At 45.9% G+C, this 141,927-nt stretch overlaps 5 protein-coding genes across 11 annotated transcripts; all 5 read right to left on the bottom strand.

The window, feature by feature from the left end:
• Window positions 1-734: 734 nt before the first annotated feature.
• On the bottom strand, window positions 735-24,748 carry RAB5C (RAB5C, member RAS oncogene family). The gene is made up of 6 exons (XM_003414236.4): window positions 24,636-24,748; window positions 5,187-5,441; window positions 3,502-3,653; window positions 3,122-3,244; window positions 2,136-2,229; window positions 735-1,645 (listed from the first exon to the last, which is right to left on the bottom strand). The coding sequence occupies exons 2-6, from the start codon at window positions 5,350-5,352 to the stop codon at window positions 1,530-1,532; spliced, it is 651 nt and encodes a 216-aa protein (XP_003414284.1). The 5' UTR covers window positions 5,353-5,441; window positions 24,636-24,748; the 3' UTR covers window positions 735-1,529.
• Window positions 24,749-24,873: 125 nt separating this feature from the next.
• Window positions 24,874-45,081, bottom strand: KCNH4 (potassium voltage-gated channel subfamily H member 4). Its single transcript, XM_064271079.1, has 16 exons — window positions 44,965-45,081; window positions 42,812-43,045; window positions 42,348-42,494; window positions 42,093-42,220; window positions 41,015-41,258; window positions 40,530-40,687; window positions 37,035-37,242; window positions 35,060-35,254; window positions 34,407-34,606; window positions 32,551-32,800; window positions 31,725-31,969; window positions 31,054-31,092; window positions 30,518-30,870; window positions 30,113-30,219; window positions 29,514-29,587; window positions 24,874-28,006 (listed from the first exon to the last, which is right to left on the bottom strand). The coding sequence occupies exons 1-16, from the start codon at window positions 45,038-45,040 to the stop codon at window positions 27,611-27,613; spliced, it is 3,054 nt and encodes a 1,017-aa protein (XP_064127149.1). The 5' UTR covers window positions 45,041-45,081; the 3' UTR covers window positions 24,874-27,610.
• Window positions 45,082-47,645: 2,564 nt separating this feature from the next.
• HCRT (hypocretin neuropeptide precursor) lies at window positions 47,646-54,811 on the bottom strand. The gene is made up of 2 exons (XM_003414477.3): window positions 54,791-54,811; window positions 47,646-53,907 (listed from the first exon to the last, which is right to left on the bottom strand). Exons 1-2 carry the CDS (start codon window positions 54,809-54,811, stop codon window positions 53,533-53,535), a joined length of 396 nt encoding a protein of 131 aa, XP_003414525.1. The 3' UTR covers window positions 47,646-53,532.
• Window positions 54,812-56,644: 1,833 nt separating this feature from the next.
• Window positions 56,645-61,241, bottom strand: GHDC (GH3 domain containing). Of its 2 annotated transcripts, XM_064271076.1 has the most exons (10): window positions 61,111-61,241; window positions 60,842-60,922; window positions 60,381-60,661; window positions 59,952-60,073; window positions 59,308-59,809; window positions 58,528-58,720; window positions 58,352-58,423; window positions 58,144-58,277; window positions 57,689-57,774; window positions 56,645-57,485 (listed from the first exon to the last, which is right to left on the bottom strand). In XM_064271076.1, the coding sequence occupies exons 3-10, from the start codon at window positions 60,646-60,648 to the stop codon at window positions 57,267-57,269; spliced, it is 1,596 nt and encodes a 531-aa protein (XP_064127146.1). In that variant the 5' UTR covers window positions 60,649-60,661; window positions 60,842-60,922; window positions 61,111-61,241; the 3' UTR covers window positions 56,645-57,266. The 2 variants fall into 2 exon arrangements, with proteins under 2 accessions (XP_064127146.1, XP_010592764.2); XM_010594462.3 differs by having other exon boundaries at window positions 60,842-61,223.
• A 6,173-nt stretch (window positions 61,242-67,414) lies between these two features.
• Window positions 67,415-140,587, bottom strand: LOC100669299 (signal transducer and activator of transcription 5B). Of its 6 annotated transcripts, none has more exons than XM_023553698.2 (19): window positions 140,455-140,587; window positions 97,463-97,603; window positions 93,048-93,204; window positions 91,576-91,665; window positions 90,425-90,599; window positions 86,104-86,234; window positions 85,693-85,844; window positions 85,123-85,278; window positions 84,522-84,701; window positions 84,068-84,155; window positions 83,869-83,991; window positions 82,774-82,866; window positions 79,641-79,847; window positions 78,188-78,282; window positions 77,955-78,085; window positions 76,519-76,689; window positions 71,070-71,121; window positions 70,665-70,772; window positions 67,415-70,114 (listed from the first exon to the last, which is right to left on the bottom strand). In XM_023553698.2, the coding sequence occupies exons 2-19, from the start codon at window positions 97,588-97,590 to the stop codon at window positions 69,988-69,990; spliced, it is 2,364 nt and encodes a 787-aa protein (XP_023409466.1). In that variant the 5' UTR covers window positions 97,591-97,603; window positions 140,455-140,587; the 3' UTR covers window positions 67,415-69,987. The 6 variants fall into 6 exon arrangements, with proteins under 6 accessions (XP_023409466.1, XP_003414285.1, XP_064127141.1 ...); XM_003414237.4 differs by having other exon boundaries at window positions 97,463-97,600; window positions 140,455-140,582; XM_064271071.1 differs by lacking the exon at window positions 140,455-140,587 and adding an exon at window positions 136,612-136,901 and having other exon boundaries at window positions 97,463-97,600.
• Window positions 140,588-141,927: the final 1,340 nt, after the last annotated feature.

The following is a 141,927-nucleotide window of genomic DNA, read 5'->3' as shown; positions in this document are numbered from 1 at the left end:
TGGGGATCCGACAAGAATCAAGGCCTCTGTAGCCCTGGAAGCTGGAGGGCAGTGTTGCCCTACTCAGCTCATTTCACTGCTAGGGCGATAGCCCCCAGCCTGTGGCAGTCTGAGCTCTGGCTCCGGCAGGGAGCAGCAGAGGGCCAGAGTGCCCAAGCTTCACCTGGCTCCAGAAAGAACAGAGGGCCCTGAGAGACTGGGACAGAATGGCCTGGCCCTGGTGTTTGGGGGGTGGTGCTGTGGGGACACAGGTGGTGAGGAAGTCAGGTGGTGAGGAAAGCCAGGTGTGGCAGCCTTGGCCTTATGACCGGCTGGAAGTTGTAGAGGTCATCGATGTCCCTCCTCAGGGAAGAGGGTGAGAGTCCCATACAGGCCTGACACAGACCAACCAAAAACCCCAAAGGGGCCACTTCTGGTGTTTCAGAAGCCAGCAATCTTCAAATATAGACTGCACAGCACCACCATCTATGCTGGACGGGGAGGCCAAGGCAGGACCCTCAATTTAAACTCGGTGAGATTCAGCCCCAGGTCAGTCTGGCCCTATCCCTACCCGCTAAGAGCTGCTAGAAGTAAGGGCCTCTTTCTCTTGGTTACCATGACCACCAGCATCCCCTCACATTAGGGAAAAAAAGGCTTTTCACAAGATTAGTGGTTCGTTTTAAATTAACATCAAGAAAACTGGAGAGGGCATGGTCTGATAAACTCTGCCAGAGAAAGACAAGACAAGAGCGAGGTCGATCGATCGGCTGACTATATTGACAAGATACTGATTGGTTACATGTTGAAGAAAACATACAATACAAAATACAGAAAAAGTTGGTTCCATCCCCCCCACTCCCCCCCTTACCCACCCACCCCCAAATACTCATCGTGATTTGGTCAGAACAGGGCTCAGAGCCAGAGGTCAGGGTGACCAAGGGGGTGGGGGTGGGCAATGGGTTCGTGGCTGTCACAATAACATGTGTGATAAGTAACTGTAGTAATGTTGTGGGTTCTCTCCCAGCTGGGGGGGCGGGGGGTGCAGCCTGATGACAGCCTGCTGCGGGAAGAGCTTGCTCTCATTCCCTAGCCTCCAGGGCCTTGCCGGCCACCTCAGACGAAGCCCGCTCCAAACAAGGAAAGGGTGTGGATGCTCTTGCTGAGTCTGCTATTCAGCAAGAAGGAAAGGAAGGGTAACTGCTCCAGCCCCCTGCCCCCATATACAAGGGTGGGGGGCACAGGAGCATGTGGCTACTACCAGCAAAGGAAAAGTGGGGGAGCTGTAGGAAGGGAAGGAAGTGGGAAGAGCAGAAGATCATATATATTAAAAAAGTGACTTAAGACTTAAAATTGAATTAGTATTTGTACAGAAAGGTGCAGGTGGAATAGCTCACTCCGGCCTATGACCAAAATCATATGGAGAAATCATGGTGGAGCCCTCCCCCTGCCCCCTCAGCGGTGGCCCAGTCGTTAAGTGCGATTGGTTAGAGTGGATTCCAGTCGGGTCGTACAGGCGGAGGAGGTGGGGGCAGTGGGCAGGCAAGGGGGGCTCAGTTGCTGCAGCACTGGCTCCGGCTGGCTGGGTTGTTCTCCTGAAGGTCCACGCCTCGGTTCCGGCCTGGAGCACCAGCAGCATTCTGGGGCTCGTTCTTGGGAAGCTTCTTAGCTGTTTGAGACAGGAGGAGAAAAAAAATGCATTTGAGGGGGATACCCAATACTCTCTCCTAATCCTACTCGAGTAGAATCTGGCCTTCACCATTCGATCAGTGATAAACCACATACCGAAGGCTTTTACGTGCCAGGCATGTTCTGAGTGTTTCAGGGAACTGAGGCAAAGAGGGGTTAAATAACTTGCCCAAGGCCACAGAGCTAGGATTTGAACCCAGCGGGATGACTCCAGAGCCTAGGCACTAAAAAAAAATCTTAAGAAGTGGGTAGGGGGATGGTGATGACAGTCTTTGAAATGGGCAGCAAGCTAAAGTGTGAAGGAGTGAAATGCTGAAACGCTGGCCCAGGCTTTAGAAAATTCTGGGGCAAACGATCTACATCGGGCAATTAGCTGAAGAAGACTATTTTATCAGAATAGTGAAGGGACCCCCGGTGACCTACTACAGAACAGCAACCAAGTGACGTGCCCTTGATGAAAGGCAACTTACCTATTGCCATGAAAATTTCATTCACATTCATTGCAGTCTTTGCTGATGTTTCCATGAACAGCAAACTGTTGTCATCTGCATAGGCTTGTGCTTCCTGATTCAGATGGAGGTGAGAGGGGGTGGGAGGGAAATGTCGACAGTTGGCAGTGGATGGAGCCCAGGATAAAAATTATCCCTGATCACAGTGCCTTAGATACAATAGAGACAGGCTGGACCAATGCAGGGCTATCAGGCTTAAGGCTTTCCTGCTCTGGGTCTCCTGAGACATCTGTCCCACATCCCGATCTCCTGTTAGTTTAGCACCTCTCAGCTCACACACATCAGCAGATGTCTTCGAGGTTTTTCTAGGTCCATTCTGCCTTCCTGATCTTGAAATTACTAGGCAGGAATATTTCTCGAAAGTTATTCTACAAACACACTCACACATTTGGACAAAAGCACAGGTATGTGGATGGTGACCACAGCACTGTCTCTAGTCTGCTGTTATTACAAGCAACCTAGGAGTCCATCAATAAGGGGCTGGTAAAAGTAAGTTATTATAATACAGAGCAACATGCTCCCAGCTGTGAAAGAAAGGGATTCATATGCACGTGCCTATTTCTGGAAAGATAAGAAACTGGGGAACCAGGGAGAAGGGAATCTGGATTTCTAAGGTTAGAAGGGACTTAGATTTCATTCTATATACCCTCTTCTGTTAGAGTTTAAAAAAGCCTTACTTTGTCAATAAATTTAATTAAAAAGTCAATTTATGAGAAAAAATTAACAGAAGCTTACACTATACATATGTACCCCCCTCCCTCAAAGAAACAGAACAAGGAGAGGCAGATGAATTTCCTTTTAGGCCCATGCTTAAGCTACAAGGGGGGCAGAAGATTAAAGCTCTCCCGCTGCCTCCTGCACAGCCCTTCCCAAAGCCCCTGAGCAGCCTGGAGGAAGCCAAGTGGAGCTGGTATACTCCTTCCCCCAGGTCCTGTCCATCTCCCCACCTGGAATTCCACGGCTCTCTTGCTGGCCAGGTCCGCCTTGTTGCCCGCAAGTGCGATGACGATGTTGGGGCTGGCCTGCCTCTGTAACTCCTTTACCCAGTTCTTGGCCCGTGCAAATGTATCCTGGGGAGACAGAGCCAGAACATCAAGGGGATGGAGAAGGTATTCTGCCCAGGGTCAATCACTAGAGAAGCTTGAGCTGTCATAGCCAACGAGTCTATGATGTCAACTGGCGAGATACCCCAAACAATAGAGGAAGCCTGTCCACACACCACCCCAGGAACAGAAGGTCGAGGGGCCAGAAATATGGGGGCCTCTATAACCTAATTCCTGGGGCTTCCAGAAGATGAACAACAGGGAAAGAAGGAAAAAATCTTTACCGTGTTGGTGATGTCATAGACCACGATGGCGGCCTGGGCCCCCCGATAATACATGGGGGCCAGACTGTGATACCGCTCCTGTCCAGCTGTGTCCCAGATCTCAAACTTGACTGTTGTGTCGTCCAAGCAGACAGTCTGTGTGAGGAAGGCCGCTGTAAAAGAGAAGGTGATGCCGGTGGGTAAGAATGGGTTCCAGAAGCCACCACTACCCACTTCCGTGGTGTACCCAGGCACTGGCATTTAGACACCTGCCGCCAAGATGGACACAGAGAAGCCCCTGCCTAGCTGCTAAAACAGGCTCAGGCAAGGCAGGGGGAGTCTGTATTTCTGTGTGTGTCTCGGGGGTGGAGAGTGCACAGGCTTTCCAGACTCAGCCTGGGCAAGGAAGGAAGAGATGGGATGACAACTTGCATCTGAACCATTTCAGGACCACTCTCTGAGGTGGACTGCAGTGAGGGGCAGGAGTGGAAAAGCCCAGGGAACCTGACTCCAAGCACAAAAGGGTGAGTCTGTCCACTCCCCCTTCTTCCTTCCCTGCTCCCCTGAGAGAGCACAGCTGGCTGGAAACCTCTCCAGTCCCTCAGTATGCTCCAGCACAGGGGTGTCACTGCCCTTCAGTTTCCAGAGGACACTCATATGCTCAGCTGTGCTGGGGAAGCCCAGAAGTACAGACCGTTCTACTGCCAGGTGGAGGCTGAGTAACCAGCTTTCTACCCACCTGCCACCTCCAGGCGCCCTGGCTAGCCACCATCCCCAGCTCTGACCCAGACCCATTTCTGCATGGCCAATCTGTGGCCTAACCCTCAGGAAACACAGTGACCCTATCTTTGGCCCAAGGAGGTAGGGGAACATGGGGCGGCTGTGCAAATGCTTCAGTGGGGAATCCCAGGGCCGGAGCAGACATGTGGGAGACTCCTTTGCCCCTGGACCCCGCAGAGGATCCAAGACGGCTCTCTGTAGAAAGCCTGCTTTCCTCATCTACCCTCCCCCTCACCGAGGGACCCAGGGCTTCCCTTCACTTCCCCTCTCCAGCTCCTGACCCTAGTGCTGAGGAGGCAGCAGGAAGACTGCTGACACGGCCCGTTTTGTTCAGCTGCCTGGAACCCTCCCACCAACCAAGAGAGTAGAGAAAGGATGACTCAAGCCCAAGAACAGCCCTGGCCCATTGGGTTTGTACTGGCCACTAGAGCAAGAGGCTGAGTCCAGACCCTCACATCCAAAATGCTGACCACTGGGAAACCAATGACATGCAAAAGAAAGGATAAAGGTCAGCTTCAAAAACACCAGCCTCCTCTCCCAGCCACAACTCCCCAGGCCATTTCCCCATTCTGGAAAGCAGGGAGAGGCCGGGGCAGACGGACTCTACCGGTTAGAGTGGGAAGGCCCCGCAGTGGTTCAGACTCAGCCTCTCCCTTCCCAGAGGCCAGATTAGGGGAAGGGTCTTGGCCAAGGCCACACAAATAATAAAGAGCCAGAGCCAGGACTGAAGCCAGTTTTCAACTCACAGCTCATTCTTATTAGCAATGCTTTTTGATACTCTCTTGCATGAAATTGTTGGCTTTGATTCCAGCACCCAGATGAAGTGGAGGTGCTGCCACCCTGGGCAGGTGGCTGCCCCTCCCCTCAATGCCAGGGCATATCTTTGGCTTCTCTGAAGCTACTCCCACTCCGTCATGCCCACTCACCTCCAATTGTGCTCTCCTGGTACTCGTGGAATTGGCCCTTGACAAAGCGGAGGACAAGGCTGGATTTGCCCACCGCAGATTCCCCCAGCAGGACCAGCTTAAATTGGCAGATCTTGTTCCCAGAGGCTGGTCCGTTGGGTCGTGCTGCACCTCCCCGACCCGCCATGGCCCGTCCCGCTGTTGTGGTACCAGTGAGCGTGGGGGCGGGGAGCCGGAGCTATGCAAAGAGGCACTTAGTGGTGAGGGGGTCTCCAACTGCAAGGGAGAAATGAGAAGTACTGGGTTAGTTCAGAACCGCTGCACTGTAAGCCCTTCTTAAAGCACAGGTGTCTCCTTCCCTCCTCCCTTATGCCCTGGCTGACTGCCTCCCCTCGCCCCAGTTTCCTGTCCTCCCACCCCAGGAGGTAGGAGGAGACCCCTAACTAGGCTGTCCAATGCATCTGTGTGCTCTGTAACCATCTGAGCATTAAAGAGAAAGGTGGTCTCTCAACTTCAGGTTCATGGTCTGAACAAACACACTTCCTCATCCCAAACACGTACATTAGCATCCACGCACACAGGAGAGGAGGGGTGGATGTCAGCCTGGTGACAGTTAAGTCAACAGGTTCCTTGGGGTACAAAAAACATCCAGGAAGACACTAGGATGTAGGTCAACCAACAGTGAACTTGCAGTCTGTTAGCTGGGCTCAGAGCCTGCCTCTGTGCAGAGCCAGAGTGGGTGGTGAGGCAGACAAGGGCACAGGGAGTCTTAGTAGGAAGCTCCTTAGATAAGGTGCTTGGCCAGCTTTGTGGACACTCAGGGATGAGGGCCTGGCCGTGCAAAAGAGCCAAACCAATATGGCCATTTTCTCCTGCCACCCTTAGGACTGACGGATTTTCTCATTTTGAGGCTGGATTGTGCGCCTCTGTAGCACTGGAATAAAAGCAGCACTTCACTCATTCACCCTGAGCTGCTTTCCCCAGTTCTCATTTTTGATGGGCCAGAAGTCTCACACACATTACAAAACAACACACACACACAAAACAAACATGCATCAAAGCCAAAGCTCTCCTGGGACCCAGCATGGCTGCCAACTTTCCCTTTGAAATAGAGACCTCAGTTCCATTCTCTATTGGCAGAGGCGGGGGGGGGGGGGGCGCGGTAGGGAGGTGGCACACAGAGAGAACAAGAGAGAGGTGTGGGAGGGTAGACATGAGTGCAGGACACCAAGACCTGCACCACCAACAGCTGGTGTTCAACACCGACATCTTCGTCACTAGGTTAGCGAGTGCTCTGGAAGTCTCAAACTGTCTTTACGTTTTAGAACTGCAATGAACGATAAGAAACCTATCTCCAGAGGCCTCTAAGAAACTTATACCAAAAGGGGGTTAATACAGAACAGAATGTCAAATTCTCACGGAACCCAGACTTTCTGAATTCACGGAAGCTGGCTGAACCCCTGAAACTATTGCCCTGAGATAATCTCTAAACCTTAAACTAAAAATATCCCCTGAAGTCTTCTTAAGGCCAAATAATAGTTTAGCTTCACTAGTAAAGAATGTCTGCCTTGAGCACTATGCTCTTTTAAGATCTATCTGTATAGATCAAATTGACAACAGCAACTCAAAAGATTAGACAGACACCTTAGGGGACAGTGAGTTTATGTAAATGGGGGCGGACAACTCAGAAAGGCAGGGTGAGAACGGCTGCACAACTTGAAGAATGTAATCAACGTCACTGTACTGTACATGTAGAAACTTGTACGTGAATTGGTATATGTTTTGCTGTGTATACTCTCAACAACAAAATTAATTATGAAAAAACAAAAAGATGTCAGCATATATACAGAATGTTTTACAAATGAGTCCTGAATTCGGGCGTTATGTCCTGAATATTCTGTACAGTTTTGAAGCTGGGTTGGAAAGAAAAGGTTTCTATTAGAGCAAAAAAAAAAAAAAAAAATTTTTTTTTTTAGGCATAGGAGTCCCCAGGTGGCACAAACGGTTAAGCACTCAACTACTAGCCAAAAGGTTGGCAGTTTGAATCCATCCAGAGGCGCCTTGGAAGACAGGCCCAATGGTCTGCTTCTGGAAGGTCACAGCCTTGAAAACCCTATGGAGCGGTTCCACTCTGCACATACGGGTCGCCATGAGTTGGAACCGACTCAACAGCAACTAACAACAACAACCCTGTGCAAAATGGGCTCTGAACAGGAAGGGTCTTTTGAACAAGATTCCAGAGAGAACCTTCACCTGCCCTCTGAGGAGGGGACGCAGTCCCTTATAGTCAAGGGACAGGGGTGTCAATGAACAGAGGATGTCTGTGGGAAGCAAGTGTCTGTGCTCATGCAAGAGGCTGACGCCAAAGGGCTGGCTTTGTTCAACCTCGAATCATTTTTCCCATCCAAGTTCTCCCAGCAACTTGTTTAAAAACTCAGCCTGAGGAAGAATGATTCACTAACAAGAAACAACCGTTTCCTTTCTGCACAGGACCAAAGGGAAAGAGACTTGAAATGGGGGTCACCTCTTCTCCAAATGCACAAGGAAGGAAGCGTGGGAGCATCTCAATCAACCTGTAACAAGAAATACCATTTCTGAAATATTTTACAGTTTAAGCTGCTTTCTCATTTCACCACCGTCAATAATGTCTGCAAGATGATATGGCCCATGAGGCAAGGTCTGTGCTTTCTGTTTCTTTGAGAGGTCTTCTTCCCAATGCCTATGTACAGACTGAGAATTCAAAGAGCGTGTCCTGAATGAAGTAATTTTTAAAGACAGCTAGCATTTACAGAGAAATTATATAACCATTATCTCCTTTAAGCTTTAAAACCACCCCTGGTTTTTCAGATAAATAACCCTGAGGCTCAGGTATGAAATGCCCTGCTCAAGGCCTCTCAGCATGTAAGTGACAGAGCCTAGCTGCAATCAGGGCCTGCCTGCATGCTTACTCCCCCGTTCTGCCTCACCATCCGCTCTCCTTGCTGTGGAAGAACAATGTCAGCCACGCCTACCCTCTGTGCTGGGTTTCAGGTTACTGGGTAGAGGAGGCTCTCTTTTTGTGGCAGCTGCTCTGGTGGCCCAGCAAAGCCTGCCGGCTGACAATCACAGAGATTTTGCAGTCCCTAAGACTCTTTTTGTTTTTTAAGTACTCCAACAGTGGGACAGCCGCCAGGGCGAGGCAGACCAGTTATTACCCCAAATCCACATGATACAACCTTAGATGAGCAGCAGACAGGGGAGGGGGTCTGGGCACTAGAGGAGGAGGAGGTGTGAATGAGTGGGGGTGAGGTGGGGGTGAGGGCAACTGAGGTGGGGAGTAAGCAGCACCTACAAGTCTAGAAAAATACAGGTAACATATCTAAGTCTTGTCTCTATCAAACCAATGGGTTTCCAAATCTGCCTATAGAGAATCTCATTTTTTAACAAGCTAGAGGAGAGACAACTTAATGATTCTCAACCCTGTCTGCCTATCAAAATCATCTGGGCAGTCAGCCCCCTGGAGATCCAATGAAGGTTCGCAGTGGGGTCCAGCATCTGTATTTTTTAAAGTGCCGTAGGTACAACTGAAGCCTAGCTAGGCTGGAGCAGCTGGCACAGCGAGTACAAGCACAGGCACTGGCTTCAGGCAGCAGAGGTTATGACTCTATCCTGCCACTGCTTGGGTCATCCTGGAGAAGCCACCAGAGCTCTGATTCTGTGTTCCACCATCAATATGGGCATTACAGGATTAATGACAGTGTCTGCCAAGTGTCTAGCACACATAGCGTTGAATAAACAGTAGCTACTGTTATTGACGTTATTATTTGTAATACCTTCTCTAAGACTGTTGGTGAATGGACTCCAGTCTCCGCAATGAAATGAGACAGGCTACACCAGTCCCAACCGGCTGGTGACATTTGCTGCCTGGATTCTGATCCTACCTTCCAGAGACACCTGAGTACGCACACACACAGCACTTTTTATGGTCTACTGCCTCGTGGCTTGCCTGGCACCATTTAGTGATCACATGAACAGAGGTGTCAAACGTTCCCAGGTGGTAGAGCACAGAGACAGCTAATTTTGCCATGAAGGGTGCATGGAGATATGGGAGTGTTTAAGACAAGTAAAGGCCAGACCCAGTTCTCCAGGAAGCTTTATACCCTCCCCTCACAAGACCAGGTAACAGGCCGTACCCCTAGCAGGGCGGTCAAGGTGAGTTCATGCATTCAACTGTCCTGCCCCCTGGAGATGGGAATCTCACTGTGGGAATTTTTCCACCTGAACCAGTAATAATTATCCACAGCTACAGTCAGGCTATGGTTAAGCACTTGGCTGCTAACTGAAAGGTTGGTGGTTTGAACCCACCCAGCAGCTCCACAGGAGAAAGACCTGATGATCTGCTTCCGTGAAGATTACAGCCATGAAAACCCTACAGGGCAGTTCTACTCTGTCACAAGGGATCACTATGAGTTAGGATCAACTTAACAGCACCCGACAACAACAACAATGTAGAATCACACCGTAGTATAGTTTCTTTCAGACAAAAATCAAGTTCCCTTTAAGAGCCGGAGTGATAGTCAATTTTCTTATAAGATACAGAATGGGTCAAGGATTTTTTTTTTTAAACTGGTTTCTCCAACACCAGGAAAAGCAAGCCAGTAGAATGAATTTCTTCATGGATATTTTCAGGAGCATTAACGGTAGTCAGGGAGCTTTAGATCCCAGCAGAAGGATTGCCATGCCATGGTCCCCCCGCCCCCTAAATCAGAACCCTGGTGGTTTAGAGGCCATTGGGAATGAACACCAGCCCCGACCTCACATCTTCCAGAGAAATGGAGAGAGAACGCCAGGACTTGGGGCATCTATACTGGGTGTCTTTTCCCACAGGGCACAGGAAGGGCAGGAGGGGGTCCAAGCTCCTAAAATTCTGGCCTCATGGACAGGCATAATGGGTACACGCCCAGCCCACTTCTGGGCCAAGGGCAGGAGAGGAAGAAAAAGCAGAAGACTGCTATTCCTTGCTCTGGGGTTTCCTCTGCTCTGGACAATACACGTCAGTGGGTCTCAAATTTTTTTCCATCAGAATCACCCAGAATGTTTAGGGGAAAAAAAACAAACTCTGACCAACTGAATTAGAATCTCTAGATGTGGAGTTCAGAAATCAGTATTTTTAAAATAAGTTCTCCAAGTGATTCTAAGCAGGTGGATTTAAGCATGAGAGCAATAGCTGATACAGGAAGGAGGAAGGAATACAAGAGGCAGACAGCCAAGAAGGGGACCAAAAAACACAGCGGATTCAGGTGCCTCAGATCCCTGGAGCAAAAGTGACATCTCCAGTGTCCATAAAAGCATATGTCAGCCATCCTCAATGAGCCCTCTCAGAGATCCCCAGTCCAGTGCCATGGACAACCACTCATGTGCCTGGGCGTCCTCTGGTAAAACACGTGGATGTGAGGGACAGGCAGATGGGCGGCCCTGAAGCCTTCTCCAAGACAGCATATGCTGCTGGAACAGGCTGTGCTGGAGTGAAACCCCTTCCTCTAGCCTCCATTATCCATTTTCACCTTTCTCTTCTCTAATCCATGAAGTCACCCATTTCATACTTTCTGTTGTTCCTGGTAATCAGTGAGTAATTCCAGCTGATGGGTGTCTCGCATGTTTCCTGTTTGCTTCAGAGACTTCCTCTAGCTGAGAGTCCTAGCACAGCCTGGAGAGTAAGCTGATTAGGGAAACCAATCAGACTCTGGTCACCAGGCTGGTGGGTGGAGACCAGCTCACTCAAGGGTATCCACTGTGGCCGGCCAGGGAACTGAGTAACCCCGCCCAGCGCCCGTGGAGGTGGTTCGGACCAGAAACTGACTCTTCAGCTACTTTACTCCAGAAAAAAGCTTTCCTATATATTTAACACCACAGAGTTGGGTAAGAGAAGATGAGGAAGAGAGCATAAGCAACTTCTTAGCTTAAAGAGAACCAAACATGGGACACGAGAGGAGGGGTAATTAGGATCAAAGGTAAGGTTGAAAGACACTGAAAAAGCCAAATGGAGCCAAGGCTCTGTGGATGCTTCAGAGATTCAGGTCAGCTGGGAAGATGATGTACTGCAGACCTAAGACACAGCTCTTCCTCACGGGGGAAGACAAACATTACCGGCACAAGGCAACAGTGGGCAGACTCACAGCAGGACTACCCAGGCCTCTAGCTGGTTGCAGACCCAGAGGAAAGAAGAACCAGACACAACACAAGCCATGAGCCAGTAAGAGGTACCCACACACCCTTCCCAAGCACTACCAGCAGGGTTAGGTCTTGGGAGGCTAAGCTGGGTCTGATTAAGGCCTGGCTCCATCATTTATTAGTGGTGTGACCCTGGCCAAATCACACAAGTGACTGTTCTCAGCTTCTGTTCCTTAGCCATGCTAATCTCACAGGGTGGTTTAAAGATTAAATGAAACAAGGCATAGAGTGTACAACACAGTACCAGGCTGAAGGTAAGGTTCCAACCAGTGGCAAGTTGATAATAATAGTCTATTTAGAGTTTTGATTTGTGGGTTGTCAGAGCTCAAAGGGAACCTTAAAGTCCTAAGCCTACTCTTTCCAATGACAGAGAAGGAAATGAAGGTGAGGTGAGGTGAGGTAACCTGCCAGGGTCACCCAGCCAGCTAGCTGCAAAGCCCGAGCCCAGGACTTACAACTCAACATGGCTCTCCCCATCGGAAATAGAGAAACGACGACCCCCAAGAACGTGAACAATGTTATTACATTCTACTGAGAATACCAGGGGTTGCCACTTTCTATGCATGCTTTAGTAAAATAAGGCTCTTAACTATAGAAAAATAAGTTTCTGTCCAACTAAAAAACATGGTGCTGGATGGAAAAGTTCTCTATCTCGATTTGGGAGGAAGAAACACGGAGTCCATACAGATGAAAACATTCATCAAGCTGTACACTTCAGATTCGTAAGCTTTACTATATATAAGTAAATAAAAAGGTAAATGTTGCTAGTATAGGATTTTGTATATAACAATAAAAATTTATAGCTTAGAAATGATATGAACAATCTAGCCTCCCTCCATATAAGATATTTTCTGCCCCCTCTTCAGTGTGAAAAAATTCAGAACGATGCCTGAATTAGAAGACCAAAAGACAACAAAGATACCCAAAGGCGAGACACAAACAAAGGGCAAGATACCGGATCCAGCAAACAAATATGACTGCTACTTATATACTAAGGACACATTTATCCTTTGAACTTAACTGTGGGCTAGAAAACTTTAAAGTCATTTAAAGCTTTCATGATAATAAAAAGGGAAGCCAATACTTAGGTCATCTCAATGGGGAGAAAGAGGCTCCAGTGCTGTGGTGCCCTGCACTCCCCAACAGGTCAGAGGACACTTGCTGAGTTTTGAAAAAGGGGCTTAGTGGTAGGGGTGGGTGGAATCAGAGCAGGGAGTACTCCCGTGTGAACAGGACTACGGAATCGCTCCACACTGGGCCTGTGTCTCACCTGGAGAGAGTAACAGAGAAAGCCACCCTGGAAGCCAGAAGCTGCACGGTCCAGGTGGGATTTGGGGGCTTCTGATGAGGTATGCTAGGCCAGGGCCGGGGCTTCCTATCCCACTAGTAAGTAGTGGGCTTAGGGGATGGTAAAGGGGCGGTCCTGCCTTTCCCCAGCCACAGGATGAGGGCTCCCTTTCCAGAGGGAAGGGAAGTAAATCATTCCAAGGGAGAATGTGGTGCGCTGATCCCCGCCCCCCACCCTTAGCTGGGGTCACTTTCACTTCATCCCCTTTTAAGGATAAGGCTCTCTGGGGCGGAATGCCTAGACTTCAACACTACAGTGAGGCCTCGAGGAAGTCCAAAAGAGCCCCAGCTAAGGTACAAACTCCACCAAGCCTGCAAAGGATGCCAGTGTGCAGATGCGCCAGGAGGCTGAACCCTGGACACACATTACCGAGTGGTACCTCCCCACACTGTGCCCAGGCTGCACCAGAGCACTGCCAGGACTCACCCAGCACCAAGCACAGCAACTTCTGCGCCCCCTTCCCTAGTGCGGGAAAGCCTGCTGCGTTACTCAGAGCAGATGCCAACACTGAGTTAGGGAGCAGCCACCCCGGAGGGACAGACCCCCAGCTTCCCAGGGCTCTGCCCCAGTAAGAACACCAAGAAATCCTTCTCTGATCTCAGAGCTGCTTTCTTAGCTCCTGACAACAGATGGGTTCCCTGAGAGGCCCAGAGAGAAGCCGAGTCAGCGCTAACTTGCAGGGCGAGGATGGAAACCTCCAGTCTCTGCTCCCTCTCTTCCTGCACCCAGACAGCAGAGGGTGGGGGCATCTCCATGAATCTGCTGACACAGCCTGGTCAGTGTGACGTGCCCCAGTGTCCACAAAGGACTGTGAGATCCACAAAGAAGGAGCCCAGGGCTTCTCAGGGGGTCCTTAAGCCCCCAGCCTAGGAAGGCAAACAGGAGCTGGAGGTTGAGGAGACAGGGTAGGGTGCCAAAGTTGGTCCCAGGGGGCTAGAACCTAACGCTGACATTCCTGACAGACGCTTCTCCCTAAGAGGGCCTGGCCTCTACCTCAGCACACCTCAGTCAGCAAGGTGTGCCCATCCGAGGCAGTTTTATAAGAAGCTGCAAGCAAAAGTTCAATTCGAAATCTGGCACTTTTCCCAACACAAATTCACACACACATCCAGCCACAGGGCATGGTGGGGATGGGATGGAGGCTGTAAGGTGGCTTACGCCCCAACACTCAGCTCTTTGCCTGCCATGCCAGGTGGGATGCTATGGAGAGAGCCAGCCAAGGCAGAGATTCTTCCCTGGCCCTCAACCTACACCTGCCACCGTCCCAGGATGGAACATGCGCCCTGTGGAAGCCAGTCAGGATGGAGGTAGGATGAAGCTTATCCACAATCCTCACAACCACCCTCTATTTGTTTTGTTCACAAAGTTACTATTTATTTCGGACATTTTGAGCTGGAATGTCACCAGTGCAGGGCCCATCTCCCCTCTGCCTCAGGAGAGTTTCTGCAAGAGCCAGGAGGACCAGCCTGGACAGCTGCCACTCGGCTGCTGCACTGGGGCAGCACTGGGCCCCAAAAGACACCAAGAGCCTCTGTTGGAAGTCAAGGTCAGCAGGAGCACCTGTTCACCCAGTTACTGAAACCAACAATGGACACCTCTCAGAAACCCTTCCTGTCTACAAAAAAAGAAAGCCAGTTTAATTCACTGCCCTTTTTATTTTGCCCTCAGCTCCTAAACAAAGAGCAGAGGTCCCATTTGAGAGGAGAGCAGGGAAAAGGGAATCAGAGATCAGACACCAGCAAACCAAATTCCTCTTGCTCAGATGTCACACACACACTGTGGCAAGGGGCTGCCAATCTAACAAGAACAACTACAGGAGGCCAGAGCTCCCATCCTAAGAGCTGAGAGGCAGTGGCTGCTCTAAGAAGCCTAGAGCCAGAGAACAATATTTTAGGCAGGCTTTTTCTTTTTCTTAATTTTTGCTGAATAAAATGTAGAATGGTGCCAGGTGAAACAATCAGGCAATAAATGCGTCTAAGTAAGTTTCAATGAACGACTCACACTACTACTTCCCTGGTCTCAAATTTTCATAAGACTGTTTTTTTTTTTTTTTTGGTTGTAGGTGGAGAACTCGGGGCTTGGGGGTGAAAAGGCAAGAGAAACTGAGTGCATTGTTGTAGAGGAAAAGGATCACACTACAATGTCCTCAAAGGCTGGACTATGGGTTTCCTGTGTGTTATCAGCACATAACATCAAGCCTGGCACACTGTATGCATTCAATAAATAAATGTTCAACTGAACACGTGACACAGGTAGTCTGGATAGGTTTGGTAAGTGTATGGGGGCAACTGAGGGGTTAAATACACACCCATCTGCCAGACTGCCCTGATCCCCTAACAGAGCCATAGCGCAGCCAAGGAGAAGCCTCACTATCCCAGATAGGACCTCTCAGGGCCCTGCACAGGGGCTAAGAGCTTGAGTGCTGGAGTCAGACAAGTCCTGGAGCCACCACTTACTAGGGTGACCTGTGTTACTGAACCCATGCCCTCACATGTAAAATGGAGAGACTAGTACCCCCACCGCACAGGGCTATTGGGAATATGACACACGTAAGACTTCTAGCAAAGGGCCCGGCTCGTGGAAAGCATTCAGTAACTGTTCACAGGGCAGGGGTGAGAAAACCGCATGTCCCTAGGAAGGAAGCAGATTCCTCAACCTGCACCTTCAGACACCATTCACGCATTCCTTTCACTCCAGTTTCTCTGGACCCCATTCTTCTGTGCCCCTGATTTGGAGAGAATGCTGAATAGGATGACTTTTACCAGAGTCCCTAGAAGGGCCAGCTCACACCCCATGTGCTATGCCCTGTCAACAAGCACAACCTTGTATTCTCTGGCGGCTGGCTCCCAGAGCCTCCGGATGGAGGAGAGTCCATCACCATACAATAAACCAGCACTGAGTTAAAGCTCCCAACCAGGCAAACCATTGTTGTTGGACGCTATCAAGTCAATTCTCCCTCACACTGACCCTACAGGACAGAACAGAATTGCCCCAAAGGGTTTCCTAGACTGTAATCATAACCACTAAAAAATAACCATTACACCTTTAAAAAAAAAAAAAAAAAAAACCCCACAACACAAAACATCTTAAAGGCCAAAGGCCCTTCCTTCCATCTCAAAGCCTCTTTCAGGAAAGGGAAGAAGCAGTTCAGCTGCAGAGAGGGGGAGGGGACAGGAATACGGCAGCTGACAAAGAATCCAGAGTTCCTTTTAAAAACTGGGCTGAAAATGCTAGAGATTTGAAAATTGGCGTCATTAATCACCACAGCCTTCTAAGCAGCTCAGGCAGCCACTTGGTGACTAGGAGAGCACCCACGCCCTCCCCTTACGCCTGGGATGCTTCTGATGAAGCCACCTGAGGGGGACACACACGAAGCTATGAATAGAAGACAAGAGGTTTGTAAACCAACTTCTGTTAAGACCCCAGTTAATGTTTCCAGCAGGGCTCAGGTGACATGTCTTCAGAGGGATGACAGTACCATGGAAGGATTTAAGCTATTCATTGATTCAGGATCACAACACAAAGTGACGGCCTGCTCTGAGCCCACCTAGAGCTACAAACCTGCACAAACCCTCCCAAAGCAGAGGTCCCTTTCTGAATGGCAGCTAAGGAATGCTGCCCCAGACCACATGGACTTTCTTAGGAGACTCAGAGTCCAGGAAGGTTTGGCTGGAGAATTTAGTACCTGAAATAAGAATAATTATGTGCACAGATCTCATCTTCCTAACGCAACAGGAAACTCCAAAGCAAATACCAAATCTAACAATTTTTTTGGATCAGTCACAGCATCAGGCAGAGGGCACAAGAAAAGAAGAACCACCTGCTGTCCAGATCTACTCCAGGACCAGGGTTGGTTCTCACAAGGTGGATTTCCCAGGTACCAAAACCAAAAACCACACCTGTTGCCATCGAGTCGATTCCGAGTCATAGCAACCCTACAGGACAGAGCAGAGGTGCCTCCCATAGGGCTTCCAAGGAGTGCCTGGTGGATTCCAACTGCTGACCTTTTGGTTAGCAGCCACAGCACTTTACCACTACACCACCAGGGTTTCCTTCCCAGGTACGACTGACTCTCCCTTATTCAACCCCTGAATCTTGAGTAACTCTGACTAACCACCAAGAGAAGAAACAATTTGAACAACTCGACATAACTCCACATCAACATACTTGAGAGAAAATGTTTGCTAAAAAGGCAGTAGCCTTGCAGAAACAGCTGATTAATTCTAGGACTGGAGCAAGAAATACACAAAGTGAGCCTGAGTGTCTTGTAGTGCTCAGAAAAAACCCCACGATAATGAGGGTACATCAAGGGACACAGGAGCCAACTGAACCAGCCCCTAATCAGTAGCACTGGATTATAACCCAAAGCGTAACAGACATATCCGAGTCTACGCTGATACAGGAGTCCTTGTTGGCACAAACGGTTAAGCACTTGGCTACTAACCGAAACGCTGGTGGTTCGAACTCACTCAGAGACGCCTCAGCAATCTGCTTCCCTAAGGTCACGGCCACGGAAACCCTACGAAGCACAGTTCTACTCGGCAACACGTGGGGTCGCCGTGAGTCGGAATCAACTCAACGACAACTGGTTTGGTCTGTTTGGGTGGTGCAAACAGTTAATGTGCTCAGCAACTGACAGAAAGGCTGGAGGTTCAAGTCCACCCAGAGGCACCTTGGAATACAGCCTGGCGATTTACTTACAAAACACCAGCCACTGAAAACCCTACGGCACAGAGTTTACTCTGACACACACGGGGTCTCCATGAGTCAGAGTCAACTCCACAGCAACTGGTTATGCTGCTATAAATAACTGAAGAAAAACGTTGTAGCTCCTCTGCCCTCAAGGAGGTGGAGCCTAACTCCCCACTCAAGTGTGGGCCACATGCAAGGCCCTCCTTCCAAACAGCACAGTATAGGAAGGGGGCGGGGAGGACAGCAACTCTACGACCGCAGCCAGGTGATCCAGGCCAACATCGACAGTGTTAGGTCGTGTGGAGAGTCCGTGCCCTTGATGCGATGTGAGAACGGCATTTTACCTTTGTGGTGTTCCTCCCAAGCACTCACAGCCCTGGTTTAATCATGAGAAAAACATCAGACAAATCCCAGTTGGGAGATACTCTACAAAACACCTGACCAGTACTCCTCAAAGCTGTCAGGTCATCACAAAGAAGGTACCGAGAAATGTCACAGCCAAGAGCAGTCCAAGCAAACATGGCAACTAAATGTATTTCATATCCTGATGGGATCCTGGGACAGAAGAAGGACTTTAGGTAAAAACTATGGACATCTCAACAAAGTATGGACTTTAGTTATTAACCTGCACTGTAAACTTTCACCTAATACACAATTAAAAATAAAAAAGATTTACTAAATAGGGAAAATTGGGTGCAGGGCTTATGGGAAAACTCTATACTAACTTTGCAACTGTTCTGTAAATTTAAAACTTCTCAAATAAAGCTTATTTAAAAAAAAAGTGGTGGCTCAATTCATGACAAAATTAAATCCAAGGACTCTAGTTACCACAAACTCACATTTAAAATATCAGTTAACTTTATTTACACGGAGCAGGAAGCATGAGGCTGGGCTGACCGGGCGGGGCGCAGGGGGTTGGGGGATGCAGGGAAGGAGGTAGGTGAGAGCCATATCAATGGTGCAAGTCAGTCTTGAGGTAAGTAGAGGTTAACAGCCAAGCACCACGGGCACTGGAGCAGGGGAGTTCAAAGGCAACATGTGTATCTGCAAATACACAAGGGAGGGCTGCTCCCACCACTCACCAGACTAGACCGTTGTTGGTACCATTTTCTTAAGACCACCCTCTCACTCCAGAAGGAGCTTTGTGCAGATGTGCAAAGTTGTACCCACAAACCAGAGTTCGATTCATTTCCACTGATCTTTGCTGAGTACAGTACTGGCCTGGGGTCAGAGCTGTCTCACCACCCACAGCTGTCCTACCAGACACACATGCTTCAGAAGTTGGTTAACAAGACTACGGGTGGCCAAAGCCATGCCCACCTTTTCCTAGTAAACCCTTCACTGGAAATGGAGATGTGGAGAACTCTGTTCAGTCGATTCTGACTCATAGTGACCCTATAGAACAGTGTAGGGCTGCCTCATAGGGTTTCCTAGGCAGAAATCTTTATGGGAGCAGATTGCCAGGTCTTTTCCCCTGCAGAGCGGCTGGTGGGTTCTAATTGTCAACCTTTTGGTTAGCACTTAACCATTGTGCCACCAGCGCCCTACCCTCTGGAAATTTAGCTTATGACCCTCTTCTCCATCACCTGTACTGTAGCATTCATTCTATTAACCTGTTTGTTTCAAATCTGCCCATGAACAATTTCCTAGAGAACAGACTAAAGAAATGACCCAAGTTTTGGAATCAGATGGATTCAAGTTTGAATTCTGGGCTCACCACATCCAAGCTATGTGAGCTTGGGAGGGGCATGTTAAAGAGGTGAGGAGGCCTTTGCTTCAAAAAAAAAAGAATCCCTGCCCTTTCCTTGAACAGACTCAGTGGGGGACCTCCTGGAGACCATGCTAGGTACTAGACACACAGAGATCAATCAGGACTCGATCCAGGGCCCTAAAGGGCTCCTACACCAGAGAAGGAGGTCAAGAAGGTGCAATTAGATAGGTGTAGTCCTAGGGGAAAGCAAATCGAGGCGAAAGCCCCTCAGCCCACCTGGGGGAAGGGAAGGCTTCAGAGAGGATGAGCTGTTCAATCTGAGCTTTGAGACATGTAGACAGATGCAGCTCCCAAGCAGCAAGGTGAAACGCTTTCCAGGCCAAGGGAACAGAAGACATTTAACCCAGAGGTGAGTCAAAGAGAGGCTGTATTGCATAGTGATAAGAACCCAGTCTTTCAATTCCAAACCCTGCTCTGCCACTTCCTATGGAGTTCCCCACTATAGCGTGGGGATTACACACAATTCCTATCTCCTGGGGTGGTTGTAAGGATTAAACGAGTCAGTACATGCCAAGGGCTCAGGACAGTGCCTGGCACACAGTAGGCAAAGCTCAGTAAGTTTGGCTTTCATTTGTAAGATTATTCCTGTACACAAAAAGCAGAGATAGTTGCTCTGAAAACGTATCTCTTACAACATCAGGTTATTAATTCAAAGGGCTTTTTAAAAAATATTCCCACTCTCCTGCACCAAGGTTCTTGAAAGTCCCATTACCTGGATTTTGGGGACATCCTAGTTTACAGATCCTTCCTGAACCAGTGCTTCTCAAAGAGCTACAACCAAAGTACCCCTGACTCAACTCAGGGGAGAAAGAAACACAAAACCCCAGGAACCTGGTAATCGAACCCCAAGCAGCCTGCTACAATCATAATATTATCTTTAAGCTTCCGGTTTTAGCTTAAATTCATGCAAACTTTTGCATTTCAATCTATAATAGATCCAAAACCTGTACCCATTGCCACTGAGTCGATTCAAACTAATAGAGACCCTATACGACATAAGAGTAGAACTGCCTCAGAGGGTTTCCAAGGAATGGCTGATGTATTTGAACTGCTGACCTTTTGGTTAGCAGCCAAGCTCTCAACCACTGTACCACCAGGGCTCCATAATAGATCCAGGTCTATTTTAACATGAAAATACTTAAAACTGAGTAAGACTGAAGTGCCTGGAAGATGCAGACCTCATTCAGTCTGTGGCTCTGAGTACCCACAGCACATGACTCCAGCAGGGTCTGAATACCCCACTGTGATAAGCACAATCACAGCCCTTAGCCTTCTCTTCAGTAAAATGGAAATACTACTGTACTAGGTTAAACAGTGTCCCCCCAAAATTCATATCCACCCGGGACCTGTGACTGTGACCTTATTTGGAAACAGGCCTCTGCAGATGCAATCAAGTGCAGATGAGGTCATACTGGATCAGGGTAGGTTCTAAATTCAATATGATTGGTGTCCTTATGAGAAAAGACACAGAGAGATATGGAGGGAGACTGCCATGTAACAACAAAGGCAGAGATCAGAGTGACGCATCTACAAACCAAGGATTGCGGGAGACCACCAGAAGCTAGGAAGAGGCAAGGAAGGATACTCTCCTAGAGCCTTCAGTGAGAACATGGCCCTGCCAACTCCTTGACTTTGGACTTCTAACCTCCACAGCTGTCAATGAATACATTTGTGTTGTTTTAAGCCACCAAATTTGTGGTAATTTTTGTTTAAAGCAACTCTAGAAAACTAATACAACTACCCACATCAATTCTATTCAATATCTACCAAACGAGGCAAGGTGAAATCATCAAGCATCACACCAGGCATTATAGCAGACACACGGTTCATATGTTGAGTCAGAATCCTAGGAGTAAATGATGATGCACCTTCAAAACCCTACCCACCCACCAGAGGCAACTGCTATTTTTAGAGATCTGTGCTGTGCCAATAGGAGTCCCTGGGTGGTGCAGTTAAGTGCTCGACTACTAGCCAGAACGTTGGCAGTTCAAAAATGCCCCGATCCCCCAGAGGCACCTCAGAAGACAGGCCTGGTGATCTGCTTCCGAAAGATTACAGCCTTGAAAACCCTGTGGAGCAGTTCTACTTTGCACACATGGGGTCACCATGAGTTGGAATTGACTCAAAGGTGGCGGCAACAACCGGCTACGCCAGGCACTTGACTGGCTCCTTTATTCTCTGTTTTTAAAGCTGCAAGATATTTATTTGTCCTTTTGAGTAAAGAAACAGAGGATCAGTGAGGTCAAGTAATAAGCCCAAGGTCATACAACTGGTAAATGGGGGAGTTCGGATATGAACTCAGGGCTCACCGACTCCAAAGCACTACTGCATTCTGCCCACCACACTGTCATTCTGTTTACTGTGCATGGGATAGAGGAAGAAGATCTTGTCTAAGAAGTACTTGCTTGGTGGGGCCGAATTTAACTGTATGACCTTGCTCCATTCCCCTGTTATCAGTCAATTCAAGTGAAAGAGCTCCTGGTGGAGAGTCACATTCTCCTCACCTGCAAGTGGCAGGCAGCACCAAAGGGGAATCAGAGGGCTAATGAGAAGTCAGCTCTGCTGGTTCCCTACCCCTTTCACCCTGCCCAGTGGGACCCCACTCACTTTTACTTTCATCATGACTTTCAGGCTCCCAGGGAATTGACGGCATGCAGATGTCAGCAATCTCCTGGGCCCTGAAGAGTACTGACCTGGGACTCGTAAGTGCTGTGACCGCAAAAGGCAGAGGAGAAGCAAAAGGGGTTAAGAAAGAGGAAGGGGGGTGGGATGGGGATGGGAAAACAAAACAGAAGCAAAGAAGGGGATGCCAATGATGTAGGATGCAAAAGGACTAAGAATCTGCAGCCTGCTTGGGTAAATGCCATTGCCTGCTCACCCTATTAGGCATGTTCATTCATTTAACAGACAGATTGAAAGGGGGTCCAATATTAGGGAAGATGAGTCCCAAGTCCCAAGTCCCAAGCCCTGACTCTACCACTTTCTAACTACATGATCTTATGCAAGCGACTCCAGTTCCTCCAGCATCATCTCTAAAATGCGGATACCAATTTCACGATCTCACAGGATTCTCATGGGGAACATGTGTGAAAAGAACTTTGTAACATTAAAATGATTTATAAAAAATGAGTTCTTACTCCCCTACTATAATATAAAGGAAAGTGCCCGGGGGGTGCAAATGGTTAAGTGCTTGGCTACAAACTGAAAGGTTGGTGGTTGCAATCGACCCAGAGGTGCCTCGGAAGAAAGGCCTGGCAATCTACTTCTGAAGGATCACAGCCATTGAAAATCCTATGGAGCACAGTTCTACTCTACACACATGGGGTTGCCATGAGTTGGAGTCAACTCGACGACAACTGGTTTGTTTTTTTTTTTTGTTACAGTATAAAGGCAGAAAAAAGGCCAACTAATTTTGAGAGGCAAAGGGGGAAGAAAGGAACAGTATCAGAGAGAAGGCTTTCTGTCCCACACAAATCCCTACTTCTTTCTGCCAACCAGTGCTTGGATTCTATAATCGCTGGATGCCAGAAGTGGCTACATAACCACCCGGAGCACTGCTGCCTTCCTCATCAATTTGAGAGGCAGACCTTCTCCTTCCAAAGCCCGTTTCAGAGTCAGAGCGGGGAAGGCACATCCAAGCAAAGGAAAAACGGTCCCTCAGAAAACTGGTCGGCCTCATCCCAGGACACCTGAAGTGCTCCCGAAACCACAGTGCATTGCTGAGGAGGTGAGTTTGGTCAGAGGCCAACAGGTGATATGCAGTCAGGTCTCTCTGGCTCTGCGCCTCTGATTAGAAAAACTAGGTTTGCTACAGACCCTCCAAAGAAGCCCATACAGATACACAACTTGTGATCCAGCTGTTGACTCTAAAAAGGAAAGTTTTTTTGTTGTCCAATAAGAAGTGAAATAAGTGCATCCCAGGTCTAGCGTAAAACATTGCAGGAGTCAGACATTAGTGACTGTCCAGAAGCAGTCAGAAAATCTCAAGGCAAAAAATTATAGTACTTGTAAGGCACATCCAAGGGTGGGAACGGTGGCCCAGAACACCGAAGAACTACAAGAATGCCAAGGATTGCATGGCCTTCCCTCCCTTCCTCCACTGTAGATAGCAAGGGTTAGTCCTGGCCTCAAAGAGTCAGGCTGCTTCTCACTGAGGTACAGTCTCTGACCTGTACTTTGGCCACATGACAAAGAACCTCCCAGCTTGGTCGGAGACAGCAGCCATTTCACACACCTAAGTCTCAAGCAACAGACAAGGATCGTATGTCAGCCCGGGGTGTCTCTTGGAAAGCTCAGGGCAACAGCACTTGCTGAGTTGTATGGGAATTCCTTCAGCTAATATGCAAAGTTTATTAATCAATATAAAAATTATCACATTATGAATCCAGAGCTGCCACGGTGATCTTGACTTACTCCTCTGTAACCTATAGTTTTTCCAAACCCAGACAGGTTTGGAGGTAGAACCTGGGACTAGAAGTGGGGTGCACCTGTTGCTCAGGGTGCGGGGTGTGCGTGTGTTTGGCAGTGGGAAAGAGATGGCCCAGGACCCTTCAACTTCAAACTCATTTTTAGTCTTATTCTCCTCCCTATAAACCAGTAGACAGCAGTCCATCTGAGGCAGCTTGGAAACCAGTCATGAGCTCTGGGAGGAGAGGGCTGAGCCTGGAGTAAGGGGGGAGGAGGAAAGGAGAGAAGATAATGAATGGGTAGATCCGCCCGGATCTGTGATCTGTAGCTAGCACCGAGCAAACCTCAGCTAAATTCGTCGGAGGCAGGAAGAGCGATATACTCAGAGAACAACAAAACTAGAAGACAGACCTGAGGGGGTGAAGGGGGCAAGACATGAAGACAGCTAATTCCAATAAGTGGCCCAGAGTTCAAAACTCTGCTTAGGTCCTATCCGGCTCTCTGGCTGAAGAAAGAAGAGAAATAAAGAGCTAAGGGAGCGCAAACACTTCTGTGCGTGTGGAACGGTCCCACTCAGACCCACTCAAATTAAATCGAGACAAAACTCTAGGGATGGAAGGGGACAAGTGTTTTTTCATAGGGCGCGGGGACGGAAAACGGCGACAGACAGCACTCCCCTCCACCTCTACAAGAGAAGGAGGACAGGTTCCTTCACAGCTAGCAGAGTCCTCCAATCCTGGAAGCAGGAGGATCGAAACTTAGGGTCCCTCTCTCCCACAAATGGCCTGGACAAGACCGAGGAGGACCATGGGGGCTTTCCTCAGACTCACGAAGGGCACGTAAAGGAAGGAAAGAAAGGTCCTTCTTTGGCCCGATGCCTAGGAAGCCCCTTAAAAGGGGGCTACGGGTCGGGGGAGGGGTCAAGCCCAGGGAGCCTGGGAGGGGCCGGTATCCCCCTAAACTGGGGTTGGGCGGGAGGAAAGGTTGCCCCGGAGAGGCTGTAACGCAGGCGAGGCACTGGGTCCCGGACAGGCACACTCACGGCGGCTCCGGGGCGGCGGCGTTACTCAGGGCCGGGGCTCGGACAGGCTTCGCTCCTCTCCCCCCGGCGGTGTCCCAGGCTCCGGCCTCCACTTCCGCCTTTCAGCCGCTCCGGATCCGGATCTCCGCCTCCGCCCCGCCCCTTGATACTCACAGGAGATTGACAGGGCAGAGAGGCCAATGAGAGGCACTTTGGTCAGTCCACAGGCGACGCTGGTGGGGGGCGCGGGAGAGCGCGCGCGAGGGACGCCGGGACTTGTAGTTCGCAGCTCTAGGCGGAGCCGGTGGCCGCCTGGGACTTGGGTTTGGGTGGAGTCAGCTGCCGGCAAGGCGGAGCCCGGCCGGGAACTTTTTAAGGCCAGGCCCGCCACCGCGTCACCGCGGCTTCCGGGAGTCCCGAGGGGTGGTGGATTGCGGAGCACTGGAAGAGGGCAGGGGCCTGTATGTGCGGAACTGGGGAAGGAAGAACATGTTGTGAACGAACGTGTGCTTGAGGCCGCGTGGACCAGTCCCGGGCACTCGCTAACCTAGAGAAGCCCCTGTCTTCACTTTCTGGCCAAGCCAGCTATGGAGCCAGACGTTCTGCGATGTTACTGGGTGAGATTAAAGGGAGAGGTCTTGCCACCGGTCAGTCATAAACCAGGACCCTCTTGCATGGGCTTGGCCCCAAAACACACTAGGACCATCTCTGCCTCCCCCTACTCCCCATCCGGAACCTGCTTTTGTCTCTGATGCCAACTTCAGACCCGAACCACCTCTGCCTCAGTTCTCCATCCATAAACATAGACCAGAACCATTTCTGCTTGCCCCGCACCCCCGCAGACTTCCACTCGTATCAGGACTGTTTGTTTCTATGCCTCTCAATATGGGTTAGGACAACTTCTGCTCACCCCACCCCCAACATAAACTAACATCTCCACCACTTCTGCATCTCACCCCCCTAGGGACACCACTCAAAACCTGTATGGAACTAAAGCTCACCCGAGACAGCTGTGGACAGTGTTCCTATGACACCAGCCAACAGTCATACCCTGGAGTGTAAGCTGGAAAATCAGTCTCACTAGGACAACCTGGCACAAAATGTGCCCACTTTTGGTTCCATCAGGTCACTGGGGTGCCTCTTTCTTGAAACATCCATGTTTGCACCCCCTCCACCTCTCCAGCCCTCATCCACATCCCCCCCACAGCCATCCACCGGTGATCCTCAGAGAAGTGAAAGCAAGAAGGAGGAGAGGGCTTAGGAGGACAGAGAGGGTGGGGCAAATGGGATTCCTAGCCTGTTCTTAGCTAGTGGCAAGCCCTTCCCCCAGACCCTGCTGTACCTAGCTCTGCAACAGCAGGTTCCTCCACAGGAAGGGTGGGGAGTCCCCTGGGCCCCCCCTTCCAGGGCTGGAGGTGGACCTGTATCTGTCATCTGTGGCTGTGACTGGGAGGGGGAGGGGGTATAAGGGCCCCATAGTGACTCATTAAGGTTTCTCCCTCATCCCTGGGGCCCCTGGTGGCGTGAATGTGGTGCCAAGTGGATTGGCTGGCACCTTTGCCCTTCCTAGAGACAGCGACAGGGCCCTGAGGTACAGTGGGGGAGTGACTGCCACATGGGCTCCTCTAAAACTCTGGGGCTCTCAGGCCAACCCCCAGAAACAGCCAGAGCCAACAGCTACAAAAATAGTTTATTTCCCATCCAAAAGTGAGCCCAAGGTGTGGGCTGGTGAAAGAGCTGGGAGACTATGGTGAGTTTGCAAGAAGTCAGGGCCCTGAGTGAGACCATGTTGGAAGAGGGAAGAGGCTTGGCTGAGGTCAGGGGGAGGGGAGATAGGGAGTGCCGTGGGGGCTGTTTTTCAAGTTGCCGGCAGTAGAAGAGACCACCATGAGTGACAGCCTGCAGAGAGAAACAGATGTTGATAGACCCAGGCCCAGGCATAGAAACAGACACTGTTGCCATCAAGAAGCACCAAGAGGGTTGAGGGGCAAAGGGACCTGTGAGCACACTCTAAGGTAGGGGTTGCAAACTCACATACCCACAGCGACCCAAGAATTCAAATGAGGGAAGCTAGCTGGGTGTCAGGAGATGGTAAGAAAGCTGGGGACTGCAAAAAACTGGGTTCCTGAGTGCAGCCCCCATCTAAAAAGGCCGGCAGCCACTCAACACCAGTTGATTATTGCTAGAAGAGAGTATTGGCCGAAGGTTGCCAGATCTCCCAATTTTTTTTTTTTTTAAAGAAGCTGGAATCTCTGGGTTTTTATGTGAAGTCTCCCGATTTTTAATGTCGGCAACTAATTCATATTTTTTTAAAAAATGTTCTGGGAGACAGAGAATCCAAGTCAGGGGCCATTAGTTTGCTTCCTGTGGCTGAGGGATGAGGTGTGCCCCTTCAGCCTGGGCTGACAGTGGGAGACCTAAGAGGTCTTGGGTTACTTAAGGGCCAGCAAGGATTTCAAACCTACCTCTCTCAAGGTGCCACTGCTCTCAGAGTCTTCAGCAGAGACCTGGGGGCTGGGACAGAAAACCTCACAATATCACTGAGCCATCTACAGAGTAGAATCCTGCAATCTTTTCCTCTTGCTATAGACTCAGCCACCAAGATCCCACCTGCTCTTGCCTTAGCCTTCATTTCCCAGGCTGGATCTGGGGCCCATGCCCACCCTCCTAAGCTCCCCCATCTCTACCTGCCTCCAAGTCCTGGGGAGAAAGTAGTACATCTCATCTTCCCAGCCCAGTGGGCACTGCAGTCCGTCTCATGCCTGCTGGGTTCCACAGCCTCAGATGGTTCCCCTCACAGAGGAGGATAGGGGAAGGTTTAGAAAAGGGAGCAGGGTCAGGGGTGACCATGCTTTGTCCAAAAGTCCAGAGAATCCAGAGCCAACCAGACCAGCTGATGGCTGCTGACCCTGAGGCAAGAGGCCAAGGGGCCCAGTCCCTCCCTGAATGGCAGGCAGCAATGCCCACCCCAGACAGGCCTGGGCCCGGGGCCAGGGTCAGTGGAAAGTGTCTGATCTGGACCGGAAGCTGTGCTTCATGAGGCTTGGGGTTGGGGGCGAGGCCTCAGGCACCAGGGAGGGCCCTAGAGGGTCAGGCTGTGATGGGTAGGGGGATAGCATGGGGGACCTGGAGTCCGGGGGGGCAACCCCCATCTCTGCTGTCCCCATACTCGCCGGGCGGTGGACCTCAGCAAGCGTAGTGTCCTGAAGGTTAGGTGGTGGCCCAGACAGACAGGGAGACATGCATGGCGGCCTCAGCTGGGGGCAAGGAGGCTCTGGGGGCCAAGCTGAGACTGTCAGGGGACCTGGGGAACCCAGCCTGGCTTGCAGTAGGCTCATCATGTGCCGAAGCTCCCGGCTGAGCTGAGACACCTCCTGGTTGAGACGGGAGATCTGTTGGAAACACATCGAGTTGTTTCACAGATGCCACAAAAATAACCACCGTCCCATGCGCACCCTCCTCTATAGTTTATAAGGTTCTTTCCTAACCACTCTCTGCTTATGGCCGCCCTGGGAAGAAGGCAGGACAGGGGTTATTTTTGCCTAGATGTAAATACCCTCGCCTCTTTCCAGAAAGGATTAGGGACAGCAGATATTGCTCCCTGCCCCCCAACCTGCTTTACAAGATGTAGAAAAATGTGCTCAAAGGGGCTGCACAGCTGGGAATGAGGGATGCAGACTTCCTCTCAGGTGATTCCATCACACCAGCTCAAGTGTCTCAGTCAGTGGTTCTCAAACATCAGTGATTACCGGAGTCAACAGAGAAACTTGGCAAAATGCAGATTTCTAGGTCCCACCCCAGACATTCTAAGTTAGGTAAGGCCCAGGAATCTGTATTTTAACAGGTTCTCTGAGTGGTTCTGAGAGACACTCAAGTTTGGGAACGACTGGCCAGGAAGAAATGAGGGGTGCCCAAGGCAATGAGCAGAAGCAGGACTGGCCTTCAACCTTGCTGAACAAGGTCTAGCTCCACCCCCAGCTCCATGGCCCCTCTGGGAAGCCTGATGTTTATCAGAGCAGAGGGAAGGCTGGTCTCCCAGGGGCTGGGGGCAGGGCCTGGCTGCTAGGTGGCGACAGCTCTGAGATCCCTTGGGAAGAGATGGAGAAGGCAGAGCCTCCACGTAAAGGATCTGGGCTCTTCCCAATCAGAATGGAGGCTTTTGGGTCCAAGTCCTCAAAGCTGAGGCCTCTCAGCTGCCCCCGTCCTCTGCTGCCCCTCTCCTGCCATGTGCTTAGCACTCATTTCCCAGGGCTGGTAAGGGGAAGGAGCCCTGGTGGCACAGCAGTTAAACACTCGGCTGTTAACAGAAAGGTCCAGGTCGGTGGTTTGAATCCACCAGCTGCTCCTCAGGAGAAAAATGGGGCAGTCTGTGGCAATCTGCTTCCATAAAAATTTACTGCTTTGGAAACCCTATGGGACCGTTCTACTCTGTCCTATAATGTCCCCGTGAGTCAGAATTGACAGCAGTGGGTTTGGTTTGGGGTAACTGAAAAGGCGCTGAGCGTCCTGAATTGGCAAGGGGAGGGTCCCTGACAGGAGAGAATCCTGCAGTGGTGGAGGGAGAAGAGGCCCTCTTTTCAGGATGGAAAATCTAAGCCAGTCAGAGGAGGCAAACAGTTGCTGAGGACCCACCCTGTGCCAGGGACTGGACCAGGCACATATGCACTCTCGCTTCATCCTCACAGCAACTCGGGGGAATGCGTTACTATCTTCCTCATTTTTAGATGCTGAAGCTGAAGTTCAGAAAGCTTATGGGACTTGCCCAAGACCACCCAGTTACCATGACTATTTGAACTCAGAACTCTGGCTCCAAAACCTGAAATGCTTTTATATCAGGCAATCTCTGATCCCAAGATGATACTCTCCAAGGTCAGAGGGGAGAAGCCAGCCCAGACTCACCTCCTGGTTCAGCCTGCAGACCTTCTCCTTCACTTCCTCTGCCTCAGTGGCCAGTTCCCGGCTGGGTCTGGTCCCTGCAGGCAGAATGGGGGAGGGGATGCACCCTGGGCTGGGCCTCTCCTATCATGGCACAGGAGCAAGGGGAGAGAAAGCTCTGGGGTCAGGAGATGGGAAACCCAAAATCCTCAGGCTGGTCCCAAGGCCCTGAAAACTCATTCCCCCACCCTCCCCTTGGGCTCCAGGTATCTGAACATCTGCTTGCTATGTCTTTCAACAACTGCCCTGCTCCACCCTTAAGCTCCTACCCACCCTTTAAATACAGACCAAGGGTCCCCTCCTCTCCTGTCCTACTACAGGGTCCTGTTCTTGTCTCAGTCATGGTACTTAGCACAGGCCCTGGAACTGTTCATCTGTGTACACCGGTGTGCCCCCCACTCAACTGGGCACTCACTGAGAGCAGGGGCCAGGTCTGGTTTCTCTGTGCATTCCCAGCACAGCACCCGGCACACAGTAGACCCCTACTGCATATGGGATGAATGAATGAATGAGTGGCAGATGGATGCATGAATGTGGATTTAAGTCCATGGCTGGGCCTTTACCTGCAGTAGGGGCCTGTAAGCGGGACCTTGGGGGATCAGGCTTCCTGCTGAAGCGGAAGGTGGGGGCCTCAGCTGTGCTGCCAGAGTCCTCAATGCCATCCACTATCCTGGGGGCAGGGGCAGTGCTCATCAGTACAACGGGGAGGGAAGGGCCAGAGCTGACAGACAGAAGGTGGGCGGGGGCAGCAGGGCCAGGGAACTGGGGAGAAGCAGTGGTCAAAGGGGGCTGGGGTTGCAAGCTGTGGTGGGATCAGGAAGCATGGGGTGGGCAAATGGGGAGACAGGCAAGAAGCACTGATCGCTGATCAGAATGCTGGAGACAGAGCCCAGAGAAGGTTCTGGAAGCCAGCAGGGGTCTGGGGGAGGCAGGGGAGACTGGTGTCTCACCGGAGACTGGTGTCTCACCGGGGACTGAGGTCCGGAGGTCCAAAGGCTCCCAGTGGGGGAATGAGCAGCTGGGGGGGCTTCCAGGCAGCAGAGCCTCTGGGGAGGCCGTGAGGGGAGGGGCTGTGGCCCTGGCCAGCCAGGGCAGGGGAAGGGGATGGGGATAAGGAAGGAGAGGAGACAAGGGCTGAGAATGGGGGTAGCTCCTCGCCCAGAAGGCTGACCAGGGAGCCCCGAGGCCGTGCTGGGCTGAGGTTGGACAACAGGAGGGGCCGGCGGGGCCTGGGACCACCCCCAGGCTCTGCCCCACCCTCAGCCTCTGTGATGGATGGCAGGGTCTTGTCTGAGGAGGAGCTGAGCCTTTCAGAGTGGGGCTGTGAGAGTCAGAGGGGGTAGATGATGTCAGAAGACAGTGAACAACAGGCCTCTTCATTAAGCAACAGCTTTCACTGGTGGTTACTGGTCCACATCCCCCCTCCCTTCTCCCTGAGCAGAACCACCAAGGAAAGATGTCCCACCGCTCCCAGCCTTCTCCCCACCAAAGAAGGGAGTGTTACCTGGGAGAGACGAGGGGACCGGGCAAAGCGGCTGAGGCCCTGTGGGGACATAGGGGGGTTCAAGCTTATTCACACCACCCCACTCCCCTGGCGGAGCACCTCCTAGTCCCACCCAACAGTGTTGTAGGGTTGAGAATGTGGGCCTTTTTTGTGGAATTGAGTCAGAGGCATCCCCAGCTCCAACTCAGAGAAATCTGGAGTGGCAGAGTTAGACTAAAAAGCAGCAAAAGACAAAGGACTAGGGTGTAAAATAGGCCCAGAGCCTAAAACCAAGTCGGGGTCAGTAAACATTTGGTAAGTGGAAACCCAGGGAATGATGCCTTGTTCAGACAGGGACATGAAGGAGGAAGAGCCTATGAGGGGGTTCGTCTCCAAAGTGGAGCCCTTTGAAGGAGTCTGGAGTGAGGCTGGGAGATGGGCAGCAGATGGGTCAGTAGAGTTGGGAGTAGAAGGTGGTGAGAGATGGTCCAGGGGGTTGGGTGATAGCCAATGGAGTAGTGTCAGTAGGGTTGGACGATGTTAAGCATGCAAGGGGCAATGCAAGAGGGTGCCTGGGGTTGATAGATAAAGTTTTCAGGATGGAGGAAGATGCATGAGGTTCTTTGGGGCTGGGGGAAGTCTGCTTTGAAGGGGGCCCTGGAGGGGGCGGAAGCTATAGGAGGTCTACATACATTGGTGTCAGAGCCCTGGCGCAGATTGAAGGTGAGGTCCCGGGGCAGGCCAGCCCGGAAGGCAGCCCCATACTCAGGGTAGAGCCTCAGGACCTCAGCCAGCCCTTGGCTGCTCAGCTGCTGCAGGCCACAGTAGGTCAGTGCCTTCACGTCAGCGCTGGTCTTCAACACGAAACTTGGGCCTGCCCCTGACCCAGGCTCCTGCCCCGGCTCAGGGATATCTGCCCCAATCAGGTCCCCCTTCCCTGTGGGTAAGGGATGAGGACAGTCAGCTGGGGCAGAGGGACCAAGAGGATATCAGTGGGAGGTGGTCAGTGGAGTTGAGGGATGGTCAGTGTGTTTGAAGGATGGCTGAAGATGGGCCAATCGATGGGATCCATGGAAATAATCAATGAAGTTGGGAAAAAGTCAGTGGATAACGACTGGTAGGATTGGGATATAGTCAATAGGAGATGTCAATACGGCTGGAGGAATGATCAGTGGAATTGGATGATCAATAAAGAATGGTCATAGGGGTTAATTAAAGGACAAATATCAATGGAGTTGAGGGTCAATGGGGAAGGGTCAGTGGAGTTGGGAGATAGTCACTGGGGAAAGATTGATGGGTTGAGGGGATGACCAGTGGGATTAGGGGCAAGGCAGAGAGGAGTGGTCAAAAGGGATGGTTAAAAAGGGATGGTAGTAGGATGGAGGGACCAAGAAAGAGTACTCTCAGCCAAAATTCCAGGTCTCCACTAGGGGCATCCCATTCCCTTGACTCCTGGCCATTCCCAATTCCTCTGGGGAAGGTCCTGACATGGGTAGTGGCTGGTGGTGGGGTCCTCACCCAGGATTGCCAGCACCATGTTGTCACGGAGCACCTCAAGTGAGCCAGAGCAGACATAGTAGTGTGCCTGCAGGGCGTCCCCACGGCGCAACAGGTACTCGCCCGGAGCGCAGAACGAGGTCTTGATGTGCAGGGAGAGGGCCCGCAGGCAGCCCCTGCTTGCTGCTCCAAACAGTGGTAGCTGCAGGATCTCCCGATTCAGGTGCATAGCAATGTCAGCTCTCAGCTCGTCTGGGAAGTCACGCAGTAACTGCATAAGGGGCACAGGTCATTCTGGCCATCCCCCTGCGGCAGCTACTTGAGTCTACAGATGTGTGGCGCTGTCTTCAAGGAAAGAGCTCCAACTTACTCTTTGCTTTGAAGTCACCCATCTGTGACTTTCAGGAAGACTTCTGTGTGTCTAGTCTAATTTTTGCTTGATGTGGTTTAGACTCCCCAACCCAATTTCTAGGGCAGAGACTAGGTCTTCTCCCATCTGTCCACTGCCTAAGGCTGCACTCACTGCTCACTCATTCATGTCCTGATTACTCAATCCCACACATCCAAGGACATCCCTGGTAGGTTAGCCTTTAACCAGGAGTCTGGAGACTAGGAGTCAGCTCCACTTCTAAATCCCTGTGGTCCTTGGGTGATCCAGTTCCTCTCCCTGGGCCTCAGTATTCTATCTGCAAAATGCAGGGTTTCACTAGATCTCAAACCTTACTAATGACATCCTGGGGGCCCAATTTAACGTTCACATTTCTATCCCCAACTAACCGAGTCCCGGACTTTTTGACCTCTCTCTGCTTAAGGCAACTGTCCTCTCTGGGCTCATGTGACACAGTTCCCTCCCAATTCTCTGCCCACCTCTCCGACTACTCCTTCTCCATTTCCCAGGCTTTTCTTCAGTCTACCCCCTTGCCTCTCCTGTCACTTTCCACTCTCGCCCTGCATTATGGCAACCAGTCCCATGACTTCCCCACCACCTGTGAGTCCCAACCCTCAAATCTGGGTCCAGACCTGTATTTCCAGCTACATACTGGATACCTCCACCTGGATATCCTCCAGGCACCACACCCTCATTGTGGCTCAACCCTGGACTCTCATTTTCACCCCTAAGCCCGATCTTCCTCCTGAAATGCCTCCATCCCACCCCTTTGCCCAAGCCAGAAACACGTGAGTCACTCTGGACTCCTCTCCTGCAACTAGCCGATCACCAAATCTCATAGATACTACCTTTAGAAGTACCTCACTAACCCATTCCCTCCTAGATCCCCATGCCACTCTCTGGCCTAAAATTCTTACAGGATAAAATTTAAATTCAAGGTCACCCATGAGCTGGGCCTGCCCACCTCCCTCCCTCCCCCTCTCCCAACTCTGCATTCCAGAAAGCTCACTACAGTACACTGCTTTCAGCTCTCTGCACGCACCCTGCTCTTCTGCGTCAGCACTTCCAGACCTGGGTCCTTATTGCTCTTTCTGCCTGGAATGGCCTTCCCTTGGCTAACTGATTGTCTTCTTGTCCTTCATGATGTCCTGTCTTCTTGCCACCTTCCCTGACTCCTCTGGGCCCCCATAGCATCGACGTCCCTCCATTACAGTCCTTCTCACTCCTTAATTGTTTACTTGTCTGCCTTCCTCACCAGACTAGGGGCTCCCTGAGGGAAAGGGCTGAGTGTAATCATCTCTGAGTTTCCAGCGTCCAGCACCCAGGCTGGTGCAAAGCAGGCGATCATGAAATGTTGGCTGAGGCCTGCGCTCCCATATTCTAGTGCAAAGGAAAAGGGATTTGGATTTGGGTGGGCACGTGCCCTGGGCCCCATTTGCCCCCATTCTAAACTGGGAGAGGCAGAGTATACTGGACACCTGTATACTACCTCATTGGCATCAATGCCACTGTTGACGGCCCACGTGGTCTGGAAATACTCCAGCATGCGCTGTTTGAGTGGCCTCGGCAGGCGATGCACACGAATGAAGTCCTTGAGGTCCTTCATGCGGCTGTGGTAGAGCGAACGTCGCGAGTACATGCGCTGGATGATTGCCGTCACGTTCCCGAACACCACAGCGTGCATCAGCGCTGAGGTAGCGGCCCAGACAGTGGGTTAGGGGTGACTGCAGCGCCCCAGCCTTCTCCCCTGCTCCCAACCCCACCCTGCCCTGGAAGGGCCTCTGGGCTCCTGGGGAGGAGCAGGAGAGCCATGGGCTCCTGCATACCTACCCAATGCCAGGTGCTGGGCTGGGGGTGTGAGTGGGGAGGGGGTGGTTCAGACAGGCATCAGACCCAATGCTAAGAGTCTTTTATACTCCCCCCTCAATTAAGTCATGAACATGGGTTTTCCATCCCCTTCAAGACAGGCCACCCTGTTCCCGGCATTCCCCAGGGCCAGCAAGTAGTAGGTGTTGAGGAAGCACTGACGAATGAATGCACAACTGTCTGCACTTGGGTGGACACCTTGCCCGCTCTGGGCCTCAGTTTCGTGATCGAATTGGGCTAGCAGGGCCTCCCAGGGGCATGGCGGCCCAGCCTCACCGCCTATGAGCATGGTGCAGATGGAGAAGATCTTCTCCGCGTCCGTGTTGGCGCACACATTGCCAAAGCCCACGCTGGTGAGGCTGCTCAGGGTGAAGTAGAGTGCGGCGATGTAGGCGCTGCGCCGTGAAGGGCCGCCTGCCGAACCGTTGACGTAGGGCACCTCTAGCCGCTTGCCCAGCTCATGCAGCCAGCCTGAGGGTGCGGGGTTAGAGGGAGAAGAGTGCTTGACATTGGGCAGGTATTTACAGAGGCACCTGGTGTGCACATGCACGGGTCGGCATAGGAAACATGAGGAGCCAACTGTGCCTGGGCCTCTCCATGGTGAAACGGTTCAGCTGCCATCCCTGGCTAAAACTTTCTACACTGCTGATTAGTCGGGAGGCCCTTCAACTGGGTAGTTTATTGAGCACCTCCTTGACTCAGCCAGACACACTCCCTGCCCTGGTGGGACTTAACACTCTGGAGTTGAAGTAATCATCATAGGTGGGAAGAGCCTTACAAAAGGGGAAGGAGAAGATGTCGGAGTCCCTAGGTGGTATGCACTCAGGTGCTAACAGAAAGATTGGAGGTTGAATCCACCCAGAGGTGCCTTGGAAGAAAGGCCCGGCTATCTACCAAAGCGGCTATTGAAAACCCTGTGGAGCACAATTACATTCTGACACGTGAGGTCGCCATGAGGCAGTATTTACTCAAAGGCAACTGGTTTATACAGTGTCTTAAGAATCATAACAGGTTAAGGAGAGCTAACCCAGCTAGGGGGAGGGGCAGTTTTGGAGGGTTCCCTTGTTGTTGTTAGGTGCCCGTTGAGTTGATTTTCAGCTCACAGCAACCTCACGTGACACAGCAGAACTGCTCCATAGGGTTTTCTAGGCTGTAATCTTTAAATAGAAGCAGATTGCAAAGTCTTTCTTCCACAGAGCAGCTAGGTAGGTCCGAACTCCCAACCTTTGGGTTAGCAGCCAAGTGCTTAACTGTTGTGCCACTAGGGCTCCTTAGGACAGGGCATTTCAGTTGAGACTGTAAGGAACAGAAAAGTCACTCAGGTGAAGAAGGGAGGGGAGACAAAAGAGGGGAGCAGGAGAGGAATGTTCTTTTCCAAGGCCCAAGTGAGAAAACAGTACATCCTGGGACCTAGAGGGAGGCCCGTGGGGCTGCAGCCCAGGGAGCATGGGAGAAAGAGAGGCCAGGTGGGGATAAAGAGGAGTGCAGGACTGCGTCAGGTGTGGACCGAGTATGGACTTTATTCTGAGGGCAATGGGGCTACTGGAAGGGATTGAGCAGGATGCAGCAGGACAGCATTGATTCTTGGAAGACCAGTTTGGTTGGGGTGTGGAGGTGAGTGGAGATGAGAAGGGGGCAGGGAGACCAGGATGAGGCTATTGCAGAAGGCTAGGTGAGAGAGGGTGGTGGGGTGGACTGGGGAGGGGCAGAGGGGACGGAGGGGAGAGGGATATGTAGGCAGTGGTATTGGTGTGTTGGACTAGGGGGATTGGTGTGGGGGTAAAGAGAGAGAAGTGTCAAGGACAGTGCCCAGGATCTGATGTGCCCTTCAGGGGGACACTGAGGGCCTGGGGCAGCCCCCTGGCCAGTGGCCATTAAGCCTGGAGAAGGAGGGATTGATGGGGACACAAGGGATTGGTGGGCGAGGGGGACAGGTCAAGCTCTCTCAGGGCCTTTGCACATGCTGTTCTTGCTGTCCACCCCTGCTCCCCCCACCCCATCAAAGGGCTCTGTATTCTGATTGCTATCACTGCTCTTGCTCTCCTGCCGGGCGGAGGAGGTCCCGGAAGACAGAGCCCTTGTCTTCGATATTGCCAGCGCCTGATCCAGAAGGAGTTCAATGCATGCTTGTTGGATGGATGGAGGAAGGTGGGGTGGTAGGTGTGGTACTGGTGGAGGCATCAAGCTTGGGAACTTAAGTGGACAGGGCAGGAGTACAGTGGTCAGTGGATGCCTGGGGTTGGTGGCTCACCGATGTCCCAGAGCAGTGGGTCGTTGGCCTCCATCTCCCGGCGCCCGATGACGTACCAGACACAGGCCATCCAGTGGGCAAGGAGTGCAAACACAGACATGAGCAGCGTGAGCACCACAGCGCTGCACTGCGAGTAGCGCTCCAGCTTCTGCAGCAACCGCAGCAAACGCAGCAGCCGCACTGTCTTCAGCAGGTGCACCAGCGACGTCTGCAGGAGCGTGGCAGGGGAGGCTGTCAGCGGACACACCTCCGCACAGTCCTCACGCCTGCCCACCCCTCCCTGTGCCTTCCCACCAGAGGCCCTGGAGCCAGTGGGAGCTGCAGCAGGAAAAAAGTCCCTGCTGTCCCTAGAAGGTGACCAGGAACTGCAGTGGGGGAGAGAATAACAGTAAAACTAATCATGGCTAACACTTAATAAGGGCTTCCTGCATAGATGTGCCATGGAGCCCTGGTGTTGCTAGGCTGCTAACTGAAAGGCTGGTGGTTTGAGACCACCAGCCACTCCGCAGAAAGATGCGGTAGTCTGCTTTCATAAAGACTACAGCCTTTGAAACTCTATGGGGGCAGTTCTGCTCTGTCCTATAGGGTTGCTATGAGTCGGAATTGATTTGACAGCAATGTGTTTGTTTGTTTTTGGTACATGTATGGTCCTTATTGTTCCCAGTTTGCAGATGAGTAAACTAAGCCTCAGAGAGTTTCGTGACTTGCTCAAGGTCACAGACCAAGGAAATGATGGACCTGGGACTCCAGGCTTCACCAACACCCAAGCCTCTTCTGCATTTGGGCTGATGGAGGAGCCAGGCCAGGCCAGAGGTAGGGGGATAGACAGAATGATCTCTAAAGGGGCCCTGCTGGAAGCCCCCAGTGTCTTGGACACAAGCAGCTGTAGACAAGAGCTGGTAGTAATGATGGTGACTGTGATAGAGGCCCCTCCATGAGACATGAGCCTGTGCAGCTGGAGAACTGGGGCCCAAACGTGGGGACCTTTCCCCCTATGAATCAGTTGCAGATAAGAGAGTCATATCCCAGAGTTGAGGAGAAGGAGAGCAGGGACTGAGGAAGCCTAGGCTGGGAGGTGTCTGTCCTTGTGGAGCTGTGATGGGGGTTGATGGAGCTAATGGCACCTAATAAGGGTCCTGTAAACATTAGCTAATATTGTTACTACTACTGTCATTGGTAATAGTAATATTTCAATAAGCTCTTTCCATCTTGGGGGTGAGGAACAGGTGGGGCCTATCTTCTCACAAGAGGCAGCTAGGACTGGGGGCTCTGGTGTAGCGCCTGGGGAGCATCCCCCATAGTCCCGGACCCACACTGCTTCTGAACCACTTTGTGCCATTTTTTCTAGTTTGGGGCAAAGGAGCTGGAAAGATGGCCCTGATTCCCCAACATGGGTCCTGTCCAGGACCTAATGCCTGCCCCAGCTCCCAGAGCTCCTGGCTCCAAACTTGCGTCCTGCAGGGCTTCTCCCAGTCACCTGCCCTGGGCCCCACTTCCTTGGGGGCCCTCCTGTCACTCTCCTAGGACCAGAAAGTCTCGGGCCTGGCTCCTTCAAGCCTGCAGCTCTGCCAGTGCCTGCTCATATTCCACCTTTCCTCTGCTTTCCTCTGGTCCCCAGCATTGCTCCTCATCTCCTCTTAAGTCAGACCACCCACTTAGGCACCCTGGTTTCCTCAGAAGCAGGGTGGTGTATTGGAAAGAATACCAGATTAGGAGATTAGAGACCTGGTTCTAATCTCTTGCTTGCCATTGCTAGCTGTGTGACCTTCAGCAAGTCAGTTAACAGCTCTGTGCCTCTGTAGCTATCTCTGAAAAAAAAGGGACAAGAGAAATCTACCCCAAATGGTTACTGTGAGGCTCCTGCGTGATGACGTGTGTGAAAGAACTTGGTAAACTGTAAAGTGCTCCCAAAGGTACCAAAGGAGGAGGGAAGGGGACTCTCTGCAGTCCCCCTCGCCTCCCAGGGACAGCTGTCTGCCTGGTAGGTGAATAGGGGTATGCTTATGGGGACAGCTGCAGCTCTGTTTGGAATGACCAGAGCCTCAGGGCAGACATACACACATGCACGTGTGTGGGAGCGCGCACACACGTGTACACAGCCAGGAGAAGAGGCCCACAGCCCGTTGGCGGCTAGTTAAATCCGGCTGCGTGTAGGTGGTTTCCCGCTATAGCTGGGTGGCAGAGAGAGGAGTGCACAGGGAAACTGCTCTGCACCTCCCAACCAACAATCAAGGGGGCCTGGGGACACAGGGTGGGACTTCCTGACCCCAGACCTAAGAAGACCTACTGCTCTACCAGCTGAGTCCACAGCTCAGTCCTCAGGGCACCTCCCTTGTGGCTCCCTAGGAGGACATAGGTCCGGCCCTCTCTGGCTCCAAACCCATCCCACAATCTCTCTCTCCCGGTCTTGGCTTACTGTGCTACCCCCGAATGCTCTCTCTCCTCATCTCCAGCCAGCCAAGGCCTACTCACTACTTAAGGTCTGGTTCTATTCCCAGCTCCTTCCGGAACACCTCCCAGACCACTCTAGACTCTGCCCAATCCGGGAACCTTTGCCTCCCAGATGCCAGCCAAATTTCAGATCATTTTTGCATCTGCCCGTGTTCCAGCCTGGAACTCCAAGGCCAGCTGGCTCTGTGCCCAGCCCCAACCCAGCAACACCTCATCCCCATCTTCCTCTCCCGTCCATCCTTTTCTGTTCCTGATGTTACCCCCCTCAGTATCCCTACCCCCTCTGCGGCTTAGCTGCTTGGAGGCCATATCCCTGTCCCCTATCTCCACAGTGACCATGCCCCACATAGTCCTTTGCAGACAGCTAAGTGCTCGTCAGTTATTTGTTAAATAAAAATGTGAAAAGTACCACTCATTTGGCATCACACCAACACCGCCTTGGTAGCCCGAGTTAGCTTTGCCTTTGTCTCAGCTTCCCCAGATACTGGGAGCTGAGCTCCCTGAGAGCACAGATCCTCACAATCCTTTCTAGCACCCAGCACAGGGCTTGGCCCACAGCAGGTGCCTAATAAATATTTGCAGATGGATTGATGGGAACGGCTGAGTCTGGGTTTGGGGTCCCCTAATGGGAGATGGCAGAGCTGGTGTAGCGGTTTGGTTAGTGGCTGTTAACCAAAAGGTCGGCAGTTCTAATCCACCAGCCACTCCTTGGAAACATGATGGGACAGTTCTACTCTGTCTTATAGGGTTGCTATGAATCGGAATCAACTCAACTGCAACAGGTTTGATTTTTTTGGTTAACGAGAGATGGAAGTCCCTGAGCGGCTGGACGTTCGAGGCCACCCAGAGCCACCTCGGAAGAAAGGCCTAGTGATCTATTTCTAAAAAAATCAGCCATTGAAAACCCTATGGAGTCACAGTTCGACTCTGACACACATGAGGTGGCCATGAGTCGGGGCTGACTTGACAGCAGCTGGCACTGGTAATGGGAGATACTGTGCAGAAGTTGGGGGGCTAGGCTGCATGGTGGGACGGGTCACTCACCACGGTGATGTTGAAGACATAAAGCAGGTCAAAGGGCAGAGCAGCAATAAGGTCCACAAAGAACCAGGTAGCCAGGTAGTGGAGGCCAATGGAGCGAGGAGCAGAGATCACCTGGCCAGACTGGGACACATAGGTGGTGCGGAAGTTCAGGATGATATCTAGGGGTACAAGAGGCTGTTACTAGGGGGACTTGGCCTGGAAACTCAGGTCAAGGGGCCAAGGAACTAGGAAAGCTGGCAACAGTCCTTAGAGACCCTGAATGGAGGAGGAGGCAGGGATGGAGAGCATGGATTGAGCTTCTGGCTGGTTCTTAGGGAGGAGAGGCCCAAAGACTGAAGATGGCAAGGGCCAGGGGTCAAGGCACAGGGACCACTGGGACTTAAGACCCAAAAATGGATGGGCTTGCAGGCCTAGGATGGAGTGAGATTTGGCTGGGCAGATCCCTTCAACCCACCCACCATGATAGGTGGGGCGGAGAGTCTGACCTAGGATGAAGAGCATCTCCACAGCGATGTCGCTGACAAGAGTGTGACGGGAGGTGATGGGGGTGTCGTCATCGACCGAGAAGCAGACGTTGTAGGGAACGGTGACCGCAACGTAGAAAGTGGCAAGAAGGATGAGGCCATCCCAGATGGCCTTGGGGACGCTGTAGTGGAGGAGGAGGCAGCGGGACCCCCCCACGGAGGCTACCTTGTACTCAGGCACTGATGACTTTGGCTCAAACACGTTCTAAAGGGAGAGGGGTGGTGGTTGGGGACACTTGGGGGATAGAGGAGCCAGGGCTGGGGGAGAGGCAAGGAATAGGGAAAGGGTAATGAGGGGGAGGTGGGCACTGCAAGGCAACCATGAGAGGAGACAGAAAGTGTAGGAGACGGGTTCAGAGGCTGGCACCTGGCATTTCTTTACTCCTGCCAAGCTAATGTCCAGTCTCCCTTCTGAATCAACATGTTGTAGGTGAGGGAGTGTTTACAAGGCTTGACCTGCATCCTGCTTATGACAAGTCAGGCACATGCCCTAGCTTAAGGGGTTACTAGCTCACCCCTCAAGCTCCTCCTGGGTTCTGAGGGCACAGTGGAGGGTAGCCATGTCCCAAGAGTAAGAGAGGGCTGGCAGGGCCTACTCCACTGCCTGCAGCCCTAACAGACTGCACAGAGGATTGATGATTCAATGGCCTGGCTTTGTCAGGGTCCTAGGAGGTGGTATACAGGCCTAGATGCCAGGCCCCCAATGGAGGATCTCTTCCCTGGACCACAGCAGCTTGTGATTTCTCCCCCTGTGATTTAACCGCATCACCCAGGGTGGGTGATGTAATTGCTGCTACAGCCCCACACTTGTGATACCATCAGAGCAAAGTCGATCACCCAAGGAAGCAAGGGAGATGTGATGGAGGGAAGTTTGGGGGGACATGAGGATGGAGCAAGAGAATGGTACATAAGAAATGGGTTGAGAGAGGAAGAAGCCAATGGAGGAGGACCAAGGAGGGGAATGAGGAGGCGGTAGCAGAGGTGCTTCAGAGTCAAGGCTGGAGGACTTGGGAGTAGTTGAGATGAGGATGGGGCTCACATTACTGGACTTCATGCTTCCCTGGCGCCGGCGCCCAAAGTGGCCAGTCAGTCGGTGTAGGACAGTTCTGTTCTGCCTCCTGGCAGACCGAAGTTTGGAGCTGGCTCCCCTCCTGCCAAGGGAGTTTTCTGTTGGGAAGAATGGTGCAGAGATGAGTGGGGGCACATCCCATGAAGCTGAGTAGGGAGAGGTCTTGTGTGACCTTGGACAAGGGCCTCTGACCCCTTCATGCCCCCTCCCCAGACTTGCAGTTACCGTGATTGCTGTCCCTGTGGCCTCCTGGGGGGCCAAGTGCTGGGCCCCCACTCTGAGTAATGTCCTTGAAGGAAAAGAGGAACAGCACGACCTCTCCCATCTCATTCTTGATGGGCATCATGTCCAGGAGACACCAAAAGGCTGAACCTGGAGGTGTGGGGAGAGGGAGGGGGAGGATGAGTGACCCCATGGCATTCTTCTCTCCCATAGTCCCCCTGGGTTGCTGGACATCATCAAAGGGCTTGGGAAAGGTTTAGAGCCGGAAGGAACCCCAGAGATTATGTCAGCTGACTCCTTCATCTTATAGATGGAAAAGCTAAAACCTAGAGAGGGTCAAGGACACAATGTCACACAGCCAGCTTGTGGCAGTGTGAGGAGAAGCACCCAGGCTTCCACTGTGCCAAGTGGCCTCTGGGTAAGACCTGGGGTCTAGGCAGGGCCGTAGGGTGCGCTGAACCTCTCACCATCCTTGCGATAGAAGCAGATTTCAGCTCGGTGCTCCTGGTGGCCCTCCAGGGCTTTGTGCAGCCGCTGCAAGGCTGGCTCACTGGTCTCTGGGCCATAGAGGAAACGGCAGCTACAGGTTTTCTGCATGACCTCAGTGCGGCCGTAGCCTGTGAGTTCACAGAAGCCGTCAGAGCAGTAGACGATGGGAAAGCCTCGTGGACCCTGTGCGTTGGCCAGTAAGAAATTGCTGTCTGTGGGAAGAAGAGGTCAAGGTCAGGTTAAAGCCAGGAGAAGAGCTCAGCTTTCAGGTGGGCAGCACTTTGCCCCAGCTGTGGTCAGAGGTCACAGAGCCAGAAGCCTCCCAGGCTCCTGTGTGGGTCCTGGATCCCCCTTTGGCATATTCTGAAATGACAGTAAGAAGAGATAGAGCAAAAGGACAGGGACCCAAGGGTGATCTGGAACTGGGTCAAGGAGTACTGAGGGGCTGGAGAAGGTACCCTAGGAAGTTATGTGGTTCATCCCCCTGCCTTGAAACTGGTGAGCTATTACTGTAGGAGGCAGCATGGCATGATGAGTAAGACCGTGGGCTCCAGCATCCACCCCTGCCACCCCTGGGTGACCTTGGACAAGTTAATGAACTCTGGTGCCTCGGTTTCCTTATCCATAAAGTGGGAAATAATAATAGCATCTTCCTCACATAGTATTTGTGAGGGTTACATGGGTTACCTGAGGGAGAACAAGCTCTGGCACATTGTAAGCACTACACAGACTGAGCTACAACCAAGCTCCTCGCTGGAAAGGTGAAATGATCCCCCCACATTCACATAGCTCCCAGAGACATCACACTGGCATCCTATTAAAGTGTGGGCAGGGCAGAGATTCTAGGGATATTGCACCCATTTTATTGATAGGAAACCAAAAGGCAGAGACTATCCAAACTTGCAAAACTCCTAAGTGTGAGGGGAGGAAAACAGTGATGAGCAGGGTCCTCATCATTCCCTGCCTTCCAGGAAAGATCCACTCTCCAGTACCTCTTCAGTTAATTTCAGGGCCCTGTCCCCAGGTTTCAAAGTCTGACAGAAGAGGGCAATGGGGTGTGGCTCCAGCAACTCTCAGCAGGAGAACAGGAGCTGGCTCCCTCCAGTTCCAGCGGGTGGGAGGCCGCAGTGGGGCTCTCGCCAGCGGTCCAGGGACAGAGCCTAAGTTGAGGTTGGGGTCTCAGACACAGCGTGTCCCGAGGCGCCAGGAGGGATGAGTGTCTGGGGGTGGTGGGGCTGATGGGGACACTGAGGGTACCCGGGAGGCGCTTGGCCCCCAGCGCAGCTTCCTTCCATCCAAGGGGCTGTTGCCTCGGTGACGGGCGCTATGGAAACAAGGGAGGTGTGAGTGTGTGGGGGGGAGGAGGGTGGGGAGGCGGGCAGCGCCCCGGCGGTTCGGTTTCCGCCCTCGGGTACAGCTCGCTCACTCTCCAGATCTAGTCCAGGGTTCCCTAGGGGGGCAGGGGGAGATCTCTCGGCTCCAGTGTAGGAAGAGGGAATGGCGGGAGAAGAGGCGGGGGAAGGAGGAATGCGGCTGTCCAAGGTGCTGAACCTGGAACCCAAGCAGGGGTGGGCAAGCAAGGCGTTCCCTTCATCACACGGACCGCCCCCCCTCCCGCCTCATCCTTCTGAGGCACAGACGCGCCACGGGTTCCATGGTGCCGATTTGGGGCGCGCGTGACCTTAATTCAAGGTGGGTCCGGCAGAAGTCTGATCTTTTCTCTTTTATTCTAGGGGAAGGGGAGCTGGAGTCGTCTGGGAATAGACTCTAGTGTGTCCGGCCACTGCGTCCCACCTCCGGGTTTCGGATGCCCCCAAACACGCCCCTAGCAGAGCTCTGCCCGGGAGTGGGCGGCTCCCAAAGCCCCTCCTCCGTTTTGGTGCACAAAGAGCCTCTCTTCCCTTGAGTAACACCCCCCAACCTTGGACCCTAGCGTTCCCGGCCCTTTTCCCGCCTCCCCTCGCAGGGCGCTCCCCACCCTGTTCCTCTACCGCGGCTCCCTGAGTTCTTAGACCCTCAACTCTTCTCTCCCCTCGTCTCGGGTCCCGCCACATCAAGGAGACCCGAGCCAACCCGGATGGAGACTTGGCCGCCAGGGTGAACCCCCAGCCCCTGCCTCCATCTCACTCACGCGTGCCGTCGAAGCGGGTGGCGATCGTGTCCAGAAAGGTGTTTTGCGGGGCCAGCAACCCCTTCATGACCGGCATGGCCCCGGGCGCGGGTTCGAGGTGCGGCGCTGGAGGGCATTCAGCGCGGCCAGGCCGGAGGGGGCGCGCTGCCGGCGAGGCCGGGGCGCCCCATGCGCCCGCCTGCCTCCTCCCCTCCCTCTCGCCGCCGCCGCCGCCGCCTCTGTGCCCGGAGCCCTGCCGCGCACGGCTCAGCTCAGCGCCTCCTAGGTGCCCCCCCACGGGGGTTCTTCCCCCCGGGCTCGGCCCGCGCCCGCCACGTGGCCCCGACAGGGAGGGGCAGCCAGAGACACCCGCACCCTTTTCGGCGGCCCCCCTTAGGGAGGGGAGCGGCCCACGCGTGTCTCCAGGGGAGAGAATTCAGGACACGCCCACCGGGGGGGAGTCCTGAACAGGTGGGGCGGGGCTTGTATGATAGACACGCCCTCCTTCCAGAGTGGCCAAGCTCCCAAGCGTGGTTCCCTGGCTTCTTCTCCCATCCCGCCCGTGGCTCCGCCCCACGGGTTTCCCCGCGCGCCGCCCACGCTGGGCTGGAGTCCGGTTTGCAGTGCCGCCTGCTGGAGTTGGGATGCTTTGCAGTACCCCCATATCCCTGCACTCCAGCCTGAGCTAGCAAGGCTTCAAGAAGCTACTTTTGCTGATGGGGATCTGAGAGGCTGGGAACCCCAACTCCTAGAATGCTCCACTTAACCCTCACCTTGTGCCTCAGTTTGCCTAGGGCACCCTGGCGAGCTCTGCCTCTGAGCGCAGCATGGTAAAATGAAAAAAGTTTTAGGGTCGACCGAGTCACAATCCCAGTTATGCCACTTACTAATTGTGTGACTTAGCCTGTTTGAGCCTCACTTTCATCTGTAAAATGGAACTAGTAATTTTCTCTTTTTTTGTTTTAGTATTTTTTATTTTAATTTTTACCATTATGCGAATATTCGTATTTGAACAGAAGTGTTTGATCTATTTACATTTGTTGTTATAATTGATATCTCTCATCATATTTCTGTCATTTCCAGCTTTTTTCCTAAATTTTATTTATTTTGTTGTTGAGAATATACACAGCAAAACATACACCAATTCAACAGTTTCTACCTGTACAATTTAGTGATATTGATTATATTCTTTGAGCTGTGCAACCATTCTCACCCTCCTTTTCTGAGTTATTCCTCCCTCACTGGTATAAACTCACTGCCCTCTAGGCTCCTATCTAATCTGTTGTCAATTTCATCCTCTATTACCACAAAAAAAAAAAAACAAACCTGCTACATAGAGTTGATTTTGACTCATAGTGATCCTAGAGGAAGGAGTAGACCTGCCACATAGAGTTTCCAAGGAGCACCTAGTGGATTCAAACGGCCAACCTTTTGGTTAGCAGCCTGTAGCTCTTAACCGCTACTCCACCAGGGCTTCCACCTATAGGTAGTTTTTTTTTTTTTTTTTTTTGCCTTGTTCTCAGTTGTTATTTATTTTATTGAACTTTAAATGAAGGTTTACAGAACAAACTAGTTTCTCATCAAACAGTACACACATTGTTGTATGACATTGGTTAATAATCCCATGACATGTCAGCACTCTCCCTTTTCAACGCTAGGTTCCCTGCACCAGCTTTCCTGTTCCCTCCTGCCTTCCAGTCCCTGCCCCAGGGCTGGTGTGCCCCTTTAGTCTTGTTTTGTTCCATGGGCCTGTTCAATCTTTGGCTGAAGGGTGAACCTCAGGAGTGGCCTCATTACTGAGCTGAAAGGGTATCTGGGGGCCATATTCTTAGGGTTCCTCCAGTCTCTGACAGGCCAGCAAGTCTGGTCTTTCTTTTTAAGCTAGAATTTTGTTCTACATTTTTCTCCAGCTCTGTCCAGGATCTTCTACTGTGATCCCTGTCAGAGCACTCAGTGGTGGTAGCTGGGCACCATCTAGTTGTACTGGACTCAGCCTGGTGGAGGCTGTGGTAGATGTGGTCCATTAATTAGTCCTTTGGACTGATCTTTCCCTTGTGTCTTTAGTTTTCTTCATTTTTCCTTGTTCCCAAAGGGGTGAGAGCAGTGGAGTATTGTAGATGGGTGCTCACAGGCTTTTAAGACCCCAGATGCTACTCACCGAAGTGGAATGTTTTCTTTATAAATTCCATTATGCCAATTAACCTAGATGTTCCCTGAGACCATGGTCCCCACAGCCCTCAGCCCAGCAATGCGGTCCCTCAGGGAGTTTGGATGAGTCTATGGAGCTACCGTGGCCTTGCCTCATACAGGTTGTGCAGGCATCCCAAGTATTGTGTACTGTCTTACCCTTCACCAAAGTTACTGCTTATCTTTTGTCTATTGTGTTTTTCCATCCCTGCCCCTCCCCTCCCTTGTAACCACTAAATATTGTTTCTTTTTGTATGTAAACATTTTCAAGAGTTTTTACAGTAGTAGTCTCATGTAATATTTGTTCTTTTGTGATTGACCTATTTCACTCAGCATGTCCTCCAGATACATCCAAGTTATGAGATGCTTCACAGATCCATTGTTGTTCTTTATCCTTGAGTTTCTTGCTGTCATTTTCTACTGCATTTTTTTGTAGTGCTAATGTTTTCTTTGTTCCTCTCACTCTCCAGTGCTGAGTTCCTTTTTTTTTTTTTTTGTGGATTTCTTTTGTTTTTGTAGATTTTGTTTTTACTGAGACTTTATGTTTTTCATCTTTATTTTGATGAGTAAGTTTGTTAACTTTCTTTGTGCTTACCTTGAAATTTACCCTTATCTTCCTAGGTTTGAACCAGCCTATTATTACTTGGTATCACCTTGCCTTCCTCTCCATTAGAAAGTTCTATACCTACACTGTCTATTCCCTCTTTTATTGTTCTGACGTTGATATCGTTTACAGATTAACTCTCTGGTTCCCTGTTGCAATTGTTTTGGTTTTGGATAGTCCTTGAGAGTTTATTTCCTGGGTTGGTATCTGGCTGGTACAATCTCACGTCCTAGATTCAGGCTGTAGTCTGATGTTGTTTGTTCTCAGACTGAAGAATTCCCTTTAATAATTATTGTAAATTTGGTTTGTTTTTTACATATCCCCTTAATTTCTGTTAATCTGGAAATGTCCTAATTTCACCATCATATCTGAACAAAAGTTTTGCAGGATATATTATTCTTGGTTGGCAATTTTTTTCCTTTCAAGGATTTATATATGTCGTCCCATTGCCTTCTTGCCTGCATGGTTTCTGCTGAATAATCAGAGTTTAGTCTTATTGTTTCTCCTCTGTATGTGACTTTTTGTTTTTCTCGAGCTGCTTGCAGGATTTTGTCTTTGTTTTTGGTTTTAGTGAGTGTGGTTATGATATGCCTTGGCATTTCTCTTTTGGGGTCTATCCTATATGGAGTTTGTTGAGCTTCTTGGATGGTCAGCTTTTCATCATTCATGATAATAGGGAAGTTTCTGTCAGCAATTCTTCAATGATCATCTCTGTGTCTCCCATTTTCTCTCCCTGTTCTGGAACTCCAATCACCCGCAAATTTTTGCTTTTGATTGTACCCCACATAATCCTCAGGGTTTCTTCATTTTTCTTCGTTCTTTTTTCTGATTTTTCCTCAGAGTTGTATCCGAGTGTTTGTCTTCAATTTCGCTGATTTTGTCTCCCCTTCTATGACACCGTCCTTTTCTGAAAATCTTGTTGTTTATCTTTTGGATTTGTTGTTTTTGTATGATTTCTAGTTGTGAATTTATTTTGGCATTTTGTTCCGGTATTACTTTCCTGAATTGTTCCATTTTTTTGTCAGTATTTTCCATGAATTTGTCAGCCTTTTCCAAAAATTTATCTATTTTTTCCTCATTTTTGTCTGCTTTTTGCATCAACTCTTGGATTGCTCCGAATATTAGAGATTTGAATTCCCTGTCGGGTAGTTCTAGTGCGTTTTCTTCTACTGGAAAGTCATCTGGTGTTTTATTTTGGACACCTACTGGACCCCTCCTGTCCTGAATTTTTATACGTTTTGATATTGTCTGCTGTCTTCAGGACATTCATTAGTTATTTTCTTTGTTTCTTGATTGTAGATTTGTTTGTTTTGTCCTGCTTTTTTGTTTTATTTGGTTATGTCTGAGCAGGCGGGCTGTGCATTCTTTGTTGTTTGCTCATCTGTAGTCACAATACTTTCACCTCCTTGTCCAATGGGCAGGGCCAGTCATTCAGCTATGGTTCAGCAGGGCAGGTCCAGCTGAAGGGCGAGGGCTGGTATGGGTTGTTTGTGACACTTTCTAGAGCTGACAGGGTGGGCCAGGCATCAGTGCTGGGCAGGTTTCAGTAGGCCATGCCTGTGCTGCTTGGAGATGCTATGTTCAGTGTAAGGTGCAGGTAGGCAGGAAAGAGGGGGGAGGTTGTAATGTGTGGAACTAACAGGGGTATGGGAAAGAGGAGAGAGAGGAGAGAAAAACAGGAGCCAAAAACAAACAAGCAAAAAAAGAAAGGGGGGAAAAAAAGAGTGCTAAGGGAGCTTGCCATTGGAGTGGAGAGATGAGAAACTGAGAAATGGAGAAAAGAAAAAGGGAAAAAGAAAGAAAAAAAATAACCAGATAAAAATTTGGAAAAGAAAAGAAAAGCCCCCAGGAGTCCCGGAGTTCCACTGGTGGGGCTGCTAAGACTGGGGAGGTGACTCCCAGGCTGCTCAGTATAGCCTGGCTAGAGGGGGTATAGATGTCACCCAGTACCAGGTATTCAGGAGACAGGAAAAGAAAAATAAGTGTAGAGAGACAAGAACTGAGAAATGAAGACAGACAGAAAGGGAAAAAGAGAGAGAAAATAAAAAGAAAGACAGAAGAAAAAAAGAAATGCCCCCAGGGATCCCACCTACATGGCTGCGCAGATTGGGGGAGTGGCTCCTAAGCCTCAGTGCAGCCTGGCTACAAGGGGCTCCCAAGCTGCAAAGAGAAGAAGAAAACAAACAAAAGAGAAGAAAGCAAAATAAGGGAAAAAAAAGAAAGCCCCAGGGATCACACCAGCGTGGTGTCATGGGCGGCCAGGGGGGTGATTCCCCAGGCCAGTGTGGCTTCACAGCCTTTCAAGAAGCAGCAAAGATGGCACACAGAGCCAGGTGTTCCAGAAAAAGGAGGGGGAGGTGGTAGGAGGCACCGAAGAAACCAAAAGAGACAGAAAGAAGCAATGCCAGCTCAGGGGCCCAGCCAGTGTGGGCAGGGCGAATCCAAGCAGCCTGAGGCCAAAGCAGTTGCTTCCAGGCCAAGAGACTGTGGCTGGCAGGAAGTAGAGGAGGCCGAAGGTGGCGGGGAGGGTGAAGAAGGGGGAGGGCTAGGAAAACATATATCACTCCTTACAGGGTGGTCTGTCTCCTGCTGGGAACTTCACAGCCAGCCAGGAAGCTCGGAGGTAGAGCAGTGGGGAGAAAACTGGGGCTGGGAAATCATGTATCCCTGGTTACCTGGTGCTCTGTCTCCTGCTGGGAGTTCCCAGAAGCTGCTTTCTTGTGCTCCCTGTCTGCTGATCCCCAAGTGGAGTCCAATATGGCAGATCCATGCTGTGTTAGCTGATGGGGCCCTCGGCACATACCTCTTCTTGCTCTCTGTCCTCTGTCAGTTTCTTATTCCATTCAGTGCTTGGTTGAGTTCTCTATCTCTTCATTTGGCACTTCAGGTTCTGGTAATGATGTTTGTCTATGTTTTATTTAGTTTTTTGGGTCTTTGCTCTGAAGGGACAGCGTGGTGCTTCTGTCTATGGCACCATGTTGGCCAGAAGTCTATAGCTAGTTCTTAAAAGAGCATAATGCTCAAGGCAGACCTTTTTTTTTTTACTAGTTAAGCCGAACTGTTGTTCAGTTTTAAGATGACTTCTGGGGATATTTTTGATTTAAGGTTTAAAGATTATCTCAGGGCAGTAGTTTCAGGGATTCATCCACCCTCCATGGCTCCAGAAAGTCTAGAGTACCTGGGAATTTTAAATTCTGTTCTGCATTTCTCCCCTTTTGATCACGATTTTTTTTAAATTGTACTTCAGATGAAGGTTTACAGGGCAAGTTAATTTCTCATTAAATGCTTAATAATATATTGTTTTGTGACATTGGTTGCCAACCCCACAACATGTCAACACTCTCCCCTCTTGACCTGGGGTTCCCCATTTCCATTCATCCAGCTTTTCTATCCCCTCCTGCCTTCTCTTCCTTGCCTCTGGGCTGGTGTGCCCATTTAATCTCATTTTGCTTCATGGGCCTGTCTAATCTTTGATTGAAGGGTGAAGCTCAGGAGTGATTTCTGTACTCAGTTAAAAGGGTGTTCGGGGGCCATACTCTCAGGGTTTCTCCAGTCTCTGTCAGACCAGTAAGTCTGCTCTTTTTTTGTGAGTTAGAATTTTGTTCTACATTTTTCTCCAGCTCTTTCTGGGACCCTGTATTGTGATCCCTGTCAGAGCAGTTGACAGTGGTAGCCAGGCACCATCCAGTTGTGCTGGACTCAGTCTGGTGGAGGCTGTGGTAGTTGTGGTCCATTAATCCTTTGGACTAATCTTTCCCTTGTGTCTTTGGTTTTCTTCATTTTCCCTTGCTCCAGACAGTGTGGGACCAGTGGAGTATCTTAGATGGACACTCCCAAGATTTTAAGACCCCAGACACTACTCACCGAAGTAGAATGTAGAACATTTTCTTTATAAACTATGCTATGCCAATTGAGCTAGATGTTCCCCGAGACTATGGTCCCTAGGCCCCAGTCTCAGGGATTGATCAGGATTCTTCTATGGAATCTTTGATTAAAATGTTAGTAATGGAAGCCTGGTACCACCCAGTTCTTCTGGTCTCATGGAAGAAGGAGGCAATTGTTCATGGAGGCAATTAGCCACACATTGCATGTCCTCCTCCTGTTCCTGATTCTCCTTCTTCCTCTGTTGCTCCAGGTGAATACAGACCAATTGTCTCTGAACTAGGAGGTAGACCAGAAGCACAAAACATATTATTAGGCCAATTAACTGGGTTGCCCCATGAAACCATGACTGTCTACCTCCAAACCAAGGAACCAAATCCCATGAGGTGTTTGGTTGTATATAAGCAGCCTCAGTAAAAAAATAGCTACTGTTTTTTTTGTCATTGTTGTAAACGTATCTATCACACAGCTTTTGCCAATTCAACTTTTTACAGGTGTACAACATATTGACGACGATTACAATAATTGGCTGTGCAATCCAACCCATAATGTGTGCCATTTTTCCATCACCATTAACCTTCCTTTTCCGCCTCTCTCCCACCCCAGTAACCACTAATAAACTTTGGTCTCTATAGATTTGCATTTTCTTTTTATAAGTATCCTTTTCTAATTGGCTTATTTCACTCAGCATAATGTCTTCAAGTTCCATCCATACTGTAGCAAAAATGCAGCTAGTAATTCCTAATTCATGCAGTTATTGTGAGAATTTGATAGCATAATGCATGTCTTTGGTACAAAATAAGTGTCTTGAAGAGTAAGTGCTTCTCTTCTCTCCCTCTTCCTGCAGTCTTGATTTAATCCTCCTTCCATCTTCTGTCCTTCAAGTGGAAGAGCCTGAGGCTGAGAAAGATAGCTTTGAGGTGGGCAGAGTCGCTGTTTGCAAATCTCCAAGGGTGCGCAGATGGACTTTAATCAGTTTTCTCCAGGAGGGAACCAGTGCAGCAGCAAGAAGGACCTAGGTGAGACCAGACACAGAACTTTCTCACTGTGAGCAGAAAGTTACTAGGATGGCTGAGGTGGCATAGGGTGGGTGCCTCCCAGGACAAAACAGCTAAAGCCAACAAAAGTGAGAAGATGGGCCCAGAGAGTGTCAACCAATGCTCCCCACCTCACCCCAAGGTTCTGTTCTGGGCCTCATCTGGGACATTAGTTTGCTGACAAGTGCCACTTCTTTCTGTGACTACTTTTAGATGTCTTAGGCTAGAGTTTCAGAAAAATGGGGCCCTCCCGACCTCTGCATATGACCTTCCATGGCTTTCAGTTACCTATGGAATAAAGTGAAAAACCTGGTGATCTGTGAGGCCCTTCACAATCCAGGCTGCACGTCTCACAGCTCCCCACACCCCACACCCCACACCGCGGCCACTCTGTATGATTCATTGTTCAACACCATATTCTCTGCAGGCTCGACTCCCACCCCTTCCCAGCCCGATTCTGTTTCTCAGTGCAGCCGTCCTTGCTCTCCCTCCCCTCTGGTGCGTCTCTTGGTGAAGGGCTCGGCACAGATAGACTAGTAGAGCACTGAGGGACATGTCTGTTCCGCATTCTGCACTCCAAGCGCGCTCATATCCCAGGCCTCTGAGCGGCTCCTTGCACTGGGAGCTTCCCATCTAAGCGTGTTTCGGATTCCACCACGAGCTGAGGCCAGTGCCCCGGAACCGGCCTACCCGGCTCTCGCGCTCTTTACAGTTCTCAAGGCGCTGTCACGCCCCCTGGAGGGCGGGGCGGGGCGCGACCACACAAGAACAGAGACCAGCCACATTAAACGAGACTCATCTTTATTGCCTTTTTCTGGGGGCTGACACCTTGGCAGGCGGAGGGCGAGGGCAGGGCCAGGACAGGGCCGGAGCGAGAGCTCACAGCTGGGACTGTCCTCCCGGCACGGTGGCGGTGACGGCGGCGCTAGGACAACGGTTCCCGGGGCAGGGACGCGGCACGGGCTCTGCGCCTGCGCGGCGGCCCATGGTCAGTATGCCGGCCGCGTGGTTGCCGCTGGCCTGCAGGAGGCGCTGCAGTCGGCCCTGGAGGCCTGGGGGTCCGGGCCGCCGCTTCCCCAGCGTCAGGATGCCAGCAGCGTGATTGCCTGCGCCATGCAGCAGCTCGTAGAGACGGCAGGAGCACGTCTTCTGGCGGCAGCAGTCAGGAAGGGGCTGCGCGGCCGCCCCGGGCGAGAGCAGCGCAGGCGGCAGCAATAGCAGCAGCAGCAGCAGCGTCACGGCGGCCCAGGGGACCTAGGAAGCCGGGAGACAGGACGCTGGGGGCCTTCCCGCAGCGCCGGCCTCCAGCCCCCCGCCCACACCCTGCCCTGCCAGCTCAGCGCCACCTCCTGGCCCGGCCGCCTTCCAGCCTCTGCGCCCTTGCTCACGCTCGTCTTTTTGTCTAAAGGATCTGTTGGAAAAGGGCTCATACCTGGCTCCTTTACCTGCTCATCCTTCCAGGCTTAGCACCGTATCTCCTCCAGGAAACCCTTTGAGACCCCCTGGGCGGAGTGAATCTCTCCCTCCTCTGGGTACCTTCAGTCTATTGGACCCCCATTAGAGCCCTGTATACTCCACCTCGGAACAAGCTTGGGTGAGACTGTCTGCACCAGAAGTTTGTAAGCTCAGGGAAAACAGAGGCCTATTTAGCTCCCCCCATCATGGCTTAGAAGTACAGAGCCGCCTGCTTCCCACACCAGGCAAACACGTGGAAATCAGGGACAGGCAGGACTCCAAGCTGTTGTCTTGTCACTTGCTCCCTTGCAGTGGAAGCTGAACTCAGTGCCCTTGGAATAGTCTCCTACCCTCTCAGAGAGCACATTCCTCTCCTTTAACCTGGGTATTAAAGAATTCCTATTACCCAGAGCTGTTGGGGGGATGAAATGAGATGCCATGTGCAAACACAGCACCTGACACATGGTAAGTGTTCAATAAACACGAGCTCTTAGGAGAACAGGGTGGGGCCCAATGTTAGTCAAGGCAGATTCACGGCCAAGGCCACCCAATGCCCTGCCTCAGAGCCCAGAGGGGAAAAGGCCTGGAGCAGAGCCACCTCTGGTCTTATTCCCAGCTCCCAAGCAATCCCCTCATTGCCTCCCTGAAATGATGAGTCACCCCTGGGTCCCTGGGTCTTTACCTTTGTGGAGGGAGGGCTCATGGTGTCTGGAGCTCAGGGTGGAGTAGCCGGGGAAGGTGGTGTCTGCGGTGGTTCAAACAGCCAGGAACCTTGAAGCCGTCGACTGTGACCTGCTACCAGTGGCCTGGGGTTTATAGTGCTCTGAGATGGTGGGGGAGAGGTGGGCACTTGCGTCCACTCTGGGGGCAGACAAAGGCAAGGCTAAGATTAGCCTCCCGCAGGGGGGCCGTCTCCAGGCTGGGCCCAAAGAATGGCCACAGAGGCATTCGCAATAGGGAGTGGGATCACTGATCCTCCTGATGCCCCCCTCATCTGTCTGCTTGCTCCCTGGAGATGGGGCGGTCTCCGGGCACTAACGAGGCCACCTTGCACCCAGGAATCTGGGAGCACAAAAGCGGCCTTGGCTGGGGCGCTGGCCTGGGACAATGTGGTGGTGGGGGCAGCCGCTAATTAGGGGCAGAAGGCGAGGCAGTCGTAAGACCAAGGTCCACACGTGGGAGGGCAGGGAGGGAGGAGGGTGGCCAGGCAGCAGGCTCCCTCACTGCTCCTTGTTGCTGCCCTTGGGGTCTGCCCCAGGGCCTTCTTCTTCCATGGAAAAGGCTCCTCAGCTGCCCCCCGCCCCCAGTTCTCTTCCCTTCTAGCCCTTTTGCCAACTTTCAAAATGGAAAACCTTGAAATCCCAGCCTGGGCAGTGGGAGGAGAGGAAGGCAAACCTGGTGTTATCTGTCCATCTCCAGGATTTCTCCCTGGGCCAGACTGCCTGGGAGGGAGAGATGGAGTCCCACCCCACCGTCAGGAGGGAGTGAGCCATCCAGGGGCCCCAGTTTCTCTTACTCAGGGCGCTGCTTGTGGAGCACCTGGTCTGGACCAGGCCCTGCAATGGGCATTGAAGTGACAGTGATGAAGAAGACATGGCCCCAGCTTTCAAGGACTTCACAAGTCCTGGTGGAGAGGCGACCTGGGCATAATGACAGTTCAGTGGGGGAAAGGACTGACGTACACAGACATGTACGGCAAAGTTGGGCCAATCACTTATGCCTTAGGTGGGCAAGCCCTCAAAGGCCTTGCATGAAAAGTGGATTTCCATCACTTATCCCATCAGATAAGGAGGGGAGGATGGGAGCAGTGGTGATTCAATGGTAGAATTCTCACCCTCTGTACAGGAGACCTGGGTTCGATTCCCGGCCAAGGCACCTCATGCACAGCCACTACTTGTGCGTCAGTGGACGCTTATGTGCTGCTGTGATGCTGAACAGGTTTCACCGGAGCTTCCAAACTCAGACAGAGTAGGGAGAAACCTGCCCATCTGCTTCCAAAAACAGCCAGTGAAAACTGTGGACCACCATATTCCAGTCCACACTCAATCGCCGGGATGGCGCAGGATCAGACAGCATTTCATTTTGTTGTGTACGGGATTGTCATGAGCCGGGGGCTGACCCAATGGCAGCTAACAACAGAGGTGGGGGAGAAGGCATTCCACAAAAGGGACAACTTGAGCAAAGGCAGGGAGGCATGACAGTGCTCAGCTCATGTAGGGGGTGTGTGGTCCTCATAGTCAAGGGTTCCTCTGAAGGAATGGGGAGAGAAATGACTGGAGAGGTATGTGAAGGCCGGAGTCACAGGGTCCCATAGGCCCAGCTGATTCACTCTTGACCCTGCAGGTGATGGGGAGCCGTGGGAGGGTTTTAACAGGAAGAGGCCATGGGCTGGGTGGGTAGAAGCAAGGGCCTGGATGTAGGAGCAATTCAGAGGTGGAACTGCAAGGGTGAAAGGGGAATGGCTGGGCCAGGGCAGGGAGAGCCCAGACTGGGGCAGGAGCGGAGCAAATGGGACCACTACACAGTTTCCCACAAAGTAGACCCTGAGTCATGAATCTGGGTGCAAGAGGTTTATTTGGGAGGTAATCCCAGGAAACACAGTAAGACAGTGGGCAAGTGAGACAGGGAAGGGAGGAAAACCAGAGAAGAGTGTGCTAATAAGTGGGTTACTGTTATGGGCAACTGGGGCTTGCATCTGCTAGGGACCCTCTGAGAGACCATGTACAATATCCTTCAGAATTGTCCCCCTGAGGGTCTGTATTCACCAGCTCCTGTTCCTTACTGATTGAGGGCTGCTTCTGGGGGCATCAACTCCCCAACACTTCCAGTCTGCCCAGTCCACTGGCCAAGCTGTGGCCAGAGAACACCCTCAGGCTGAGAGACACAGGAAGCCACAGTGTGCGTGGGAACTCCCTAGTAGTGTCTTCCTAGGTGGGCTGAGGGGGATATGAGCAGAGTACTACTGGCATCTGCTCCACCCCTGAAGCCTATACCTCAGAACTGGACAACTGGTTAGGTCTCCCTCAGGCCCAGCTGCTCTGATGGACAACTGTCAGGTGACTCAGAGTCAGAGACCCCAGCCAAGAGCTCCTTCCACTGGCTCCAGAGGAAACAGCAAGGTGGCATCTGAGGGGAGATGGGCAGTGGGGAGGCCTGACTCAGGACACCACCCTCCTCTGCAGGAGCTGGGCCAGATGCCTGTGTCTAAGGACCCGGGGCATCTCAGGAGGGAAGGGGGAAGAGGGGGAGGCAGCGAGGGCTGCCCGGAGTGATCTGAAGGCCCCCTGTCCCACCAGGTAGACTCTGGCAGGGCCCACGCTGCCCCAGAACCGCAGAGACTTGTAGCGAGGAGAGGCTTCCTGAAGGCAGTGGTCGAGCTGGAAGCAGAAGGGCCGGAGTGAGGCTCTGTGTGAGTGTGTGTATGTGTGCATGAGGGACCCATCCTTCTCTTCCCAGAGCCCCAGGGAGGGTCTTCCCCGCTGCCCCTCTCTTCCCCATCGCCCCCCTGGTCCCACAGCACCCTGGGGATATACAGAGTGAAGGGGACATGCAGTCAGACCCCATCTCCTGTCTCATTTACCTTGTCTCGATTTTCCTCTGACAGGTTCCTCAGCCCCCTCAGCTCCACAAACACCTCATAGTGGGGTGCAGAGCCCTCGGAAGAATCTGTGGACAGACCCCATATGTACACACACTTCTTGTGAACACGGCTGCTTTCAAGGCCCATGCTCTCTATCCCTGTCTATTCTTCCCTACTCTGATGCTCATGGGAAAAAAGGGAGTTTCTTGGAGGGGAGTAGGGCAAAATGGAGAGGAACCTAGAGTCTAATTCTAAATATGAATCAGGTCAGGAAAGAAAATATGTAGAAATTGCAGCAGGAGGGATGAGAGTTAGACATGAGGGAGGACTTTTGTTAGGAACAGCAAGAGAGGCTGAGTCTTATCTCCTTCCTAGAGATCTTTCAGCAGGATGGGCATCTGTTGGGGGACAGCCAACACAAGAATGGGAGGCAGGAGCCCAGTGGAGAACCTTACCCAGAATGCTGCTCTCCACACAGACATGGTCCAGAAGCTTGGCCCCTGGCCATTGCCTCACTGCTTGGCCCAGGGCCTCAGAGAACACGTCCTCACCAATATCTTCCCCGCGCACACTCAGGGCCTGGCCCAGTCTGGGGAGGAGGAAGGGGAGACAGTGGAGCTCAGGGCATAAGGATGGCCCCTCAGCCCCTGGGGAGTTACCTACCTGCAGACAAACCTGACAATTGGACACTGGTTGTAGGCACCAACGACCTGGACCACATCACCCAGCCGGCACCTGATGGGATGGCAATGGGGGTGAGGTCAGGCCCAAGGGCCCATTAGCTCATGCCCCAGATCCCCCACAGGGTCCTTGAGGCCCTGAGGTGGGCAGGCAATCACCTGGTAAGGCTGGTGTGGTCAGTCAGCACCAGCTCGTACTCCATGCCCTTCTGGGCCTCGGCCAAGAGGACGGTGGAAGTAGTTTCTTCCTGGGCCCCCTTCTTGACTGGGAGCAGCTCAATGAAGGGAGCCCCAGGGGGAAGAAGGTAGAGTCCACGGGGCTGCTCTGGCCACAGGTTTAGGCCCACCACCCCTGGTGGATGCAAGCAGCCCCCTCATCATCTGCTGGGGCTATTGCTTCCTGCAAGGCAATCACCCCCCTCACCATGGACCCCAGGCCCCAATCCTCTGAGCATCTGATCCCACTGCTGCCCTTCCACCCTATCCTTCCTGGCTTCCCCAGGCTCTAAGGCCCTAGATGGCAAGTGGCAGGGTAGCAGACCTGGGGTTAATCCTGGTGCTGTGTGAGTTTGTGTAAGTCTTTTAACCTCTCTGAGCCTGTTTCTCCATCTGTTAAAATGGAGCTGCTGATTTCCACCACACAGGGTCTTCCAAACCCAAAACCAAACCCAGTGCCGTCAAGTCGATTCTGACTCATAGCAACCCTGCAGGACAGAGTAGAGCTGCGCCGTAGAGTTTCCAAGGAGCGCCTTGCGGATTTGAACTGCCGACCCTTTGGTTTAGCAGCCATAGCACTTAACCACTATGCCACCAGGGTTTCCACACAGGGTCTTGGGAAGGATTAAATGAGACATTTATGTAGGGTTCCCTACATGGAGCTAGCTGTAGCTATGTGACCTTTTGCCCGTCCCCAGCTCACTTCCCTTGAGCCCTGCTGACCTCCAGAGGCAGTATAAGCAGGTGAGAAGAAGGCTAGCCCTTGGCACCATAAGGCCCCCAGGGCAGCCACAGCCTCGGTCTGGCCTCCTGAATCCAGAGTCACCACCACCTGCAGTTTTGGCCAGAGCCGAAGGGCCAGTCCTCGGGGTCCCTGCTCCAGGGCCTCCCGCAGCTCAGCTGCCCGTCTGGGGAGAGGTGGTCCTGGGTTCCCTGTAGCTACTGCCTCAGCCAGCTCTTCACCATCGGCCTCCAGGCCCAAGAAGACGTCCAGCAGTTCAGTTGCGGTCCCGGCCTCCAGTGCCCTCAGCCCAGGGCACCTCAGTGCCTCCAGCAGCAGGGCCCCAGGGTCCCTGGCCCCAGGGGAACTAGCCTGGCCCAGGGCATGCCCAAGCCAGGGGAGGGGCCTGGGCCACGGGGATGTAGGGGTCACACAGGCAGTGCTTCCTGGAGCCACCACCTCTGGGTGGGCCTTTTTGAGGGCTGCCAGACCCAGCAAGGTAGCCTGGAGGAAGACAAAAAGAGAATATTGGCCCTGGGCCAGACCCTGGCCCCCCAGTTTGGGGGTTCTTTGCCCACCCTGAGGGGAAGGTTTGGCCTCAGGTAGGGGTCTCTGGTGGGACTGTGCTCCAGCCTTCCCAGTTTACCTGCAGAAAGGCGTCCCCATGGTACTGGTTTGAGGTAGGGGGCAGAAGCTGCTCCTGACTCCCTTCCTCCTGGGCCTGGCTGATCTTGGTCAGTGGGAGATGATTCCGGAAGGTGTTCGTATCTATAGCACCGAAGACACCAGAAACTCCTCATGAAGCCACAGAATTCCCCAAGAGAGTCAGGTAAGACTGATGAGACCCTTGGGGAAGAGACCCAGGATAGCCCTGGGGATGGGGGGCCATAAGGGACCAGGATGGGAAAATTCATTTTGAACAAAAGAGTTAGTCCTGGGCCTGGGTATCGGCTCTGGATCAGTCCCCTCTGCATGTGCGTGTGTACGTGCGGGTTCGGGTTCCTCATGTTCTGAATCTGGCTGGTCTGGGGGGTTGAATCTCTCTGGGCCTCCTCCCCAGATCCTGGAGACACACCTGTGCTCCCACTGAGGGGGCAGTGGGGGCGCTGGGCTCCCTGCAGGCACCACCTCAGAGCCTGCTGCTGGCTCTGGCCCACGTGTCGTGTTCTCTGTTCCAGTCTCTGCTGCTGCCAAGCGGCTGCCCAGCCCAGGGCCCCCCATGCCACTCGGTGCTGGAGGCTGGCAAGCCAGGACAGCCTGGCATCTTGGGACCGTGGCTGTCTGAGCACGGCCAATGGCAGTAGCAGGAGCAGCAGCAGCAGCAGCAAGACGGGGACCAGCATCTTCAAGCAGCTCCTGCAGAAGGAAGGGGCCTGAGTACTAGTATTGGGGGGATGAGAGGGTAGCCCATTTCCTCCCCACACTTGCACACCCAGGAAGACCAAGGACAGATGAAGCTTGGGAAGAAGCCAGACCTCTGCCAAGCAGGTGATGTGGAGGAGAGAACATCAAGGCTCTGGAGAACATCACACTGACCTGAGTTCAGATCCTGGCTCTGCCCCTTGTTAGCTTGGCCTCGGGAAATTCAGCTAACTGCCTGGGGCTCCATTTCTTTATCTGTAAGATGGGCATAATCATACCTCCCTCAGAAGGTTGTGAGATAGTGTACAGAGAGGGCTTGGCACAGAGCCTAGCAGAGAGCCACTGCTCAACAAATGACATCTCTTGCCCACACCCAGGTGGCTCTGCTTTCTCACAGGATCCACCCGGTCCCAGCTGCCTGTCCCTCCTGAGCCCGCATGCACCTGTCACAGCCCATTTCTGCCAACTCCCAGCACCCAGGGCCCCTCAGCCTCTCAGGTCTCAGGACACATCCGGCCAGAAAGCTGGAGCGTTGGCTTTAAAGGGCTGGGCCCGACAGGGAAATCCGGCTCTGGCAGGGAGGAGCTGGGGGAGCTCTTAAAGGGACAGGCTGTCTAAGGGAGGAAGTGCTGGCCCAGGCTGGCAGATGAGGGAAGTTAGGGCCAGAGCAGCTTAGTCTTCAAACTGGTGCAGGCGAAGGACCAGAAAGTGCTGTATGTAAAAGGCTCCATTAAACAGCTTTAGCTGGGAATAAGGCACGTCTTACTCCAGAGCAGGTTCAAGCTTCAGAACCTAGCTGGAATTTGATGACTGCAGGAAGATGTTTGAATGCCATGCAGTCATTGCCTCTGAGCCCAGGGCTGAGACAGGGGTGCAGCTACTGAGTAGGGAATTGAGAGGGTGTGCAGGTGGGGTGGGAGGGGTGGGGGGAAGGGCGAGGACAAGGGAGGAGGAGCAGATCCGCCAAGAGAGTGTCCCATTCAGCTTCCATTTTCATTTCCCCCCAGGTGCTAATCCAAACCTTCTCCAGACCTGTCTTCCCCCTTTTCTGTGGCACTCTTGGTCCCAGAATTTTTAGCACCCAGAGAAAACAGTAATCACCAGATGAAAAATTCCTCAACTTCCACTCATGCCCCATCCCTGCCCCCAAATAAAGTCTCATAGGACTTCCTACTCAAATGTGGTTCAGAGACCAGCACTCAGCTTTAGCTGGGAGCTTGTTAGAAATGCAGAGTCTCAGGCCCCACCCCAGACCTACTGAATCAGAATCCATGTTTCAACAAGAGCCCCACGATTGGTAAACACAGTCAAGTTTGGGAAGCTCGGCTCTAGGATGAGGTTCTCCTGCTGTCTGTGGTTAGGCCCTCCCTCCACCTTTGTTCTTGACCCAAACCAAAACCTGTTGATTCAGACTCATAGTGACCCTACAGGACAGAGTAGAACTGTCCCATAGGGTTTCCAAGGCTGTAATCTTTAGGAAGCAGATTGCCATATCTTTCTCCTATGGAGCTCGCATTGGAGCTGCTGATCTTTTGATTAGCAGCCCAGCTCTTAACCACTGCGCCACCAGGGCTCCTTGCTCTTGACCCAGGCTCTCAAAAAAAATGAAAACCCCTCCTTTCAACGGCTCCTACCCTTCTAGGTCTTGCAATGTCTCTCTTGGAACATGGTTGAAGCTCACTATCTGGCTGCCCACCTCACTTGCACTTTCTTTTTTTTTTTTCTTTCTGAGATCTTACATTTGCTTTAAAAATTATTTTATTTTATTTTGGAGGAAAATATACACATCAAAACATGCTCCCATTGAACAATGTCTACACATATTGTTCAGTGACATTGGTTATATTCTTGACATTGTGTCAACATTCTCATTATTTCTGCTCTAGTTGTTTCACCTCCGTTAATTTAGACTCACTGCCCCCTAAACTTTTCATCTATGCTTTAGAGTTACTGCTGTCCCTTTGGTCTCATAAAGATAATTTTCTTTTTTTTAAAGCACAGTACTCAAGGATGATATTCTTTACTTTTTGAATTAAACTGTTCGTTTGTTTGTTTAAAGATGGCTTCAGGATAGTTCGTTTCAAGGTTTGAAGAGTATTCCAGGGTAATAGTCTTGGGGGTTCCTTCAGCCTCGACAGGTCCACTATGTCTGGATTCTTTGAGAATTTGAAGTTCTGTTCCACGTTTTTGCCTTTTTATCAGGATCCATCTATCTGTTGCGTCTCCAGTTGAAACGTTTGGTAATGGTAACTGGACACCATTCAGTTCTGGTCTCATGTTAAAGGAAGCAGTGGTTCATGGAAGTTATTAGTCCTATAGTCCAGTTGCTTCTCTGATTCTTGGGTTTCCTTCTTCCTCTGTTGCTCCAGGCTTACAGAAACCAGTTGTTGCATTCTAGATGGCTGCTTGCAAGCTTTTAAATCCCAGACACTACTTGTCAAACTAGGAGGTAAAACAGAATCTTTAAAACCAGAATTATGCTAATTTACTTAAAAAAATAGCTTTATTGAGATGTATTCATATACCATACAATTCACCCACTTAAAATATATAATTCAATTATTTTTAGTATATTCACAGATACATGCAACCAACAGGACAGTCAATTTTACTTTTCATCAACTCAAAAAGAAACAGGGTACACTTTAACTAACACCTCCCTATCTGCCCAGCCCTAAGCAGCCACAAGTCTACTTTCTGTCTCTATTGATCTTCTGAATATTTCATATAAATAGAATCATATCATATGTGGTCTTTTTGGATGGCTTCTTTCAAGGTTCTCCATGTTGTGGCATGTATCAGTACTTCATTCCTTTTCATTGCCAAGTAATATTTTGTATGAATATGTTTTGTTTATCCATTCATCAATAGTTTGGGCATTTGGGTTGTTTCCACTTTTTGGCTATTAGGTATCATGCTGCTATAAACATTGTGTACAAGTTTTTCTATGGACATATGTTTTCATTTCTTTTGGGTAGATACCAAGAGTAGAATTGCTGGGTCATATAGAACTCTATGTTAACCAACTGAGGAACTGGCAAACTGTTTTCCAAAGTGTCTGCACCATTTTGCATTCCCACCAGCAATGTTTGAGGTTTCTAATTTCTTCACAGTATCACCAATGCTTGTTATTTTCTGACTTTTTATTATACCCATTCTAGAGGACCCAGGAATTGATGGAATATCAACTGAGATGTTTCAGCAAATGGATGCAGACCTGGAAGTGCTCACTCATCCATGCCAAGAAATTTGGAAGACGGCTACCTGGCCAACTGACTAGAAGAGATCCATATTTACTCCTGTTTCCAAGAAAGGTGATTCACCTGAATGTGGAAATTATTGAATAATATCATATGCAAGTAAAATTTTGCTGAAGATCATTCAAAAGCAGCTGCAGCAGTATATCAACAGGGAACTGCCAGAAATTCGGGCTAGATTCAGAAGAGGACGTGGAATGAGGGATATCATTGCTGATCTCAGATGTATCCTGGCTGAAAGCAGAGAATACCAGAAGGATGTTTACCTGTGTTTTACTGACTATGCAAAGGCATTCAACTGTTTGGATCATAACAAATTATGGATAACATTGTGAAGAATGGGAATTCCAGAACACTTAATTGTGCTCATGAGGAATCTGTTCATAGATCAAGAGGCAGTTGTTCTGATGGAATAACGAGATACTATGTGGTTTAAAGTCAGGAAAGGTGTGAGCCAGGGTTGTATCCTTCCACTATACCTATTTAATCTGTATGCTGAACAAATAATACGAGGAGCTGGACTATATGAAGAAGAACTGGGCATCAGGATTAACAGCCAGCATTATACAGATGACACAACCTTGCTTGCTGAAAGTGAAGAGGACTTAAAGCACTTACTGATGAAGATCAAAGCTCATAGCCTTCAGTATGGATTACACCTCAACATAAAACAAAAATCCTCACAACTGGACCAATAAGCAACACCATGATAAACAGGGGAAAGATTGATGTTGTCAAGGATTTCATTTTACTTGGATCCACGGTCTATACCCATGGAAGCGACAGTCGGGAAATCAAAAGATGCATTGCATTGGGCAAATCTGCTGCAAAGGACCTCTTTAAAGTGTTGAAAAGCAAAGATGTCATCTTGAGGACTAAGGTGTGCCTGACCCAAGCCATGATATTTTCAACTGCATCATATGCATGAGAAAGTTGCACAACAAATAAGGAAGACTGAAGAAGAATTGACGCCTTTGAATTGCAGTGTTGGTGAAGAATATTGAATATACCATGGACTGCCAAAAGAATGAACAAATCTGTCTTGGAAGAAGCACAACCAGGATGCTCTTTAGAAGCAAGGATGGCAAGACTGAGTCTTACATGCTTTGGACATGTTGTCAGGAGGGATCAGTTCCTGGAGAAGGACATCATGCTTAGTACAGGATCAGCAAAAAAAGGAAGACCCTTAACGAGATGGATTGACACAGTGGCTGCAACAACAGGCAGGACTGGGCAGTGTTTCCTTCTGTGGTATGTAGGGTTGCTATGAGTCGGAACCGAATCCATGGCACCTGACAACAACAGAGGGTGTGAAGTGGTATTGCATTGTAACTTCAGTTTGCGTTTCTCTGATGATTAATGAAGTCAAGTATCTTTACATGTGCTTGTTAGCCATTTGCGTATCTTCTACAGAGAAATGTCTATTCAGATCCTTGGCCCATTTTAAAATCGAGTTATTTATCTTTTTATTATTAAGTTGTGAGAGTTTTTTATATATTTTAGATACAAGTCCCTCATCAGATATATTATTTGCAAATATCTTCTCCCATTCTGTGGTTGCTGTTTGCATGACGTATCTTTTTCTATCATTTTACTTTCAGTCTGTTTGTATCTGTGAATCTAAGGTGTGTTTTCTATAGACAACATACAGTTGGATCTTTTTTTTTAATCCAGTTTTATAATCTTTGCCTTTTGACTGGATCATTTAATCCATTCACATATAATGTTATTAATACAGTTGGGGTTATGTCTGCCATTTAACTTTTTGTTTTCTGTGTCTCCTATCTTTCTTTTTCCTCTATTGCTGCTTTACTGCATGCATTCTTTTGCATTAAGTGGGTATTTTCTAATGTAGCAGTTTAATTCTTTAATGATTTTTTTCACTCTATTTTTAATTATTTCTTTAGTGGTTGATTTATCATATTCATCTTATCAGAATCAGCATCAGATTTATACTAAGCGCTAGGCTGCTAACCAATAGGTCAGCTAGCCGCTCTTCGGGAGAAAGATGTGGCAGTCCGCTTCTGTAAAGATTATACCCGTTGCCACTGAGTCGATTAGAACTTATAGGGATCTACAGGACAGAGTAGAACTGCCCCATGTGTTTTCCAAGGAGCACCTGGTGGATTTGAACTGCTGACCTTTTGGTCAGCAGCTGTAGTTCTTAACCACTACACCACCAGGGTTTCCTCTGTAAAAATAACAGCCTTGGAAACCGTATGGGGCAGTTCTACTCTGTCCTATAGGACCACTATGAGTCAGAATGCCTTGATGGCAATGGGTTCGGTTTTTGGTTAATTCCAGTGCGATACAAAAATGCTACCCCTATACAACTGTATTCTTCTTCCTTCCTTTTTGTGGTGTTATTATAAATATTACTCAGATGTTATAGACCCAAAAGTATACTGTATATTTATTTATATAATTTTGTCTTTTAAAGAAGCTAAGAAAGGGGAGCAAGTATATATTTATAGTTTTTGTTATATTAGCTTTCTTATTTATCATTTCTGGTTCTTTTTATTTGTTCCTATGGATTTGAGTTACCATCTGGAGTCATTTCATTAGCTCAATATAGCTTTGCTCCAACCCAACTCCTTTGTGCTGTTATTGGCAAATATATTATGTTTCTACATATTGTAGTTCCAATAATACATTCTATGCATATAGTTTTATATAATTGCTTTTTAAGTCATTTAAGAGAAGAAACATGCATAGGTGTCTTTTATAATTACCTTTACCAGAGCTGGTTTTTTTCTTTTTTTTGTGCCTGGATTTGAATTACTATCTGGGGTTGCTTGCTTTTAGTCTGAAGAACTTTCTTTAGTATTTCTTATAAGGTGGGTCTGCTATCAGCAATTCTCTGTCAGTTCCAGCTGTTTAGTGACCTTCCTTTATGTTCTTTTGTATTCTGTAATGACCTTGAGATACCTTTATTGTAGTATTAGCTAACATACTACCATAATTGGTTGTGTGATCTGCCTTCCCTTGACTGTAAGCCTCTTGAGGGCAGGAACTATTTTATATCCTATGCACAATGCCTGGCTCGGGTAGACACTCTAAATGTGCTGAATTTTAAGGATGAGTTTTCTAATAGGAAGAATGTGGAGACAGGAGGCTAGGAGACCAAAAAAATATAATTCTCATTTTAAAAATATTACATGAATGGAACCAGAATGGAATTAATGAGAATGTTGACACCTTAGGAAAAATGTAACCAATGTCACTGAATAATTTGTGTAGAAATTATAAAATGGGAACCTAATCTGCTGAGTAAACTCTCACCAAAAACACTTTAAGATTTTATTTTAAACAAATAAACAACAACATTGTATAAGCAGGATGGTAAGATATGCCCTTACTGGCCATCAAGGCTGAAAACACAATCCCTGGGGCAGTCAACTCCCAACTAGTTCCCTTTTGTAACATTTGATTGCTTGCTTCAAAGTCTTCCTATCCAAGCCACCCCTCCCTTTTCCATCTGATGGTAAAAAATAAAAACAAGACTCAATATTGTCCTTTCAGAGGTAAGCTTTATTGTAACATAAAATACACAATCTTGTGACTGCCCCAAATTGTACACAATACTTGTTTGGTGGCTAAATACTAATCTGCCTCAACACTAAAATATGTGTCTGAAGTCATTTCATGAAGTTTTAAAAAGAAAAATTATAAAAAGTATACTTTCATTTTAAGTTATATTCACTTTTAGTCTCCCCCTGCCCCCTACAAAAGCCTACACGTTCCACACAGAGAGTTGAAACATTTTTATGACTTGTGTGTGTGTTTGGGAGCGGGCAAGAGGCTGAGGTGGCGGAGACTTGCCATTGCCTCTTCCTGTGGTTTGCAGGAACAGGGAGGAGAAAGAAAAGAGAATGCAAAGAGCGAGCGCACCTTCCGGCCACAATCTCTTCCATCTTTAGGCACAGCCTCAGGAAAACTGAGGACAGCTCAGCAACCATACAAGCATGGACTCCCATTCTCTTCTACAGCCTTCCCCCCAAACCCCAATGCCAACTGCAAATACTAGAGTGAGCTCAGAGCCACCCAGGACTCCCAGGCTGCTGCACCCTCAGTCTTCCCTGGGGCTGACTTCGCCACAAATCTGAAAGTGTGTCAACTCATGCCTCCCTTCCCCCACACCAGGGTTGCTGGAACACAGAGGGCTATCCCTCAGAGGCAGGTGGTGACGAAGCCTGAGTGAAGGGGACAGGTAAGGGCCCTTTCAGGCTGGCACCTGGAGCGGTCAGGTGTTCCTGTTCACCTTTTCCCAACACCCCCATCCCCATGGCTGGGATTTGAACCAAGTCTTGAGGTGTTGGGCAGGGGCTCAGCAGCATCCTACATCAATGCTGGTATCCAGCAGAGATTCTCCTGCCTGGCATAGAAAAATAGATCAGTGTATGAAACCAAGCCAAGGCAAGCAGCAGCTTTGGAAAAGTCATCTTCATAAATAATCTACGACAGAGGAATATTTTCCTTTAACATCAAAACACTGATAAATTCAGAAGTTATTTTCGTAAAAAAAATATTTGTTTATTTAGTCACATGTATAAAAATAAGATTTTTAGGGTCCTACTCTCCTGGGTGTGGTCATGCCCTTCTTTTGGAGGGGGGCTGGGGATTACCCTATAAGGCCTTACGTGTAAGCTATCTGCTTACCCCCTCTTCCCACTCACCTGCCATAGCTATGCCTGAGCCCATTCCTTCCTACTCATGTACAGGAGAAAGTGTGGGACAAAATTATGCTGAGGCTTTGTTTGGTTTTGTTTCGGCAGTTTATCAAACTTCCCAGCAAGCGTGAAGACTGCATTTCCCCAAACAACCAAGGCCTGACACACAGCACCCTGGAAGAGATGGGTAACGACACCTGAAAAAGCTGGCCTAGGCTCAGACCACACTCCTGCTACCCACTCAAGACCTTGTATGTGAACACCAACGGGAAATGAAGTGACCTGGGTATGCATGGCACAGGACCCGACATAGGGAGAGAGCGTTTTGATATACTGGGGTGGAAAGGGGGAACAAAAAAGACCTGACTGAGAAACAAAAACACTATTCAACATCTGCAACACTCCATTATCAATAAGCCGGAAGAAAACCTCAGAATGTGCCTCCGTCAGCACTGGGGAAGGGTGGGCAGGCAGAACGGCAGCTTCCTGGGTAACAAGGCTCTGTTCTTTGCGCCTGGCAGCAGGGCTGGCATGTCACTTCAGGCCAAAATGCAAAGGACAGCAACATTCTAAGCTCTCAATTATGTGACCCTCTTTTCCTTCCTCTGTTTCATCAAACATGCCTGCACATGTGTACAGGTATAGGAACTGTGTGGTAATTCCACCAATAGACTGAGGGGAAGGGACAGAGAGGAGAGAAAGAGGAAGGGAGGGAAGGAAGGACAAAGAGGGAAAGACAAAGATGTATTAAGTGTCATCTAAAAAGCCACCACCCATCAGAAGACTTGCCACTTCTTCCCTTGCCTCAACAACCTTTGTGTGTTACCCCTTTCCTGGGTAGGGATGGGGATGAGGGCAGAGAGAGGGAGGGAGGATGGGCTTTCTTTGTCAAAAGGCAGTTATGTAAATTTCAGGGGAAAAGCACAGCCAACCATGGTTACATATCAATTGCTTGGCAGACACAGTGATGAATTCTCATGGAGAGGTCCTGCTTTCCCCTCCCTGTGTCCTTCTCTTACTGGACCAGCCAAATCTCAAAGTTCAGCCACCCTCAAGACACATGTCCAAGTTCCAGGGTTCATGGAACTGCCTGCCTTTTTGCACAAGGTAGAAACAAGCACAGCCTCTGTTTGTGGCCCCAGTGCTGCAGCTAAACTCTGGACAGCAAGGGGGAGAAACACCACCACATGCAAACTTACACACACACACACACTCACACACACTCTCATACTCCCTTCATGGGTGCCACCATGCACAGAAACGCTAAAGTCACAACTAGTATTAACACTTCACATTATGAGTATTGTTTCCAAAGAGAAGCGATTCATGGAATTAAAACATCCACAACAGTAGTTCCTCTGGTGAGGATGGAGAAGCTGAAGAAGAGACGGGGTCATGACTGCGCATGGGGGATCCACTGACTGTCCATTGGTCGGCCCAAGAGCTCCTCCACACGCCGCGCAACGTCCATGGTGTCATCCAGGTCGAAATCCCCATCTGTGTCAAGGACGGAGTCAGGGCTTGGGAAGGAAAGAGGCGAGACGGAAGGGTGGGGGAATGTCAGAGTCCAGAGTGAAATGATAAGCTGTGAGTCCACCTCCAGGCCCATCTACCACCAGGTATGGGGCCCAAGTCAGCTGGACCCTCGGCCCAGGACTTCAGGGGAAGAGAACTAGCTCTGATTTGAATACTGGGGAGTAGACAGTCCTTCATAGTTAGTTGTACACAGAAACTCAGATTAAACTACCCACCCCCACCTGCCCCCAACCCTGGCTGTCCAGGCGCATCTAAAGCCCACCTGGTTCTTACACATAGCAAGCAAAATATCTCTGTTCTGGGAGAGGGGAGCAGAAGACATCTGCCCAAGTATCACCTCACTCCAGCTACCAATATCTTCTGGCTGAATCTCACCCGCCCTACACCTGGGCACATGAAGAGCTCAGGCCTAGACCGGGTGGTCTTGGGCCTAGAGGAGCTCTGGATTCCTTTGTCCACCAGCCACCCAGGGTCCAGTCTGAGGTCTAGTCCCCAGTTTCCCCCACTGCAGACCCCCATGAGAACATCACCTACTTCTGTGGATACATGTTATAGTGAGCCTGGGCGCACACAGCTGGGGATGGGGCCTGGTCCATGTACGTGGCGCCGCCCCCAGCAGAGTCTGCAGAAGCATTCACAAACCTGTGGAAGGAAGCAGAGCAGCTTCAGTGGCCAGGGGGAGCCCGGGTAGGAGCTGATGTGGGGGCGGGGGGATCAGAGGGGAGGGGTCTTTATATCTTTTTTGGAATGTAGGATAAAGTGCCCGACTCAACCCTGGGTACTGGCCACATCATGACCAAGCCCAGTTCCCTCCCTAGGGCTGAGCCAGGTGTCCCTGGAAGCTGGGCACGTGGGTGGCAGGGGTGGCAGTGTCGGGTGAGGAGAGCCAGGGGAGGAGAAAGAGGCGGAGGAGACCAGACCTGGACTCTGGACACTTACTCAGGGACCACCTGCTTGATCTGTGGCTTCACGTATCCATCGGCGGCTTTAGCTGCCAAGGGGAGAACGGTGGTGAGAACCAAAGTTCCCAAGTGAAATGAAAATGCTATCTCCCTTAAGAATCACCTCTCTTCTTAGGATGGGACACAAACACCCAATTTTATCTTAGGATACGATACAATCATTTCTCTGACAATCTGTTAGGAAGATCGGGTAGAAGAGAAACCTCAATACTAAAACTGCAAAATTAAGACTTCTCCCAAGATGACTTGGATGTTTTAATGAAGTCTTCAAACCATATAAAAGACACGTTTTTTTTGAATACAAGTCTAAATCACGCATTCATTGCATACTAAGCGTAACAGGAAAGAATATCTTAAAAGTTTAATGTCGAAAACATAGCAGAGGGACAGGATTTGCTCTATGTGTCCCAAAGGACAAAATCAGGACCAACAGGGGAAGTCATAAGAGGACATATTTTCAATCAGGGTAAGGAAGAATGTCATCATAATTAAAACTAAAACCAACTCAATGTCGAGTCAATTCCAACTCATAACTACCCTCTAGGGTAGGGTAGAACTGCCCCACAGGGTTTCCGATGCTGTTATCTTTACGGAAGCAGAATGCCACATCTTTCTCCTTTGGAAGGGCTGATGGGTTCAAACCACCAACCTTTCGGTTGGTAGCCGAGTGCTTAACCACCGTTCCACCAGGGCTCCTAACGGTGTCATAATGAGAACTATCCAAAAAAGGGAGGCTGGAGGTTTTCCAGTAGAGGCTGGACAAACACTTCTCAAGGACTGTACAGAAAAATCTAAGCTTCAGAGAAGAACTGATTTGAGTAGATGGTTCCCAAGGCTATTCTAACCCTGAACATCTACTCTTTGAGGAAAAGGAACGTCTCTCTCCCAGGTACACGCATACTGCTTTTGTACCCTGAGTTTCTGCATTTGGGGGGTAATCTGACAGCCCAGTGTTTATGCCACATGGCTGGTTAAGAATGTTGGTGCTGTGTCTCTCTTTGATTCTCCATAGACCCCCACTGGGACATAGTAGGCTGAGGGGTACACCTGAGTGTGAGCTGGTCAGCAACAGTTACTTTCTAAAAGGCTGGTTATAGCAATCCAGGTAAACAGGTCATAAGAATGTGAGGGACTGAAAGGGCATATGAAGTCTTGTTTTCTGGGTATGTGAGTATGAGAATCAGTATAAACTTAACTAAGGAGCCCTGGTAGTGCAACGGTTAAACGCTCAGGCTGCTAACTGAAAGGCTGGTAGTTCAAACCCACCAGTGGCTGCATGGGAGAAAGACCTAGCAATCTGCTCCTGTAAAGATTTCAGCCACCCACCCAATGCTGTCGAGTCAATTCCAACTCATAGGAACCCTACAGGACAGAGTAAAACTGCCCCATAGGGTCCCCAGTGCTGTAAATCTTTACAGAAGCAGACTGCCACATCTTTCTCCTAAGGAGTGGCTGGTAGGTTCGAACCGCCCACTTTTTGGTTAGCAGCCGAACACTTTAAGCACTGCACCACCAAGGCTCCTGTAAAGATTAGAGCCTAAAAACCCTATAGGGCAGTTCTATGCAGCCACATGGGGTTGCTATGAGTCGAAAATTGACTTGCTGGCACCTAACAACAACATAACCTTAGCTATAGTAGATAATGAAGATGACAGTTTTTTAACGCAAATAACGTGCACCTTCTACATTTCTTTGCCAACTGAGCCGTCTCCCTGTGAGGTATTTCCATAAGCATGCTATGCTAGTTTTTCTTTAAATGTTGATGTAAAAAAAAAAAAAAAAATAGCATAGCGGCGCTTATGAAAATAGCCTTGTAGGGGGGAAGGTGCAGCTGGCAAACATGGAAAGAGCACGTTATGTGCGTGAAAATATGGTACAGGACTATAACACTGTAGGATCAATGGGAAGAAGAGCTTGTCAGCAAAACAGCCCAAGACAGCAAAATGCTACCTGGCTCACAAACTGCTTGTTATCCTAACATGCTTCTCCCAATGTCAAGAGCTACCTTTTCGTAACAGTTTATGTTTAGCAGGAAATAGAAAAAACAAGGAAATGCTGTAAGAAATGGGACTTAAAAATCTAGACTGTGCAAGCCCCAATACGGATGAACCTTGAAAACATTATGCTAAGTGAAATGTCAGTCACAAAAACACAAACACTGTAGGATCAAATTTATATGAAATAAGCAAATAATCAGAAGCCAAAGATTATTAGTGGTCACCAGGAGTGGAAGGGATGGAGAAATGGGAAGTTTCTGCTTAGGGGACACTGGGTTTGTTAATAGTGGTGGAATAACTTGGAAAAGGACAGCAAGAATGGTTGCAAACTTGAAGAGTGCCATCAATGTCACTGAATTATACATGTAGAAATTTTTGAATGGCTGCATGTTTTGTTGTGTATATTTTCACACACAAAAAATCTATCTTAGTTGTGCTAACAAAAAGAAGCTGTTATATGGATAATCCAAAATACCATATAAATCTAAAAATATTTTGGCTTGTTTCTCCCCCCAGAAGTATAACCACCATCTTAGGATGGGAACGCACCATACAAAAGGCAGAATCTATAAAGGATAAAGGTTGAAAGAGTGGGCTGCACAGAAATTATGAGTTTTTGCACTTCACCAAAACAAACTTAAATGTTAAGAGAACGACAACACACTGAGAAAAATATTTGCTACATATAATAAAGTTTAATATACTCACTATATAAAACACTCACATAACCCAAATATATCCCTAAGGGGGGAAAAAAAAAAAAAAGAACTCCAAAAGAAAAATGAGCAAGGAGCATGAACACGCACTTCATGCAAAAAAATACAAGTGGCTAATAATGAGATGGTTAAAAAAATACAGGCTCTGTTGCCCAAGAGACAGAAAGGGCCACATGAACCAGAGACCAGAAGAACTAGATGGTGCCTGGCTACAACCAATTACTGCCCTGACGGGGAACACAACAGAGAACCCCTGAGGGAGCAGGAGAGCAGGGGGATGCAGACCCCAAATTCTCATAAGACCAGACTTAATGTTCTGATTGAGACTAGAAGGACCCCGGTGGCCATGGCCCCCAGACCCTCTGTTGGCTCAGGACAGGAACCATCCCCGAAGCCAACTCTTCAGACATGGATTGGACTGGACAATGGGTTGGAGAGGGAAGCTGGTGAGGAGTGAACTTCTTGGATCAGGTGGACACTTGAGACTACGTTGGCATCTCCTGCCTGGAGGGGAGATGAGAGGGTGGAGGGGGTTAGAAGCTGGCGAAATGGACAGGAAAAGAGAGTGTAGGGAGAGAGCAGACTGTCTCATTAGGGGGAGAGTAATTGGGAGTGTGTAGCAAGGTGTATAAGTTTTTGTGTGAGAGACTGACTTGATTTGTAAACTTTCATTTAAAGCACAATAAAAATTATTAAAAAAAAAAAAACAGGCTCTGGATTCACACTGCTTGAGTTCAAATCCTGCTCGGCTATTTGCTAGCTATGTGATCTCTGAAAAATTATTTTACTTTTCTGTGCCTCAGTTTCTTCATCTGTGAAATGGGGATAATAATAGTACCTACTTCATAGAGCTGGTCTGAGGATTAAATGAGATGCTATATGTAAACTGCTCAGAAAAGTGCCCAACACATAATAAACATTCAACAACTGTTAGCTGCTGTTATTATTATATTATTGTTGTTATTATTATCATATGAAAAGATATTTGACCTTACCTAGGATCAAGAAATGAAAATAGGAACTAATAATAAGACACATTTTAATGCTAATGAGACTGGTGAACATAAAACTCATTAATAGAATCTATGGTCGCCAAGAGTATGGAGAAGCAGACACTAATAGACATCTAATGGGAGTGAAAACAGATTTGGCTTTCTGAAGGGCAATTCTGGAAAGATGGATCAAAATGCTTAAAAAGTACACGCCCTTTGACACAAATTCTACTTGTAGGAATTTATCCTAAGGACATAGTTGAAAAGAAATTCATAAAGAGGTGCATATCAGGTTATCTCAACATTAATCGTAACAAAAAATTGTGAAGAACTTACATTGTAAATATCTTGAATAACCAACATGGAGTCACCATACAGTAGAATTCTATGTCATCATTAAAATGATGTTGTAAGATTGTATTTACTGACCTGGACTGCTGCCTATGATTTATTTTTAAGTAAAAAAAAATCAAGTCACACAAGACCATGTATGGTATGATCCAAACCCAAACTCTTTACCTTGGACTCTGAGGCTGGACAGGATCTGGCCCCGCCTATCACGCTGGCCTCATTTCCCACCACTTTCATCCTTACTCAGCTGCTCCAGCCTTCCAGGGCCTCATGAGGTTTTTCAACACACCAAGCTCACTCCCATCTTAGGGTTTTTGTACTTGTTTTCTCTGTCTGGAATGGCTCTTCTCTCGGTCTTTGTATGACTAGCTTCCTCACTTCTTTCAGTTGATTCAACTATCACCTCCTCAGAGAAGCCTTTCCTGACCACTCTAGTTGAACGCCAACCTCTCTTCCTCACTTCCCTATCCCTTTGCCTTGCTTTATCCTTCTTTATAGCATCCATTACTAAATAAACATATTTATTTTACTTGTTTATCATCTTCCTTCCTCCATTAGACTGTAACCTCCACACAGGTAGCGCTCTATACGCATCTAAGGCCTGACAGAACGAATTTAGGGCACTCCAGAAGAGAGGCCTGGTCATCTGCTTCTGTTAAGATTACTGCCAAGAAAACCATATGGCGCGGTTCTACTCTGTAACACATGGGGTTGCCACGAGTAGGAACTGACTTGACAGCAACCAACAACAACAATAACATCTATATAAACTGGAAGAATAGTCACTAAATTGTTTACAGTGGTTAATCTCCAGATGAGAGGATGTTGGGTGATATCTACTTTCTCTGTAATGCTTTTCTGTGTTTTCTGAGAAGTTTATAATAAGCACGAAATACTTCTATGCTCAGAAAACAGTAAGACAATCTCTGTTTAGAAAAATTTTTACCTTCCAAATTTTGTCTGATCTAGCTTGTATTAAAAGCAATTTGTTCCCTTCAATTTGATATTTGGTGTGAGTGGCAGATGCTTTCTGTCTGACTGAAGAATAAAACCAACCAACCAACCAACCCAAACCCATTGCCATCGAATCGATTCGAACTCATAGCGACCCACAGGACAGAGGGTTTCCAAGCAGTGGCTGCTAGATTCGAACTGCTGACCTTTTGATTAGCATCCATAGCTCTTAGCCATTGGACCACCAGGGCTCCCAGAATTTACATCTGCCCTGGATAACATTCAAATAGCCATAACTGAACTCTAACTGTGTTAAGTTTCATGCAAGAGAGAGAGACACACAAACACAAATAAAAACAAAAAGGAAAAAAAGCCAAAATCACAACAAAATCAAATCAGAATGCGAACATTGTTACCAGTGGCAGGCTCGCACGGAACTGGTGTGTAATATTTGGAGTACACTTCATCTTTGGGCCGGTCAGGAAACACGTAGATAAGGTAATTCAGGTCCCCCAAGCGGTCGGCCAGGGACCGGATAGAGAAGTCTCTGGTAGTAAAAGGCATCAGGTTCCAAAACATTCTTTCCTCTAGACCAATAAACAGAATAATCACATTCTAAACAGGACTTCCGAATAGAAAATCTTAAAACCCAAATATACTACGAGTTAAAGGTCTTCATTAAAATTGCTCCAACGAAAATCCCCATTAAAATAACCACACACGGTAGATAAAGTGGGGAACCCTGGTGGCATAGTGGTTAAGAGATACTGCTGCCAACCAAGAGGGAAGAGCAGTTTGAATCTACCAGGCGCTCCTTGGAACCTCTATGGGGTAGTTCTACTCTGTCCTATAGGGTCGCTATGAGTTGGAAACAACTCGATGGCAATGGGTTTGGTTTGGTTTGGGGTAGACAAACTAGTTTTTAAAAGCCCCAGGTAGACGGGCAAGCAATGCACACATGGCTTCCTGAGAGATCCAAAAATCACCGATGGTTTCAAGCTCAAAGAGTATTCAGTCCCTCTCTGGAAAAAACAGTTCTCATTGACCCAGTTCCTGACTCCCTGTGCAAAAATACACCAGGGAGGTGGGAGGCATGCCCACAGCAAGAGGAAGCATGAGAGCTAGAAAAGGCTTTTAAAACCTTTAAGGCACAAAAAACAAACTCACAAGCAACTTTTATCTTATTGTAAAGGTCAGAGGAAAGCGCTAACGTTCCCAGGTGGAAATGATCAGTGGCAGCCTCTACACTGGAGTCCCTGGGTGACCCAAATAGTTAAGCACTGTACTATTTACGAAAAAGTTGGGGGTTCAAACCCACCCAGAGGTGCCTCAGAACTAAGGCCTGGCGATCTGCTTCTGAAAGGTCACAGCCTCGAAAAGCCTGTGGAGCCGTTCTACTCCGCACGCATGGGGACCCCAGGAGTCAGAAGTGACTCAACGGCAACTAACCACCACCACCTTTACATTAATTAGGATAAAGGAATAATTAAAGTAGAATAATATTACTACTCTAAGGACTTCAAATCATCATAGTAATTCTTCACGGAAATAAGCTCAAGGTTGAATAATAATGACGCAAACCTTTCAAAAGGGAAGCAGCCGAGATTCTATACAGGCTGCCGTATTACGGGAGGCCATGTGTCATGCTCACACATTGGTGTTTCCCCAAGTTAGTGACTGTCTTTCCCATAATTAGATCTTATATCGTCAGCCCTATTATGCGCAGCTGGGCCATGGTTATACATTCCTGTTTCCTGTAATTAGTACTGGCTCCAACAAATAAATCGTTAATTTAGCAACAAAAGCAGCTGACTCAAGCCAAGATGTGTCCTCAAAAGGAAAGGGCACTCACGAGAGTCAAACTTCCAAGCGATGGTGATGCCGCCGATTTCAGAGTCGCTGAATCTCAGCAGGAAGGTCCCATCTGGCTTGTTAATGAGTAGGTCGTGGGCCTGTTGCTTGTTCACAAAACCTAAAATGGCCCTGGATGGCAAAGGCCAAGGGAGCAGAAGCAGAGTGTGACATCTGGTGCCAGAAAGAAGACCCTCTTACTCTATTGCTAACTTAAGAAATGATGCTTCTCACCCATCATTCCAGTGAGGCTTGAGATGTTTTTTTAACACTTCCATCACACCGTCAAACCACTGCCAGAAAGTGTAATTCCGTCCTGGTAAATTCTCCTGGTTGAATATACAACAATGAATACAAGAAAGCAAGAACAACACTTGGAGTACTAATCTGCACATAATTTTAATTGGAAAAAATAAACAGAAAACAAACATCTACACTTTAAGGAGCATACAGATATATGTATATGTGTGTACACACATATACACCTATAGGTATAAATATACCTCTGGGTAGATACATACATATATATATATATATATCCACCCAGAGGTGTCTTGGAAGAAAGGCCTAGTGATCTGCTTCTGAAAGATTATCACCGTTGAAAACCCTATGCAGAGCAGTTCTACTCTGAAACACATGAGGTTGCCATGAGTCAGAGTTGACTCAATGGCAACCAACTTTTTTTTTTCATCTGAGTTTACCAAATAGTCCTACAGCGGAAAAGAAGGAAAAATATCAAAGAGAAATTACCAACACCCAGTGGAGCTCTGCTACAGACACTTCCCCCTGGATCTGGGCTGACTAGTCCCTTGCTATTTTCAGTGTGTGGTCTATGGCCAGCAGCATCACATCGCCTGGGAGCTTTTAAGAAATGCAGGATTTGAAGCCCTATTTCAGACCTGCTGAATCAGAGTCTGCATTTCAACAAGATGCTCAGGAGACTGAGCTGGATTAGATTGCACCGTGAGGCCTCAGATCTCTCTCCATCACACAGCTTGCAACCAGTAATTATCAGCAACCTAGAGTTCCAGGATTCTATCGGAAGTGAGCAGCTTCACAGCAACAGCAAAGACAGACCACGGAGACCTCCTGCTTCCCCTATCAAACCTCTCCTGATGACCAGCAAAGCTGTTGGCCAACTTCTTAACACAAAACCATTTAAAAGAGTTAAAGACTCAGGGGCTCTCTGCTACCTGAATTAAGGGCATTTAAAACTCTTCTGGGAAGTGGGTAAGAAAAGAAACAGAAGTTAAATTGAAAATCCATGAAAGATTTGACATGTACCATCTGAATTACCAGAAGCTAAATGAAAAAGGCCCTTTATCAGTTTCCCCTTTTGTGGTTCTATAGAAGCCTGACTTTACATTCCACATCAGAGAACATCAGAGAGTGAACACAATGGCGCCATGTAATTCTGACCATCCCAAGGGCTTTACTTCCCATGAGTTATGTTAACGTTTGCTTTGCTCTGTTTCCTTTATAAAGGAACTTGTACCCAAAGCCTAACCTATTTAAATATGCAAACACATCCTTTTCTCCCTAAGACCTGGCTAACTCTCAAGTAGTCCATCTATCCAGAAGCTTCCTATTATTTTGGTACATTTTATTAGAATGAAGAACAAGGGCTCAAGACAGGGAGATTCCTGAGGGCATCTGGTTTTGAGAGATCGGTGGTTGTGGTCCTCACCCTGTTGAACTGGGACCAAGACACAGACATGCTGCTGTAGTCCTCCAGGTGGCTGTTGCCGCTGTTGAACAGCTTCTGCGCCAGGAACACGAGGTTCTCCTTGGTCAGGCCCCGGTTGCTCTGCACTTCTGCCTTGAACTTCATGTTGAGTGCTTCACACAGCTGCGGCCAGAGCACTTTGTCCGGCACGGCAAATGGCACCCTGCCCTGAGAGGGACAGAAGCCAGACTCTTATGAGAAAACAGTTGCATGATTTATTCCCTCCACCTGCAAAAGAAAAATAGCTACGGCTAGAAGTCGTTATAGACATTTGTCTTTCAGAGCCTGAGAATAAATTCAAACTTTCTTGGGGTATGCAGAATTCAGACGGTTTCATTTTACCTTTTTCACTCATGACTCAGAAGGTAAAGCCATGCTATCTGTGCTGCTTTGTAAATGAGTGGCTAGCCCACAGGCCAACACTAGAGTCTAAGTGTAACCTCACTGGGAATTTAGAAATCTAAAAGACTGGTTTTCTAAGTACAGAGAGGGAGTGTATGTGTGCGTTCAGGTGTGTTAACATTTGGTCCTGACACCTTATGCCAAGAACTGTCGCTCAAAGTGAAAGAACTTAGTATGGAAGAGTGGAAATTACCAATTGGGTAACTTTTCTAGTTGAGGAGTAGGTTAGAATGTGAATTTTTATTATTTATTTATTTATTGTGCTTTAAGTGAAAGCTGACAAATCAAGTCAGTCTCTCATACAAAACCTTATACACACCTTGCTATGTTCTCCTAGCTGCTCTCCCCCTGATGAGACAGCACACTCCTTCTCTCCACCCTGTATTCCCTGTGTCCATTCAACCAGCTCCTGTCCCCCTCTGCCTTTTCATCTCGCCTCCAGACAGGAGCTGCCCACATAGTCTCATGTGTCTACTTGAGCCAAGAAGCTCACTCCTCACCAGTGTCATTTTCTGTCTTATGGTCCAGTCCAATTCCTGCCTAAAGAGTTGGCTTCAGGAATGGTTCCAGTCTTGGGCTAGCAGAGGGCTCGGGGACCATGACCTCCAGGGTCCCTCCAGTCTCATTCAGACCATTAAGTCTGGTCTTTTTATGAGAATTTGAGCTCTGCATCCCACTGTTCTCCTGCTTCATCAGGGATTCACCGGTGTTCCCTTTTACGGCAGTCATCAGTAGAAGCTGAGCACCATCTAGTTCTTCTGCTCTCGGTCTGATGTAGTCTCTGGTTTATGTGGCCCTTTCCATCCCTTGGGGTCATCTTTACCTTATGTCTTTGGTGTTCTTCATTCTCCTTTGCTCCAGGTGAGTTGAGACCAATTGATGCATCTTAGATGGCTGCTTGCTCGCAATGAAGACCCCAGATGTTACCAAGGTGAGATGCAGATCATTTCTTAATACATTTTCTTATGCCAATTGACCTAGATGTCCCCTGAAACCATGGTCCCCAGACCCCTGTCCCTGCTACTCTGGCCTTCGAAGCACTCGGTTGTATAGAGTATGAATTTTTAATAGACCGTTTTTCATTCCATTCAGCCACAGCACTTCATTTTAATTATTATAAATTTTTCTTGAATACGCAATTTCTTCACACGATATAATATTCAAAAAGTACATAAGAGTATACAGTGAAGTCACTTTCCCATCCCTGTCCCCCAGCTACCCAGTACCTCTCCTCCAAGGCATCTAATCTAGTTTCTTGTGTATATCTTCAGAGATATTCCATATTTGCTAGCAAATATATATAATTTTTCTTTTTTTACATAAATGGGACCGTAAGATCCACATGTTATGTATCTCACTTTTTTCACTTAGTACTGTATCTGTAAGACCTTATATCAGTACGTAATGAAATTCCTCATTCTCTTGTATGGCTGCTAACTATTCTACCATATGGATGAATGATGATATATTTAACTAGACCCCCATGGGTGGGCATCTGTATAACAGCTTCCAAGCTTTAGCTTTTACAAACAGCGCTGCAAGGCACTTGTGTCATTCGGTACATGTGTAAATCCATCTGCAGAGTAAATTCCCAGAAGTATTTATTTATTTTAAAATACTGTAAGATGCACATTAGTCATTAACATAAAAGAAAATGTTTCTTTAGACAAGATGGTTTAGAGCTTGCATGCTGCAGGAGATGCCAAGGTTACATAGGGAGTGTGAGATCTGGGGATAGTCAGGGAAGGAAATGAGAAAAGACTGTGTGCTCCTACACAGGAGGCTGATCAGGACAAGATGTAGGCAGATATTTTAAAAAATAAGCCTCAAACTAAGGGCTTGCAGCATAAGCACGGTAGAATTGCCAATAAAATCTCTTCTTTGCAGTAAAAATATTTTTTTCTGGAGAGAACCACTGGGAATGCTAAGTAAGAGCTTCCATGTTAGCCATTAGAGAAAGACACACTTTTACGTCCATATTAGACTCAGGTGCAATAACAATGATCACCCTTATATCATGCCCTTATGGACTACCACCTACTGGAAATATGCAACACATAGAACTCAGCCTACTGAAATATTTTGAAAATGTTCACTAAGCAACACCCTAGCAATATTTAGATAGCATTTGGGTACATAAATCCACAAAATCATATTTGTTCCTTGAGACGAAGCATCTCGTTATTCTTCACGAGAGACCTGGAATGAATCACAGAATCTAAAACTTGGAAAAGACGTTAAAAGTCATCATCTTTCATTGGGAGGACGATGACACAGAGTATCCTCTAAGCTAAGGTAACCTCTTAAAAGCATGGGTCACAAAGAGCCCAGGAGTCCAAAATCCCATTCATGGTTTCATTCAGATATTTCAAATCATATTTTCGGAGTATCGACTCGGTACCAAGCATTCTGCATGTTATCTAACTTAATCGTCCTAACAACCTTATGGAGTACTATCCCTAGGTGACAGGAACACACAGGAAACTTATGCTCAGAAAGCTTAGCTTTCCATGCTCACACAGTGAGAAAATGTTGGAGCTTGGATTCAAACTTTGGCCTGAAAGAAAAGCCCATGCTCTTTCCTACTAAGGAAAACAGAATTTTTCCATATTTTTTCTGGATAATACATGAGAGAGATTAATGACACCAGCATCAAGTTCTTGAGACCCGCACATCAAAAGAACCCACTCACAGGCTCTGCAAAAGCGTTGTCCCAGAGAACGGTGGCCGTTGCATTGTTGTCCTGGCTGCCATGAACAATCACCACCACCGGGAGGGACAGGGTCTAAAAAGACACAGGAGATGGGCTAAGAGCCCCCAGTCTCACACTCTTCCCCTTCTCTTCTCTTTTTTTCTTATTAGCACAACACTTGCATTCTCTCTTCAAGTTTCATCCTATAAATGTCATCCTGTTATTGTTGTTGGGTGCTGTTGGGTTGATTCCGACTCATTGTAACCCCATGTGACAGAGCAGAACTGCTCCATAGGGCTTTCTAGGCTGTTTTTTTTTACAGGAGATCACCCCATCTTTCTCCCGCTGAGCTGCAGGCTGGGTTCAAACCACTAACCTCTTGGTTAGAGCTAAGCGCCTAACCGTTGCACCACCAGGGGTCCTAAATGTCATCCTAGAATACAGAACTTCAATGGTTCCAGGAATAACAGGACTTTTCACATTGGTACAACTTAGAAAGTTTAGATATTTTTAATGTGATGTTGCTTAGCTATTTCTGAAGGACAGGGTAGGTTTCTCAAAGTTACATGGCAAACGAGAGAGAGAAAAGAGAAAACAGGCTGGAGACATTTTTGGGGGAAAAAATAACAAGGAACAAATGCCTAGAACTTACTGCAACTGTTACTCAAACTCAAATTCATCTTGGGTAATGTTTCTCATAATTCATTTTTTACCTATACCTCTCTTTTTTTTTTTTTTTTCCTAGCTATTTCGGTTCATTATTGCTTATTCCTGCCTCGAGAGAATCTAAGAGATGCAATTCTAAGGATGAAGTTTACCTATTTTCTGTTCACCAATAGTCGAAAAGAAGGTACTATGAGAAAAAAGGAGCCCTGGTGGCATAGTGATAAAAAGCTTAGCTGCTAACCAAAAGATCAGCAGTTCGAACCCACCAGCTGCTCCTTGGAAATCCTATGGGGCAGTTCTATTCTGTCCTATAGGGTCACTATGAGTCGGCATCGACTCGACGGCAACAGATAATGGGTATGAGAACAAAAACTCCTTTTGTGATATGTATAAAGCACGTACATACACACAGCTGAGGCATGGCTTTACCTTGACCTGAAAAACCAGCTCATTTCCACCAACACTGAACTGTGATTCAAATAGGATTGTAAATTTTTCTTCTGTCACTGACTCTGCTCCTCGACGGTCAGATCTCTTAATTCGTTTCAGGGACTGCAGAGAAGACAAAAGAGTGATAAGGCCCTCAAACAATCAGCGAAACACATCCTTCCCCGTCTTCCATCCTCACCATGTTTCTGAAGTGGGCGCTGAGGGTGCCTGTGGCTTGGTGGTATTCCATCACACAGCAGTTGTTCAAGATCTCCCCACTGTAGTCACTGCAAATCAGAGAGAAACCCCAACTCCACAACCATACCAGGTCGCAGAGGGGACAGGGTCAGAGAATATAGTTGGGGTAGGAGGAGGAAATAACCAAGGTCATTAAAAAGTTATGTCATGCAGAGGAAACGTTAGCTGCAAAAATTTTTCTTGGACCTAACCCTTGTAAATGAAACAAAACCATATCTTCATAGAAGAACCCCCTTATCTTTTTTCTCTGGGAGCTACAAGAGGCCAGAAGGGCTAACAGGTCTCTAACAGAGAATGGCTGAATCCCCACAACTACCTAAGAGGCAGGACTACATCCTTCCTATCGCAAGGACTCAAGGAGAGTGCGGGAGAGTGAGAAGGAGCAGCACAATTACTTGCGGGTGTTCTCGTTTTTGAGCAGAGACTTGGCCTGCTGCTCGCTGATGATGGTCGCCTTCACCTGGGGAGGGTTCATGTGCACGTTCAGCTTCCCGCCTACCAGCAGGCGCACTGTGGCTGCAAACTTGGTCTGCGTCTTCAGGACCTGAGGGGGCTGCTTCTCGATGATGAATGTACTGCAGGGGACACAGATGACCACAGGCTGGCTCAGGGGAAAGGGCTCTTGGGCCCTCTGCCTGGGAGGCTGCCTCCCACAGGGAGCAGCAGGCGAAGGACAAGCACAGGGCACGCCCTCCGATCCCAGGGAGGCAACAGGGAGTCTGGAGGATGGCAGGAGGGAAGGAACTGAAATGATCTTCTCAGCAGCTGGCACGACTGCAAGGCGCAAGGGCAGCCCATGCGGCATCCCCAGTAGAAACTGGGCAAGGGCAGCGCTCAGCAGCCATAGCAACCAGAGACAGAGAAGATAGTGGTGAGAGGCAGAGACAGGGATTCATGCAGGAGCTCCTGGTCAGGGAAAGCACCTGCTGCCCTCTCACACCAACCACTGTAGGGACTGTCCCTGCCTCTCTTGGCATGGCCAAGGGCACCAGTCACCTGGTCACCAGGGCTGAGATGATGTCTGTGATGGTGGCGTTGACGTCAGCCAGCATCTCCTCCACGGGGCCTGGGATGGGAAGCTGCTGGCACAGGTGCTCAGCTCTGCGGATCTGCTGCCGGTTCTGCCAGATGATCTCGGCCAGCTTCTCACACCTGCGCAGGAGCCCCAAGGCCCCCGGGAAGGACAGTGACTTCACGGCCCCTCCACCAGCCTGAGAGAACCCCCCAAGACACAGCCCCGCCCCACCCAGCAGGGCCTGGCCCAGCATCTACCCTTGGCACAGAGCAGAGCTGCCTTCAGAACACAGAGAAATACAGAGCAGGAGGGACCCTGGTTTGTCCAACCAGCCCCAGGGTCACTCTGCACCCTCCCAGCCCTGCCACATTCCCCAAGACGGTGACCCCCTGGGGGAGGTACCGGGGGTGGGCACAAAACTGTCCCAGGAACCGGAACCACTGGTGAAATAAGAGCTGTTACAACACAGGGCAGCCGGCTGTACATCTACTCGGGGGCAGATGAGCCCGGAACCAGCACCCTGAGCCCTGCCCCCTATCCCCTCACAGTACCAGGACTGCAGCACGTCCAGGCTGCCCTCGGGGGGCCCTCCATTCCCGGCCAGCTGCTGCCTCCGCTTCCATTGGATCAGCTCGTCGTCCAGGATGATGGTCTGCTGCTTCCGCAGCAGCTGCAGGGTCTTCTGGTGCTTCTCGGCCAGCTCCTGGGGGCGGGCGAGAGCAGGCCCTCTGGATTCCCGAGAACAACCCCACCGGGCCTTGCTGAGAAGTACAGGGGCCTGGGGACCAGTCCCTCACAGGCCCGTCCTCTCCCGGACCTGCTCTGCCTCGCACGCCCACGGGAACCTGGGTGCCTGCTCTCCTGGGTCCTGCTCTCCTCCTGACTCCATCCAGGCTTCTGGACCCCAGAGAGCTCAGGGCAGGACCCCCACTGCTGGGGGGAAGATACAGGACCCCACTCACCACACGGTACTGCTGTAGTGTCTGGGCCTCACGCTGCAGCCAGGCTTCCAGTGACACCTGTTTCTGCTGGAGGGCTGTCTCCCGGCTCAGCCGCTCCTGGGGGTTCAGCTGGGCCAGCTGGGCAAACTGAGCTGGAGGAGGGGACGGGACACCCACAGCCATGTCCTCCCAGCTTCCAGCAGGAAGCCCAGGGCAGCCACACTCCCCTGTTCCTGAGGCAAGACCCTCAAGGGGTCCGATACCCCATCAATGGCAAGTTGTCGTTTCCAAAGACGAATGGGCTCCCTCAGAAGGCTCCTGACTCTGCGCTTCCCTCCGGGCAACGGGGGTCAGATGTTCAGGCGTATAGCTGTGGATTCCTGTGACACGGTTCTCAGAGTCCCTGGTCCTCCCCTCGTGGCCTCCCTGCACGACTGGCTGCCTTACCCACCTCACATGGGGTCTGGCTTGGAGACAGACTGCTTGGGTCTGAATGGTGCCCTTGCAATTTACCAGCTGGGTGAACTTGGGCAAATCACTTTACTTGCCCAGGCCTCAGTTTCCCCACCAGTAAAAGGGGAGAATGACGGCACCTGCCTCAGGGGTTGCTGTGAGGACTGAATAAGCAATGACATGAAAAATGCTCAAGAAACTGCCTGGCACACAGTAAGTGCTACTTAAGTGCCAAGCACACAGGAAGCACTACCTAAGTTAGTCCTGGCTGGCTAATGGGTTACAGGTCGGGGCTTAGTGGGTGACAGACAAGCACTGCTCAGCCCCGTCCCTCACACCCAGATCCTCATCAGGCAACAGCCAGTTCCTTGTCCAGGTGAGCATGGCCGACCTGCCACAGTGAGCCTGGCCCACCAGCCAAGGGAGTGAGTCCAGGGCCCACCGGGGACACAGAACCAGCAAGATTCTCTCAGGAAAGTGTGGTGGAAGGAGGCAGCTTCTCTCCACACTGGCTGTTAGCAATTTCATCAATGGCAGGGTATGGATTAAGTAAGCCCTTATTACCTTTTCCCAAAAAACCTATCATGAAGCCCTTAAGACACAGGGAAGGGAGAAACACTATACGAGGGACACCGGTGCCTCAACAACCCAGCTTAAGAGATCAAACATTTCCACCATTAAAGCCATCCATACACTCTCCCCTGCTTGCAAAGCCATCCCTCCCTCCCAAAGATAACCGCTTTCCTAAATGCTGGGATTACTCTTTCCTTCCAACAACCTTTTTAAAAATCCCAGTATCTTTACTCAGGCTGCATCAAGAAGGTGTGAGATCAGCATGTCTTGGTGAGCTCCTGGCTGACCTCTGAGGCCACGCCTTACTGACGTAGTCCTCGCCCCATGGAACACACAGGCTAGGACAGGCAAAAACAACTCTAGAGAGCAGGAAAAGCCCAGAGCTAGAAGAGGATTTGAATAATGGCTCCAATTGCCCTGCAGGGTACTGGGCAGGAAGAGTATTACCCAGGCACCGACACCGCAGAGCAGTCTGAACAGTGACCTTGGGAATCCTGTCCCCTCTGCCCCGCCCACAGAGGGCAGTGGTGGTCCCAACATGTGAACCTGCCCTCACTATTGGAGTGACTCACTTTGGTCTCTCCTGCAGCTTGCAGAAGCCTCTGGAAGGACCCTGGGAGCCGTGAGGCAGCTGCTCTGCCCACGGAGGGAGCTGAGCCTTCCCTTGCACAAACAGATCAACAGTCTGCATTTCTGATGGGTGAACTTGATAAATGAGACTGAACTGATGTGGCATGATGGGTACAAACCCAAGCCAGAATCCAAACTCAAACTGATAAACAAGGAAACAGAAAACCCAGGTCCAGGACCCTAAATATTGTCAACACATCAAATGGCCTGGGGAGAAATAAGAGGCTGAAATTTCCTGTTCCCACTCTAGGTAGGGGTTGTCCTCTCTCTGGGGTCAGAGTGAGATGGATTCAGATGGGAAGAAGACTGGCTAGAATCATCCCACCAACATTTACTGAACACGTACTATGATTCTGGCAATATGTCAGGCCTCAGGGTACACAGATAAAAGACACAGTTCCATTCCACAGAATTTACAGTCTAGCAGAGGCTACAGAGTAATAAATAATATCAGCAGAGTTATAAGACTGAACCTGTTGTTGAGTGCTATCGAGTTGATTCCAACTCATAGTGACCCCATGTGACAGAGCAGAACACCCCCAGAGGGTTTTCTTGGCTATAATTTATGGAAGGCGATTGCCAGGTCTTCCTCCTATGGAGCTACTGGGTAGGTTTGAGTTGCCAACCTTTCAGTTAGTGGGCAAGCACTTAACCCTTGTACCATCAGGGCTCCTTAAGACTGAACCTACGTACATGGTATTAGAGGAACACATCATATGTGTTTTTGCATTTGCTCGCTGGTAGAACAAAGGCTTCTCTGAGATTCTGAGCTGAGGAAACTATTAAGCTCAAACTGCCAAATTCCTACAGAGTCAACAGGAGGCACTTGTGGGCTCCACAGCCTTATGACTGACTTGGAAAGTCTCTGTGCCCTGGCCCCAAGCAGGATTTATATCCAGCAAGGGGCGTCTTTGTCTATAAGGGTAACTGAGGAGCATGAGTGTGCTCTGTCTCAGGAAAGCCTCTTTGGAAAGCTGTACAGAGCAACACTAAAAGTTGGACACCCCTGGAGGGCATAATGCTAAGTGGAATAAGTCATGCATACAAGGACAAGTATTACATGATCTGTCTTCTATAAGAAGACAAGAATAGCTATATATAGAGAGACCAGCATGCATTGCACATTGGTGTTACCGGGGGGTGGCGTGGAGTATGCTTTAGACAGTAGAGATTTGTTACATTTTTTTGGTGATAGGAAAAGTGGCACTAAATGTGGATGTAGTGAGCACAGCACAATCAAAGTAAAAATGAGTCTTTGAGCACATATGGATGGCTATAGGCATATTGGTATTCAGGTAGGTATAGGTGTGTACACAGGTAAGAACAGACAGATCTATAAGTACGTGTAAATACAAACATATGGCTACGGGCACATACATTCATTGAAGACACAAATATGGATATTCCACAGACATAACCAAACACCTTCCAAGATTGGTTTCCTGGGTTTTGAAAGCTTAGGATTGTAGCCTCATGGAACAACTCAGTCAATTAGCATAATATAATTCACGAAAATCATAATCTGCATTACAGTGAAGTGAGTAGTGTCAGGAGTCTTAAAAGCTTGTGAGTGGCCATCTAAGACACAAATACTCTGCTCACCAGGAGCAAAACAGCAAGAAGGTAACCAAAAGCTCAGAGAAGTAACAAGTCTACATGAGCCAGAACCTCAGCTACCCCAAGACCAAAAGAACTCGATGGTGCCTGGCTATCACCACTGACCGTTCTGACTGGGGTGACAATAAAGTGTGATGGATGGAATTGGAGAAAAATGTGGAGAACTCAAATTCTTATTTAAAAAAAAAAAAAAAACCCCAGACAAACTGCAACAGTAGAGACAGAGGACTGACTACGAAGACTATCACCCTGAGATACTCTTTAAACCTAAAGCCAAGCCTATCCTTTGAGATCACCTTTTAGGGAGCTAGTAGAGTGGCACACAATATAAAGGCTGTTACGTGTAAGATCAGTGGTCTATGTAAAAAACATCAGTATGAAAACAAAATGTCAACAATTACTCAAAAGCAAAGATGAGAAGATAAGGGCGCAGGGAAACTAGAGTACTGGAAATGGAACAAACAGGACACAATTAAAGAGAATCCTGACACATTGTGATAAATATAACTAACGTCACTGAACAATCTGTGTGGAAATTGTCAGATGGGAACCTAACTTGCTGGGTAAACTTTCACCAAAACTCAATAAAATATTACTTACAAAAAAAAAAAAATTGGGTCACCACAAACACAACTCTTGGCCCTTATATTGTCCCTACTTTGGAAGATTTTTTAAAAAAACATGTAATCATGTATTTCCTATTTTATCACTTCAGTAAAGCATCATTTATAAAATGCCTACTATATACACAAGTATTATATCTGGTGTTGTCTATTTAGAGTGTGACCCCCTGCCCAATATAGGAAACACCTTCCCCAGCAGACCAGAAGCTCCTTGAGTGTAGGAAGCCTGAGTTAGATCCTGCACTCTCAAGCTCCATGTCTTCTCCCCTTCCTGACTGTCATCCTCCCAGCTCTGTTTTCAGAGCAAATGATTCCCTGCTCACTCCAGAGAAAAGTAAATGCCTCAGAAAGGAAAACTGGCTCTCTCCCAGTCTGAGCTGAGAGCTTCTTTCGACTTCTCACTCCAATTGCCAGGACTCCCACGGCTCATGCTACAACGGCCTCACCTTGGATCCTCAGGCTCTCTTGATATTGGATGATGAAATACTCTTGAGTCTGCTGCAGCTTCTTCAGCTCATTCTCTGTATCCTGTGTGACCAGTCGCAGCTCCTCAAACGTCTGGTTGATCTGAAGGTGTTTCTGGGACATGGCATCGGCAAGGCTCCCAGCTGGAGAACTACCCTGGAGACAGATCGGGGGAGAATGCAGGCAGCAGTGAGCTGGGTAGTGAGGACGGGAGTGAGCCTTAGGCCTTAGTCCCCAGGAAAAGCCAGTGCCAGCCCCTACAATTGGGCCACAGATCCCAAAAGCTAAATTTCAAGTCAGAAGGAATCATAAACATCACTTGTCAGAACTGGGGTGAAGCAGGGAAAAGAGGAGAAACAGGTCACCTCAGAAAGCATAGCAGAAGTTTCTATTTTAGATCTGGCCTCCACCACAGGTATTCCAAATATAGTCCATCTAATTCCCTTTGGGGAGACTAGAACTCAACACGTCCCAGGTGTCACCTGGGTTTTCCTATTAACGACAATGTCCGCTCCTTCCATGTTCATTAGTTGACCCAATGCCCAGGACTGTACTAGGTGTTGGGGTACAGTGGGGAACGGGGCTGTGTGAACACAGCCTCATTCTAGACCTTCTTGTGACTGAATAATCTGCTTCCATGAGGAAGAGGCTGAACCTCACAGGCATCCTGGAGACCCCAAAATGAAATTATGCAAGTGAAATCAACAAGGCCTCCATGGACCCAGCCATTTAAGTGACCTGGTCTGATCCATTCCTTCAACTTGTGGCTCAGAAGGGACCAAGTAAAAATCTTTCTCAGGTAAGTTCACCAGAAAATGAGCATCCGGTTACTCAGAAATTATTCAGTTGGGGTTAAATTAGTTTGCACTGTTAACCTTGTTTTGTGGTAGTAATCTCATCAAGGTTATAAATCAATTAAGGTCAGAGATTACATTTTCTATTTCTTTTGTTTCCCTTAGCACGATGCTGTTTACAGGAGGGAAAAAAAATTTTTTTTTTCCCTCCTGTAAACAGCATCGTGCTAAGGGAAACAAAAGAAATAGAAACACCAATAAATGCACATGAAGCCACCTTCACAAAGTTGGGTCCAGACACTTCCCAACTCATATCCCCACATCCACACGACACTCACATTGTTGGCTTCTCGGACCAGCCTCTGTTCATTGTATAAGATGTGGCGGATGCATCGAACCAGCTCCATGGGGCAGCGGTCATACGTGTTCTGAAAGAATCCAATACAGACATCACTTTGTTTCACTCCACGCTATGGGGCCTCACCCTGCCTCAAGACAGGGAGCGCTCACGATGGAGAAGATTCCTGGAGACATCATGGCATACTCATAAAATATGCTGCTCCTCCAATACCAATGGGGACAAGAAGAGTGCATCTGAGAAAACTCAATTACAGTAAAAAATAGTAAGATGATTTTATTTCTTGCATCTTAATTAACCTAAAGTACAAAGGCACTACTCCTGGCAACAAGATAAATAAGCTTAAAAAAAGGCTACATCAGAGGAAACACTACAACACCTTGACTGGGCAGTCAAAATCACCATCACCAGTGAGGGCAAGATGGACTTGGCATGTCTCCGCATATGAAACCTTGAGAAAGGCAACATCACTAATTTAGAATTCCAACCAGGGATTCATAACCTGAATCGAATCATGAGGAAACATCAGACAAGCTCAAAGTGAGGAACGTTTTATCTTTTAAAAGTAGGGAGGGCAGAATTGTTAAAAAATGTCAATGTAACGAAAGACAAAGAGAGGTCAAAGAACGGTTCCAGATTAAAGAGACATGAAAACCACACACAATATATAATCCTGGACTGGAGAGAAAAAATCTACCTAAAGGACATTAAGTCAATTGACAAAATGGAAAGAGAGAAAGAAGATGACCTAAAAGTGCTGTATCCATGTTATATTTACTAAAATTTGGTAACTACTGTTGATATGCAAGAGAAAGTTCATGTTCTTAGATGATGCACTAAAGAATTTAGGGGTAAAGGAACATGAGGTATGCAACTTATTCTCAAGTGACTCAAAAAAAATGTGTGTGTGTGTGTAGAGGCGGGGAATAAGGAAAAAGAGGGAGAGAGAGAATGACAAAGTAACTGTTAACAATGGGATGATTTGTGTAAAGCATATATAGGAGGTTTTTGTATCTTTGCCACTTTTGATAAGGTGGAAATTATTACCAAATAAAAAGAAAAAAAAAGAGACCACAACTACAGGATCTTATGCACATAACATGCAACTCAACACTGCTGGGCTGCAGAAGAAACTGAAAGTCACTACTAAAAACAAAACAAACAAAAAACAAACCTGTTACCTTCAAGTCGATTCTGACTGGCAGCAGCCCATGGGACAGAGTAAAACTGCCCCATATGGGGTTTCCAAAGCTGTAACCTTTACTGAAACAGACTGCCACATCTTTCTCCCGCAGAGTGGCTGATGGGTTTGAACTGTCAACATTTCGATTAGCAGCCAAGCACTTAACCACTGCACCACCAGGGCTCCTGGAAAGTCTCTGCAGGAAATACTAAATGATGAATCCCTGCTGAGGAAGAGAACGAGGTGTGCCTCCAAGCACTCAGACCCACCTGGAGCTGTGTGGCATAGTGCCCCAGCTTGATCTTCAGTAAAAACCCATCTTCCCCCACTTGGTGCTCAGCCTTCTTCTGCAGCTCCTGCACCAGGCCCTCCAGGAGCTGGGTGGCCTTAATGTTCTCCTGTGGATTATCAAGATCTATTGAGTCCCTAGGGGAAAAAAATTACATACATATGTATACATACATACACATACATGAGCCTGTATAAACAGCCTCAATATATCACTTTTTTTTTTTTTTTTTTAACTAAAGTGATTTTTCTCATAATGCTCACTGCAAATTTTAGGGAACAGCTCAATATACATTGACTAGATCCCTACATTAGTCTATTCCTAATCCACTAATTACCTTGGTTGGACTGTTCAGTATATTTTCATTACAATGTACTGCCCTTCCTCCTTCCTCCTACCGATTTGCTCTGGTGCTTACGCTATCTGCTCCTAGAAATGAAGGGAAAAGGAAAGAGCTTTGTGTACTCTCAGGAAATAAGGGTTCTGATAATTTCCTATTTATAGCTACCCCTTAAGGGCATAAAGGGGGGCACAAAGTCAAGAATATTCTTCGTGTTCTTTCCAGCCTTCATGAGTTCTATGTCTATGTTCCTAACTTCACATAAGAATATTCCTAAATAGAGACAGGTGAAACAAATACACACACACACACACACATTTTTTATTGCTATTTCCAAGGAGCCCTGGAAATGAGACATCAAGGCAGAAGATGCCTGTTTAAGTATCCAAACAAGCCATGCATTTCTATCACCGGTTGCAAATTTGGGACTGGTAGGCAATGCTAACTCTTCCAGCGATCAACAAAAACCACTCTAAGGACTTTGTGTTAATTCAGAGCCACTGAAGTTGGACGGTATTTCTTTCTTTTTTTTTAAACCAACTTAACAATTGCTGCTGGCCAGTACTAAATTACTCAGCTCACTGAAGGAACTAGACAGTTGACAGACTGAAGTAACATTCAGTTTTACTGCTGACCTGGTCTGGTGGTAACTAAAAGGCTGTGGCTGTCATCTATGAACCCCTGAAGTTAGCAAATAATTTCCAATAGAAACACAAGTGTACCAAAACATGGGTGTTTTACTTCGTCAAATAACAGACCCAAATTTTCACTCTGGAAGGCAGTAAATGAAGCCAACCTTTAAATATGCACGCTCTATGTATTAAATAACATATGTATTAACTAAAAGCTTAGAAGGAATGACGGGCTACCCTACACCTCCACTGCCATTAGCAAAGCTCCTCATTTGGGGAACCCACCCTTGAGAAGACTCAGTCTCTGAGCAAAACTCATGGAAGTCAAGTACTGGTCCTTGTACTTGAAAACGTCATTTTCTGCTTAAAATAAACTTGCTTAGACAGTTAAACATGAGGAATTGAAGATTTTCTAAAGTTAAAATCTTCACGCTCTGAAGAAAACCAAAACGAAATAAAATTTAGGTTTTCATTAACAACACAAGTCTCTTAGCACTTGTTAAATAAGAAGACTACACGGAAAATTAGCTATGTGAAATTTTAAATCAGCAGAAACTTTCAACTAATGTACTTCTGAATCATTAAAACAGAAAAGAAAATGAAAAGGAAATGAAAAAGCCCTAAACAAGTTGCAGCTGACATTCTCATATTTAGCTCGTCTTTTTTCTCACTTAATTACACGAGGCTGAGGCTTTTTTAAGTGCCTAGAAAACGTTCTTCCTTTCATAGTCTCTAGTTTCTATACAAAATTGGCTACTGACATGAAATTGCAATTATCCCAAGGCAACATCACTGACGTGTATTTAGCCCTCTTCAAAAAGCAGCATAAAGCCTGGCTTCTCCCAAGGGTCTGTCTAAGAGGATCCCTGTCTACAATGGTGGCAATCTGAAGTACCTGATGAAGACATCAGACTGACAGACTGGTGACACACCAACAAGTGCCTAGGCTCTGAGCAGAGCAGCGTACAACCTGCTGCCTAGTGTGCAAGGATGTTGCCAATTACAAAGGTTTCTTGACAGTCAACTGTATCTTACAGATTCTAAAAGGCTATTAAAACGATTTCTCCCCCCACTCCTGAGTATGAAGAATGATCTGAAAAATAAATAAAAATAAAAATATTCATTAAATCTACCAACTAAACATAACTACTGTTCATATTTTGGTACATTTTCTTTTAGACTCTATGTATATATACAGGAGCCGTGGTGGCACAGAGGTTAAGTGTTCGGCTGCTAACCAAAAGGTTTGAATCCACCAGCCGCTCCTTGGAAACCCTACAGGCAGTTCTACTCTGTCCTAAAGGGTCACTATGAGTCAGAACTGACTCGGCAGCAATGGGTTTCTTATGTGTCTACATAAAATACATACTGATAAAAAACAAAAAACAGTGTATCCATTATTAAATTTTCTAACAATACATTTGTTAAATTATATACACATACATACTTTATCTTCCCTATTAAATACTAAATTCCTTAAGGACAAGGGCTTTAATTTTTTCACATAAACCCTACTAAGCACCCTATAGGCACTCAAAACATATTTGTTGATGGCTACTTATTGGCAGCAATACTCCGATGCTTTTAGCCAGTATTTACTATTAAAGGGAACAAATCCTATTTTAAAATCCCGAAGTTATTCCAGCTCCCTAAAGTCTAAGATGGGGTTTAATACCTTCTTATGGGTCACATAAGATATTTTTTAAAACACACAACTTTTTTTTTCTTTGAGCAGAGATTTTAGTATTTACCAGCCTATGGCATGTTCAATCAAAATAAAGATTAAAAAAAATTTTTTTTTTATTTCTATTGTGCTTTAAGTGAAAGTTTTATAAATCGAGTCAGTCTCTCATACAAAAATTTATATACACCTTGCTATGGAAACCCTGGTGGCGTAGTGGTTAAGTGCTATGGCTGCTAACCAAAAGGTCGGCAGTTCGAGTCTGCCAGGTGCTCCTTGGAAACTCTATGGGGCAGTTCTACTCTGTATTATAGGGTTGCTATGGGTCAGAATCAACTCAACAGCAGTGGTTTTGGTGTTTTTATATATATATATATACTCCTACTTGCTCTCTGCCTAATGAGACAGCACACTCCTCTCCACCCTGTATATTCCTGTGTCCATTCAACCAGGTATCTTATATTCCAGTCCAATCCCTGTCTGAAGAGTTGGCTTCAGGAATGGTTCCAGTCTTGGGCTAACAGAAGGTCTGGGGACCATGACCTCTGGGGTCCTTCTAGTCTTAGATCATTAAGTCTGGTTTTTTTATGAGAATCTGAGATCTGCATCCCACTGTTCTCCTGCTCCATCAGGAATTCTCTGTTGTGTTCTCTGTCAGGACAGTCATCAGTTGTACCTGGGTACCATCTAGTTCTTCTGGTCTTGGGATGATGTAGTCTCTGATTTATGTGTCCCCTTCTGTCTCTTGGGTTCATAATTACCTTCTGTCTTTGGTGTTCTTCATTCTCCTTTGCTCCAGGTGGGTTGAGACCAATTGATGCATTTTAAATGGCCACTTACTAGCATTTAAGACCCCAGATGCCACTCACCAAAGTGGGATGCAGAATGTTTTCTTACTAGATTTGTTATGTCAATTGACCTAGATGTCCCCTGAAACCATGGTCCCCAGGCCCCCACCCCTGCTACCCTGGCCTTCAAAGCATTCAGTTCATTCAGGAAACTTCTTTGTTTTTGCTTTAGTCCAGTTGTGCTGACCTCTTATGTATTGTGTGATGTCTCTCCCTTCACCTAAAATAGTTCTTGTCTACTATTTAATTAGTGAATACCCCCTCCCTCCCTCCCTCCCTCCCCACTCTTACAACCATCAAAGAATATTTTCTTCTCTGTTTAAACTCTTTCTTGAGTTCTTATAAGAATGGTCTCATATAATATTTGTCCTTTTGCAACTAATTTCACTTAGCATAATGCCTTCCAGATTCCTCCATGTTAATGAAATGTTTCACAGATTCACCATTGTTCTTTATCGATGCGTAGTATTCCATTGTGTGAATATACCATAATTTATTTTTCCATTCATCCATTGATGGGCACCTTGGTTGCTTCCATCTTTTTGCCATTGTAAACAGCGCTGCAATGAACATGGGTGTGCCTACATCTGTTCATGTAAAGGCTCTTATTTCTCTAGGATATATTCCAAGGAGTGGGATTGCTGGATCATATGGTATTTCTACTTGTAGTTTTTAAAGGAAGTGCCAAATCGATTTCCAAAGTGGTTGTACCATTTTACATTCCCACCAGCAATGTATAAGTGTTCCAGTCTCTCACAACCTCTCCAAAATTTATTATTTTGACAATACACAACTTTTAAAATCTCAATCATGTCACCTTTCTAAGCAAACATCCATATTCTGACGTCACTAAATATTCCAAATTATTTGATGTAAAACATGTTGTCCACTTACCAAGCTTGGCTTTCAATCCACTGGGATAAGTAATGCCGCACCTCGATGGGAAAATGCTGGCCATATAATGCTTGCATTTGATGAAGGGCATCTCCCTGGAGCTGCTGGGCTTGTATCCACACAGCCATGGTTTACAACCTGCTAAACAAACAAAATCGGGAGTTTGGCTTTTTGTTTTTGTTTTCTTTTTCCCTTTGAAAGCCACTAGAGTAACTATTCACAGTTAAAAAAGTTGAAGGTAAAGCAAATGTTTTTAGCACTTTCTTCCAAGCTAAAGATCAGTATTCTTGTATTGAATTTTAGCTTTAAAAATTGTAGACCTTCAACGTGGCCCTGGGTCTAAGAAGCTCTGACTATGAGACCTATTGAAGCCCTATAAGGAAAAGTACAAAACCAGCATTAGGCTTTAGCATTAGGGAAAGAACTGCCAGCTACAGCTTTGGTGTCCCAGACACACTCTTCATTTTTGCTCAAAATTATTAGCAAGAGTAAGCCGCATTTCAACAGTAATGATAAATAATAGGCAGGGGGACTTTTTCAAATGACTTCTTTTAGATTTGGTATTTTGATGTTTAAGAAATGCAATAAACATACTGTCATTTTGAAAAAGAGCTCCGTAAAGGAAAAACGAAAAGATTTAATACATGGATTGAACCCTATGTATTATCATTAGTTACCTAAGGAGCAATTCTTTGCACACAAAGGGCATAGATTTATCTGGAAAAATACCCCAGGGTTCATCTTCTGAGTTACTGCTAAGGAATTTATGAACCAATGCCCTGCTAAATTATAGCATTTAAAAACTCTTTGGACACAAAAACCACACATTCCAGATAAAAGTTACAAACAAGAACTATTCTGTTCCCATAAGGGGGCAGGTTTCTTTAACATGCTCTTGATTTCAGAGAAATGGTTTTATAAGACTGCCATGATGCCTCCTTAGACTCACCTAAGAATTTTTAACTCACTTGGCAGAGACTCTCAGGGGTTAATCAGATTGTGGCAGCAATAACACTTTCATGGACATGGAGGGGACTAAAACTGAATCTTGCTCTAACAATATTTTCCATAACATGGGATTGGGTATAAGGCAGGACTGTCTTGAATGCCATCCAAAATGATTCGGTTACTGATTTGCACAATTCTCCTGTGGACTATGTTACAGCTAGGGTCCAGTGAACTGGACCTGGATTCTGTTGAACACCAGATACTGCACATGTGTGTTAGGAAACAAAAATTCCTTCTCTGCTAGTTGTAGTTGTCCAATCACAAAACACTGATCTATTTATGGGACAAGTCGGTTTGCCAACAACCAAGAGTGGGGTGGATGCCAGTTACCTATTTTAGACTTGTGCGATGCTATAGAACACTGGAGCAGTGTACAACTTTATTTAGGGCTTTTAGGCATTAAGGTTGGAATCATTGTAAGATCACCCAAGACATCGAATTTCAATGGCTGAGAGTTTACTAGAAGAAAGACTTGGACGGAAGAGCCCTCTCTAGAAGCAATTCAGCTTTATAATCAAACAGCACATGTGGAAAGCATTTAGTTGTACAATGTATTTTTGAATCAAATGAAATATATTCCAAGACTTTAAAAAATCAGAACAGATACCAAATTTTGTTTTTTGGATGGATGGATGAAGGGCGAAGGAAAGAACTGATGATGCTGCTTAATTACATAAGTGTATGGAAGAACAATAAAGGAACGAAGAAAAGAAATAAGGTATTAATCTTTCTTAATGATAAGGAATTGGAAAGAATTAGGATGTCATGATAGTTCTCTTAATTAACACACAAATGATAACAACGGATCTAAAAATGCTCTTGAATCCTGCACTCAATAGCTGAATTGACCCATGAGACAGAAGAAGGGAAACTGGGGGAAAACTTCTATCTCCTCAGAGACTCCTTTCCTGGCTACCCAGATAAAACAGGATTCTGGTCACCTCTATCCTTTTAACCTGTTTTATTTTTCTTCATATCATTTATCACCTCCTGACATTTTATATTTCTTTACCAACTGCCTTCCCACTAGGATGAAGTCACCGTGAAGACAAGTACTCTGTTTTGCTCACTGTTCTTTCTCTTGGGCCTAGAACAGTGCCTGGTACATAAGCATCCAATAATTTTTTGTTGTTGTTGAATAAATGAACAGATACACACAACTTGGTCAAATCTACCGGTTCTTTTCAAAAGTTACTATGGAACAAGAGAAGACACTGCGGTGTGATGGATTGCTTTTTGAGTGGCCTTTCTAGCCATGGTCTTTTAACTCCCACTCAGGTGATTTGGCAGGACTATACAGATAGGGTAACTATAGCCCACCAAGGGGACTGGTCAGTTTTGCTATTCCACTGGGCTTAAAATGAGCCACCCCAAAGGCGAGAAAGAGAAAAGCCCACCACCACCATGGCAGGAGAGACCCACAGGAGACTGTGCAGTGAGCTTCCTGGCTCACAGAGCGTGAAAGCTGAGCGCCTTTGGGCAGAGCCTGAGGGCTGGGGAGAAGCCTAGGCCTGACCCATGAATCTGAGACTTGCTAGCCTCCACCATCGCATGAGCCATTTCCTTTATACTCTAGGTGAGTAAAGTGAATTAGGGAACCCAAAGACGGGAGGGAGAGTGCTGAGGGGAAAGGGAGTAGCTGATGTCAGAGATGATGGAGCAGGACAGCAGCTTGGAAAAGTTGGACGTTTGGGAAATTTTTAACCTCCGCCTCATAGGAGCCAGCTTTGTGTAGATCTTTATAAAAGAAATTACTCGTTTACATACCAAGACATGCGAATGGAACAGATTTCACTTTAACTGATCAATTATAATTTTATAATCTGGATAAGTCTCTGGGTGGTGAAGACCATTGGCACTTGCCTACTAACCCACTTGACTACTGAACCCACCCGTGGAAGGCTTTGGCAATTTGCTTCCATAAAGATTATAGTCCAGAAAACCCCATGGAGCAGTTCTACTCTGTAACATGGGGTTATCACTATTTGGAATCGACTCGAGAGCGATGGGTTTCTTTATGTTACCAATGGTCTATTTGTTCCTTAATAACATATGCCATGATTATTTCTTTCAGTTTTTGTTCATTCATTTTTTGTCTAGCCTCCCTGTGGAGCTCTGAGAAGGTTAGCGAAGGCAGCACACTACTGTGTTGCCAGTGCCCAGTACAGTGGTTTGTACATGGTAAGTGGTCGACAAATATTTGCCGAGTGAACGAATACATAAATAGTATGTTTACATGTACTGTTGGCCAAGCATATTATTGGAGTCTATTACTGCTTTAAGAAAGAAACGTTGCTGCTGTTGTTAGGTGCCGCTGAGTCGATTTCGACTCATAGTGACCCCATGTGACAGAGTAGAACTGCCCTATAGGGTTTTCTAGGCTGTAATCTTTAGGGCAACAGATTGTCAGTGGAGTGGCTGGGTGGGTTCAAACTACCAACTTTTCAGTTAGCAGTTGAGGGCTTAACCGTTGCACCACCAGGGCTCCTTATAAGAAAGAAATACTATGATGATATGCCACATATTTAGGGGTTCTAAATAAACTTCATACCATTTTGTCTTAAGTTGTATATTAATTCTCAGTTTTTATCAAAGAGCTCTTAAGATTTGTCAGAATATTTTTTATGGTTTTAATTCTGAACATGTCATAAAAGGTATTTTCTAAAAAATTATGCCATTTGAAGGATAATAGTTGTAAACAGAAGGTGGCAATCACTTTATTTTGATAAACACAATAGACTTAGTTTCACTACATAAAATGCTTTGACAGAGCTGAAAAGTAGATTTTGCTTATTACTAGTCAAAAGTGTAGAATAAAAGTAGAATTAAAAGTGTAGAACATTTAGTATACTAGTTACTTAAAACCAAAAAACCAGACTCATTGCCGTGAAGTCGATTCTGACTCACCGTGACCCTACAGGACAGAGTAGAACTGCCCCATAGAGTTTCCAAGGAGCAGCCGGTGGATTCCAACTGCCGACCTTCTGGTTAGCAGCCGAGTGTACACTAAGTAACTAGTACCGAGTTATTTGCATTTTGCTTTTTAACTAAGAGTTATAGACATATGGAACCCTGATGGTGCAGTGGTTAAAGTGCCCAGCTGTTAACCAAAAGGTCAGTGGTTTGAACCCACCAGCTGCCCCACAGGAGAATGATGTGGCAGCCTGCTTCTGTGAAGGTTTACAGCCTTGGAAACCCTGTGTGGCAGCTCCACTCTGTCCTACAGGGTCACTGTGAGCCACAATCGACTCAACGGCAATGAGTTTGGTTTTGGTTTTGGTTTATAAGCACACGGAATATGAGATGACTCACTGAGATTGTCATGTAAGAGTTTTAAATATCCAGTTGAAAAAAATTCAACTGTATCAATGAAACCTAGAATCTTAGTAGTGCTTTTCTTCATACATGTGAAACTTCTCCACACACATTATTAAGCTACGTCTGTGTACCTAGTGGAAGCAGATTCTTCCTCGCTGGCCCTCTCTCACAAGTATTTATCCAGCCATCAAATGCGACTGTCCATATGCAGAGACAGTACCTCTAACTCAATACACCTCTCTTCTGTTTATTTACAAGCAGCTCCACCTTTAGTGGTGCTGTTGTGACGCAGAGGGAAGTGGTTTACCTTTGGTAAACCATCACGAGGGCATCCCTAACGATTGGGAAATAGAGTCACAATCTTATTTTTAGATGGGGACTGTTAGAACTCAGCTAAGCTGCACTGTTAGCGTTCACAAATATTCCAAACAACCTAAAACCGCTGTACTGCCTTGGGTGCAGAATACTGTGCTTTCTAAAGTACAAGGTATCTACCCAAACCAAAAACCCACTGTTGTCCAGTTGATTTCGACTCATAGCGACCCCACAGGGTTTTCAAGATTGTAAGTCTCTATGCAAGCAGGCTGCCACATCCTTCCCCAGTGAAGCTGTTGGTGGTTTTGAACCACCGACCTTTCAGTTAGCAGTCAATTGCTTTAATCACTGCGCCACCAGGGCTCCTTAAGGTATCTACATCAACCTTATACATCTAGATAGGTCCAAGGGCTAACTAGTAAACCAGTTGCCACTGAGTCAACCCCAACTCATGGTGCCCCCATGTGTGTCAGAATAGAACTGTGCTCCACAGGGTTTTCAGTGGCTGATTTTTCAGAAGTAGCTCACCAGGCCTTTCTTCCGAGGTACCTCTTGGCAGACTTTACCACCAACTTTTTGATTAACAGCTGAACACGTTAACCGTTTGCTCCACACAGGGACTCCATCCAAGGGCTAGGAAGTACCAAATAAACTGGACCCTTAGGCACTTGTTAACAGAAGTTTCAAAGTCTGATAGCACATAAGTTACAGGCTTAATGTAAAACTGTACAAATGAATCTCTACCAACATAAATAAACGATATAAATGTAAAGGGATAATTTTATCTCCATAATAAATAACTTTTTATCAGAAATTTTCCCTTTTTCAAAGTAAAATAAAAACTTTTATACAGAAACGCATTACCCTCTCTAAAGCTTCCAAGACACACTGTGGCCAAGATTGCACCATAGCTAAGCTGTGGGGGGAAAAAAGAAGTATAGAGTGTGTGAGTGACCACAGAGGGCTCCCAAAGCATATTTGCCACCTGAATGAATGAGTGAATGGAAGGTAATTATGGCCTTGGGTGGAGGCTGGGAGAAGTGGGAGATTTAAAAACGTATGCAGTCATAAAAACACCAGACTTAATGGTCTGACTGAGACTAGAGAAGCCCACAAAGACATGGCCCCTGGACTCTCTGTTAACCCAGAATTAAGACCATTCCCAAAGCCAATTCTTCAAAGATTAGGCTGAACTATAGAACAGAAAATAATACTCATGAAGAGTGTGCTTCTTAGTTCACGTAGATACACGAGACTAAGTGGGCAGCTTCTGACCAGAGGCGGGATGAGAAGGCAGAAAGGGATAAGACTTGGTTGAATGGACATGGGAAACCCGGGGTTGAAAGTGGGAGTGCGCTGTCATATTATAGGGATTGCAACTAGGGTCCCATAACAATATGTGCATAAATTTTCGCATGAGAAATTAACTTGAGCTGTAAACGTTCACCTAAAGCACAATTAAAAAAAAATGTTTGCAGAGATTTGGTTTGCTGGATTCATGTGTATAATTGAAAACATTTTCTAATTCCTATTCTCCATCCTACCACCACCACTACCTCATCATATCCAAGGGCCAAAGTCTCTAAAATGGGGTTCAAGTTCTGGAAATAATGGTGAACTCACCTAAATATAGTTCTACAAAATAGTCAACCTCTTAAATCTCTCTGTGCCTTAGTTTCCTTATGTGAAAATGGGAATAATAATACTTACATCCCTCAGGGGTTGTTGTAAGGATGAATTCACTATTACTTTTATAATCTTAAATATATAAAGGTGGCTTCCTTCTCCCCACTTCCAATTTTAACTCAAGTCAATAAACTTCTTTTCCAAAGTCAATCCTCCACAAATATCATTGGCAAACGGTTAAGTGCTCAGCTGCTAACTGAAAGGTTGGAGCATCAAACTCACCCAACAGCTCTGCAGGAGAAAGACCTGGCAATCTGCTCCTGTAAAGATTACAGCCTCAAAAACCCTATGGGGCAGTTCTACTGTCACATGGGGTCACTCTGAGTCAAAAATCGATTTGACAGCACCTAACAGCAACAACAGCACCCTCTGTCAAGGACTGAATTGTGCCCCCCCCACCAATATCTGTCAGCTTGGCTAGGTCATGATTCCCTTGTATGATTGTATGATTGTCCACCATTTTATCTTCTGATGTGATTTCCCTGTGTGTTGTAAATCCTATCACTATAATGTAATAAAATGGATTAGTGGCAGTAATATTGATGAGGTCTAAAGGATTAGATAGTGTCTTAAGGCAATCTCTTTTAAGATATAAAAGAGAGAAGACAGCAGAGAGACATGAGGACTTCATAAGATCAAGAAAGCAGCGCTGGGAGTAGAGCACATCCTTTGGACCTGAGGTTCCTGGGCTGAGATGTTCCCAGACCAAGAGAAGACTGATGACACGGATCTTCCTCCGGAGCCGACAGAGAGAGAAAGCCTTCCCCTGGAGCCGGTGCCCTGAGTTCGGATGTCTAGCCTACTGGACTGTGAAAGGATAAACTTCTCTTCGTTAAAGCCATCTACTTGTGGTATTTCTGTTATAGCAGCACTAGATGACTAAGACATCCTCCTTGACTGATATCCTGCAGTATAAACTTTACCTTCCTTTTAAAAGATGGTACCCTCGGTTCTTAGTCAATCTCATTGGCACAGGACTTCTATAGACAGGAGCCAATGGAGGGACGGAAGATGGTAGGAAGGGTCTTTTCTCGCCTCTGAACAAGAGAACTGAGAATTGTGAAGGGAGGTGTGTAACGAAAGCAGACTCTGCCACAAATACCCAACTTCAAAAAAGAAGAAAAAAGGAAAGAACATCCATTCAGATGTACTCTTCTGAGAGAAGACTAAGCAGCTGGGAGTTATGCCTTGGACATTCCTGACTCCTACTAATTAAAATGTAAAAGACAACAAATGAAAATGGAAGTTTTCATCTATTTCATTGCTTTTATGAATTATTACCAACAAATATTTTGATTTATCTAATAAAAAAAATTTCAGAAATAGTAAGATTGAGAAATAAGGTAACATTTCTTAATGTTATTATTATCCATCATCCCGATTTAAGAGCTAGCTTTTCCTGAATGCTTATTATATTATTTATAATAACAAATACTTTTATGAATTTACTCATTTAATCCTCATAAAAACCATAGGAGGTAGGCATTATTATTATTCCCACCTTATAGATGAGGAAACTGAGGCTCAGAGGTTCATTTAAATGGGATTGTAAAATGGTATAGCCCTTCAGTTTTTCAAAAGGTTAAACAAAGAGTTACCATATGGCCCAGCAATCCCACTCCTAGTTATATACCCAAGAGAACTGAAAACATATGTTCACACAAAAACTTGGACATGAATATTCATAATAGCGACAAAAGTGGCAATAACTCAAATATCCATGAGCAGATGAGTGGCTAAACACAATGTGGTATATCCATATAATGGAATATTTTTCAGCCAACAAAAAATTATGAAATACTGATACATGTTATACACATGAATGAGCCTTGAAAACATATTAAGTGAAAGAAGCCAGACACAAAAGGCCACATATTGTATGATGCCATTTATATGATGTGATCAGAATAGGCAGATCCACAGAGGCAGAAAGTAGATAGTGGTTGCCGAGGGCTGGGGAAAGGGGGACTGGGGAGTGGCTGCTATGGGTAGGGGGTTTCTTGGTGGGGTGATGAAAATGGGCCCCACTGAGTGGCACAAGTAGTTAAGTGCTTGGTTGTTAACTGAAAGACTGGCAGTCCAAGTCTACCCGGAAGCACCTTGAAGTAAGGCCTGGCAATCTACTTCTGAAAAATCTGCTGTTGAAAACCTACGAAGCACAGTTCTACTCTGACACACATGGGGTTACCATGAGTCAGAACTGACTCCGTGGCAAGTGGTCTCAGATGGCTGCAGAAGACTGTGAATATACTAAAAACCATGCAGTCATATCCTTTAAAAGGGTGACTGTTACGGTATGTGATTATATCTCAATACAGCTACTATTTAAAAGAGAAAGAGAGAGGTTAACTGCCTGTCTCAGGTCCCACACTTAATAAGTGGCAACACCTAGACTGGATGTAAGCAGTCTGGCCCCAGAGCGTGGCTTCTGCCACTGCACCACGCTGCCTTTGTCCTGAGGACTGTGGTACTTAGTTGTATTATTCTCTGTAGTTTTCTGTGTGTGTGTTGTATTTCATAATTTAAAGAAAGAAAATAATAAGAAATAAGGCTAAGAAACCTAAAACTGATGGGCTCTGATTTCGGCAAAGGCTAGGGCTAGTTGGCAGACAAAACAGAAGTTATATAATCATTGCTTCTGACGTGAAAAGTGTAAGGCAAGGAAGCACAATCAAAACTGCTAAACTTATCATCAGGAGCCCTGGTGGCGCAATGGTTAAGTGCTCGGCTGCTAACCAAAAGGTCGGCAGTTCCAACCCAACGGTGGCTCTTCGAGATAAAAGACCTGGCGATCTGCTCCCATAAAGACGGCAGCTTAGGAAACCCTATGGGGCAGTTTTACTGTCCTATAGGTTGCTATGAGTCAGAATCGACTCAACAGCACACAACAGACATCACTGGGTAATGACTACAGGACTTTGGATAGAATATAAAGAGCAAGTTCCCCGGCTGTGTTTACTGCTGTACTGCCAATACCAACATTATAACACGCATTCAGTGGCAGTGGCTACCCAGTCATAGGGACTTTAAGGGACAGAAAAATATTAAACAGTAGCAATGAAGGAGTAAGACTTTGTTCATATTAAAATTGGTCTAACATCAAGTAAAAGCGTTCGAGTAAAATTATCCCGTCGAGAAGTAGGTCAATACCACAGCCATCTGCTCTTTAAAACAACTTCTAAACACTGCTTTGTAAGCAATCAGGAAGGCCTGTCTCTAATAAAATCAGATTATTAAACAGATGGGAAGAGAAAGAATAAAAGTACTTGGTTCACAAAGAAACAAACAAGGAAAAATTTGCCCAGGCAACATAGAGGTGATAATATTCTGGGAAGACAATCAGTCATAAATCATTATGTCACAGCCAAGTCATGACACATTACCTTAGAAAGAAACGGGCGAGGGAAGGAAGCTATTTGCCAAATACAAAAACCAAGTTTTAATCAGTGAGTTACCATATATTTAAAACTCTCACTAATTATATCTTAGGCAAAAATACACAATTTCAAAAATCGACTCCAACAAGGATCATTATGGCTGCTAAAACTATTAGGTGATAGTTGTTGGGGAACAGGATAGCGATACAGTCTCAAAGTACTGACCCACATATTATTTATTATCCACCACCCGTCGGATACTCTGTCATACTGTGGTGGCTGGAGTGTTGCTATGATGCTAGAAGCTACGGTACTGGTATTTCATATACCAGCACAGCCAGCCATGGTAGGCAGGTTTCAGAGGAACTTCCAGATTAAGACCAACTAGGAAGAAGGGGCTGGCGATCTACTTCCAAAAATTAGTCAACAAAAACCTTAGGGGCACAACAGAATATTGTTCGATATAGTGCTGGAAGATGAGCCCCCCAGGGCTGGAAGCCACAGAAAATACACAGTGGCCACACCAAGGGACCGGAGCATATCAACCAATTGTGAAGATGGCGCCGAACTGAGCAACGTTATCCTAGAGCATAATTAAAAATTTAAAAAGAGCTCTAAAGGAAATTATTGGGACAATTAAGAAAATCTGAATACGGCATGTACATTAGATATTATTGTATCAATGCTAAATTTCTTGAGAGTGATAATGGTATTGAGGTTAACAGTATATACAGGAGATACCTTTGTTTTTAGTAAACGCATACTGAAGGATTTAAAGGTTAAAAGGCTGTGATGATGCAACTAGCTTTCAAAAGGAGAAAGAGGATGATACAGCAAATGCGACAGATGTTAACAACTGGACAATCTAGGTGTATAAAGGTGTTCATTGTTCTGTTATTTCAACTTCTCAGTAACTTTAAATTTTTCAAAATCAAAATTAAGGGCAAAAATTCCAAAAGAGAATAACAAAGTAAGGAAAATAGAAGTTTGACTCTCATCTTGAAACTGTCCCTGGCAGTATATGAAAACCTGGAGTCTTCAGACTTGGCGCTGCAGCTGGTAGGACACTGTCCCTCCACTTGGGCCCCCTCATGGCAGACTGGCCCACAGCTTGAATGGGCTGTCATTATTTTAGTGTCAAAATCCAGTAAGCGACTTAAACAACCTATTTGGGAAGAAGCTATATCAACACCATTTTCCAGATGACTAAAAACATTTCTTGTAGCCCACCAATAATGATCATCTGCACGACAGAAAAATAAGGCCTGATCTGAGGCTGCTACATAGTCCTATATTATTTATACAGGCAGTCCCTGGATTACCAATGAGCTCCATTCTGAAATCTGTCTTTACACTGAATTTGTACATAAGTTAGAACACTTTAGGTACAGTTTGTATCTAATGTCAGTCAAATGCTTGTCTTAGTATATAGTGTACCTTTCTATGAATAAAACACATTAAAGAAACACTTCCAGATACATGAAAACATCTTTAACATAATACTACAATAATAATAATAATGAGCCCTGGTGGCACAGTGGTTAAGAGCTTGGCAGCTAGCCAGAAGGTCGGCAGTTAGAATCCCCTAGCCGCTCTTTGGAAACCCCATGGGGCAGTTATACTCTGCCCTATAGGGTCGCTATGAGTCAGCATTGACTTGACAGCACACAACAACACTAACAACGTTTTGATGGGCATTGCAAAGTAGCGCCCGTACCTTGAATTTTAAATACAATAGGCTTTACATTAGGCTTTATGCTAACTACAGGTTGTATGTAAGTCAGATATTCGTAACTTGGGGACTGCCTGTATAGGAAAGCTTTAAACTTTCCAAGAATTCTCTGTTGGCCTCAGAATTTCTAAGGAAGGTTTATATCTCTACTCACATTGTGCTGCTAATCAAGGTGAACACACCTTAGAATGGGTCTCTTGTACAATTTGAATCCTTCAGTTCAGGGGGGAAGAAAATTCTCAGCCACTACAAAATACTGAGTTTCTGTACTATTACGTGGAACATAATCTCTTCCCTCTTATTTTGAAGTTAAACACAAAAACACAGGTTGTTTACTAATTGACCTATATATGTTCCCAATATTTTCCTCATTACAGTTCACAGCTTCCATCTTAACAATGAGAGTTACAGTATTAAGTTTCCACTTAGCAAAATCTGCTTTGAAGACCACCTTATATTATGTCAACTCCCAGGAACAAGGGTAGGATAGTATAATACACAGTATGAGAAACTGGAAATAACCTAAATGTCCCAAACTGGAAGATGGTTAGATATAAGATGTTAATGTGACAGAATATGGTACAACCATTTAAATAGAAACATAAAGGTTATGCTGAAAAATAAAGGTCCTGTAGACACATTTTAAAAGTATAAATAAATGTTAAAAGAAAAGTGTATACAATGTATACGCTAGAATAACTATCAGAGAAAAGTTAAAAGGAACATATACAGTCATTACATTTAAGTGATAGGTTTTTGGCACACTTCTGTAGCAAAGCTCTTTGAGTTAGTAAGTTTTGTTTAAAAAGCAAAACTGACATGTAAATTTTATAATTCTGGGCAATTTATACTACACACCATCCAACAGAAGCCAAGTAGAAAGGGACAGATGAAGAGGAGACGTGACAGTATACAGGTTATAGCACTTTCTTACAAACTAGGTATTCTTAATCTAAATAGGGTACAAAATAGTAAAAATTCATAATCTGGGTTTTATAAACTATTTTCAAGGAGAAATAAATTTCTATCACTTTCAAATACACAATCACAGTGTGTTCTTAAGGAGAGGTTCAAGACTACTAAAATTTTTTTTTTTTTTATTAGTAGCTAAGATTAATTTTTAATTTTGACACCTACGTATATTTTATTTAAATCCTTCAAAATGTCTTATGCTCAATAACATCATATTATTCTTTTGTTTACTAAACCCTTCTTTTAGAAATAGATGAAAGTAAATGGCACAAAAACATATTTTGAAGTATTTTCTACTGAAATGACATGATGCCTGAGACAGGCTTTCAGACAGTCCAGAAGAAACAAGTATGTGTGGGGAGGGGAAAGAAGAGTAAAAATGTTTTGGTAATTTAGAACTTTGAGTGATAAATATATGGAAATTCATTATATACTGTTCTCTCTTATTTTGCATGTGTGTGAAAATGTTCATATCAAAAAGTTAAGAATACCAAAAACAAAGAAAAGAAAGAAAAAGGTAAACCGGTAGTAGGTGTCAGGCTAGGATGAAGATTTATGATCTCAGATGGAGTAAATATAGAGCATAGGAATTTTTTTTGTGATTTCTGAAAGAAATCTAGAAAACAGAAAAGAATAAAAGAGCATTTGTAAGGAATATATTTCAAGACAAAAAATAATATATAATTAGGTTCATTTTTGACTCTTTTTTTTCCCCATCCTTTTCCCCTGCCAAACTTGTACCAGGTGTAAACAGAAGGAAACACACAGAAAACCACTCAAAACACTGCAAGAATTCCCTTTTCAAAAAATAGACTTCTCTTACTCCTAATCATGTACTGAACACAATGCGCCTAGGTTATTGTTGTTAGGTGCCGTCGAGTCGGCTCCGACTCACAGCAACCCTCTGCACAACAGAACGAAACACTGCCCGGTCCTGCGCCATCCTTACAATTGTTGTTACGCTTGAGCTCATTGTTGCAGCCACTGTGTCAGTTCACCTCATTGAGGGTCTTCTTTTCCGCTGACCCTATACTTTGCCAAGCATGATGTCCTTCTCCAGGGACTGATCCCTCCTGACAACATGTCCAAAGTACGTAAGACGCAGTCTCACCATACTTGCTTCTAAGGAGCATTCTGGTTGCACTTCTTCCAAGACAGATTTGTTCGTTCTTTCGGCAGTCCATGGTATATTCAATATTCTTCGCCAACACCACAATTCAAAGGCGTCAGTTCTTCTTCGGTCTTCCTTATTCACTGTCCAGCGTTCACATGCATATGATGCGACTGAAAATACCATGGCTTGGGTCAGGTGCACCTTGGTCTTCAAGGTGACATCTTTGCTCTTCAACACTTTAAAGAGGTCCTTTGCAGCAGATTTGCCGACTGCTGCTTCCATGGCTGTTGATCGTGGACCCAAGTAAAATGAAATCCTTGACAACTTCAATCTTTTCTCTGTTTATCATGATGTTGCTTATTGGTCCCGTCGTGAGAATATTTGTTTTCTTTATGTTGAGGTGCAATCCATACTGAAGGCTGCGGTCTCTGATCTTCATTAGTAAGTACTTCAAATCCTCTTCATTTTCAGCAAGGAAGGTTGTGTCATCTGCATCATGCAGGCTGTTAATGAGTCTTTCCAACCCTGATGCCCCGTTCTTCTTCATACAGTCCAGCTTCTCGGATTATTTGCTCAGCATACAGATTGAATAGGTATCGTGAAAGAATACAACCCTGACGCACAACTTTCCTGACTTTAAACCAATCAGTATCCCCTCGTTCTGCCCGAACAACTTGATCTATGTAAAGGTTCCTCATGAGCACAGATAAGTGTTTTGGAATTCCTATTCTTCACAATGTTATCCGTAATTTGTTATGATCCACACAGTTGAATGCTTGCGTAGTCAATAAAACACAGGTAAACATCCTTCTGGTATTCTCTGCTTTCATCCAGGATCCATCTGACATCAACAATGATATCCCTGGTTCCACGTCCTTGTCTGAAACCAGTCTAAATTTCTGGCAGTTCCCTGTCAATATACTGCTGCAGCCATTTTTGAATGATCTTCAGCAAAATTTTACTTGTGTGTGATATTATTGATATTGTTCTATAATTTCCCCATTAAGTTGGATCATCTTTCTTGGGAATAGGCATAAATATGGATCTCTTCCAGTCAGTTGGCCAGGAAGCTGTCTTCCATATTTCCTGGCATAGAGGAGTGAGGACCTCCAGTGTTGCATCTGTTTGTTGAAATATCTCAGTTGATACTCCCTCAATTCCTGAAGCTTTATTTTTTGCCAATGCCTTCAGAGCAGCTTGGACTTCTTCCTTTAGTACCATCGGTTCCTGATCATATGCCCAGGTTAAGGTCTATGATATTTCAAGAATAATAACTGAAGGCCGTTAGAGAACTATAGTTACAAGATCAGATCCCAGAAAGATTTAGCTGTTGGTTCCCCATTTAATGTGTACTCAAAGGCTAACAGAGCTGGGTGGATGGGGGGGGGGATCTCCCTGTTTTGTTGACACCAACTTATTTCGTACCAAGAACCCATTATTACCTACAACCAAAGCAGGGTTTGAACTACCTCCTGTAATACCACCAGGATTCTTCACTATCTCAGGAAGGTTGGATAGATCAGATCAGCCTCCAAAGACAGAAGACAAATACCATAGGGTAATCTTACTAAGGAAGTCTGGGAATAATTCTCCCTACATTACTCCCTCCACCACCCGTCTGTTAGTTTTCCATACACTGGTGGCTTGCGTGTTTCTGTGATGCTGGAAGCTATGCTGCTGGTATTTCAAATACCAGCAGGGTTACCCATGGTGGACAGGTTTTAGCAGAGCTCCCAGAATAAGACAGACTACGAAGAATGGCCTGGTGATTTACTTCCAAAAATTAGCCAATGAAAACTCTATGGGTCATAACAGAGTATTATTCAATACAGTGCTGGAAGATTAACCCCCTAGGTTGGAAAACCAAACCCGTTTCCGTCGAGTTGATTCCAACTCATAGTGACCCTATAGGGCAGAGTAGAGCTGCCCCCTAGGGTTTCCAAGGAGCAGCTGGTAGATTCAAACTGCTGACCATTTGGTTAGCAGGCATAGCTCCTAACCACTGCACCACCAGGAAGGCACTCAAAATACACAGTGGTCACAAGAATGGACTGGAGCATACCAATGACTGTGAAGACAGTACAGGACCAAGCTATGTTTTATTCTGTTGTACATGAGGTCGCCATGCATTGGAGCTGACTCAACATCAACTAAAAACACCATTACTCCCTACATCTTTTATATACATCAACCCTGACCCTTACCCAATGATCTTTGCTATCAACAACAAACCTAGGGAAGAGACCAACAATATGTTGGGAAAGTACATCTAACCATGAAACCCAAACTATATGGTGAAGAATATCTTTCCTTACAGTTACTTGACCATACAAATAACAAAACAAAAAATTAATCTAAACAAGGTTTTGGTTTAAATAATGAAAGACTACAATCTCCTCCTTTAAGAGAGAAATGGTGTTATATTAGGTGTTACATACTGGGTGATATTCCATTCATGAAGCCAGACTCAGTTTTCTAAAGGTAATGCCACTGCATGGGGTATAATCATCCCTAGGTTTAAGTAAAACGACATGCTGCAGGAAAGGCAGAGCCAACAACGAGGTGGCAGGTGTGGTAAGCTAGCTCTAATTATGAGAAGAAATACATTTAAATAAAAGCTCATGTCTTAGAATATTAAAATGTTTGCTCTTTCAGGAAGAAAAAGGTTATGCAGCTATAAGAATATCAATTTCAGGACAATTAATATTAAGATGAATTAAAACTGTGCACAAAGTAACTGTTCACATTTATTTCAGCATTAACACTGGGACTTTACAATAAAAATTCAACTACTTTTGCTAAAACAAATTGCTTTTCTAGAAACTGATTCTCTATGTATCTAATGGGATCCCTACACACAATTTGGCAGCGTTAACTTGAGTGCATGTGCCTACAACACACAGCAGATGCACTGGAAGACTCCCATCTCCTAACAGCTTATGCCCCAAGAAAGACATCAGCCAGAATTAAGGCACTTCTGTGTATATGTTCTTCATGGGCTACACTGTTACAGGAAGAAGCAAAGAGCAGCGATTTCCTTCCAAAAGGTCAGCTGCCTCAGAAAGACCAAACAGAAAGCAGTTAATTCTTGCCAACTTCCCCTCCTGCTTCTGCAGCAAGTACGCAATAGCGTTTGGTTTCCAGTAAAGCGCCAAAGAAAAACAAACGTGAGACCCAGAATCTATGCAACATAAGTGTCTCACTTGACTAAATTAAAGACAATACGATTACACGGAGCTATATGTTTTTTAACAGCTGTGGAACTCTTAAGCAGTGCCAGATTCAATGTGGAATTAAACACGAGAAAAAGGACAGGTTTAGGACCATCCTAAATTTTATACTCATGTTCTAGAAATCTCCACCTAAAAATAAGATGGTATTTTGGTTATAATAAATCTGACAACATACAAGATCCCTAGTTGACTGATATAAAAATAAAGTTTTTGCTTTCCTCTTCTCAAACTAAAGTCAAATCAGATGTAGTTCAACAAGCTAGAGCACTGGCTGGTTCAACGCTGACAACCACTTTAGAAACAAAAAAAAACAGCTGCAATTGACTCAACTCCAACTCATGGCAACCCCATGAGTGTCAGAGCAGAGCCATCCTCCAAAGGGTTTTCAAGGGCTGATCTTTTCAGAAGTAGATTACCATACCTTTCTGCCAAGGCACTTCTGGGAGAACTTGAACCCCCAACCTTTTGGTTAGCAGCCAAGCACATTAACCATTTGTACCACTCAGGGACGAAGCACATATACAATGAATATATAGTTTCTTACATTAGATGTGGACTGTACAGCTAATAATAAAAGGGGAAGAGGACAGAAAACACAATGTTTAATCTTTTTTAGGTAGTAACTCCGAATAGTTACAAAACAATATTGAGGAATCCGCCTCCAAAGGAACAAGTATTCTTGCATAGACTTCTTTAATTTAGGAAGCATTAAACTGCACGAAAGACCGTGCATTCAGTATTCCTAGAGGTGGCAATATTAGATCCTTTGGGGCATAAAAATGAAGGAGAAGAAAGGAAAGGATGAAGATTTGAAAAAATGTCCTCAACCAGATCAGTTCCTGGGTGCACTATCTACATACAACTTGCAAGAACATGTAATGGGTCCTTTGGAAGGGCTCCTATGGCATGCCATAGGGTTCTATGGGATTTCTAACTTGTTAGTTTCAAGTTGTGCTGCCAACGGAGACACCAGGCTTTTTGTGAGGCAAGCTCTCGGTATAAAAATTCTTGACTTTAAAGACAGATCGGTATAAAAATTCTTGACTTTAAATACAGAGAGTATTCAACTCCACTCTGAGAATACCTCATTTGAAATAAATAGAGTTTGCAGTGGGAGGGAAAACTTGTTAATTTGTTACATATGCTAAATTAACTACTGCTACTCACAGGAGAAGGTGTTTCATGTTGGAAACTAAATAAACGACTTAATTTCCAAGCCCTTCCAATATTCAATAAGCAAGCTTTAAAACACAGCAAAGGGAATTTGCATGGGAATGGAGAAGAAACAGAGAGTGTTGGGCTCTAACAATGTGGTGTGCACTTTATATGCGCCCTCATTCAATTCTCAACCCTAGGAGGCAGTATTATTATTATCCCCATTCTACAGATGAGGAAACAGGCTTAAGAGTTAGGAAATTGTGAAGGAGCTGGGTTTATCACCTGGGCAGTGTAATTCTGGAGCTCGTGTTCTCAACCATCATGATATACTTATTATTAAAAATCCCCACCTAACTAAATGAATTTTTCATGACAATGACACCTGTGGCTTGAGACTGTGCTACAATAAAAGCTACAAAGTTAACTAATGGTCAAAGTTCAACTCATAAATAGGTACAAAAAGATTATTTGACAATCAGAAAAAAAAAAAAAGCTTTAAGTGGAACCCCCTTCCCTAAGGGTCAGAGAGTACCAAGATGACAAAGCTTCCAACACAACCAAAGGAAGCAATACTAGGAGTTTGGTGGTTCGCTGTCACTCTTCTAAGTCAATCAGAAATTAGCTACAAGCCATAGACTGTAAAAGGGAGTGGGAGGAGAGTAACGAGAACCCTCCTGGGCGTGGCTAACTTTCCAATGAGGCCAAAACCTAGATCCTGACCACTTGTGGCCAGAATTAACACAGTGACATTTCCTATAAGAGGTGGAGCTGTCAGAGTTGTTATATTTGTTCCCAAATTCCTTATTGGGTGTTGAATAGAGACATTATCATCCATCGCCAGCACTTATCACAATCATCCTAAACTCAGACTTTCTGCTGACAGAAAACATTTCTCAGAAAGGCACAATATCCTTCACGCAAATGAGAAAACAATATCTGACATATTCTAGTGGGTAAGAGGACAGTAAAGGATACTGAACTCAGCTGTCATCTGGATAATTGTTCTAATTATACCAATAATTAAACATCAACTTATCTAATGCTGATCTACATATAAAATTGCAGACAAGGTATAATTGATAAATTCCTGCCATAATTGATAAGCACTAACATGACAAGGAAACCCTGGTGGCATAGTGGTTAAGAGTTCGGCTGCTAACCAAAAGGTCGGCAGTTCAAAATCTACCAGGTGCTCCTTGGAAACCCTATGGGGCAGTTCTACTCTGTCCAAGAGGGTCACTAAGAGTCAGAATCGACTCAGTGGCAATGGGTTTTTTATGGGTTAGTATGACAAAGGAGCCCTGGTGGCACAGTGATTAAGAACTTGGCTTTAACCATGAGTTTCGCAGTTTGAATTCACCAGCTGCTCCTAGGAAACCCTATGGGGCAGTTCTAGTGTCACTATGAGTTGGAATTAACTCAATGGCAATGGGTTTAGCGTTGTTTTTTAATATGATAAATGCAGAAATAACTAAGTTACTGTACACAGTCTACATTAAATATTAGTTGAATGCTAGCAGATCATCTGGGTCACCAAGTCATGCCACTAAGTAGTTACTCTAACGTGGAAGACAAAGTCTGAATTTAACAGTATTATGCAACATGTCAAGGGTAAATCTGGGACCCACACATCTGGCAATTCCATACTCCTAGGAAACGTACCTCACATAATCTCTGACAACCTTAGCTAGAAATAGAATTAACACGGTACTTGTATCCTACGCCTTTTATCATTTTGATCAACCCACTTTTAAAAGGTGGAATGCTTTACCCCTCCAGAAATAAAATGTACCCCAAACTCTAAAGAACCAAAACCCTAAGAACCAAAGCAATTTTGAGTTATCTATTGCTTAACCACTAGACTGTAAGCTATTCCGGGGTGGGAATCATGTCTCATTCATTTTGATTTCCCCAGAACAGGACTCATTACATGGCAGGCATTCACTAATTGCTTGTTAAATTAAGCACAATTTTGAGAGACCTCCATGTTTCAAAAAGAACCTAAATTTGGGGAAACAGGTAGTAGGTCAGTTATTTCCTTCAAGATGTTATTTTTAACGCTGTGGAGGTCATTAACTTGAATCCTGATTACAGGAATAATAGGGCTGAATCATACTTTATAGAAACCGTGACGGAGGTTTTGACTCATCTTTGCTGCTAATCAAGGTAAATAAAATCGCAAGTTGTGCCATTCCATAAACACTGTGCTACGTTTGTAAAATAGGTCTAACACCTAGTTGCAGCAATTTCAAAGAGAGAATTACACGAAATGTGATGATGCTAATATGAGCTGAGATTCCAGAGAAAGATTCTCCTCTATGCAAACTAAACTGTTTCTTTTAATTAAGTCACAAGAAAAAAGGTGACCATAAACGGAAGCATGGTGTTTATCATTAATTCACTCCTTTGGTTACCACGTCTACCCGCAGATACAATCCAAAAAGATTTATTATTCTGCCAAATCAAGACGATGAGGCTCTACATCCAGAATTAACGTTAGAAGGATGACTCAGCACGAATGACATCGGTCTGATGGACACTGAAGCTATTTTTTATCTCCTGAGAGATCCCCAACTACAAGACAGAATGCCAGCTCGGGAAGATACAGGCACCTTTGACTACAGACTGTTTTTCACTCAAGATGTATTTCCATGCAGCAAAGTAAATTTAGCAAATGAAAATAGTCTTGACTCGCTATGGCTGTCCCCTACCCCTGCCAAAAATCACAAGCTGTTTGCTTAAAAGCTGTCACTAATTAGCAGCTGCTGCTGTAAAGAAAACCAAAGTTGGTGCCAATAAAAGCATATTGAACTCAAAGAGGGCCCTATGACAAGGAATGGGAAATGTGAGAACCTATCTTTGACTAGTAAACTTTACAAATACAGGCAATCTAAGTTGAGAGAAGTGAGGCTCAGGCAACAATGGCAACATACGTCTATTCATATTTAAACAGGGAGAACTAGAAGATTCTCCTAACATACCTTCAAAGTCAACAGAATTACCAGCGTACTGAGGTTCGAACCATTTCCACCTTTCCAGTAGGAGCCGATCTCGGTTTTGGAGAATTTTTCATTGTCGATACTTCTGTCCCTGGCAAACTAACACCTGCATTTGTAGATATAAAATTCTATTTTAAAATATCTTTCATATTCTGTCTACTGGCTCCAGTCCAAACTCTTATGGTTCTGAAACTAATTTCTGATCCTCCATTTTCCAGGTTGAAAAACTGGAATCAAGAAAAGCAGAAGTGATCTGCGAAACATGTATGCCCAGGAACTACAGTGGGAGAAGGTCAGTCACCTGCCTACCTTTAGATTCAATATTCTGCTTCAGAGGTTCTTGAAAAGTCCACAGCCCAAGATCCCGCTTGAAAGAGAAATCCAATGGATTAATTTTTGAATCATTTTTCAAGGGTTTCCCACTCTTTATTTCTTTACCAATCAGATCTCCCAGTATTTTTATCTTTTTCCAAAACAAATTAGTTTCTATCTTTAAAAAAAATAATAATAACTATATTATTATTATTTCCCCTTAGTTTTAGTTCTTTTACTCCCTTTTCCTTTTCCCTCAGGTGGACCGCTAGAGAGCTATGACTGTTTTACTTACGATTTGGACAACAGGGTCAGGCTGTCTTTCTAGCAACTGCTCAGAAAAAGGAGAACAGAAAAGAAGGAAGGAAGGGAGGACAAAGAGAAGACAGGGACAGAAGAAAAGGGAAAAGAAGGAAAGGGAAGGGAGGGGAGGGCAGTGGAGAGGGGAGGGAAGGGAAGGACAGGTAGAAGGGAAGGAAGGAAGGGAAAAGAAACAACTATGAGCATATAATTTCTTCATGAAGTTTCAATCAAAACCTCTCTTGTAGCTGAAGCCCCTTATGTAGAGGTTGTCCTAATGTCTGCATAAACAATTATAACAATGCACCAGTAATTTTCCAGTCCATAATCAGAGTATAAGGAGAACAATTTGCTTCATGCAACGTGGAGAAAGACTAATCTGTGATATTACTGTTAGTACAGACTTATCAGCAAGACTTGGAGGAGATAAAACTACAAACATACAGGTTAGGAATCATCTTTCCAAAGCTTTAATAACCCCCTAGTGGTATGCAACAAGCTGGTGAATTAACTGGTCTTTGTATACTCATGGTTTATGCATAACTGCCGAGTCTAGGTACACAGCAAAAGCCAAAACCTAGGGAAAGAAAAATTGCCTAGTCAATCTTCAAGCAAAAAGGTCATTAAAGAAAAAGCCGTTTCTTTCATCTTTAATGCCGAAACCCAAAGGAGACAAAGAGACTTTGGCTTTCCTCTCTTTTCTTCTTTCTTTCACAGTGAAGCTCACACTTTCAGACCTTTTGAGGGCTGAAGCAGTCTTTGGATACACCTTCTGTATTGAAATTAAAGCGGAATAAGTGGAAACAAGGTTTCTTCAACACCAACCAATGCTTTTCAACATAAATCAGAAAACATCTCCCTATCATAAAAAAAATGTAATTGGATCAACCCTCTCATAGAAATAATAAGTATTTATTTAACAATGTTGAGCATCTACATACTAAGTTCTCTTCTAGATGTTGAAGATATAGCAGTGAACAAATGGACATACCTTCACAGAACTTAGATTCTAGTATCTAGTATTAAATACATTGAAATTTAAATAAATATACATTGTTGTTGCTGTTAGGTGCCGATGAGATGAGTCAGTTCTGGCTCATAGCGACCCTATGTACAGGAGAATGAAACACTGCCTGGTCCTGTGCCATTCTCACAATTATCACTATGTTTGAGCCCATTGTTACAGGCACTCTGTCAATCCATCTCATTGAAGGTCTTCCTCTTTTTTGCTGACCCACTACTTTACCAAGCATGATGTCCTTTTCCAGGGACTGGTCTCTCCTGATAACATATCCAAAGAACTTGAGACGAAGTCTCACCATCCTTGCTATTCTAAAGAGCATTCTGGTTGTACTTCTTCCAAGACAGATTTGTTCATTCTTCTGGCAGTCCACGGTATATTCAATATTCTTCACCGACATCATAACTCAAAGGCATCAATTCTTCTTCAGTCTTCCCTATTCATTGTCCAGCATTTACATGCATATGAGATGACTGAAAATACCATGGCTTGGGTCAGGCACACCTTAGTCCTCGAAGTGACACCTTTGCTTTTTAACACTTTTAAAGAGGTCTTTTGCAGCAGGTTTGCCCAATGCAATATGTCATTTGATTTCTTGACTGCTGCTTCCATGGGCACTGAATTATGAATCTAAGTAAAATTAAATCTTTGACAACTTCAATATTTTCTCCGTTTATTATGATGTTGCTTATTGGTCCAGCTGTGAAGATTTTTGTTTTCTTTGTGTTAAGGTGTAATCCATGCCGAAGGCAATCATCTTTGAGCTTCATCAGTAAGCGCTTCAAGACCTCTTCCCTTTCAGCATGCAAGGTTGTGTCATCTGCAAATCAGTCCTGATGCCGAGCTCTTCTTCACATAGTCTAGCTTCTCAGATTATTTGCTCAGCATACAGACTGAATTAATATGGAAAGGATAAAACCCTGACACACACCTTTCCTGATTTTAAACCACGGAATAGCCCCTTGTTCTGTTTGAACGACTGCCTCTTGGTTTACGTACAGGTTCCATGTGAGCACAATTAAGTGTTCTGGAATTCCCATTCTTCACAATGTTATCCATAATTTGTCAAGATCCACACAGTCGAATGCCTTTGCATAGCCAATAACACACACGTAAACATCTTTCTGGTATTCTCTGCTCTAAGCCAAGATCCATCGGACATCAGCAATGAAATCTCTTGTTCCATGTCCTTTTCTGAATCTTACATGAATTTCTGGCAGATCCTTGTCGATGTACTACTGCAACCACTTTTGAATTATCTTCAGCAAAATTTTACTTGCGTATGATATTAATGATATTGTTCGATAATTTCTGCATTCAGTTGGATCATCTTTCTTTGGAATGGGCACAAATATGGATCTCTGTTGGCCAAGTAGCTGTCTTCCACATTTCTTGGCATAGACGAGTGAGCGCTTCCAGCGTTGTATCCATTTGTTGAAACCTCTCAACTGGCATCCCATCAATTCCTGAAGCCTTGCTTTTCGCCAATGCCTTCAGTACAGTTTGGACTTCTTCCTTCAATACCATCACTTTTTGATCATATGCTACTTCCTAGGCTGTAATGTTTATAGGATGCGAGGATGGCGCAGGACCAGGCAGTGTTTCATTCTGTTGTACACAGGGTTGCTATGAGTTGGAACCGACTTGATGGCACCTAACAACAAACAACAACAGTGACTGTATATTCCTGACATCTTCTTTTGATGCTTCCTGCGTTGTTCAATATTTTGGTCACTGTTGTTGTTGTTGTTAGGAGCTGTCAAGTTGGTTCCAACTCACAGTGACCCTGTAGGACAGAGTAGAACTGCCCCGTAGGGTTTCCAAGGAGCAGCTGGCGGATTTGAACTGCTGGCTTTTGGGCTAGCAGCCAAACTCCTAACCAGAATCCTTCAACATTGCAACTCGAGGCTTTTTTTCTTCAGTTCTCAGCTTGAGAAATGCTGAGCTGTTCTTCCCTTTTGGTCTTCTAACTTCAGGTCTTTGCACATTTCATTATACTACTTCATCTTCTGGAGCTGCCCTTTGAAATCTTCTGTTCAGCTCTTTTACTTCATCATTTCTTCCATTTGCTTTAGCTATTCTACATTCAAAGGCAAGTTTCAGAGTCTCTTCTGACATCCATTTTTGGTCTTTTCTTTCTTTCCTGTCTTTTTAATGACCTTTTGCTTTCTTTCTGTATGATATCCTTAATGTCATACACATTATACTACACTAATTTTTTTTTAATTATTATTATATTCTCTTTATTTCTACTGGGAGAAAAGGATACCACCTGAATATTATAGGCAAACAACAAAGTCTGTCCAAGCAAACCAATATTGTGGGGGATAAAATCAAAGGCATCTCAACAAAATCAGACTAGTAAGGGTAGCTTCACTGGCTTTTCTCAAAGCCCGGGCAATGTGAAAGCAATTTCTGATAACACCGGGACATCTGTTTATCCCTGCTGAAAGCCGATCATCTTTATGGAGATATAACATGCACAGAACTAATTAAATGATTCTACAGTTTAGATCATTTTAGTGTGGCAGAGTCTAGCTTGTCCAGGAGACAGTTTTATTGTTGAGGATAACGTCCGTGCTTGCCGTATCAAATCAAATCATTTCTCTTTCAAAGATGATTTACAGATCCAATCTCTACAAGCTACTTAAACTACAGAGGATCAAGTTAAAAATTCACAGAGGGGCTCCACTTCCTACCCACAAGAACACAGCAGCACAAGGGAGAAAGCAGCGAGCACACGTGTAGTTTCTTCTTTTTTCCCAAATAATAAAATATAGGACAAATTCTTTTACAACAACAAATACCATTACATGAAAACTGGATAGCAAAAAGGTCTGGAAACACTTGAAAGTGTCCCACTTGTTCCTCACTCCAACACAACAATCTCCGGTGGAATCAATAAAATGAATTTGAAAACAAAAGAATCAGATTCCGTGAAGCATGGTAACTTCTGTATGTGCTCTTCAATTTTCAGCTTCAAGGAAATAGGTTAAATACTCTAAAATAGCTTGTCATGTTATATCTGGAAGAAAGGGATTTTTTTTTTCTCTTGTCAGTTCTATTGAGGAATAATTTCCATTCAATACATTGCATCAGGATGTTTTAAGTGTTTATAATTAACCTATTTCTGGCACCATACTAAAATAAAGGGGCTCCTAAAGCCCACCTAGTAGCAAAAGCTACTGAGTGTTTTATGTAAAAGTAAAAAGCCAACTAATTTGGTTTAGATGTCAACCAATATGCAAAGCAACAAAGACAATGTAACCATTTCTTCAAAGGCTTCTTCAAGGATCAGAGATCTAAAAAGACAATTGACATAAAGTAGGAAGCAGGCCTCAAAAATGGAGGAAAGTGGGGCTTAGGTATGACATAGCTTCCAGAATCTCTCTACCAGGTCAGCCTCCTGCAGCTATTCGCTCAGTCTTCCACACATACAGTTATCAGCCATAGCGGGGGCTTGGCAGTTCAGGGAGGCAACTGCCCATCGTCTCATTTATAAACCAAAACCCACTGCCATCGAGTTGATTCTGACTCATAGCGACCCTACACGACAGAGCTGAACTGCCCCACGGGGTTTCCAAGGCTGTAATCTTTATAGAAGCAGACTGCCACATCTTTCTCCCGTGGTGTAGCTGGTGGGTTCAGACTGCTGACCTTTTGGTTAGCAACTGAGCAAGTTAACCACTGTGTCCCCAGCACTCCTTATCTCATCTATACTGAACCAAAAATTACTCTTCTCTTTTAGATATTTCCTAAGATGAAAGAAATTTGAGGGCGGGGGGGGTGGGTATCTCTTTTGAAAGGAAAATTTTCATCTGTAACTAGATCTCAGCAAATTTCAATCAACTTTATGTATCCCATGAAAATGAATACCAAAAGACGAATAAGATTCTTTTCTAGGCAAACTCAGTTTCAAAAAATAAAGCAAGTAAACAAACAAAAACCCACTGAGGCAAAGTAACAAAAACTCTGCCTAAAAATGATTCAACAGTTGGTCTATACCTAAAACAGGATGGGCTGTTTTAGTTCCGGAGTCAAGAGCAAGGTCGTCTAGGTGACAAAAGACAATTTAGACCAATGCATCAAAGTTCAATACTGTGGCCACTGTACCCTTCCGTAATAAAAACAATAACTAGCTACTACTGAGCCAATTCAACCTCATGTTTGTCAGAGTAGAACTGTGTTCCTTGGGGTTTTCAATGGCTGATTTTTCAGAAGTAGATCTCCAGGCCTTTCTTCAGAGGTACTTCTAGGTAGACTCAAACCTCCAGCCTTTCAGTTAGCTGTTGACTGTGTTAGCTGTTTGCACCACCCAGGGATTCCTAATGAAAACAATAGGCAAACCCTAACTCCTTCTCTGACCCCTTCCCTCCCCGCTCCCTGCCCAGTCCCCTCACACATGAAGCCATTTGTACATTTGTTTGTTGTTTAGAACGTGGAGCTTTTTTCCAATACAAACAAAGTTATAAATCAATGAGAAATTCCTAGGAGAGCCCACAAACTCTCAGTTGATCTACAATCCCACAAAACTTAATTATCCTTCATAACTTTATTTCTGAAGGAAAATACATTAGCACTTCTAGCCAGGGATACCAGGAAAAAACTAACGTTCAAAAAGTAAATTAGCATAGAGTTTTAGCCTTGTAGGTATATTGATATGTCAGCTGGGCTTACAAAAAAAATATCTTTGTTGTTATATCTAACTACAGGGATATTTTTATTAAAAATAATAAATTTCTGTTGAAACACTGCACAAAAATTTTATAGACAGTAATTTTGGTGTCACCCTCTCTGACACTGTCTCCTGGGGTGGTTGCTACCCTCCTAGTGACTAGCCACTGGGGATTGTTTAGTTTTTCCAGTCAGAGCTGTCATTATTACCCAATTACAATGATGCTTTGAATCACATGGTTTCGTCTGCACGGCTGTTTTTGTTGTTGCCGGGTGTTTTTACACAATCGCTGATTTTGTCAAATCTCCTGATGTTTTAGGTACAATATTGTGGAAATTAGTATTTGTGAACCCATACCAATAACTTTTTGGGGACTGAAGCAGTAATTAAAGGAAAAGTAGGAGAACAATCAAAAAAGGCTTCCGCTCAGTTACCGATAATGTTGTAACTAATAATATTGTAATTCAATGTAGAAAGATCTTACAAATCAATTCTGTTTTTAGCATTCATATAATTTAAGAAATATGCCTTTAAGCAATTTACAACTATATTTAGCACATATTATTCTATGATTAGAATGGATACTAAACATTACTAAGGGTTCTGTATGGTCTGGTATAGGACGAGGTTCATGGGGGGATGACATCATGAGTTACCACACTGGGTGACACGAACCCTAGTGACGCCACTGACAGTCCCTCTACCTCTTTCTGCGTCCCATCTCCTTCCCCATAAAGCAGAGATTGCCCTTCTACTCTTGAGAAAAGAGAACTGTAGAAAACTGTAGGCTACAAGTACACAGAAATATGGAACTCCAAGGATGTGGATGTTTTAACCATGTGATGTTGCAGTAGCTTCCAAATGAGGGTGGATTTGTGTGTGTTCTGGGGTGGGGCTGGGGATCTGGTGGGAAGCCGTAAGAGTATCCCCTTCTTCAGGTAAAAGTAGCTTTTGCTCCCTTAGAGAGCAGTGGCTTCAAATCCCACAGAGATTAAGAGACCTATTTGTACCCAAGTCACTTGTAGGCTACGTGTTATAAAGTAGGAGACAGCCTATATTTTATCTTATTTTTTTAAAAGAAGTTCTATAACTGTGCTGTCCAATAGAGTAACCACATAGGCTATTAAAAAAAAAAAAAATCCATTGTTGTCAAGTCGATTTGGACTCATAGTGACCCTACAGGACAGGGGGGAACTGCCCATAGGGTTTCCAAGGCTATAATCTTTACGAAGCAGACTGCCACATCTTTCTCCCATGGATGGCTAGTGGGTTTGAACTACTGGGCTTTTGGTTAGCAGCTGAACACTTGAAATGTGGTTAGTTCACTAACTGTAAACTTAAAAACTGATGTGTGATCCAGTGATTGGAAAACTTTTTAAGTATGCTTGGAACAACTTGTGTATGCGAATCTAGTTTATCAACTAAAAGTTTAATGAAATCTAAACACAGTTTATGTATTTCTGGTCTAAATTAAGAGTGCTTTAGGTGTAACATACTAGATTTTGAAAACTTACTATGAAAAATTAAAATATCTCATTAATAACTTATATTGATTACACACTGTAATGATAATATTTGGATATATTGAGCTAAAGAAAATACATCATTAAAATTAATTTCAACTGTTTCTTTTTACTTTTTTAAGGTGGCTACTAGAACATTAAAATTACTTTTGTGGCTCACATTATATTTTATGTACTGGACAGTGCTGGTCTATAAGACAAATATTTTACATATTCCTACATAACTTTTGCTTACAGTTCTCTAGTTCATATATGTCTTATCTGTAACATTTATAACTTTCTATATTCTGCTTAAAAGGAGAAAATTTTGAAAGCAATCCTATGCAGGTCTTACTGTATTCATTGATATGTTAAAATAAAATCATACTGTTTGAGTTATAAGTATACGGAATTTTTTTTTTTTTAATTACTCCTCTGTTACATAATCCTTATAGGAAGATATGTTTAAGAACACTAAACCTAAAAAAAAAAAAGCTAGCAACCCTTTAATGGAACTACTGGTGATTATCTACCATCTGTTCAAAGAACATGAAATTCATTTTGTATGGTCTAGACATATGAAAAGTCTATCCTAACACATATTTCAAACAAAGTTCATGCAACATTCTCACCTCTCTGGCTTATTCTCTGAAAAATTTTTAATGATTTAAACAAAATGTCTAACAGTAAAAGCAATGTGGTATATTCAGAGACACGCTGATCTATGGAAGGGAAAGATAAGAAGTAGATCTGAATATACGTAAGGACTTAGTATATGATAAAGATGGCACCCTGGTGGCACAGTGGTTAAAAGCTCAGCTGCTAACCAAAAGGTCGGCAGTTCGAATCCACCAGCCGCTCCCTGGAAACGCTATGAGGCAGTTCTACCCTGTCCTATAGGGTTGCTATGAGTTGGAATCGACTATAACAACATACGACAGAGGTGCACTTTAAAGTGGGGGAAAGAGATTATTCCATAAATAATATTGTGAATAACTGGCTAGCCCTTTGGAATTGATTTAAAGTTGTTAATTGTCAAACATTTAGCTCAGTGCCTCGCACATGGTAAGGAATAAATACTAACTTTTATAATCATTAGGAAAAAAATAATGCTAAATCCTCCTTTCATTTCTTACACAGAAATAGGTTCCAAATGGGTCAAGAGACAATGCAAAAAAAAAAAAAAAAGTCAAACCATAAAACATTCTAAAATACAAATGAAAATTTTTATCATCTTTGTATAGGAATGGGTTTTCTAAGCATCTCTTGATAACCATATCAGAAAAGACAAGACTATTAGACTACATAAAAAATTAACATTTTTTATACAACAAAAAATACTACACAAAGTTGAAAGCTGAAAAACTTGAACTGGGAGGAAATTATTTGTAATACGTAAGATACGACGATCTTCGGGAAAACTCAGACACCTATAACAGAAAAACCAGCTAAAGCTATAAAAAGGCAAATCACAAAAAAGCAAAATGGCCAATAAACATATGAAGCAATGCCCAATCTTGCTAGAAATCAAAGACATACAAACAAAAATGAGAGACTCGGAAGATGAAAAGGCTGTCGACACTCAGTTAAGGAGATGTGGGGAGATGGCCATCAGCTTGCGTACCATTTACCGGTGGGCATGTGGATTGGGACAGTCTTTCTGGAGGGCAGTTTGGTACCATCTATGGAAATGGCTCAGCAATTCCACTTCTAGAACTTACATAAGGAGACAGTCCGATAAAGGTGAAAAGATCCACTCAGTTTAAGAATCTGCACCGCAGTGTTATTTATAAAAGTGAAAAACTGGAAACAACTTCAACATTCATTAATAGATATCACTTGATTAAATTATGGCATGGCTTTACAATGAAATGCAGACCTTGAAAATGATGAAGTAGATTGATATTTATTGAGTTCCCAGCAGACCTTTGAACCAGTTTGGTCCGGTCTGATCCCCTGCTGAGAATCTGCATTTCTACACCAGATATACTGAATCAGAATCTACATTTTAACTAGATCCCCAGGTGATTTTTATGTATTCCCATATATTTGGGGTGGAAATGCAGATTCTCAGCAGGGGGTCGAACTGCACTCAGTCAGTTTAAAGCCCTGGTTCCTGGAGAAACAAGTCTCTACTGAGTCTCCAGACAACAAGATCAGACTACAGGTTTGTTTTAACCATGAATTTGGATTATTTGTTATCTCCTCTCCGTATGCACCTTGTGCTAATGAAAGGTTATTAGGGGATGTTAACCTGAGTCTATGAGCCCCTGGAAATATATGCAAAGTTTTATGTGTGTGTATACATTTTACTATGGAGTCCCTAAGTGGCGCAAACGGTTAAGCGCTTGACTGCTAGCCAAAAAAGTTGGTGATTCAAACTCACCCAGAGGCACTTTGGAAGACAGCCCTTGTGATGTGCTTCTCAAAGGTCAGAGCCTTGAAAACCCTATGGAGCAGTTCTACTCTGCACACATGGGGTGGTCCTGAGTCAGAATCGACTTGACAGCAACTAACAACAATATATTTTACTGGGAAGAGAGATGGCTTCATTAGAGTCTCAAGGAGTCCCCTCATCTCCGAATGGTTAGAATCACTGGAATATATAGCTTAAAATACCAACTTGTTGTATAACTTTGCCTTAAAGCACACGTGATCGCACAGCCCGCTTATTCATTAGTCAACAAATATTTATTTAGAATTAAGTCATACCTAGTTTGGTAACCCAATTACTGTAAAATTTTGGAATAAATTTCTTTACCCTCTTTTAAAGTATTTTTATATGAACACATACATATACAATCTCAAAAGATCCTCTAGCAGCTAAGAGACAGAAAGTAGATTTAAGAGTTTTAAAGTTATATCGTTAACTTCTGGAACAAGTCATTTTTTTTTTTTTTTGAATAGTCTTTTGAGCCTTGCATACATTTGAGCACCTTTAATGCAGATAAACTTAAGATTTATGACTTGGAAAAAGACTTATCCTTGTCAGGATACCTAAGTCGTCACAAATCACATAAAGGCTAGAACACAATCCACTAACCAGTTCTAAATGAAGAGAGTAATAAATGATTTTATATATTAATTTTTAAAATATGTCCTATAACTTATGGATGCCATATTATAAAATATATGATGCCAAATTTCGGACCTTAAATTTAACTAATTTTTAAAATATCTCATTGCTTGGTAAAAATGATTCAGATACACAAAACAAGAAAAAAAGGACTATTCTGACTGGTTACAATAACATCACATTGATACAACAGGTTACAAGGAAAATTAGCAACTGTAAACGAACTGAAACCAAAGGAAAACATAATTTGGATTAAATCAGATTATCACATTTTCTGGAGTCAGAGGCAGTAAAATATAACAAGTAAACAAAGAACCATGAATCAATAAAAGGATTTATTTATGTATTTATTTATTTCACATATTAAAGATAAAACTATAAGCCTATTAGGTAATATAGGCTTATAGTTTTATCTTTAATACATGAAAATATTTACTTTCATAAACTGTAACTAGTTCTTAATGGGTTTAGGTTTAAAAAGCACTAAAAGGTACTATATGCTTTCTGTTATGTTTTAGTATTCCCCAAACTTGCTTAAAATAAAATTCTATAATATCAAATTTTATTACAGTAAATTTGAAGGCAATCCAAGTTCAGGTGGATTTTTACTTAACTGAATTTTATATGAAGTAAGTAGGTCTTCTGTTGGGCTCAGAAATGCATATATTTTTAAGGCTGTAATTTTATTTACAGAAGGTGATAAGACCTGAGTAGCTACACTCCAAATTCTCCTAGAAGATCAACTTGTAATTTATTTTCATTCTTCTTTTTTTAAACTACTTAAAATGTTGAAGTGCTTTTAAGCATGAATCTTAGTTACAAAAAAACTATTTAATGTGAATTTAACTAAGGCAGAACACAAGTCTCTGGTATTAGTGATGACATATACCCAAGGGAAAGCGCCTTGCACTAGAGAGTACCTTTACCAGATATTCCCAAATGAATAACATAATAAACATTTAGAGAAGTCATTAAGTATGACTAATGGAATTACAAGAAAGAGAAATCCATAAGCCCAGCAGCCTTTGTAGGTATCATCAGGAAAGACACCTAAAGCGATACAAAAGCTAAGGCAGAGAATATACTGACATGTGCAATGCTAAGAGTTGCAAGAAGTTCAAATAAACTAGGACAGTCCCCCCCCCTCCAAAGTTAAAAAATAATCACACATCTTCAATATGAAATGACTGGGCATTCAACAGAGCACACACATGAAGAAAGCAATATGGTCCTCCATCAGCTTCTCTATAAAAAATATGAGGTATTCCATCAAGTGTAGAAAATACCTTACTCCCCAAGTTCACATTGTTTTAACTCTGAAAAGGTTAAACACATAATTAGGATGATTTTAGTGAGTTCTTCAACAAAAGATGCCATATAATAAGTCTATCATGTCAAAAATTTAACACAAACACCACAAGCGACTTGTTCTTCTGCTCCTAAAAAGGAAACGCTACCTGAAAACAAAAGCAGGTTTTGCAGTCTAAGATATCAATACATAAAAGTCATTTTTAAAAATAACTTTTTCCCTGATTACAAAAGTATTCCCTGCTCATGGTTGTTTATTACAGAAAATTAGAAAATAATGACACATGCATGCTTGCACGCGCGCGCGAGCACACACACACACACCCTACCCAGAATCCCACAACCCAGAAGCAATCAATCTTTTTTCAATGCCTAGTATATGTTTTTTCCAAGCACAATTGTATGTAACTGTTTTTGTAATCTGCTTTTTCACTTAGTAATATATTGTAAATTTTACCTAGGTCATTAAATAGGGTTTTATAAAATGACTGTAATGACTGAGTAGTATTCCATTGTATAGATACACCTCAATTTAGTTCCTCAGTCCTCAAATACTGAACACTGAGGTTGTTTCCAATCTATCACTATTGTAAATAACACTGTGAGGAACATTCTTGTACACAAACTGTTGAACGTATTTCAGATAATGTCCTAGAAAGAAATTAATCTAAATGGAACTCCTAGGTCAAAGGGTATATATATTTTTAAGGCTTTCAATACAGGTATCGAATTGCCTTCCAAAAAAAGTACCAGTTTGCTTTCTCACCAAAGAAGGTGCCAGTTTCCCCGTGTGCCTAAACAACACTTTTAGTTTTTTCAATATTTTTAATCTGTGTAAATTTGGTAACTGGAAAAATTATGTCACTGTTTTTATTTGCATCTGTTTATTACTAGACCAATTGAGCACTGTTTATATGATTATTAGCCATCTGTATTTCTTCTTTTGTTCATTTTCCCATTGGCAGAACTCTATTTGCATAAGTCTTTTATATATTAAGAATATTAACCCATAACCCTTTGTCATATATGTTAAAATATTTTTCTCATTTTGTCATTTATCTTTGGTTTCTGGCATTTTTTGGCATAAAGACGTTTGTAATGTTTATGTAGTCAAATTTATCAAGTATTTTCTTTATGGTTTATTCCATAAAAGCCACTCTTGTGTCCTGTTCAAATTTACCACTACACCTGGAACTTAATATTACGTTCTGTCCAAACTAGACCTCTTCGTGTTTGAATAAGTAAATATTCAGTACCATAAATTTTGAGGATGTCACATTTTTAGGACGAACTTTCAAAATGTGTGCTTAAGGTAACAAGATATTTTACTTAAGGACTCATTCCTTTTAAAGCTATGTGCTTTGCTCTGGGATTGCAAAATCAAGGGGTCATGCTTCAACCCCAACTCAGCACGTTAAGTGTAGCCATGTCGTTCAGGAAGCCAAATATTTTCTATTTTATTTTAACATCTTCAACAGTAAAGAAGGAAGACCAATCTCTCTATGTGACGCAATGAAATCTGCATTTTTACTTGATATTTAAACTCACTGCAGTATAAACTGACCTTTAAAATATGCTTACACGCAGGGCTTCAGTGTATCAATATGTAGTTATATAACTGAAACAGTAACCAAAAAAAGGGGGTATATAACTGCATCCTTGTATAGTAGACCTTTCATACCTCTCGGAATTAGGCTCTACAATATTCAATTCTCGTTATAATTCTCCCACACTTTTCACCAGAAACAGATCCCAAGTCCTAAAAACCTAATCTTCAGGGTAAACTGTTTCATTTTGTAAAATGCTGTATATTCCTGTAGATCTCTAGTCTGCTATTTTTAGAAATAATAAACGGAACAAGACATAACATTATACCTATTTAAAACTCGGACTACCTTGAAGAAAGCTGTATCATAACACTCATAAACTAATTTTTAGTATTTTAATAAACGAAGTGCTCAACAGCTTCTTTTATATACGAACGCTACAATGATATTTGTGAACATAGCTTATTTCAAATATTTTCCCCCAGGCTAGATTTTAAAAGTCCCATTCTTCATAAAAACATAGTGAGTTACCTCCAGCTGTAGGCTCTGAATTTTAGACAACACAAAGTAGTTTTTCCACAAACTTTCTAATTTACTCTCTTCTAAAGGCTGGAAAACCCCGCTTAAGGTTTTTCATACTCATCAGACATAGGAAAGAAACAAAATAAAACAAAACAAAAAAAAATGGGCCTTTAATTGTAGGATCTCTGACACAAACATAAGGAAATTCTGAGTTATAGATACTTCACAGTAAGCTTTTTCCACTGACACGGTAACTTCTGTCAACATTCAAAGAAAATTCAGCCCTGGTCAAAGGTGACAGTTTGACAATCCTGGAAGCTAACATCCTCTGTTTATTTGAACAAGTTTATACTTTCTGCACAGGGAATTGTTTTTTCTGTACCTGTCTTGATCTCTCAAATTCAAATCACTACACGCTTTAGCGCGTTACATCTCCAAGATTTAACTCTTCAATCCACCCCGCCTCTCCGCCCCCAAGGAAAAGTGTGAGAGAAAGTAAGCAACAAACAGTAAAAGAAACACATTTCTGGGACCAGTTTCTAGGGATCTTTGCCTAGCTCTAAACATACAATTGGTTCAATTTTCTTAAAAATTACCCCAAATAATCAAAATTCTTCTCTATCTCAGAAATCATAATTAGTAGCTCTAAAAAGCTTCAATAAAACAAGACAACCATAAATCCTTTCCAAATAGAGTTGTGCATAAAATGAGATGGATACTTGAATTCTCAGTCAACAGACACACGTCACAGGACTCCACCACACTGGCACAAATAACCCTTCTGTTTGTAAACAGAGGCCACGGGGACAGCTGAGAACTCTGCTCTTATGAGGTATATGGTAACATTTGTGCAAGAACAACCAAGGACAATTTAGAGTAAACATTAAGACTCTCTCTGCGTTAATACAGTTTCTACCAGGATTATATTCCCTAGTTGTAAAAATATTTATCACCAATATTCATAAACTTAAAAAAAAGCAACCAAACATATAAAAATATTTTCTATTAAAACAAGAGCCCATTTTGGAATAGAAAGAAATATAAGCTTTAAAGAGACCAAATGTGGTTTTGCAAAGCTACAGTTAAGCACAGTGGTTAGGACTGCTGCTCTGGTGTCAGCTCCGCCTGGGTCTGTCTCCAATCCTGACACACTAGCAATGTGACCTTGGACAAGTTACTTAACTTCTCTGTGGCCGTTTCTTCACCTTTCACCCCTCTGAGGATCATGAGTTCAAACATGGCAAGAGCTTAAAACAGTGTCTGCTTGGCACACAGCAAGTGTGCAATAAGTATTAAGTATTACTTTTAGGCACTGGCATATTTTCTAAAACTCTCGGTTTTAGACAAAATTTTAAGTACTTTTAAAATGAATTAATTTTTTTTCTTAAAAGAATGGCATAATAATTATTATATTGACAACTAGTACCATATTTTTTTCACAAATAACATGCCCACATAGTGTGCCCACACATATCATGTGTGCATACCTCGCTTGTGAAAATGGGGGGGGGGTTGCGTGGTTGGCAACAATGTATAATACGTGCGTTATTTACATAAAGAATCTTCCCAGAAGAGCTCATGAAAAGTAGAGCTATAGCCTAGAGTGGTATATAAATAATGGATGTGACTGTTACTGGTAACTTTGGCTTGATTTTCCATATGCTGAGAAATCCCCTACCAAGGGAAAACAAATCATATTAGAAAGCACTTGGGTTTGTCCTGCTATCATTGCAGGGTAAGGCCAAATTCACTTTTACTAGCCTGATGGACACTGAATATATTAGTCACCAAGTTAATCCCAACAGATAATAACAATTGACTGGCTCATCGATGTATTTCCCCTTGTCTTCCCCAACCTTTCCCTAACTAGTCAGAAAGGAAAGTTTTTACATTTTCTGAGAATCTCTAACCATATTCTACATCTTAGTATAATTTAAAAAATATGAGTCAGCACAAGCATCTCAAAAAACTAGCAGCACATAGAAAAATAAAGAAGAAACGTTATTCGGAATGCCAAAGGCAACAAAAGAATAAACAGAGAGTGAGTATCGCAGTACGTTTTACAAGCTAGCACCAAAAAAAAGCAGGTAGGAAAAGATAAATGTTCTTTATCAATCAATACACGACTTTTTCATCATCATGGTATTACAATACATGAGAAAATGGATGTAATTATTATGAACAAACCCGAAGAAGAATATGTTCTGCATGTGACAAATTATAACTTCTTCTTTCTTGAGTATTGGAGGGAAATGGGAAGTCAAGACACTTTATGTATTTAACCTCATTTGCAAAGTGCATTCTGCGTAACTATGCAAATGAGAATGCAGTATTTCTTTTAGTAATGCGATCCAAAAAGAAAATTTAGGTGCGGTAAGCTGCCTCTAATCTGCAGACACATTTAAATTCCAATTGAGGAATCAACTGAGTCATTATACTTCTTAGAACAAGATTAAAGGCCTGAAAAAGACCACTTGCTTCCATCATTGAAATAATATTAAACGTATCCTCTCAAGCATGTACTTCTCCTCAATGCTCCATATAACTCTTTCTCCAATACTCATATTAAAAGTGATCTACCACTTAAAAATTACCCAGCAGGGTCAAGGAAGAGTTTTAGGCCTGACAATGATTTCTCTAGAGCTCTATTGCTGTTGTTGTTGCTAGCAGCTGCCCTGGAGCTGGCTGGTGATTCATGGGGACCCCATGCACACGGAACAGAGTGTGATCGGTTGCAGATCTGACTGTGGTGATCCATGAGTTTTCATTGGCTGTTTTTTGGAAACAGATCACCAGGCCTTTCTTCCTAGTCTGGCTCCACTGAAACCTGTTCAGCATCATAGCAACACACAAGCTTCCAACGACAGAAGGGTGGTGACGGCATGTGAAATGCATTGGCTGGGCTGGTCTCCTGCGTGGAAGGGGAGAATTCTCCCAGTGAACCACCAACCCACCTATGTTGTTGCTGTAAGGGGCCATCGAGTTGCCACCAGCTCACAGTGACTCCATACACAGTGGGGTCAGACCGTTGTGATACACAGAGTTTTCACTGGTGATTTTCGGAAGTAGATCACCAGGCCTTTCTTCCTGGTGTGCCTAGGTCTAGAACCTCTGCTGAAACCTCTTCAGCATCACAGTAACACATAAGCCTCCACAGACAGACTAGTGGTGGCCGCACTCGAGGTCAGGAATCGAACCGGGTCTCCTTTCCGGAAGGCGAGAACTCTACCGCTTGAACCACTACTGCCCTCACCCTACCTTTAAACCAAAACACCAAACCCACTACCGTCGAGTCGACTCTGACTCATAGAGACCCTACAGCACAGAGGAGAACTGCCCCATAGGATTTCCAAGGCTGTAAATCTTCTTTTTTCTTTCTTTTTTATTGTTTTATGGTAGTTCTTTATATATTCTTTTTTTATTATTATTATTGTGCTTTAGATGAAGGTTTGCTGAGCAAACTAGCGTCTCATAAAACAATTAGCACACATATTGTTTTGTGACACTGGTCATCGCTGTAAATCTTTAGGAAAGCAGACTGCCACATCTTTCTCCCGCAGAGCAGCTGGTGGGTTTGAACTGCCAGCCTTTTGGTTGGCAGCTGAGCACTTTAACCACCGTGCCAGTATCCTTCTAGTGGATTCAAACTGCCAAACTTTTGGTTAGCAACCAAACGCTTAAACCACTATACCACCAGGGCTCCCACATAGTCACTACTAAATACACGGGGTTCTGAATTACATAAATCTAAGGCAAAACCACTGCCGACTCATAGCGACCTTATAGGACCTTATAGGACAGAGTAGAACCGCCCCACAGAGTTTCCAAGGTGCGCCTGGTGGATTTGAACTGCCAACCTCTTGGTCAGCAGCTGTAGCACTTAACCACTACGCCACCAGGGTTTCCAAATCTAAGGCAACTCCTCTTTAAAGCTCTAACATTCAAGGATCCATGTACAATGCTGTATATTTCACCTGAGAGAAGACAGCAGCAGCAGCATTTTTGCATTTTGCTTTTGTTGTTAAGACTGCTTCCGAGGCCGCTCAACTTTGAGGAGAGTTGAGAACAGATTCAAGAATGTCTTGCCTCTCCTTCCAAGGCTCCTAAGCTTTGAAGAGAGTTCAGAAAGATCCAAGAATGTCTTGTCTTCCCAATTGGGTATTCAGGTTTAACTCAGTAAAGCTGCCGTGAACCAGTACAATGTACAACAGGTCAAAGACAAACCACATGGCATCTGACGTTAGTCTTATATGTTTAAAATAAAGACGTGACGCTACAACCAGGTTAACATGTGGAACTAAATTTGAAAATACAAACAGGAAGCACCCCCACCCCAATATTACCATTTTAAAAAAAAAGGAAACTAAACCTCAAAGATACCTTCCAAGGAAGTCATGGGTGTGACCAAAACTAACAAAAGTAATAAAACGTCATCTAAAACCCTGAAACCTCCAAAAGTTGAGGGTCTCATTCAACCAACTAAAAATCACCTGTAAATTACTCCTCTCTTTTGATTAATAAACACATCACAGATTTGAATATGTAAAATCTTCTCCAAACTGGCTTGGGTTTTTCAATAGTAAAGGAACATCACTTAAAAGAAAACAAAGTCAGTATTTTACTTCAAATAAAGAAGCTATAATTAAGAGTGAAAGCAATTAAAAAAAAACTTTTTATCACTACAATGCTTACGACTTAAATGTGCAAAAAACCTGCCTGATTGATGGAAACTAGATTGTTAAATCTTTCTTATTCCCAGAAACAAGCATAAAACTGCTGTGTTTCCAACATTGCAGGGGAAAAAATACTTCTGATTTTACAAAACTTCTATTCACAAAGTTCAGATTAAAAAATTTTTTTTCCCTTTAAGCACCACACATATTTGGGTACAGGAATACTTCAGAATAAATAACCATTTATTCTTATTAAGCAGTTCCAGGGTCAAAGTATTTTGATACTTTCTTATGTAGTAAAACAATATTCTTCAGAGTTCAGTAGCCTGGAATTATCAGATAGCTTTTAAAAGAATAAGTGTCAAATGACCAAAAGAAATTAAAAAAAAAAAAAAACTTTTTTTTTTTTTTGGTTTTGTTGCTTCTTTTTGTAAGAATAATACAGTAATCTACACTCTAATAAAAGGAAAAAAAATGTCACTGGTAGGTAGAAAGTCCAGAAGTCTGTGAATAACTTTGTGAAATACATATATGTTTGTGGGGCACTAGAACAAAATGAGGCTTGCTTTGATTCCACCTTCAACCTGCAATCTAACCTTGAGCTCGTTATTTACCTATTTAGAACATCTTCCTTTTACAGTCAGATAAGACTACCTACATCATCTGTTGTTCACACAATAACAAGCCAAATGAACTACCACAAGCATGTTCATAAACATATACCTAACATAAACCACAAACAATTCAAATCCTAGCAATAACAGAATTTGGAAAAAAAAAAAATTACACAGGTACCAAGAAAAGCAAAAAATGGTACCCTCGATTAGTCCTGACATGGTTTTTGCATATGTAAATGAAATGAAAGACAAAATCAATTGAAAGCAAGAAAATGGAGATGAAATGAGAAGTCAGGGTACAATAGGAAGTGCTGAGCAAAATATTTATGTTGTAACACTCCCAACAGTGATAGTACTTTTTCCCCCTTCTACACATATCCTGAAGTGCCCATCTAAAAAACATATCCACCTTAAATGGCTTAACACAATCCACATGAATATCCTGTTGGCAGAAGTATGAATAGTGAAAAGGCAAGACTAATGAGTAGGTGGGATAATTTTATTTAGTTGGGCATACAGCAAAGATATTATGCAGAGTTTAGCTTCAAGTTATGCAATAACCAAACTGCTGATGATAGAAATCAATGTTTTTTTTTCTGTTTTGTTTTTTTTTTTTCAAAAAAAGTTCTCTCCATTACTTTCCTGTGTCTCAACCAAGTGGTTGGAATTTTTCATCTTCTAGATAACACCTGATCAAAGGTGTGGTTTTATTTTAATTATACATGACCCACACAATCACAAATCATCGCATGGTACATTTTTCTTAAAATCACCAGCCCCTTGTCACATTTAGCACTAACAATTCTAACAACTGTGACCTCCCAAGAGACCGAAATTGGTACCAAAAAAAAAAAAATTCAAAGCCTTAAAATAAAGTCAATCAACAGGATTCCCCCATACGAAATGATCAGAAACTATCCAACGTTCATAAAGTGTTACAAAATGAAATGAGAACACAAAAGCCACCCGAAATAAAATATATCCTCCCTTACGAACTACGGCCAATAAATATAAACAGTATAAACAAATGAAAAATAACAGAAGACAGTGGGGAAAGAGGCAAAGTTTTATTATGTCATTTGAATGATAAAAACAAAATTCTTTGAGATAATATAGACCCAGCAGCTGAAGGCTTATTATGGCCCAGGCAACTATCCAACCACTTTGGAAACCTAAGATATAAGCAGGCTATAAACACCATGTGAAGACTGAAAAAAAAAAAAAAAGACAGTATATTTGGTAACACACTGGCCCTTTCAAGGAGCATTCCCTGAAGACATTTCAGTGACAATTTATGGAACTGTATTTAGGCAAATATCTACTGTTTCTCTATGCTTTGGGAAGAGTACTGATCTGAGAGTCCTGAACTACTAACCAGCTGTGTAAACCCAGCAGACCACTTACTCCACTCATCTGGGCCTCGGTTACCTCATCCGTAAAATAAAAGACTAGCGTGATCCCTGAAGTCCTTTCTAGCAGTACTACTTATTTGATACAAAGGTATGACTAAGATCAAAAGAGACAAGAAGAAAAAGCTGGGCATGGCTCTTCGAAAGAAGAGAGAAACAATATCTTTTTGCCTTAAAAATTCCGGTGGTTTTCATAAATCCCATCTGCCTAAAAGCTGCGGCTGTGTTCTGTTCTTTGCCTTTCTCATCACTGCTGGCTACAAGTGTTTGGGAACGCTTCTTGCTCCACACAAGTTCTTTCCTCTTTGATCAGCCTGACCGTCTTGCCAGATTCCTTTAGCCTCAGACCAGCTTTTGTAACACAACTCCCCTTCCGACTCTCCATATCTACCCCCGACACCAGGAGCACTTTTTTTTTTTTAACTCTTTATCCTTGCTAGGAAAAAAAAAAAAGAACACACTGCATCCCACTACCACACGTTCGAGCCCTGGCCTGGCGGGTCCTGATGCGGGATCCCACACTCCATAGCCTTATCAAAACGCTCGTGTTTGTTGTCTTAACTCCTTATAAGGCACTGTTCCTTGAAGCTTTGCTAATACATCCACTCCACCAGGCACCCCCGGGCTTACCCCAACCCCAGGAGTCCCAGACACCGCTTTTGAGAAAAGGAGGAAAAGCAAGGAGTCGGCAGAGGCCATTCGGAATTGCAACACAGAAGTAGGAGGCAGCTGACTGCAGCCCCCTGCGCTCTTAAGAGCTCAGCGAGGGGGGTCCCTCACACACCCACCCGGACTTGTGCGCACGCACAGTTTTTATGCTCTACACCTTCCGCCCCGCCACAGCCTCCACACAACAGCCGTCGCGCGCCTCTGGGGCCCCAACACTGTCCCCCGCCCCCTCCGCAGCCCGCCACGGCCCAGCCCGGCCCCCATCTCCCGGGTCTCCCTCTCGCCCCTCACCAGCGCGCAGCCCCGAGGCCGCCTCACAGCCCCGGGAGCGATGGCGGCGGCGCTGGCCTGCCGGGCGTCTGGGCGGCCAGATCGCGGGGCCCTGCCTGGGCGGGCTCCCCAGCCTTTCTCCCCAGCCCGGAGCCCAGGGCTCACCCCGCAGCGCCTACCTCGCTCTGCCCCTCGGGTGCCAGCGGCCACCTCCGGCCCCAATCTCACGCTCGCTCGCTCCCTCCGTCGGCCGGGCCACCTCGCGTCTTTGCCTGCACTCGGTCCCCGCCCGGGGTGACGGCTCTGGCCGCCGACTCTCCTCCCGCCGGGGCCCACGGGGGCGCGCGCGCCAGTGGCGCGCGGAGGCCCGGCCGCGCGCGCAGCCCGCAGTCCCGAGTGCGCCCCGCGCCGGCGCGCGCCGCTTCCTGGTTCCGCCCGGCGCGCACTCGCGAACCCCTCGTGAGCCCCTGCGCCCCCTTGGTTTCCCTCCGTAGGAGGGACCCGGAACCCCCTCCGAGCACCCGGGGTGGCGGCGCCCTGGGGTGGGCTAGCGCCGCGCGCAGCCTCTTTGCACCGTGTTTAGGTGGCTTCCCTACTCAGCTCCGCAGCCGGGCCCCGCGTCGCGAGCACATGCTGCTTTGTTTGGGTAGGGTCGACCACCACTAGCAAGGCTCGGCCCGTCTGTGGCTGTGGTGGTGATTGGCCCCCCTCCGCGGCCCGCCCACCTCCCTCCCCAGCGGCCGAGGCCGGCGTTCCGGGTCCTCTCCCTCCCTGGCCAAGTCAGAAGTCCACTGCTGTTCTGATCAATAATTATCCCGGGTTTGCTCCCAGGAGGGCGTCTCAATCAGGCTCCTGCCGCTTCCCACCTGGGAATGGTTACCGCAGGAGTTTAAACTTGCCCGGCCGGCTTGATTCCCCCCTCACTGTTCCAGGGTGACTCTAGGGAGGGCAGGGGCATCTGAGGCCATTTCCCTCCCTGGGGAGTCTGGTTAGCTCCCCCCAGTCAGAGCTGCAGGAGGGGCTGCTCTGTCCAGAGAAGGAAGTACAAGCAGGATCACTTCTGTGGAATCCAGGAGAAGGGGGTCTCTGAGACCCTTTTCCATGTAATGGGAAGGGGGTGTGGTATATGAGAAGGCAAGCCTGAGTCACCCCCTCTCCTCCCCTCTGGCTACATCTCTGGAGCTGGCCAACCGTTTCCCTGGCAACCCTCCAAGGGCCAGTACCAAAGCATGGCATATTAGATCTCCAGAGGCCCAGCTGCAGGGGGCAGAGGGGAAGAAGGACCCCCCCCACACACACCAACACATACACACAGAGTGTGCCTTCCCTACAGTCACCTATAGGTCGTCAGCTGCTAGTCTTCATGTCCAGAGATGACCCAAATTTGCAGAGACCAAGTTTTCCCATAATCCTTTGGCAGCTCTTCCCAGCACCCTTTCCTTCACCTCCAGAAAAACATCAGCCACAAAAGTCTTTGTGTCTGCAGCTGATCATGAAGTCCTTCTTCCCCCACTCAGGGTACTGCTCCTATCCCATACACCAGGCCAACACCTGGCACAGTGACCTACATAGAATAGATGCGAGGAGCTCGGAGGCTGGAGCAGGAAGCTGGATGAAGCATCAGCCCTGAGCTCTAGGACAACCCCTCTGAC

The sequence above is a fragment of the Loxodonta africana genome, chromosome 18 (assembly GCF_030014295.1).
Source record: "Loxodonta africana isolate mLoxAfr1 chromosome 18, mLoxAfr1.hap2, whole genome shotgun sequence".
Taxonomy (NCBI): domain Eukaryota; kingdom Metazoa; phylum Chordata; class Mammalia; order Proboscidea; family Elephantidae; genus Loxodonta; species Loxodonta africana.
The sequence above is the reverse complement of the archived record's forward strand: the minus strand, read 5'-3'. Positions and strand labels throughout refer to the sequence as shown.

Excerpts from the sequence above, each read along its gene's own strand:
- RAB5C (XM_003414236.4), bottom strand. The coding sequence starts at position 5,352 with ATGGCGGGTCGGGGAGGTGCAGCACGACCCAACGGACCAGCCTCTGGG. Across the intron at positions 3,654-5,186 it reads CCAGGAGAGCACAATTGGAG|CGGCCTTCCTCACACAGACT; the intron begins GTGAGTGGGCAT and ends TCTCTTTTACAG. Across the intron at positions 3,245-3,501 it reads TCTATGACATCACCAACACG|GATACATTTGCACGGGCCAA; the intron begins GTAAAGATTTTT and ends CTGTCTCCCCAG.
- KCNH4 (XM_064271079.1), bottom strand. The coding sequence starts at position 45,040 with ATGCCGGTCATGAAGGGGTTGCTGGCCCCGCAAAACACCTTTCTGGAC. Across the intron at positions 42,495-42,811 it reads CTGCTTCTATCGCAAGGATG|GTTCAGCCTTTTGGTGTCTC; the intron begins GTGAGAGGTTCA and ends CCACACCTCCAG. Across the intron at positions 30,220-30,517 it reads CCTCCGGACCTCAGTCCCCG|GATAGTGGATGGCATTGAGG; the intron begins GTGAGACACCAG and ends CCCTGCCCCCAG.
- HCRT (XM_003414477.3), bottom strand. The coding sequence starts at position 54,811 with ATGAGCCCTCCCTCCACAAAG. Across the intron at positions 53,908-54,790 it reads TGAGCCCTCCCTCCACAAAG|GTCCCCTGGGCCGCCGTGAC; the intron begins GTAAAGACCCAG and ends CCGGCTTCCTAG.
- GHDC (XM_064271076.1), bottom strand. The coding sequence starts at position 60,648 with ATGCTGGTCCCCGTCTTGCTGCTGCTGCTGCTGCTCCTGCTACTGCCA. Across the intron at positions 59,810-59,951 it reads ATGGGGACGCCTTTCTGCAG|GCTACCTTGCTGGGTCTGGC; the intron begins GTAAACTGGGAA and ends GTCTTCCTCCAG. Across the intron at positions 57,775-58,143 it reads TGTGGAGAGCAGCATTCTGG|ATTCTTCCGAGGGCTCTGCA; the intron begins GTAAGGTTCTCC and ends GTCTGTCCACAG.
- LOC100669299 (XM_023553698.2), bottom strand. The coding sequence starts at position 97,590 with ATGGCTGTGTGGATACAAGCCCAGCAGCTCCAGGGAGATGCCCTTCAT. Across the intron at positions 86,235-90,424 it reads AGAGAGCCTGAGGATCCAAG|CTCAGTTTGCCCAGCTGGCC; the intron begins GTGAGGCCGTTG and ends CCCCTCCTCCAG. Across the intron at positions 71,122-76,518 it reads TCCGTGCGAGCCTGCCACTG|CTAAAGCCGCCGATGGATAC; the intron begins GTAACAATGTTC and ends TCCCCTTGGCAG.